The 117,688-nt window shown below is 44.1% G+C and overlaps 4 protein-coding genes across 5 annotated transcripts; 2 read left to right on the top strand and 2 right to left on the bottom strand.

Moving 5' to 3' along the window:
* Positions 1–11,237: 11,237 nt before the first annotated feature.
* RFC2 (replication factor C subunit 2) lies at positions 11,238–18,488 on the top strand. Its single transcript, XM_062592439.1, has 11 exons — positions 11,238–11,401; positions 11,994–12,063; positions 12,724–12,765; positions 13,159–13,265; positions 14,474–14,575; positions 15,185–15,285; positions 15,981–16,138; positions 16,502–16,567; positions 17,071–17,151; positions 17,319–17,432; positions 18,151–18,488. Exons 1-11 carry the CDS (start codon positions 11,292–11,294, stop codon positions 18,259–18,261), a joined length of 1,062 nt encoding a protein of 353 aa, XP_062448423.1. The 5' UTR covers positions 11,238–11,291; the 3' UTR covers positions 18,262–18,488.
* A 3,772-nt stretch (positions 18,489–22,260) lies between these two features.
* On the bottom strand, positions 22,261–34,135 carry LOC134149601 (linker for activation of T-cells family member 2-like). Its single transcript, XM_062592841.1, has 13 exons — positions 34,048–34,135; positions 33,906–33,945; positions 32,098–32,141; positions 31,071–31,131; positions 30,472–30,515; positions 29,628–29,834; positions 29,407–29,540; positions 29,035–29,234; positions 28,791–28,846; positions 26,633–26,698; positions 25,696–25,764; positions 24,727–24,799; positions 22,261–22,599 (listed from the first exon to the last, which is right to left on the bottom strand). The coding sequence occupies exons 1-13, from the start codon at positions 34,133–34,135 to the stop codon at positions 22,590–22,592; spliced, it is 1,092 nt and encodes a 363-aa protein (XP_062448825.1). The 3' UTR covers positions 22,261–22,589.
* A 6,701-nt stretch (positions 34,136–40,836) lies between these two features.
* EIF4H (eukaryotic translation initiation factor 4H) lies at positions 40,837–57,042 on the bottom strand. 2 transcript variants are annotated; one of them, XM_062592269.1, is made up of 7 exons: positions 56,954–57,042; positions 51,001–51,182; positions 50,003–50,067; positions 49,799–49,898; positions 49,089–49,154; positions 46,986–47,144; positions 40,837–46,848 (listed from the first exon to the last, which is right to left on the bottom strand). In XM_062592269.1, the coding sequence occupies exons 1-7, from the start codon at positions 57,010–57,012 to the stop codon at positions 46,712–46,714; spliced, it is 768 nt and encodes a 255-aa protein (XP_062448253.1). In that variant the 5' UTR covers positions 57,013–57,042; the 3' UTR covers positions 40,837–46,711. The 2 variants fall into 2 exon arrangements, with proteins under 2 accessions (XP_062448253.1, XP_062448254.1); XM_062592270.1 differs by lacking the exon at positions 49,089–49,154.
* Positions 57,043–59,074: 2,032 nt separating this feature from the next.
* On the top strand, positions 59,075–117,141 carry MYBBP1A (MYB binding protein 1a). Its single transcript, XM_062592840.1, has 27 exons — positions 59,075–59,278; positions 59,370–59,465; positions 59,638–59,721; positions 60,106–60,180; positions 60,887–60,994; positions 62,062–62,252; positions 62,579–62,746; positions 64,060–64,177; positions 66,581–66,870; positions 67,604–67,711; positions 68,333–68,458; positions 69,607–69,813; positions 70,474–70,582; positions 70,964–71,051; positions 71,871–72,022; positions 72,727–72,819; positions 73,483–73,620; positions 74,871–75,035; positions 76,059–76,216; positions 77,045–77,179; positions 78,442–78,553; positions 80,810–80,941; positions 82,811–82,879; positions 103,221–103,334; positions 113,821–113,922; positions 115,113–115,237; positions 116,526–117,141. The coding sequence occupies exons 1-27, from the start codon at positions 59,075–59,077 to the stop codon at positions 117,007–117,009; spliced, it is 3,951 nt and encodes a 1,316-aa protein (XP_062448824.1). The 3' UTR covers positions 117,010–117,141.
* The last annotated feature ends 547 nt before the right edge of the window (positions 117,142–117,688 follow it).

Below are 117,688 nucleotides of genomic sequence, written 5' to 3'. Positions count from 1 at the left end.
ATATCTAAGAATGCTTGTGGCAAAAGAACAGGAAAAAGGGTATCTATTGAAGGAAGGAAGGAAGATATTAATAAGATATTTCTTTTTTGTGGAAAAGACTTAAAAACATGAATTAAGCCATGTCACACATCAAGCATACAAATTGAATATATTGCTATTTCTAAAGAGGAAAAGAGAGAGAGAATGGGAGGGTGGAGAGAGAGTGAGATTTGCAAAACTAGGCTCAAAGTGTCATGGAAACAGCTTCCCTCTCAACAGACTGAAAATTTCACTTCTTGCTGCATATAGGTTAGCATGGCAGAGAAATCTACCCACCTACATACCATACCAAATATACAATTTAAGCAGATTATAAATACCGACCAAAGTCTAGAAAACCTAACAAATGATTAAATCTCATTGTTTTCTTTTTGCCACTGCGCTTATTTTAAGAGATTATAAATACTTTGCGACATCAAGGTCATAATAGAAAGCCATGACCGTATTGCCGTTCCAGAGAAAATTGCCTTTCGAATGACATACTGCAATGACCTTCAACTCTTAATAGTCAAGGAATTCAAGTCAGACAATCTCTGCACTTACAGTCCCCAGCTAATGCAGATCTCCCTTCGTAAGGCTGACTGGACTGATCCGGGGAAGAACAGCCAAGGGGATGTGCAGCGCAGGCTTCTGTCCTGCCATCACTTACATAGAAAATTAACAGAATACGAGATGTTGACCCCTGCACGCTGATAGCACTGCAAACTTGCAGGCCAGTTTCACTCTCCCTATTCCCACAGTGCAGTAAGTGTATCACTGTATTTAAAGTTCAGTTTGTGTATCTGGTAGATTCGGAAGAACGTAAGCCGGTCAATCTGGGAGTCGATGAAAATAAACTTCAGCCTTATCAGAAAGGATTCATTCCACCTTTACTGCCTTAACTGCATAATTTTAAGAGGTGTGGAACGCATAAAAGAAAGTGGTCAGCCTTTAACACAGAAGCAGACCTGTCCCACAACAGCTCTTGCATCTGTTATCCCAGGAACTACGGCCATAACTTGCCGAAGCCATAGACTTAGCCAGGACATGCTGTCACCGAGCTAGCTCTCTTGGAAGCCAGAGACTTTGATCTCTGCAGCAAAAGCTTACTTTCGATCCTTTACTATCTCTGCAACCCTCAGGCCTACAACAGATCATCTTAACAGACCAATATGAGAGAAGCTTTTATCCCTCACTGCAATGAAATGACGCCCAAGCACCCAGTCCTGGGAAGTACTTCACGCTCCCAGCTTGTTGATATCAAAGGGAATTGGGGCCCTAATTTAGCAAAAGTCTTAAGTGCAGGTTTAACTTCACATATAGGAGCAATCCCTGTGAAACCTATCAGATTAGATAGATCATGATATTCAAACCTGTACCTCTGTGCACTGTGGCTTGCAGGTACCTGGCCTTCCATGCATTACGTTGTTTTGAGGCAGCAGAACACAGCTGCAACAGGATGCCACTAGAGACATCACTAGGATTTCAGTCTGAAAATCCTTTATTTCCTCAGGAAAGCTCTGCTTTACTGCAGCATCTGGATTTACAATAGCATTCCTGCCTTTTAGCTGATTTTCCAGCTGTACTGATTGAGCCATAACAAAGCCAAAGGCCCTTTTCAAGGTTATATTGACCGATGCACTGGGCAAAGAAAGTCTGTTTCTGACTGCTGAGATTTTTTCAATTATTTCCATATAACTCCAGTTCTAATAAACCAAGTTATAATCTACAATCCTGCCAAATGAGGTGTCTGGCTGATGTGTACTGCTTTCACACAATATGCACGTATCTATACGCACTCTGCATTCTGTAGCACCTTTATCATATCCATTTTCAATGACAACATCATTCTAAGATAAGATTCACCAAGTAGAATTGTTTGTATATTATAATGCATTGAAACAAGGGACTTTCATGAAGGGCATTTTGCTGTATTCTAGTTGTACTGTGTCAAATCCTCACATTCACTAACACCTAACCCCAGTGAAGCAGCTGACTGATAAATTGTACAAACCAAACAGTTTTGAGAGCTGCTATATTAATTTTACAGCAAAGACAGTGTACAGCTCACAGTCCTTCTATAGTCCATTCCAATCTGGCTCCAAAGCTGAAGTAACTCAGTGAAGTTGGCATTTGCTTTACTGTATCGTCAACCTATGGGAAATGAACTTCTGAAAAAGCAGAGAAAGTCAACGGCTCAAGCCTAACACACATTCAGCCTAACAATAGCATATGAGATTTGCTGGGCTTTCAGCACCCTTTTGAGCTGGTGTCAGCATACACTTCAGGGGATTAACTAAGAATTCACTAATCAGATAGAAAGGGTTGCCACTGAAGAACAGTATAGTCACAGAGGACTTAGAGAGCATTCAAGTTTAGATAACCCTATCTGCTTGGGAAGCAGTTTACCTGATTAAGAATCCTCCTCTAGTACAGTGATTGTACAACTCTACATTCATCTGGGTAAGTACAAAAAAAAGGGGAATACAGGGAAAAAATCCTCTGGTCACCACAGTCTGAAAAGTGAACATAAGCCCACGATGTGCTCTGTTCAATAGATACATCATGGACAATTTCAGTTCAAACAAACATTTAAATTCATCAGAGTTACAAACTGTTTCAAACAAGGTATTACAAAGGAAGCTGTTCCTCCATATTAACTACAGGCAGCACTGCTTCAGTTGGAAACAGTCAATAGATTAAACCCTAAGGCCTGGAATTGTTTCCTCTCTTCTCCAGTCTCTGTGTATGCAAGGGAGGAGGCATCAGCAACCACAGCAATAAAAAGCAGTGGCCACACCAGCTGGCAGTGGTTTCCTCCCTTCATGGCTCCTGAAGAACAGCTCATGTTTTATTCATGAAAAATGAGGCCTCTGGAGGACTAAGCAAAAAAACAGGAAGCAAATATTTCTTGGGGACACCCAGTCACAGTCTGGCAGATGTCCAAGACATCAACAATCAGAGGACAGAGTGGAAGATGGAGGCATGAAACTTCCCTTCCAAACAGCCTTCTTGTGACAGTAAGAAGGAAGCTCACAAAGGGCAAACGGCATTCTGAACGTCACTTGCAGAGACCCAGTGGGTGCAGCAGGAACAAACTCTCCTCACATCCTGCAACAGAGGTCCATCCTATCGAGTCTCCAGGGAGTCACTGCACTGCAAGGGAAACGCATTCTCCGGGGTCAGTATGGAGGCAGGACAGGACAGGATCCCTCCAAGCCCACATCTGGGCTCAGAGCGAGCATCTTCCTGGGAAAATAAGAGATCTCATCTGCTTACGTAGCCGGACAGTCTTCTTCCATTTCTTTGTGTCCCCAATAAAGCAGTGAAAACTACCCTAAATGTCAGCGATGAATATCACAACCTCCTGTAGTCCTTCACTTTCCTGACAAGACTGATGTAAAGCTGCAGATGTCATTTACAGGCCACTAATGGGGATAACAGGAGTGTCCTGTAAATTCTAATTGTTTGCAGAGGAGCAACCATCAGTCCCCTCATCACAATTCAAACCTAACACTTACACAGAACTGGCTGTTGCTAGTTTCTTAAGCCTTACCACCAGCGTGAATGATTTCTAAACTTTATTTTTCACAGGACACTATAAAAAGGCCTTTCAGTACAGAGAAGCCTGGGCTGCTTCTTGCAGATTTCCAGAATCTGTAGAAGAGGGAAGAAGCTACCTTCTTCCTGAAGATGATGCATACTGGTGAAGCTTTGGCCACTGAAAACTACAAAAAATATGTAGCATTTTACATTAACATCCATCCCCCCCCCCCTTTTTTTAATTACCACCTAATGAACATTAGCCCTCAAAACATCTTCCCTACTGGGCTGAGTAAATAAGAAACAGGTCATAGAGGGATGGTCAGAATGAAACGAAGGGAAAAACAAGACAATAAAAAATTCACTTCAAGAGAGGCAGAGAACTGAGTCCTGGGATGCAGCAGCTACTATTCATTTAATAATGCCAACATTTAATATGCAAAGCTTTCCTGAGTGTCAGTAAAGTATATGGATTAATAATGGAATGTGGTAGAATAAGATGAAAAATAAATTAACATCTAACGTGCCCTTTATGTTGGCCAATGTGGGGGGGAGAGAAGGAAATCACCCTTTCAATGCAAGCATTACTAAAATTACCTTTGCAGAAAGAAACTAAAGGAAAAAAAATCAACAAATAAACCCCCCAAACCTAAAGAGATACCAATCTAAATTCTGGTTTTATTTAAGTCAGTGAGAATTTTCTCTTGTTCTACCATAGGACTAGGACTTTGTTCATTTCTCTCTTTAGTTAGCTTATTTATTTTGAAAAACCCATTCAAATACACCTAGCTGCTTCAAGTATGTGAATGCTCAAAGCCCATTGGAAATTGAAGCTTAAGCAGGCAAACTCTTAGCTGGCATCAGAAACCTAAGCCTTCAGGGTCGACATGTTTCTCTGTTCTTCAATTACAGTCAGTTTCTCCCCTACCAATATATTCATAAATATCTGCAACAGAGATTAGGAAAATTAGGAAGCTGATTATGCAGTTTCTACACAACCCAAGTACTCTCAGACACTTTCGGATGCATGAAACAAAGGAGACGGATACCAAGCTTCTCTCTTCCTATTACAGTTAAAGCCGCTTGGAGCAAGCACAGGTAAAAAATATATATATCAAGGAGATATATAAGTTAATGTTTAACTTTGATTAGATTAAGTCTGTTACTTTGATATACCATTAAAGCAAGATTTACTGGACATTAGACATGACAGGCAAGCAGTTCGGTTTATAAAGTCCTATATTCTTGCATAGCACTTAAATGCAATTTCAATGAAGTGACAAACTACTCCGCTGCTGAAGTGGAGCGCTCCCTACACCGCAACGTAATAACCCTTTCTGTCGGATTGTTTTTCAGAGGAGCAACACCTTACAACAGGTCAGTAGAAAAAGCGCAACTTGGCAGGTGTTCTCATGGAAGTCACTACACACCTAAAGATACTTAAACCTGACTGTATTCAAACTTACAGGCAAATCTCAGCTACCCAGTAAGGCGCTTTCTGATACAGTTCCTTCACTGAGAAGGGGCAAAATGGAAACCCAGATGTCTTTAATGCAGGAAAAAAAAAGTTTTCCTTCCCCTCTCATTTCTTAACAAGAGTTCTTCTGTGATAACTTTGATTATTGCTAGTGCAATAATGCACTAATAGTGAACTAATTGCAAATGGCTTGAATGGGAGATTGCATTAAACCTCATTAAGGCAAGGGAAATTTAAGGAAACAGTCCTAAATTTAGGGAGTTAGCTGAGGTGGAAGGGATATGGATTCCATGGTTAATACCCAAAGGTTTACCTCCACAGGAGTGCCCATCTCATGTCTTATCCAAAAGACACTGGGCCGCTCCTGGCACCACGACGGACTGCTGCCAACTCAAACCAACTACAGAAGAATGATCCCTATTTCATGCAGCACCTGGGTTTCACTAGACTTTAACCCCATTAAAAAAGAACTAATCCAGCTTCACCTAGTAATTCAGGACCATTTCCTTTCATGTTCTGTCAGACCAAGAAAAGATTCACAGGTGATTTTCTCTTGGGACAATGAAAGTTCTGAATATATATTTTGGTGTTATACTTAACATAATCTACCTATTCATCATTTAAATCCCAAATTGGTGTGCAGCTGCTAAAACCAATCTGGAGAGCATTAGTCCTATTTCCAAAGTATATCTGTGCAGAAACACACCAAACCTTTGGGAGAAACATTCACCCATATGCAGAGAGGTCTGAAGATAATAACCACAATCATCCTTTTGTTTGATTTTCCTCACTTTCTCTGTCACTGAAGCTCTACAATGCAGCTAAGAGTCCACCCTTACCTTAATCTTTTGCTAAAAGCCTTCTTTATGCTTTGAGCACCTCCCATTTTGATTACTGCAGCACTTCCTTATGACATTTCTAAATCCATGCTCTGCAGACTTTAAAGAATCCAGAGTGCTACAGCCTGCTAATTCTTGGGCTCCTGATAAACAATGACATTATTATATTTTCATCTTTTACATACAGAAAATCAGCACAAATGGATTTTATTTAAGATTTATTTTGTTTCATTCAGCCAAACATCGACTCCGATCAAATTTTTCCCAGCGTTTAAGGGACTCCATGCAATGAAATGGATTGCATAATGTCATGCAGCAGTCAGTGGAGAATATTACCAGACTGCTGACGTAAGGAACATGCACAAGAAAGTTTAAATTCTGGATGCACTGAACAAAAAGTATCCTCCTATGATGGCTGGCTTGTGTTTGACTAAAAGTAAAACAATACTGTAACTATAAAAAAAAAAAAAACTTGGTAGTAACTCCATTGCAAAATTCTTTCAAAATCTCTGACAATCTTTATTCAAATGTCAGTTCATATTCCCATTGTCACGGGAAAAGGAAACCACAGAGGCTAAGCGTTATGTCCAAAAACACAAATAAGGTGGTGCACTGGCAGAAGAGGCTACCTACCTCCATTTCAACTACTGGATGTTGTCATTCACTAAAGCTGGCTTAGCTGAGATAGTCCCCAGATCTCACACGGTTTTGCACAGTCCCAGGGCTGAGGCCTCAAGCAGAAGGCTCACAGACCACAGAGCCATCAAGATCCTTCCTCTTATGTCAGAGAGCCCCAGCAAGCCTCTCTCTGCTGCAAAATGCCTCTTGCAACACTTACATTTGGCAACAAATTCATGCACACAATTGCTTTCTCAATATCCTCAGGGAAACTGAAGGAGTCCGTGTCCTCCCCGGAGGCAGGCATTTATGCAAATAAAACTCCTTACATGGTTGAGGAAAGGGGTTGGTCCATGCCAGCGACAAACTGCAGGTGTGAACGGCCGAAGTGCTCACCCGGTCACTCCTGAAAGGATAAACACGTGACAAGCACAAATGAGCATTCTCTTCTCTAGCAGCTTTATCAACAGTGTTAATATCCAATATCTGCATTTGGGTTCCTAGAAAAACGTACGCTTAAAGAAGTGATCTTCTCTGGAGACAAAAGAAGTCTCGCAGAGAGTCTGTTCTTAGAACTGTCACGGGTAACCCCTGTGTGTCCTTTAACAGAGAGGTCCATACTCCCTCTACTGACTAAAGTTGTAACCACATCTCTGGTCTTGTCTTGAGTCTACGGGGTCTAGGATGTGCTTCTGAAAAAGAATGGACATTTCAACAACACTTCTAGCCTTAAGCAATCAAAAGCCAAGAGAGTAGGACTTGCAGGTCAGGGCTCTTGAATCTTGTTCTTGTATCATAAGCATTGGACAATTTACATTTATTCATGAACACAGGCATAAATATCTAAACATCTAAATCCATTCTTTTTAGAAGGTTATGGGAAAGAATTTTAAATATTTACAATATGATATCTTCCTGCAAGCAATAACCTGATATTGATCTTTGCATCTATCTTTTTTCCACAGCAGTCAATGGGCTTCAGTATGACTAGCCTGGCTTCCAGCAGTATAAGTTTACCAACTGCAGACTAAGACAGCAAGCTCTGCTACTGCTTGCAATTTCATGTGACAACATAAAAACTATGCAAGATACTTAAAAAGTAAAAAGAAATTAGAAGCTATAAATAAAAGTGCTCAGGTGATGGAGCTGACAGATTCATGTTATATTTACTCACGTTACCTCGGTGAGCTGCCATTGCTCTACAGCTACTAAAGATGCTCACATGAGAATAAGGATGAGGCAGTGGCTACAGAAATAATCTAGATGTTAGTGTTCTGACAGAGCCAATGTGTGATCTTCACCATATTATTTAAGAACAAACTTTAAACAATACACATAACATTAGCTCAGATCAGTACAAATTAACTAATAAATAATTCTAAAACAAAGTAAGTGTACCTCCCAGGGACATTCTACAGATGAACATATTAAAAGCTGGGGGGTGCTATGATGCTACAAGGACAAGTTAATAACCTGTGTATACTCAGAGAATCATCTCTGTTTTTTCTCTTAGAGCTCAAACACTGCAGCGCTACAGGAATCAAGGCCTCTGTCAGTCTGGGTCCAGACATGCCAAGCCCAGGAAACCCACTAACACAGTGATGCCATATATCTTAAAGCACCAGTCCAGCTTCCCTTCTAGCCTTCCCATCATTGCTTTCACTACTGGTATTTGTACCAGCTTTGCTTTATGCCTTTCAGTCCCAGTAAGCACACGATAAAATGGCTGATAGCATCAGAATTCATCCCACTCTCTCCGAGCTGACAGCATGAAAGAACGAAAGCAGGGAATAGTCTCATAGGGGACTGCAGATTCTGCATTTCACTGGCAGCAAGACCATCTGTGCTACGTGACCTACTTGTGGCAGCTGAACAACAGCGCACTGCAATAGGAGGTGACAGTTTTAAGCTAGACTGCAGGGCTGGTAGGGATGAGCAATGAGCAGCTTAAGGAACTTTGCACTTTCCCTAACATTGTCATTTAAGGTCTCAGCCCTTGGCCTTTTAAACCCACTGTATAGTAAGTATCAGTATTAGTCCTATCAATAACAGTAAACTGTATGCACAGCATTAATCCAAATATTGATCTCAAATATAAGACTATCATCATCTACCCCCAAAAAGATTGTGTACAAGATTTTTATTACTTTTCTGTAATGAATATGCAATACAAATACGTATTTTTCACTAATGACTTGCCTGAAGTTAGCTGCTTCTTTTAAGCTTTACTTCTATTGCCTTCTGATCCTTCACACACCATCATTTCATCACTTCACTCTTCATCTTCTTTCCCACTTTTAGTGTCTTTGCTAGCCTCATCTTCTTCAAAATCTAACAAATCACCTTCAGTTCCCACCATGGCATACGATATACAGGATTTCTTAAATCCTTTGTACGATAACTTCTGTCTGACCCCCTGACAAAACCTGCTATACAGGTCTTCTTCAGTTTCCCCGTAGGGGCTAGTGCATGAGCTCTTAACCAGAGCCAGTCTGAGAATAAAGACTCCAAATGGTCTTTGAAGGACACATTCCCTACTACATCAAGTACCTGCAGCTGAGTCATCATTGCTCACAGGACAATCACAAGATCTGTGGTCATTCTTTCTTTGAGTGCATCCAAGACAAGCATTCTTCTTGCTAACTAAATTGTTAGTGAAAATTGTGTGTCGGTACTGTAGAACAGATTAAATAAACCTTTTGTGTGTATGTTTTGGAGGGGCAGGCAGGAAGTAATTGTCTTAAATTCAGGATCATTCTCCTTTCAGGATAATACACTATATGTACTACATTCATGTGCATTCATGCATCTTTGATGATACATCAAAAGAGGTCTGCCTTTTCAGCACTGAATTTGGAATTCATTTTTATCCTGAATGTATCCTCTGATTTCAACAGAGGATAGATTAGCAATACATTACATTAGCAATACTTCAAATTCTGGGATAGATGTTTGTTTGAAATTTCAGCTCAGGATATTGTGACATCTCAGCAAACTAGGTATGCCTATCCACAGGGCATACATCACTTAATACCCTTGTGCCCTCAACAAACTCTTGTTCTGTGATTGACGAACTAGAGAATCATTGTGGAAACGTGAGCAGCTTCTGTATATATAGCAGTGCACAGGACCACAGTGCTTCAGAAGACTGTGCTCCAGAGAAACGCATATTGCAACTGATTAGCAGAAACATATCACAAGATCTGTCGTCAGGCTCTCTGCAACAATTCTTATGAATGGTCTTTCTCACAGTCCTTTGGGTGCTTATCAGTAGTAATACTGCATGTATAATGGTAGAATTAATGCTGGCCAGGAAAATTGTATCTTATCTAGAGACTGGCACTTCCTAAGAGTCTAACAACTGCTTAATTTGGCAAGAAACCAAAGCATGTCCAGTGTGTTATACTGACAGACTTTTATGACCAACAGTGTTGTATGCAGCTGCAGTATTTCACTGCCTCATGTTGGTTGCTGCCGAATATTGCAGTAAGCTAAATCCAAAGACAACAGTAACACAGCAAGTCTGAAATATTACTAGAACAATGCAGTTAGCCAGTATGCATGCTAGAAACAGTCTACACTGAAAAAAAACCAACTGCCTTGTCCTCATAAGACACATAATTATACCTTCATTTTACTCTCCTACTTTACCTCTATGGGTAAAATACAGCTAATTTAGACTGCCACTTAAAAGTCCGCAGATCACTTACAATTTCACCCTTATGTAACACCTACCACAAAACCACTATGAACTGTGTACAGCTATTAATAAAAAATAAAACAAAATTAAAACACCAACCATCCTGCCTACATAAAAGCTCAGATGCAAAACTATATAACAGAAAGTGCACCCTCCAGAGTTTTGGATCCTCATGAAGAACTCAACAAAAGCAATCGCTGTCAGGTCACAGGCAGAACCAGCTCCAAAGGCTGAAGGCAATGTTTTCATCTGCAAACACCCAGGTACAAACCTCAAAAGCCAAGCAACAAGCACCAGCCCTTAAGATAACTACACTCAAATGCAAATGTTAACAGGAAGTGATGCAAATTCACCCTCTTAAGAAGAGCATCATCACTCACACAGCAGTTCATATACGACCAAGACTAAATTCCTGTTTCACATCAGGTTTAAATTAGAAATACTAGTATACCCTAGACCGAAGGAAAAGTCCTCTAAACTCACTAAACCAACAGAAGTACCATTGATTCTGCTGAGCATAAGCAGAGCCTGAGGATGTAGTAAAGTCCCAGTAACTACCAAAATATCAAATCAAGAAATTCCAACGTTCAACAGCATTATCCCAACACCATTCTCTAGTAACACAACTTATGATGTTTGGCAATGCACTTTTTAACTGTTTTCATGTTACATGGGAAAACAGAGGTAGCTAGAAAATGAAACAAGTGTTTAGATCCCTGAGGCGCAAAAGCATTACTCTTTTTCTTAGAATGACTTAACCAGCCAGCAAAGGCACAGAACAGCCCGACTCCCAAAGAACTGCGCACCAGCCCACCCAGCAGTGCTGCGAGCGGCCCCGACCGCTAACTGCCCGCCCCGTCTCAGCAAAGCCTAGCCTAGCCTAGCCTAGCCTAGCCCAGCCCGGCCCGGCCCCTCCCGCAGCCGCCAGCACCGGCGGAGGGCGGCGGCACCGCGGCCCAGGAAGCCGCTCCGCGGCGGAGCCTCCCGGGCCCCCTCCGCCGCCCCGCCCCGCAGGGCGGGCCCGGGAGCGCCGCCCTCCCCTCACGGAGGCGGCGGGGACGGCGGGAAGGCCAGGGCCGGGCCAGCTGCCGCCGGGATGGAGGCGGAGGCCGCGGAGGGCGAGAAGGCCGGGCCTGCGGCAGGCGAGAAGCGGGGCTCCGCCGAGCCCCCGGCCGCCGCCGCCAGCGGCCATTACGAGCTGCCGTGGTGAGAGCCGGGAGCGACCGTGAGGGGAGAGCGCGGCCCGGCCGCCAGGCGCGCGGGGGCGGGGCTGGGGAGGGAGGAAGGGCCGGGGGCGCACGGCCATTGGAGCAGAGCGAGGCGGGAGGTGGGGCTTAGCGTGGCGTAGCCTATGGGGCGAGCGGAAGGGCGCGCGCGGCCTTCGCGCAAGCAGGGGGCGGGGCACGGCTGTTGGCGGGAAGGCGGGGGCGAGCGGCGCGTCCCCGCGTCCCCTCAGGAAGGGCCCGTAAGGGGCCGGGCTGGCGCCTGGCGCTGAAAACGGGCAAACGTTGGGGGGGAAGGGGGAAGGGGGGGGATGCTCGTGCTCGAGCTTCATCCTCCCTTCCCTGCTCCGTACTAACAAAAGTTACTGACTGGGACAAAACAAGATTTGAGGAATTAGTGTCATGGAACAAAGCACTTAGTGAGGGGAGTGAAATCCTCTGGGGTTTTTACGTAGAACGCATCAAGCCATCTTCGCTCCACGCTGTCTTAATGCAGTCCTCCTCTGGTGAACCGGGTAAAACGCTACAAAAACGTGATTATGTGTGCTTAAGCGTTTGGGGTTTTACTTTTACAGGGTAGAAAAATACAGACCGGTGAAGTTATGTGAAATAGTTGGAAATGAAGACACTGTGAGCAGGTTGGAGGTGTGTTGCAGTCCCTTCATGTTTTATAGGTTAGCTCAGGAAACAACTCTGTCTAGATTCGCAGACCAAAAAAAAAGCACTTTTGTGTTTATAGGTGCATGCTTGAGTAAGTGGAAAAAACCTTCTGACTTAATGTAGAAATCAGGTATTTTAGAACACATTTGAGTGGTGTTGTAAAGAAATAACTGCTTCTCAAATTGGGATGATGCTTAAATTGGCTTTGTTTTGATACGAGTTAGAAAACTTGTAGCCGTTATAATAATACTATTTCAATGAATAAAGGTAGCTTATACTGCAATGGAAAGAAACATGTTTAGCATTTTTTCTACTGAAAGAAAAATATTTTTGTGATAAATGAGTTTGTGAACACAGCATTTGTTAGCAGAAAGCTCATAGTAGCAAATAAGTAATTAAAATAGATAAAAGGGAAAGGCAATAGTACTAAAAACTGTGATATTAAGTGCTTTTAAGTTTCTCCGTATTATTCTAGGGGTTGACTTCTAACTGATCAACTGAAAAAACATAAAGACACTGAGGTTCAAAAAGAGGAAGCAGGAGGGAGAAAAATGATTAGCTCTTTTTCTCGTGGTTAAAATGGAGTAGAATTGGGAATTATTTGGTGTCAGTTTTCTTACATCATTTTTTATTATTTTATCTTAGGTCTTTGCAAAAGAGGGGAATGTACCAAATATTATAATTGCTGTAAGTATTGTTATGCTGTACTGTGTTGCACTATGTAGGTCCTAGCTTCTGAACTGAGCCACAGTAGCCTCCCAGTATAATTTACATGGTTCCTAAATGTCTGGGTAAAAGAGATCATGACTATACAGTCACAGAGCAATATTCCTGGCAGAATACACAAGAAATAGCCTTCTGTTGAGAATTAACTTAGTCTTTAGGTGCCCATTGAAGCATGTCTTGTACTTCTCCCTGCAGCATTTCTGTTGGGGGCTGGATTCTGAACTCTGGCAACTCCTAGTCCAATATTCTCTCTCCAGTTCCCGCCTTGCAGCTATTTTTCATGATTGGGGAGCACTGCAGAGAGTACAAACCAGAAAATGGCATAAAACTTAACAGCAATTGTTGCATTCCCAGGGTCCTCCAGGAACTGGCAAAACCACCAGTATCCTCTGCTTGGCTCGTGCTCTGCTTGGTCCTGCATTAAAGGATGCTGTTCTGGAGTTGAATGCCTCAAATGACAGGTGAGAATGAGGGCTGTATAAATCTAGTCATAGTTTTAATGAAGAAGCAAGTATCCATTTTTATTTTTAGTTGAACTCAGGCAGCTTTGACAGGCTTATTGGTACAGTAATATCTATAATACTTATTTTTTAATGCATTTTTTCCAATTAAAAGTTAGGTGATCTTTGGCTATCCATCTATGAATATGCCAGTTACCACCTGATGTTTTACAAACTTGATACACAAAAATGCAAGCAGATGGCACGCAGAATCTGTCATGGTACTGTCTTCTCAAATTTACTTTAAAGAGTAATGCTTCTTGCATTCATAAATATCCTCCTAAGAATGAAAAGAGAATGAGTTGTTTAGAATGGAACTCTTCAGTGCTTAGGACAAAAAGCGATAGAAATTAGAACTGTAAAGGTAGTTGATTAAACTGTAGGATGAGTGTGTTATGTATGTAGAGGGCACTGAATCTTTTCTGAGGATCAGGGGCTAAAGCTTAATTATAATATTTCCCAAGTCCTTTAGTAGACCCTGTGCTGAAGTATTCTGAAGATGATAATGGAAGGTTGTATACAGGTACAATACATTCTACTGCTTCATTAATATCAGTTACAGGAAAACTTTAGAATTATGACATTCATTGTTCTAAACAGAACAAAACGAAAATCATTTATTTTTAAAAGTAACTCTTTGATCAACTCCGTCTAGGAAAGTGTCCATGTTGTGCTAGTATAATGCAGATGTCCAGGTGGTTCTCTTAAATTATTCTGAGTTACGGGTAAGTCTGAGGATGTAAAGTATTGGCAAAGCAGTCTTAAAAACTTTGGCCCTTGTTCACTTACTAACCTTACCTTTTGCCAAAGGTAACTGCTTTTGTTGCAGTGCTGTACGTAAGGTCACTGAAATAACCTTTTAAATTATTTTTTCAAAACTTCCAGAAAGAAGGGTTGTTGAGGTTTAAATCTTAATCAGTAAGGCAATCTGGCTTACAACATGGTGATATGAACAGTTACAGTGGCACAGCTGATGGGACAGAGACAAAACAGGAGGAGAATATGCTTGAGCAGGTGGTTTGGACTAGATGGTCTCCAGAGGTCCCTTCCAACCTCAGTTCTGTGATTCTGATTCTGAGAATGGGAGCTCAGGAATGCTTAAGCTGCAGCTGTGGAATAAGGTCTATTATGTAACTTACGTAACTGAATTACTTGAATTATTGTTCCAGAGGCATTGATGTTGTGAGAAACAAAATCAAAATGTTTGCCCAGCAAAAGGTCACACTTCCAAAAGGTCGGCATAAAATAATCATCCTTGATGAAGCAGACAGGTACATTGTTTTTCTCTTGACCTCAGCTACACATGAAATCTGTTCTGCTTATCTTCTTTCTGCAAAATGGCTGTCAAAGATAGTCTTAGCTATTGCTATCAGGCTATCAAAAATAATTTAGTAAGAAATAGGTATGCATGGAACAGTGGTCTTACAAGATTCCTCTTATTGAGCAGAGATTGCTACCTTTAAAGAGATACTGAATACTGGGTTGGAACAGGGATTTAGCTGGGCATGAAATAGCATCACCCAGTTCAATGGCTGTTTTTGTTTGGAAAGAATCTGGCTTACTGTAGACAGTGTTAATTTCACTGGATGAAAACAGGCACATTCTCCTGCACCTGCCTATAAGTACTAATATTCTCAGTAGTATTCTCCAGAGTATTAATGACAATGTTAATTTTGTATGTTAGTCTTATGGAGGTCTCAGTGACAGGGTGATCTGCTTACATGCCTAGCAAAAGCTGCTTAGTTTACCAAGCCAGAATATCAAGTAATTTACAAAGCACTGTCAGAGTAAACTCTGATGCCTGTACAAAAATAGTTATTAGGCTGCAGTTAAAAGTCATCGAAAGACAAAATCTGTCCTAACTCCTTTTTTCCCCCCAGCATGACAGATGGAGCACAGCAAGCATTGAGAAGAACAATGGAAATTTATTCCAAAACAACACGCTTTGCGCTTGCATGTAATGCCTCTGATAAAATCATAGGTAAAGTGCTGCCAGTCCCTGCTTTTGTAATATATTCTCCATACTGTTGGCTAACTTTCAAAGTAATTTTCTGAAAGACCTTGAACCTGCTTATTGTAAGAAGCTGTGGTACTTCTGAAACTCAAACCACCTGAAAATCCAGCTAATAAAAAAAGAGCATATTTGAGTAGCCGGTGAACCCTCTGAACAGCTGTTTCTATGCTATGCATCTCTATGGAACCAGATTTCTAGTACTCTGGGGTTAATCTCTGTCCAGCTTCTGATACAGTTTAAAATGTGTTTGGTGTATTGTTTACTGAGTATTAACCCCTTTTGTTGACATGCCTCCTATGGCAAAATCTTCAAGTTTCCCTACCCACTAAAATATAGTAGACAGACTGTTTTTGTTTAAGGAGTTAAAATAGCATGATTAATGTCTACAATTAGAAAACCAACAGAACAGAAGCTGAGCTTGATATGTGTTTGCTCATACGAGGGCAAAATCAAATAGTGCATTTGGGCTCAAGTGAAGGACTATAACATAATTGTATATGCTGAAGCATACACTATATTCTGTCTGGAGCTGACAGATTCTTTTTCTTTAATAGAATATGACAAATGAAGAGCTGGAAACTGCGATATTTTCTTCCAAGCTGAGAAGAAACATTTTTTTTTAAGAAAAGAGGGAAACATTAATTATGCATCTCTATCCTCAGAACCTATTCAGTCTCGGTGTGCAGTGCTACGTTACACCAAGCTGACAGATTCACAAATCCTTGCAAGGCTACTGAAAATCGTTGAGAAGGAAGATGTGCCATATACAGATGATGGACTGGAAGCCATTATCTTCACAGCCCAAGGAGATATGAGACAGGTAAAAGAGGAAAGGCAGTGAAACCTTGCTTTAAAACCTCTGTTTAAAGCAAAAAACTTTAAGGATTTATCTTTGGAGAGGGAAAGCAACGGGAATGTGATCTATGGCACAATAGTAGCTAAAGTGTTTAGTTTGGCAAGGCTTAAAAAGTGGATCTGCTACTTAAAAATTAATTGATGAAAATCAGATACTGACTTGTTGGAGGAAAGAAAGTCCACATACATTTGCTGTTTATTTTGTTGTCTAACTTAAAGCTGCTTATTTGGTATAATTTACTAAGAAGTCTGTATTTCATCCTGAAGAGAGAAGCCAGAAGTAGAGCACTTCAGAAAATAACTGACATCTTAATTTTTCTTTTCATAGGCATTAAACAACTTACAGTCCACATATTCCGGATTTGGCTTTATAAACAGTGAAAATGTTTTTAAGGTTAGTAATAGTGTAAAACAGTGATGCTAGAAGTCTAGCCCCTGTAACTATGTGAAATCTTCTTTGAGATACATAAAACTTAAAAAGCACTTTGCCAGTTTGCAGGCAGTGTAAAGCATGTAGCAATTATGTCATTAAGCAAAACAATAAGTCCATGTGCCTTTTGAAAATACAGGGAGCATTTGCAGACCTTAACAGCACATCTGAGACTTTTTGGCTTTACACCTATCTCGGAGCACATGAATCACATGACTGGTGGGAAACTTCACAGTGGTAACTCTTGAATCTATTACTTGAGTGGTCTCTTTTAGCACTTTTGAGTCTGCCATTGCATGATAGCTATATTACTGTAAAGTCACATTATTTAAACTATAGTGAATTTAATCTGTATTATAGGATAAGTCTGATTCAATACTTCAACTGTCCAGAAGCTTAGTGAAACTACTGGGGTCTTAGTGCAGGATGTTCTAGTATCTTGAAATTTAATATTCTCTTTGACATAGGTATGTGACGAGCCTCATCCTCTGCTTGTGAAAGAAATGATACAACACTGCCTCAATGCAAATATTGATGAAGCATACAAGGTTGGTTTTCATGGATTATGTCCCTGTAATCAGACATGTTCTCTCTACAGAATGCTTGTTTTGAAGACTTCACAGCATGCTTTGTTATTCAAGATAAGGGAAAAACTATGCAGTTGACTCACCTGATAAGTTTTCAGATAAATGTTGAATTATCCTTACTTGCACAGATTCTTGCCCACCTGTGGCGACTTGGGTACTCTCCAGAAGATGTGATTGGCAACATTTTCCGTGTGTGTAAAACCTTTCAAATGCCAGAATATCTGAAATTGGAATTTGTCAAGGTTAGTAGTGGGGTTTTGGGGGCCTTTTTAAAAAGACAACGTGATCCATTATATAGCAGCAGCAGCAAATCTCCACTTGAGATTTGCTAGATATTAGTGCAAAAAATATTTTAAACTTTTTATTACTGTTTCCCTTCCCATCTTGCCTCACCTGTTTGTCAGTAAGAATGGTCACTTGAAGACTAAAGTCTAATTGTGGCTGTCACTATTTTAACTAGAATTAATAACAGATGTAAATAATAAATTCAGACAGCCATTAAATCAAAGATTCAGTTAACTTTTTGAGAACTTTCTTCAAGAACACAGTCGATTCTAGTCCAACCGATTGCAAAATATGAAATTGTATCGACAGCCAATTGACAAATGGTAAACTGATGTGATGGAATCACTTTTAGATTTAAAACCTGTCCTCAAATATATGCACCATGCTCCCTACAAAGGGAGTGGGGAAATACAGACTGTCATCAAAGAACAGCATTCCAGTTGGTCTACATTAGAATGTGATAGCACTATGAGTGCTATCAGTGTTTCTTATAAGATAGGTTTTTCTTAGCTGCAAATGACTCTGAAGCTAGTCTTTTAGCAGTAAGAGATATTTAGCAGATTGTCACTAGTCTTACTATATGTAGACTGTGAGAGATCAAAATAGACCAGGAAATATTTTGCTAATGAAACAGACTAAGAAAAACAGAAGATTTGACAATGTCTTTATCACCAGGAAATTGGGTACACTCATATGAAGATAGTGGAAGGTGTGAACTCACTCTTGCAGATGGCTGGACTGCTGGCCAGATTGTGTCAGAAGACTACACCTCCTACAGCAAGCTAGAGTATCTGACTGAGCTGAAAGCGACATTCTGGAAGGTGAAAGATTGATGTGTGAGATCAGTGACTCTGTGTGTGTCAGAGTTGTGTCTGTCCTGAATTCTGCATGCAAAGAGCTTGTTCCTCTGGTTTTACTAAATACCAGAAAAATAACCAGGTTCTGTTGTAAAAATGATTTGTACTTTCTTAATTTAGACCAATAAAGCTTTAGAATATACTTTAAACCAAAAACTCTTACCTGTGGTATAACTGAGGTGGAAAAGATGACTGTAATAGTCCAGTGTAAGGAGAAATACTAAGGTTTTCTCTCTACTACATCAGCAAAAGTGCTTATGGCAATAGTACCCAGACCTAACAGCAGGTAAAACAAGGGTTTAATTGCTTTGTTAGTGATTGTATATCACAACTGATCATTAGTGGTGGTCTTACTGAGACGAAGAAAGAAATACTCTTATGGACAGAAAATGACCCTCATTTAATGAAGTTACAAAGGATGCAAGGTGTTGCAATTGGGTGCTGTTTATAGGCTGTGGGTAAGTGAGAATTCTTCACCAAGCATACTTAGAAGGATTACATTTGCACACATCTCAGCTTCATCAGTGCCAAATTGATCTTCACTGGCAGCGTAACTCGGCTTCATTCTAAAAGACTGGCCCTTGCACTGAAGCAATAACTGAATATACCCTCCTTTCTTCTGTCTCAGCTGTAGGGGTAATGATATCTTAAACTGCCCCATAAAGACTTCTTGAAGCTCATCTAACAGAGCCTTAAGACAATCCTTTTTAATTCAGAGTGCAGGAAAGCAAATTAACTGACAGCTAAAGCACAGACACATTTGTGCTTCTGTTAAACTATATGATTAATAATTTAGTAGTAAGGGGCTTAAGCTGCTGAGTCCTCTACAGACAAAGCATCAAAGCTTTTCTCCCCAAAAGCTTAAATAATATAATTTTAAAGAGTAGGTTAATTTTCCTTTGGCTGTACATTCCAGCCAGCCTACTCTGCCTTTGCATTCTGGTTTAGTATTTTCACTGTTAAACAGAGAAGGAAGAGGTGTTATAGCAGCAGTTTCATAAAATATCAAACAACATATTAGTAGGACTCATAAGGCTGCACTACTCCTTACCTGCCCTGGATGTTCCTACCTCTGTGTTGTGTAAGTTGCTTTCTTGGTGCCACTGGAAGAGGAAGAAACATGGAGAATCACAGGTTCTACCTGGTTTAAATGGTTTCTTCTTGATTGTATTCAGTAGTTGCTTTTCAGCTCCAGATTGGAGCCGGTTCTCTTCTGCACTACTCCTCCATAGCATTGTATAGGACCCAGTCACCCTCACTATTCCTGAGAAAAGGAATAGCACTTGGTCTGAGAGGCCACCAGCACAGCCTGTTCTACCAAACGATTTCTCACAGTTGCTGTGTGCTCAGAGCTACTGCTTTCCTTCCAGTAGTTAGGTACGGCTCCCCTGCTCCATTTTTGATAGCTGTCTCAGCAGTGCCAAAACTACCTTTCTAAAGCATCTTTTAAACTGAAAACAAGAAGTGCAGTTTGGCTGCCTACCTAATATGAATAAGGAAAAAGAGATGTATGTACCCAAGAGACATGTAATTTCTCATTGAATTATTGCTAGACGACACAGGATCTGGCAGTTTTGGTCTAGCACCAAAAATCCCTGCACAGGACAATCTGTCAGGGAACATATTTATACTTACGTACTCACCAATTGTGAAATAAAAAACCTTAAGGGTTTCAAAACAAGATTATAACAAATTTGATGAAACTTCCTGTAACAGTCCCTGGTTATTTTCCAACACAATGAGATCACTGGCTGAAAAGTGCTTGCAGAGCTTTACAAAGCAGGAAAGGATTTACCCCTCTCCAAAGCTGATTGTTCTGGGGTGCTGAAAAATAGAGTTGCCCAGACTCTCAGCAAAAGAAGGGAATATCATCTATGTCAACAAATAGCTCAGCCTGCTTAGGTTCCACAACTCTCAGTTCAGATTTTGGCAATGGAAGGACCTTGCATCAGGAAGAATTCATTGGTTTAATCCACCTCCCTGCTCAGCGCAGACAGCAATAAATCTTGCATTTTAGTGTTTTGGCTGTACACTTACCTAAAGGCTAGAACTTGTTGGGAGTTTTTTTAGTAGTGATTAACTGTATACGTTACTGTGTGCCAAGGATCTCTTACAGCTGTTAATGTTATCCGAAGCATTTAATGGCTCCCTCCGGTTATGAGATTAAAATAACAAGCAGATATAACATCACTGCACATCACCGAAAATGGAAGTCACCATTTGCCTCCAGTGACTATAGATCTTGAAAAATATACAGTCTGCAGCATTTAACAAAAATTGCGTGCCTCTTCAGGTGTTAAATTAGTCACCAAGAATGAACATTTTGTGGCTCTGTGTGGGCCGTGTGCAGTGTTTCGGTAACAAAGATGTCCTTGTCATTTCCATGCATTTATGCACGCCTGCACGGAGCTAGCACGTGCTGTGGGTGTCACTGTGTCTGCTCCAGGCTCACGGGGAAGCAGACGTTTTCCTCCTCTCCATGGTCAGCATCCCTTGTTTGTGCAAACTTTTTGCACAGCATTGAAACATCACAAAACAAGAATTTGTGACTTTACAAGTGGAACCAGCCGGGGCTAGGGTGAGCAGAAAGCCAGGCTGTTAGCTTACTGCACACATACATCCCTGCAAGATTCCCTCTGTTGTAAGAACCCTGTAGGAGCTAGAAGTGAATCTCCCAAGTCACACATCAAACTTGCTATTTCAAACACAGACACACAGGCAACGGCCACCTGTGTTCTTACCAATTCTGCTAAAAATACAGCCAAAAGTCACTTGTAGCAGGAAGCACCTGACATCCCTTTCTCCCACTCCAGAGCTCACTTGCTCTTACTGCCACATCTCTGCTTGTTCTTGTCAGTAATGGGGATTTGCAGGGTAAGCCATGCCCTTTCTTGAAGCACAGGAGCTTTCTAAAGCAATTTTGAGAAACAAGGCTTTAAAGGAGCTATTTTTTTCCTCTTAGTAGGACCCTACACACTATTCTATATCATTGCTACACAGGCTCCCATTTCAGCCTGCCTCATCCAGTCAAAAAGACACCATGTGCATCATATTAAACTGTAATAAAAAACTGAATTTTCTTTGGAGGCTTTTCACTTTTAATAAATAAGTAGGACAGCAGTGACAAATCTGTGCATCAGGGCTTAAGAGACAAGAGTTAAGTTCCAGGTCTGATGTTCCTACAGCAATTCTGAAAGACTGGTGCAATTTTCGAAGCTGACAGTAACAAATCATACCTTCTCAGTTCTTACAGTGTCTTTGTATTGCTGTAAAACAGATACCAAAGCACAGGGAGAACTGCCGTAGATAAATACTGTGCGTTACTAGCTGTGGATAAAGCAAGGATTTAATCCTCTTTAGTCCTTAGCTTTTGCGAACATTTTGGTGTCTCATTTAGCTCCAAACAAAGCTGTCATAAAACCTCTCCTTGCAGGTTCCAGCTTCGGTAGGAGAGTGTAGGAACTAAATCAGAATCATAATCCTTATGTTTTAATAGCATCTTGCATGACTCGGCCTGACAAATTAAGCAGTTGACCACATTACCGCTCAGTAATTTGGAGATTCATTTCATGCTTGACAGGAGAAAACTTTGCACAGACTAGCCATGCTCTGTCGCGTAGATGTGCAGGGAAATGAGACAGGATAACGAGCTCTTGGTTTGCCCCTGGTAACTGCTGCGTTGATCAGCCAGAATTCGCTGCTGGGCAGAGTGCTTTCTCCGGTTACATGTTCGCAGTTGAAATGTTGCGGGACTTCAAGCAGAGTATTCCTTCCCTTCAGCTGCATCCCTTCTAAATGATCTTGGGCACAATCTGGAGAAAAGATTTCACGGCAGTATCAAAGCCTCCCTTTTATACACATGTTTGCTGGGGATGCTCTTACAGCTTGGCAAAAGACTTCAGATTTTATGCGATGTTCTTGAAATAAGAGGAGGGAGGGGAAAGTAAGTCTGCTGACTTTGAATGCCCACTTTCACCTTAACTCTGCTGCCTGTTACATTTTATTTTTAGTGGTTGGTAGTGAAGTATATTTCCGAAGTGCTATAAAATTTTTAAAATCTAAGCAGATGCCCCAGTCACACTGCCTGATGGTTATCCCTGAGGAGTGCAAAGAGTCTCAAGATGCCAGAAGCCCATTTAAGAATCCATCCTCCCTTGGTGGAGAGCTTCCATGTCAGCCAGTCCTTTGTACTGAAAACTTGTATTGGCATTTGCTTGTTGGATGGGGGTGGGGAGGCTGGTTTACAGCATTACTGTGCTAGCAAAAACTGTAAAGGAGGTATTATATCAGCAAAAAGTGAACTGGCAAATTTAATTTATTTGCAGAGCTTTCATAAGCTGTTTATAGATATTGCCACAATAACACACTGCTAGAATTTACAACTGGAGGTTTTCCCGGGAAATCTGTACCACCAGCACTTCATAGGACAGTTATTCCTCCCTCTTCTACCTGCCCAGCCCCATTTATCGCATTTGGGGGGTACTTTTGTGGTAATCCCATGCTGCTTCGATATTTGCTCTCCAGAAAGTCAGGAGGGCCACTGCAGTAGCATTGCTAAACATGCTGGGCATCTATCGGTTCTGACTGTTGCTCTGTTTTCCCCAAACCTCCAAATGAGGTAGGCACACTCTGTTACAAACAGCAAATAGAGCAGCCCAGAGTGTCCAGCACTGCACAGCCATTATCAGATCAGAAAGCTGAATGACCATGCTGTGACTAACACAGAAGGGTAATCCCCTCATCCTTGAAATTTCTCTGTGGATGAGAAATACATGCAGAACAGCTTAGAAAAGTTACCCTGCGGCATTTTTCTTATTTTCATGGAGTATCTAGCTTCCTCCTCTCCATATATTTAGCTAACAGAATACCTGGCAATTCCATAAACACCTTCCAAAAGGATTCTTCTCTACAACTCTATCTGAAACAATCCATTTTTACAATATTGTTTTCACTTGCTCCAACTAAAGCAGAGAGAGAAACTTAGCAGTGCAGTACTGCTGCGGCAGGGACAACGTTTCTGAGGCTGGTTCCCACTTTCAGCTTGCTCAGGGAGGAGGCATTAGCACCCTGAGCTGTATTTGTTGCCCAGGCAGATGTTCCCCTCCCTGGGCAGGGTATAATCAGCAAGACCATGTGCATGTGGTGTTGGGAAGTGACTTGCATGCCATGAGTGATAGCATATGCTGAAGTCCTTGACCAAAACATACAACCTGCCTCTGTTGCAGCTTCCCATCTAGCAAATTCTCTGCAAGTAAGAGTTAATGCTGCCAGGGACAAAATGCTAAAGTTCAAAGCAAATGCTGAAACATGTAGGCTAGTGTGACTATTCTTTGGATGGCTGTGAGAATTCTTAAATATTTTGCATGGCTTCAGAAAAATCTCATTGGGTGGTGTCTGCTCACCATGGGTGCTCACAGTTTGGCACTTGTAGCAAAAGCAAGAAACACTGGCTGATACTGCCCCAGTAGATTTCACAGCTGGAGTCCTCAGCCAGTCTGGAGCAGGGTGGCAAACACTACACACTAACGAGGATATGGAGACACCACAGATGTATACATCAGCACAGCGGTGAGGTATTTTCCTCTTTTCCTTTCTAACATACATATGTCAGTTTTTTTGATGACTGCTGAGAGCTCGGTAGATGTTTGCTGAGAACTATCCACAAAGACTCCAAGAGCTTCTTCTGAGCTGTAAAGCTGATGCAGAACCTAACGCTGTGCATGGTATATCTGGGGTTGTTTTTTCTTCTGTACTTTACCATATGTTTACAGACATTGCATTTTATCATTCGCTCATTTAGTACCATGAACTCTTTCTGCAGCAAGTTTTATTTTTAACTGCCTGGTATAATTCTGTATCATCAACACCAGGTTACTGCTGAAAACAGGGCAGGATATGCAGTATTATCAGAGCAGCTAGCACTCAGCTGAGCCCAGGGAGTCCCTTAAGGCGCTCTTCCTTTGAGCTGCACAAACCAGAGGAGTCTGGGGGTTCCTGTCTGCAACACGTTGCAGCACGAGGCTCCGTTGGCCACAGAGCTGCCCAAAGCTGCTCTAAAGCACCTTTGAATTCCTGTGTGTTGGAGAAAGGCAGCGCTGGGACGTCAGCTTGGACAAATTTGTCTCCACAGTCTGCACTATGCGGCTTGGCACCAGACAAAGAGGTAGCATGGCAGAGAGCAGGCTGGGGAGTACTTGGGGAACAGACCTGCTTCCTGTACAGCCCCGTGGGCTGCTGAAGACTGTCTGACATGGCTGGTGAGCAATACCCAACAGCAGGGCTGCAAAGCACCACAAGTGCTCTCCTTGCTGTGAGTACCAGTCATTCCTAGCAATACACACAATCTTCCTCCTCACCCCCCCAAGGAAATGCATTAAACGTTTGGTCTCGTTACCTTTGCTTTGACAGAGGTGCAAAGCCTGAATCGGGGTCCGTGTTAACATAATCTGGCTCATCATCCTGGCTTTCTGTATTCAGAGTTGTTAATACAGGAAAGTACTGATCAATAAGTAGGTTGATCTAAATGCACATGCACACCATATGCATACAGTGCATCCCACCAGTATTTTCAGCATTCATTGTCAACATGTTTCTGTGTCTGGGATAAAAAACGCCATATCACAGTGTCAAGATTTCCTTGAAAGCGCTCCAACACGGTCATAACAAACTTGCAAACATTCTGTGAGCAGGTATTTTGGACAGAGTTTTTCAGAGCCAAACACATGAACTTGCATTTAGTCTAGAGAGTACACAGAGAGTGCACAAACAGGATAACAAGAATCAGTTTGCTTAGGCACCTTCCACACCAGACACAGAAAGCTCTTAAATATACACATATGCATTCACCAGCATCTCCCAGGCCAGGCTACCCCTATGCTTCACAGGAAACCCCATGTTAGATTAAACTCTGTTGTTTAAAAGTTATCTTAAGAAATAATACAAATAATCATTTCAGGATATTCACAGTATTGACACTGGTGACACTAAATATTCATGTTGTACATTTCTTTGTCTTAGGGGATTACAGAACAAGGCAGAGTTTGTATCAGAAGTCGTTCAAAATTTAAGAGGATATAAAATACGATAGTGACATTCTTCTGTAGCAGCTTGTGGTCAGATCTTAGGCTTAGCTACTGGGAAGTACCAGAAACACCAGGTCACCATCAGAGCAGATGTCAAAGTTCAGCTGCAAGTGTGTGTAGTAATTTGCACATGACCTTAGATGTCTATCATGGATGACTGAGGAAAAAACACCTCAGGATGGGGGTGATGTCTGCATCATCATGATCTATACTGGTCTAATACAATGGCACTGTACCCATGAGCCCTATCCATAAATAGTAAATAGCTGTTGAGAACATACCTTCCACTTGCTGGAGTTTCCATATATGTATTGCTGCGCTGTTCTCATAGTCTCCTGTGTCATCTGTGACTAAGAAAAGTTTGGACAGAATGATGTGAAACAGCAAATGGACTAAAAATGGGTCTCTGTGAAACCCCCTCCTACCACCTCAGCCAGTGATGGACACATGGCTGAGTTTCCAGCCAGGCACATGGCTATGGCTGTCCAGGCTGCAGCCGTCCTGCTGCAGGTCTCCTGATGCTGCCTCATCTATTTTCCAGTCCTAACCATGTGTCTTGGTTTTTGCAGGCTTGGACAGGGGTCAGAGCGACTCCCGCTACTCTTGCTTCCTCTAATCACACCATACAAAGCAAGTGTACATACAAGAGCAGGTGTAGGGTTTATCAGTGCAGAAAATACTGTGTTAATTCACTGAAGGAAACCAAACTGACTTCCTGTTTTGACAGCAACATCCCAGGACAGAAGTTCAAAGCCCTTAAGCAGAGACTATGGTCCAACGCCATGCTCCAGTGGCTCAATGGCTGCAGCCTTCTCAGGCTGGAAGTGATGAGAAATCTCAGACTGGGGTCTGAAACTACAATAAATCTTCCTATAACACCACTGAAAGAACTAGAGATGCAATGAGGATGCCAAAGCTCCTGGATTGCTCCAGAGACTTCCAAGTCAAAGCTCAGAGATAAACTGACAGCTGACAAGGTGTCACTATGGTGTATTTTCCTATAGAAAGGGGAAATATTCCAGGCCTGTTTTGTTCCAATTGTGCCTCTTCCTGCTCCAGTCACCTGCATACAGGATTTCCCAGCATGGGATTCATGTAAAGAGCTGGGTCTGTCTCTGAAGGAGTCATTTTTCCCTTAACTGAGCAAGTCTTGGTCCATGTCTGGGCTTCTAGACACCTTTGTACAACACACATGAATCATGACAGCAAGACACTTACCTGAATCAGAGCTGTGAGATGTTCCAATGATGACATTTTGATAGGAATAGGAATCCTCCTCTTCTTCTGGCAAAAAGAAGAAAGAAGGAAAAGGATTTAAAGTACAGGTGACATGGAAAGCATCTGCAGGGCTTTGGTATCACCTGTCTATAGAAAAGGGCTATTTACAGTTAGGGTAGGGTTTTCTTTCCTGGTCACTAAGCTAGTGACTGTGGCATTTTCTTGGGCTTATCCTCAGCTTCTGAGAAGAAACTGAGATATGGAGGTGTAAAGACACTTGTCCAAGGTCACATGGGATGTATGGGGCAGAGCAGAGACTTGATCCTGCTGCAGTTGCATGCATGGCGCTTTGTCCACAGTACTCAACCACTCCAGCCAAACCCTGATTCATCACTCAGAGCAAAGCCTCCCACCGCAAGGCCAGGTTCTGGTCCAAGTTAAACCCATGACCACACGATACACACAAAAGAGCTGCTGGCTTTTGAATGGGGCACCTCTGATGACACGGCTCTCCGGCAAATGGCTTCATTGCCCTTCCAGCTCCACTCCGTCCCTGCACCACCCTGTGTTCGCTCAGCTCTGCTCTTCGAACAAACACTCCACCAAAGCAGTGGACACGGCACAGTGCCTGCAGCAACAAGGATGGGGCTCCCAGTGGGCTCTGGCACCACCAGTGCAAGGGCTGCTGGAGCTAGCACTGTCACGCAGAGAGACATCTGCCACACACCAGCAGTGTGCTGCTCCTAAAGACATGAACCTAATAGCATCTGGAGCCAATGTCTCTTTAAAAGAAAAAAAAAAAAAAACAAAAAACAACAACAACAACAAAAAAAACACACACAAAAAAAAAAAACCACACAAGTACCTTGGTATGGTGCTGGTTATTTCAGCTCTCTTGGACAGTTAAACCACATGACTGACTACTAACATGTTGCTACCTCAAAACTTATATCCACAGATGCTGAAAATGTAACCGAAGCTCCAACAGTTGAGGCAGTCACGGCGCTTAAACTAGAAAGGTTTTGCAGATGGGGTAAGCACAGCTGCTGCTGCCGCCCAGCATACTTCCACTTTTGTCCAAAACTGGCTGAGTGCTGGCGGGCAGATGCGCTGGGCTCATGGCCTCGGCTCATGCCAGCAATGGTGCAGAGGGACCGCCAGTGCAGTGTGATGAGGGCTGGCTTCCCAAAAACATGTTGCTCGGGGTGGGGGTGCAAGTCAGCCGAGCACACTGCCCACACCAGTGCCATACCGACCACACACTGACACAACCCTACAGTTACTTCCGCAGCTGCTTCAAAAGCGTTCAGATTGCTAAAGGACACAAAACCATCTTCATTTACTAGTTTCATAAACCGGGAACACGAAGTATTTGAAGGCCTCGTTCGGATGAATATCTCTTGGGAGAGGATGCACCATTTCCTGAGTGTCTGTGCAGGACCCTGCAGGTCTGTAAACCCTTTCCGAACCCCCCTGTGGTGCTAGCCATCATTCCAGCCTGCACCAAACACTTCCACCATGCAGCAACGTGCAGCCTGCTGCCCCAGACTTTCACTGTTAAATAAATAACTAAAATAAAAAAAACACAAGGATACTATCTCACACCACTTTGCTGTAGCTTTAGCAACTCTTTCTGTCACTGTCCTTTCAGCACACTAATGACAGAGCAGGATGTGACTATGTGACAGCGTGTGGGTCTGCACCACAAATCCCTGACTGCTTTTGCACCCATTGCTTTTGCATTGGTGGCCCTGGTGGCTGCGACCTTGAGAAAGGCGCAGATGTCCTGCGCCTGCAGTGGGATTCCCCCACGCAGACCCCAGTGGGTGCCTGTGGCTCTGCTCTTGCTGAGCCCTGAACGCAACCACCACTGGCAGATGGCGCATGCACATTGCCCTGAGATACGTCCTGGCTTTTCCAGGGAGCTTACGTTTCTCTCCCTAGTTTATGATGGCTCTTCACCCCTAATGCCCAGAGACACAGCTACACTCCTTAACTAAAGCACCTTTTGACTCAGGTGTGCTTCAGGTCATGAGGTGACAAAGCACAAATCTAGAAAAGGAAAATGTTACAGGCACCCCAGAGTCCGCAGGAGAGCCTGACCGGCCAGGGCTGGCTGCTGCAGGAGATGCCAGGCTTGCCTGCATCGTGACCTTACCATTCGGTGGCGTGAGGAACTTCACGCAGTTGTAGTAATCAAAGGATATTGGGTCACTGCAAAAAGAAATGTTTCCATTAGCTCCGTCTGCCCAAGGGCCGCCGCGGGCCAAACAGCACGCCCCGCTCACAGCTGCGATGCCCGTGTCTCAACTCTGCTTGCCCCATTCCAGGGGCATGTGGCAGCCACTCTCTGCCCCTCTAGTTGTCTTCAGTGTGCAGGGGCTGGAGGTTGAGAGACTTACACGTAGGCAGCATCCTCTTGTAGGCAGTCTTCTGCAAGGACAAACAGTCTGTCATTAGGACATGGTACCATGCCTAACTTCAAGCCCCAGGCACCAAACACCACAGCTGTGGTGGCAGCAGAGGTCCCCAGCAGCCCAAGATCTCCGACAGAGTCCCAAAGCCTGTCCACAGGCAGAGCTGAGTGGTTTTGCTGGTGAGGCTGGGCACAGGAGTTGCACGTGATGGGGGCAGGCAGCAGCTCCCAGCATTGTCACCGGCCTGGAGAAAACCCAGACTCACTGCTTCCCGCAGACAGCTCCTGACCACTGATACAGAGACGAGGAACATCCTTCCCTGGTTTGGGAAAGACAAGCACGGCCTGGCATCCCCACCTGGCCAGGCATGACCTCTCCAGTGATCCCAAACGGACTAAAACGAAACGCTCCACCTGCGCTCAGTGGCAGGAGCAAAGTGTTCAGCCGCACTGGATCCATGCGCCACAGCAAATCCCCAGGGTCTTCCTCCCCTGGGGCAGGAGCTGAGCGCCCACAAGGAATGCTCTCCTGCACGCACCTTCTTGGTAACACCAGCCATGCACAGATGTGGGATTTACGGGGTAGCACCAGACCCTCCATGATGTGCTCCCTGCCAGGTGTTCCCTTACAGCCAGCCCCACTCCCTGCCTGTGCAAGAGCAACTTCTCCTGGTTTCAGCAGCAGCAGTTCCTTCCAGCACTTCGGCCCCTGAACACTCATCCCCGTCGTGCGGTTGCAGCATTTACCTTTCAGGAAGTTCTGGTACCTGGATTCAGCCCTGTGCCCTGGAAGAAAACATAGGTTTATATTACAGAAGCCCTGGGACAAGCTAGATGATGGAGCCACCAAACGTTTTGACTTTAGTCGCTCTTCCTCTGTGCAGCTCTTCACCTCCATGGGACTGCCCAAGCTACCACGCACACAGAGCAGCGGGCTGCTGGTGCGGCCAAGCACTTGCTGTCTAACTCCCATGCGGCAGAGCTGCGGGCCATGCAGGCCGTGGCCACCCCAGCATGGACCACAAGTGAGCCACCCCCATGCACACACCTCAGGGCTGGGGGACAGCCACTGAGTTTTAAAGTCAAATCATGGCTAGTTCTTATCAGCTGCCCCTGGATAGACCAGCCACAAGTATAATGGGCAGGTACTAATAACAGGAATTAACTTTCTCATTGCCCAGCTTGTTTCCAAGATTACCTCTCACCATGCCCTGCCCAAGGCCTGGGTGCTGGCAGCAAACAAACATCCCTTGGAGGCTCCGTTTTTTGAAGCTGCTGGGAGCTTCCAGCCATCACTAAAATCATATAAATGAGCAGAGATTTGCAATGTTCCCATTTCTGAATTTTGCATCAACTACTTCCCCCACTCCAGTGTAGACTGACAGAGCTTTAAATAGACGACCATCTTGGTAGAAATACTTACCACTTCCAATACGACACGCGGTATTGAGTTCCTCATTGTTTTTCCTGAAAGAGAGAAAGCCACTGCTGTGCATCTGCTCATGGCTTGGACTCAGAGCAAAAGGAAGCTAAAAGCCTAGGTCTGATCAAACTGTCTCAGATATTACAAATTATAGCAATGACTAAGCAAGGAGGATGTTCAATGAAACTCCCTGAGAGTTTTTAACACACCAATCAGTGGAATCTGAAGAGTTTCGTATAAAACCCCAGTATGGGAATAACTTTGCCTGGATATTGCAGCAGGGGAAGAATGAGATTTCTCATGTTAAACTGGTTATAAGCAAAGACCACCAGTTCCTTTTTCATTATGTGCATGTTCTGTATAGTGACAGCTCATTTCTTTGCTTCTGATTTAAATAGTTACTAGTAGAATTCAGTTAGACTGAAGAAAAGTCAGAAAAAGACTAAAACCACTATGGACTGGCCATAAATTCAGTATAGCCCAAGCCAGATCTATAGGATACAGAACCCAATCCCAAATCCTGAACATACCCATATTTTGGGTAAACTTCATCCAGCCTTGGCTTGATAGCTAGGTTTTGTTTCACTTTTTTTACCTACCTTGTCACTGGTAAGTTTTCTGCTTCCTTAATTTGTTCTAGCCTTCTCGTTGTAGCTAGCACTAAGAACAAAACCAGATGTTAGGATTACGGCAGCAGCAGATGTTTTAAAATGAACACTGAGCATCAAACCTACATGATTTTCAAGTATTGGCAAGCATTTATCTAGGGTATACTGAAATAGCTTCCAAATAAATCCTCAAAAGCATACAATGGGCCAAGACCGGAAACAAACAAACAAAAAAGACTGGGTCTATAATGCCAGCAGAGCTAACAAATACACATCAGCGGAAGCTATAGTCTTAATCGCTATCTTGTTTCCTAATCTGCCCCAACCCTGCTTCATTTGGTGGCCTCTTCTACACTTCAACACCCTTCCCTTACAATTGCAGATGCACTACTAGCGCGTGAACTTTGGTTGCAGCCACCGTCCCTCCGTGGAACTGGAGCAAAGCCTTGCTGGTGCGCACAGGGCTCAGCCCCACCAGGCTCCACTGCGGTGGCAGCAGCCTCGCACGGCTGCTTTGCGGTAGCCAGACTGGAGATGGTGACATTTGCTACCTGCCCTGTTAGCAGCTTGCTTCAGGATGAAAAAAATTAGAGGTCAGCATGTAAGCAAATTTGTGGCAGGAAGCAGCAGGAGGGCAACAATAAATGAGTCACACTTATCAATTCAGGTTCATCCCACCCTGCCGTTTTTCACAGGGGGAGCAGAGGATTTTGAACAGCCGAAGTTAATAAGCTATTGTGTTCCAGTGACACTGGTTTGGTGATTTACTTTCAATGTGAAGATAACTTCTTTGGCATAAGGAATTCACATCCCTACAAGCATCTAAGGCTGCTTTGAAAACTTGTCTTGTGTTGTTGGGCAGTCTGGTTTTGAGGTCATCTTTTTATTTTTAGAGCAATGTTTGCCGTTCTGTGCACTGCAGGCTTCTGACGTAGAAAGAGAGGCACGTCGGCATGCCACAGCCTGCCAAGGGGCCCTTGGCCGCATGCCTCAAGGGGCACGCAACCAGCATACTCACTAGAACGGGACCGAATCACCTCAAAGCTCTGCTGGTTCTCGAGCCTGGAAAACAAACAAATCAATAAATGTGCAAACAAACCTAAAAAAAAAAAAAAAAAAAAAAAAAAAAGGAACAAGACCAGCTGGATTTAGGGGCATATGATAAGGAAAATAGATACAAGAGACTTCCCCCTTTGGCAAGCAGATGGAAGCACAGCACTGAGCTGAGCTTAGTGAAATACTGAGCTTATACTGCTTAGTGTATTGCACAAGGTCCTGAACAAACTGGCAGCAGCTTCCCTGCTGTTTTCCTTGCTAAATTGCTCGAGGTGATGCATACAGGTCTCCTTTGAAGTCTCACTTTGGCCTCCTCTTCTGCCCTTTAATGTAAGGATCGTTGGCAGTGCAGCCTACATCAGCTAAGGGAGGACTGGGGGTGAGGAAAACATCATTTGTGAGGATTAATTCCTACTCTGGTGCTTTATGTGCCAATTAAGCTGTATTCAAATTATTAAAGGGCCCACAAACTGGTGGCTCACTTCCAAAAGTACCAAAAGCAAATCCACAGGGCCCAGAAGTAAGTTCAAGTACCTCCCAAACTTGGAGTGTAACTTGGAACGCCAGCATCCCATCTTCACCCAAAACGAAAAACAGGCATTAACCCGTGAAATGGCTTCCAAACCTATAGCCTCACCTCAGCTGTTACCCATTCTGCTCCCAGGATCCCTTAATATTAACCAGAAATAACACAGCCAATACTCCCCTTGGCTCTTTAGGTATCACACAAGAGCTGCTCTCCAGAGCACAACAAGATTCAGCTCCTGTTTGACTGCGGATGGGTATAAGCATTTGTTACATCTAATTTGGGGGCCTTGGAAGCATCTCTGCTCTTTTTCCCCCTTTATTCTGATCACTGCTCTTTCTCAGGCTGATGCTGACGGCAAGGTGAGGTGTCAGTCAAAAGACATAGCTACAAAGCCTGCAAACGCAGAGTTAAACCACTTTTCTTGCAAAAAGCCAAAACTAAAACAAAAGTTATCTAGGGAAAGAGCAGTATCACGAGCCTGAAGCCAAATGACCTAATCTAGACATCAACTTTGACAAGTCGAGTCGTTCTGGTATTAGCCCACAGGGGGACGGAGCATGGGCTGGCTTTTCCACCAGCGTGCAGGAGACCACCGCTGCCGAGCGGGGCCGAAGCAAGCGCCACCGGGCCCTCTGCAGAGCCCTTCTGCACCACGTTTGCTCCACTGCCAAAGGGTAAAAGCTTTTTTTTTTTTTTTTTTTCTTCATATCGTATTAGCTGCGGTTTGTCTGTTACTGAAGGAAATCAGGGGGCTGCACGTTGTATGGTGGTGTTTCCTTCGCCGCCTGTGCGGCAGGCTTGGCGGTTGACTCCGGCGCATGTTCTAACTCGCACCACTCAAATGCAGGATCTCGTTCGCGAAGTTACGAGTCTCTCTGCCTTACCTTGGTATGCGATGGCACAAGATAAGAGTTTGCCCTTCCTCTTTTCCCGAGCTTTTTCAGCCTAGTTAGTGACTCACAGGCCTCAGTTTCAATCTCCTTTTAGATTACGCTTTTTAAAGGCATTACTGCTGCAGCAGAGTCACTGGTCTAGTCTACGTCTAGGGTGCGCTTTGCTTCACGCCCGCAGCATGAGACGTGGGGATTTTTAATATTTTATATTTTTAAAAGCCCTCCAGAGGGCTGCTGCCCGTGTCGCCTGGCAGACGGCAGGAGCGCGGGGACCCGAGAGCGGCCTTCGCCCGCCCGCGGCGGCCGCGGCCTCGGCTCGGAGGAGCACGGCTGCGAAACACCGCTTACCGCCTGCTCCGTTCGCTCTGCTTCTTCTCTCGCTTACTCGCTGAAAGAAAATTAGAAAAAAAAAGATAAAAGCTCTTAGAAGAGGGTGATTCAGGAGTTAAAGAGGGACAGAGCAGCACTGGGAAGCCGGACGCAGCCTTACCGGAGAGCTGGCACCTCACGCAGACGCCCACAGCGGCCCCCAGCAGCATGAGCCAGGCGGCCGCCCACAGCAGCTCCGCCTGCGCCATGGCCCGCCGGCGTCCAGCCTGGAACACGGCCGCCGAGAGGGAGACCCTGAGCCGAGCCGGCAGCCGGGCGGTCGCCGCCGTCCCCGCCGCCGCGGCCTGCGCCTCCCCCGCCGCCAGCCGCGGCCGCAACGTCGCTTCTGCCCGGCGCGGCGGCGGCCGCCCCGTGGCCTCTCCTCGCGGAGCCGAGGGCGGCGCGGACGCGGCCCCGCGAGGTTCAGCACCGGCCTGCTCCAGAGGAGCCCTCAACGCCGCCCCAAAGCGGCTCGAAGGCCAGGACGGCGCCGGTGGGGGCCCAAGCGCCCGCCCGCGCCGCCGCCGCCGCCCGGCTTTCTGCGGGAAGCTTGGCCGAAACCCTGCGTTTTCTCACCCGGTTTTAACTCGGCCGCTCCAGACGGTCTGGAGGCCACGAACTACGGATCCTCTCCGAAGGGTCTGCAAAACCTCCTCCCACGAGACGTGGAGTTTTTCGCCGCTGCAGTACCGAAACCCCCTCGGGAAGGGGCCGGCTCGCTGCCGCTCCGAGGAGTCCCCTTGGATGGCCGCTAGCGCCACGCGTACCTCCCTAAGGCAAAAGCAGCTTTCATCCCCCAAATACAGCCCGTGCTGTTCATAAACATCTTTTTTTTTTCTTTTCCCTTTTTTTATATTTTACTTTTTGTGTGTGTGTGTGTGTTTTTTTTTTACTTTTCTTTTTTCCTTCTCTTTGCAGCGGCCGCGGTTTCTCCTCGCGCGAGGAAGCCGCTGCCAGCGACGGCTCAGGCGTTTCCCGGCGGGCGAGCCCGGCCCCGTAAGCGGCCGTAGGCTGGATAAAGCAGATGTACCTCTGGCGTGAAAGCACCCGTGGTGGGGGGAAGCCTGCCTTCGCCAAGGGGGTATTTCTCCAAACACGGGGTGGGTTTATTTTTTTTTCATGCCTTCAGATATTTTTAAAAAGCCAAAGGAAAAATTATTATTATTATTTTTTTTAATGGGAAGAACTAGAGAATTTGCAGGGATCATCCAGGCTAGATGTGCTAGGTCCTTCCATCCAGGCTGCTGTCGTGGAAAGTCTCTAGTTCTAATTTAAGGGTTTATCTGACAGTTTATCCAGATAGTCCCCCAGTAAAAGGGGGCACTGTAAAAGTCAAGGGAATGGAGCGGCAGTTTTACGAGTGGAGACAGAAAGGTCTCAGGTTTTCCAGTCTCCTGAAGTGGAGAGTGAGTGTACTTTAATGTGCTTTATCCCTGTATCAGAGGGAAATACCAAAGCCACAAGAGCTATTTAAATTTAAAAGGACACACTAGCATAAAAAAAGAGTGGGTATGAACTGAATATTGATATGCATAGGCTAGAAATAAGATTTCTAATCACCACAAGGGTGGAAGTTCTGGAATAGCTTTCCGACAGCAGAAAAAGGGGCAAAAAGCTTTAAAAACAAACTTTAAGAAGTACTTAAAATTATGCTTAAGATTTACTTATTTTTTTTGCTGAAAATCTGAAAGGATGAGGAATGTGTTGGTGTGGCCATCTGTGATAGTGGCTATTTTTCCCCATAAGATCGTTTCTAGTGAAGTCATTCTAAGGAAGTCTTGCAGATGTCAAGCCTGCCCTGCAAGTTTACACTGTCAGAGAAAAACTGAAATTGCTATTTTAGGTCAGGTGTTAAACCTATTAATAAAAATGTCCAAGAGGCAAATATAAAACCATCTTCCCTGCTCCCCTTCAGAAAGCCATTTTCATGGTCTGCACTCATTTGCAATAAATTAAGAGTAATTCAGACTGATTGGATGAGTCACTGGAATTAAATATAATGGGGAGAGTTTATTAAAAACTTGCTGTATGAAGTTTAGTGCAGGGACTTACTGAACTGATGCAATATTCAGCTGGACTCAATGTCTCTAAAATTTCTAAGAAAAGAAACACTACTTTAGATCTGCACAATGTTGACAAGCAAAATCAATTTAGAAACTAAAGTATCAGAGCAAAGGAAGCTCCCGTGGTTGGAACCACTTCAATGACTAGTTTTGAACCTTCAGAAAGGCTCCTTTCCAGAGGTCTGCACGTCCCTTTTCCTACCACATCTTACGCTGGTGTAAATTTTCATAGGAAAACTGTAATAGTATAAATAAATCTGTTCTTACACAGATATTCAAGTAGAGTATGCTCTCTCTTCTCCCAGGAGAGCAGTAGATGCATTTCAGCAGCACACAGCACAAGAGAGAAAACTGGAATTTATAAATCAAAGCTTTTGCAAAGATACCAATTTGTAAAGTGCTTCAAAAACCTAGCTGGAGAATACAATGCAAAATCCTAATCATAATATGCATGTCAATATGAGGAAATAATCCATGGAAATATCTTGTAATTGTCCTTAACTTCCCTTGTTTCAGGCAGTATCAAAGCTGTGCAGCGTACTGTTGCAGAGTCCGGGGCAAGCTCCAGATTAGGAATTGTAGATATAGACAATGCATACATATATAAACGTCATATTCAGTCCACGGCAATGAAAATGAACCAAAATCACACAAGATTATTTTGTGATTATCGCCAGTTTTGCTAGAGTTTCTACCTCACAGCCCATGTTATACTGGATGTTGAGCAAAGGGAAAAGGGATGCAGAGGCAACACATCTTTTTCTATCTAGGATTAGTAATTTTAAGTACTCATGTGCAGTAGAGTAGATGCATTCATACACAGGATGCTGATCAGCCCTGAAACTCGGGGGAAACCAGGCAGGTGCAAGCAGAAATTTGCTCTCTCTTAGGACTGGGCCTTGGAGAGGGAAATGCAGTGGCTGCAGTGCTCCCAGAAGCTGTAGCTGTGCGGGAGCCAGAAGCAGGGAAGACCAGCTTCGAGGTGAGGGCAGCTGCTCACAGCTTGCCTGTTGTGCAGGGACCCCAGAACTTCCGGAATCTTTTAGGGGATATAAATGTAGGGAAAAAAAACAAAAACAGAAAAAAACCTAATACCATATGCCATGCTCTAATCAGCAGGTTGAGTAGGGAGATGTAAAACAAAGTCATTAGAAGTGCAATCTAGATTACAGTGGACAGACCTTCATCTCAGGTTCCAAATGGGTATAAAATGCTGCAGAGAAGGTATATCTGGTTCATTTTCATACCTTGGAGCTTGGCAGGTGAAGGTCTTCATCCCCAGCAGTAGCAAGGAGAAGTACCATCTATCTGCATTGTTTTGCGGAAGGATTTTGCAGGGATGACCAAGAGCCCTCTTCCAAAGGATTGCTGAGCTCCAGCCTAGTTTCTCAAAGCCCAGCGAAATCAGTGGGCTGACCTGCCTGCCACCCAAAGACGCGTGGTGACCTGGTCCCCCCAGGCACTTTCCTCTCCTCATCCTCTCTGGTACCCCTCTTACCTGCAACATCAGCCACTTTAGCCCAGCTGCCCCATCTCCTCGCTCAGCTCACGGCCACAGCCACCAACACTGGAGCCTGTTCCTCCTGGGGATCGTAAACCAGTTTCTGGTTTCCTGTCATCATCTGAATCACCGACCCCAGCATCCGCCGCTCGCCTGGTCAGCCCCTTGCTGGCTGACGAGGGGCTGGCCAGCAGCGCTGACACCAGCATGCCCCAGCAGCTTCCTGCAGCAGCGTTGCACTTTATCTGCCAGGGAGAGGAAGAGATGGCGACCACAGGGAAGGCTGCCCAGCGCCACAGCCTGTCCCCAGGCAGCCCCAGAGATTTGAGATCTGGCTCACATCTCTGCAAAGATCAATGCCAACAACAACTTTCCTTTTAACAAAAAGCCTCAGCAGGAATTAACTTTGCACTAAATGTTATTTGCTGGGAGCAGCAGATGCTGCCTGAAACACTTCAGAGCAGATAAAGCAGAAAGGAAGCACTTGCTTTGTTTCTACAGAGAGGAAGAGAAAGGCTCAAAAGCACAGCCACCAGCCTGAGGTCACCACTGCTAAGAGCAGAGCCTGGAGCTGAACCAAGATCCATTACTTTCTGAAGCAGAAAGCACGAAACCATTGCCTATGCTTCAGCATTGATTTTTTTGCAGATACCAGACAATTTCACCGTGCTCCTAAAAAGTGGATCGTGGATTTTCTTTTGCGTTTGAATAGAATAGCAAGGCTTTAGGAATAATGGCAGATTCATTTACTGGCTTAAAGCCCTGATGTGGCACATGGGGGCTGTATCCTGCTCTAGGAATAGAAAACGTCTGCACGTGCATACAACAGTCCCAGGTATTTATAGCTATCAGAGCGGAAGGGACAGCTACACATTTCAGAACTGCAGAGAAAGACATTTTATGCTATTGCTCATTAAGCAAGGAAGGGTCCACAACACCTCTCTTGCATACAGCCACGTAAATTATTCAGTAAAGGGAACAGTGCTTTGTTATTTTTAATAAAGTTGGTGCACTCTCGAGTTGTCACATCCAGTCAGCTGCATCCATCTCTCATCAGGTAGATGGCATTTTTCCTACCCTAAAAAGATTTATAAAAAAGAAAACTATTTCCAGCATTTGCAACTGGGAACGTTGCTATCAAACTTTCAGAGGAAACATCACTCTTTAGAGAATTAACCGATGTTTGCACATATGCAAATATATTTAAACATTACCTATTCCAACTCTAACCTGAGGATCAAAGATAATTGCTTTCATGCTCCTTCCAGGATGGTTCTCACACAACATCCAGGTGCAGAGGACTATCCTGAAATAAGCACATATTTTCTGCATCAAAGCCTGTAAGAGCAAGGCCCAGCTTCGAATTTGCTTATGTTGTTCACAGTCGGTCTTTGCAAGGGATGCTATGTAATCTGAAATGCATTTCTGACTGCTAATACAGCTGTTGGAGTACTGGCATACCTAGCAGAGGTCTTAGCTACAAAGCACTTTGTTAGGTGTTTACTAGTAGTTTTTTTTTTTTAATCTATTTTAACATAAGCTGGTGATAGAAGATTTGCCAAAGGTATTTTAGAGCAGAACTGTTGCTCTGAACACATTGGAGATAATTACAGTTTGTCTTTTTTGTTTCAGAAAAAAAAAATCTATTATTTTATTAGGGACAGTCAATGGTAAAAAACTACCATTTACACGCATAGAGCTTCTCTGATTTGTCTTACAGCTCCACAGATGACTCATTGCCTCGATATAGGAGTTACCACCATTGGCAACAGTTTTAGCAAATACACCTTGTGTTAGTCACCTAATCGCTCCCCGAGCGCAACGCGTGCGACAGTCCCACGTCTCAAGAATAAGTAAAAACTGTTACCGTGCCCAAACGGTGGCAAAGCAGAGTCACCCAGAGGATGACGCAGCAGCTGTCTGGTAGAGCAACGTCCTTCAAGGCATCATTCCCTTTGAAAGGTGACCACCTTGGTTTCTAACTTTGATCAGAACATAACTACTGTGGTAATACAGACAATTGTATAGACACCATCATATCATTATGTTGTAGCATTATTATATTTCTCATAAGAAAGGCTTGATTTATCTGTTCAGTGTCCCAAGGGTCAGAACATAGTCCCTACTCCAAGCAGGTACTAACACAACCAAAATTCTGCTTTTCGTGAGGCAAGAGCGGGCTTCCTCCCTAGTTGAAGCGCAGACACTAACAGTTCAGCATCACGTTCAGCTTGCACACCAGACTCTACGCTGTATCTATCCTCTCTCTCCTGTAATCCCTGTGCTTCATCTAGGCTTGCTGCCAGAAACCATTTCTGATCTGATAAAAAGTCAGATGCTGAAGTATCATGGGTTTTTTTTGTCCTTTCTACTGCAGTAAATTACATAAAAAGCCTCATCACAATTCTATCTTTCCTCATCCTTTTTGAAAGCTTACCATTTCAGCCTTTTTTACTGAGCAAACACAGAACACTTGCTCCTTTAGTTGTTTTAGCAGTTAACTGGACTTTTTCTTTCTCCTCTATTTCCTTGTGACACATAGCCAACCAAGGGCAGAAAGCCAGCTCCTCCCTCCCTGGTCTGCATCCTTTCAGATAAAGGCTGGGTCTGATCAAAGATCAGCTGCATTCACTTAAAGCAGATGTTATAACTAACACTGATCACAAATTCTCGGTGAAACCATGATTAGAAAACAAGGGACTATTGAAATCTGACCTATCTACAGCAAAACACCCTGTGTGGGAAGTTTTGAGAAAAGGTTTCTGAGCTCCAAAGGGCTCTTTCTCCTAGAGCCGATAAACTAGGCGAGTGAAGCATCACCTGCTTTGTGAGACACCAGCACTGCTGGCGTAAGCTTTGGGACTAGAATAAACACGTGCCTCATCCCAGCTACTTAAGTTTTGCCAAATATCTGTGAAAGCTTTAACAAAAGCATTGCTTTAGAAGAAATTTTTTGACAGACTTAAGTAGTCCACGTGTATATCTGTAAAGGACAAGCACCGGCTCTCCTCTTAGGCAGAGCGGCGTGAGCATTCGCCCAGCAGGAGAGGAAGTGCCACCTCCTTCCCTGCCCGAGCTGCACGGCCTGCTGCAAATCTCATCTCATCGTGCTGAAACTGAAAGCTACTACGTTACAGCTGAAGATACATTATGCTACCACCCAGTGGAAAGAAAGCTCACAGCTAATACTACTCCTAGGTGCTTTGCAAAAATTGGCCAAGTAAGATTTACAAAGACTAATCCTAGTACCTCCCTATAATACCTGTAATACCCTCTCCCCATTCTTATCCTTCTTAGTTCATCCTTGTTGGCAAAGTAATTCTTAAATTTATTTAACACAAAAAACTAGAAGGTTTGAATGCTTTTATTCAATTTTTATACAGCAGTACAAATTATACAGATTCATTACAGTACAGATTTTGCAGGGGTGTATAGAGGTACTTAGTGATTTTTGGTTTATTTCAAATAAAGAGGCAAATCTTGGGAGCGCGGAAGCATAAACAAAACAACCTCACAGCGGGAAGCAAATCCCTATGTGCTGTGCACTAACCTGGCTGAAACCTACTCGGCGGAAAGAAGTTGGCACGACTACAGGCAGCGTTCCCAGAGCTCACATACCCAAAACAGCAACCCTGGGACACTCTACAGCTTTACATGAGTTTACAGGTGGGTAGATTATTTCTGTAACTACTGCAGATCCTTAAAGCTCGTGGACACCCTTTGCTCCAAAGGGGACAGAAGGGAAGAAAGCCAATGTTAAAATTAAGTTGCTGTTGAGCAAGCAAGGTTATGTAACAGAATCGTTTCAGCTATGTAAAAGGAAACCATAAAATGCTGGGAGTTAGTCACCCAAACAGCTAGAGGAGGAGAAGGAACATGATCTCAGACCTGACAGCCGTGACTCCGTGTGCATACCGTGACATCATACGGGCAACCAGAACCTGCTCTCCCATTTCTTAGGCCTCTCTAGGCTTCCTGTTTAAGTGAGCAGATACAGGAGGGAAAAGGCAATGCTCCCTCATAAACCTCAGCGAGCAGAAAGGTCCAGGTCAGGCAGGTATAGCTTTGGTAGTACATTTCTCCAGCTAGCCCAGAGCATACGAAGGCATCAGGGTATTGCTATTACTAATGTGCAGCAGGCTTCAGAGTCAAATGTCTGGCATGAAAAGATTGAATCATTTCAGAAAGCTCAATCAAAGAATGATTATGTCATTTTAAATTCCTCTAGTAAGTTTGGCTTAATATCACTATAGTGAATGGTATCACAAATAGCAGAATAAATTGCAGAATATGTAGGTAAAATTTACGCACTTAGTAAAAGATGGTCTATGCTACAGAAAACTGCTGCAGCTTTATATATACTTGATTCCTTAAAATGCTGCAATGAGTAAAGTGGCATTTAAGAGTAAAGATTCAGCTAACAGATTAGAAAATTCCTATCTCAGCTGGAAATCAAGTTTCTCTTCAGCCACAGCAACTCCCCTTTCTGAAAATTTAAGACAAGCAACACCCAGAAATTGTATCTCAAGAATCAAGTCCAAAGAAATGCCCTTGAGAACTGCAAAAGTAACTGATTATGGATTATGCACTGGAGTATGTCAGGATAAATGCTAACACCTTCATTCCTTCAGAGCCTTTGTTCTGACGTGGTAGTAAAATACAATAAAATACCACCAGAATATAAAAACCAAACTTCAACGCAAAGGTAAAGCAGCCCGCAGGTAACTTGCTCATTGACAAAGTTCTTCCTGAAAGCCAGTCTGAATAATCACGAAGAGCTATTTCCCCACAGTGAGAAGGAATGAGGTCAGTTTAGAAAACCAGTGACCTGTGTCTGGTTGTAAACTGTACTGCTTGGAGCAAACTTGACACATGCAGCGTTTGTCCAAGGACATGCTCTAGATGAACGAGATCCCTGGGAAAAAAAGCTGCTCCAAAAAGCTTTGTTCAAAGCAGTCAGCAGGGCAAGGGCTGCTCTAGGAGTTACTACCCTTGACTGCTGTGATGAAGAGGTCACTCATGCATTGCAGAATGCCACCCGCTTTATTGTTACATTTTTTCTATAAAAAAAGGTAGAGTTGCAATATCATAGGATTTGTTCTAAGATATTCAAGATTTTATCATCCTTTCTGAAGACAAATCAGCAGCTAATGCTACAGCTAGCAAACATGCTCCTACTATGTGTTAAAGTCAGGAGTAAAACTATAATAACACAAAGATTGAAAAAATAACAGCATTGTCCAAAATTGCACTGGGACACTGAGTCTTGGACAAGACCTCTCTATTACAGCCAGCTCCGGTATGCCTAGCAGAACTTCCGAAATACGTGGTCAACACTGGAAACTCAGTAGTAGTCCCAGTCTATCAGTGTATCTTGGTAGTAAGCTAACAACTTGTTGCTACTTTAGAAAGGCAAATAAAAATAAGTCATCCTCAAGGCCTTAACTTGATTCAATCACCAGTCCATCATTTGAACATTTGAACTCTCCCACTTGTTTCTTCAGCCATCAGAACAGCATTCATGACTACAAGCATAAATAACCCACTTGGATGCTGGACCAGACCTCACAGCTCAATGAGCTAGCAAGCCACTTGCGGGGCCATACCCAAGTGCTGTGATTAGCTCTCCCAGGACCACTCCTGGGTTTGGTGGCTGATTTTTTATTTTTCTGTGGTTGAGTGCAGTACAGCAGCATGTTAGATGCTATTCCCACAGTATCTCCCTCAGCTCTTCCAGAGATGCCATACCAGCCACCTTCACTTTCTCCAGTTGCAACCCAACTGGAGAAACAGGATAAAGCATTTCCTGTGGTAGCAAAGCAATGCCATTCCTTAATTCAATTTCAGTTCCAAAACCTGTCTACCACATTGCTGACTTTTAAGTTCAGGTTTCAAGAAAGTTCTGCACAACCACCAAAATTAACTATGAGAATACAAATACATAAAAGTGAATTATCTACTTGTTGCCACTGCTCGTAATCTTCCTGGTCTAGGTTTTACCATGCTATGTTTAGCTTAAAGCTGCAGATAAATTATGTCACAGTCTAAGCATTACTGCATTTTGCTGATAGAAGGGGACAAATCCTGCTTCCTTCTGTGAAATGTAAATGCCACTCAGCTAGTAGTTTTCTCAGCTATTGACATGAGCTAGTTTGATATACTTCTGTGCTAGAATAATTAGTTTGAGAACGGTGATCAAATAAACAAGTTTTTGAAGAGGGAAGAGAAAAAATAATGGAGAAGTCTTCCCCTAAACCAGAGAAGCATAAGGCAGGATACTACACAGAAACCAAGCAACTCATTAATGCTTGCATCCAAGGAACACGGTTCAAAATAAGATATTAAACAGTATCAGTATTAAGCCCCTTTTCACTCCTGGGAAATCATTGACAAAACAATGATTAATAGATACAGAGAAATATCTACTAGAACAAGATGAGTCCTTTTCTACCTTTCTACCATCTCACAAGCCAGCAATGCTTCTCTCCATGCAGAAGAATGAAACACAGCAATGCTTCCACCATTACAAGGTTTGAAAGACCAGCCATTAACAAGTCTTGCAGGGGCAGCTCAAGGACCTTCTATCTCTAGCCAACCAGCCCTAGACTTACACCTCAAGTAACTAATCATATAAGACAGTCAGGTGCTAGCACGCAAGCTGCCTTAGTGTGATGCTCCAGAGCAGGCTCTGGATTCCTTGCTCAAGCTGTCCTAAGTCTAAAGATAAAGGCTGGACCAAATAGCTGGAAGGCAAGCACTTTCCATCCTTTCATGCCATGGAAAGCATTGAGTGCAGCAGGATGGCCAGAATTTGTTTCCTCAATAAAAACATTTCTCTCCCTCTTTTAACTTACCCTGCAGCATGCACTATTCCAAAGACAAAAGGCAGCAGTCTCATTAACAGTTATATCTAGCAGGAAAAGACTCTGCCAAAAGCTTAGGAGAAAGTGGGGAAAGAAGCAAAACCAATCTTTCCATTTTTTTGTCACAGCACATAAAGATGCTATGTTAAACTGCTCACTACTCAAACTGGGAGGTCACACAGTTTTGTCCTTTACCAGGCAGGAGACTTTCCTTGAGAGGTTAGCAGAACCCAGGTTCTAGGAAAGAAATGGTAGCAAGAGCTATATAAAACTGCAAACTATAAGACCTCCAAACTTGCCCTAGCAACTACCTTTGCACTATAACTGAGGTTATACAGAAGCCACAGGACAAAGAACTTGGGTTTGCTTCCAAATTTGCCCAAGCTTTGTCACCTGCACATTCCCAGCATTCGTTTAAATTAGATTCCTCCTGCTTTCTTCCCCTCCCCCCTTACGTGGATAAGAAGTGGGGCTGGTACAGATGGCCTGCAAGATTTAGGGAACCAAAATTCCAAATTAACTTCAGTGTTGGAGAACTGGAGGAAAACCAAGCTATAGCAGACTCAAATAAAGACCAATGTTAAATATTACTTAATGTTTTCTTTTATTTAAAAGATCATTCACAAAATACCATATCCATAAATTTATTTTGTTATGAAGCAGAATGTGTTAAGTGTTTGGAAATCTTTTTTTTCCTTTTTCTTTTTTCTCTTTTTTTTTTACATTTAAAAGTCAACTTCTTTGACTAGAGGTGAGTTTTTATATGGGAATTTTGTTCTTAAAATCTTTTCCACATTGAAGATGTAAATAGGTCAATCATTGGTTTGGAATACAACCACACAAATGCATGTCTGTCTTAAATTAAGTATTAGTGTTAGACAAATGGTTCTTATCTCAGAAGCAGATTAAGTGACAGGCAGAAGGAAGGAAAGTAGTTCTGTAAATTGCTGGGACTCTGATGTGACAAAGGTAACTTTAAGAAATTCACTACTAGCAGTGAGGCTCATAGCGAAGCAGCCATGTTTCCAAACCCCTCTTGCAAGTACTCTGGTGTGTTGGCTGCTTTATCTGAAAGCTGTGAGCACTAGCATCAGGGGCCCAAGAGCTCTTCTCATGCAGACGTATCTACAGAGTGTTATAGATCCAGGTTGTTTTTAAACATGAATACTCTCCCCATTGGCTCCAGCCTCCCCTCCCCCTCACCCCCCTCCTCCCACACACACACTCCCAGGAACACTGGCAAGAAACACTTCAAGTTCAGAGATGTGGCAACTAGAGATGCTTTTTACCCAAACTTCCAAATGAGTAGAACCTAAAGCATAATGATTTCTTATCTGTCCATTTTCAACGTATTCTGAAAGCAGAGGTCTCAAAACTGTACACTACTAGGTAAAGAAATAGAGGATAATGGCAATTACATACTGCATGGCAAAGTATACACTCCTTAAACAAAAATAAAAAAGTCAATTTTATTTGTAGAAACTTCATTTAAAAATTTACCAAACATGTAAAACCCAAAGAAATGTAAGCAGGAAGAGCCAGTGAGGACTTGTGCTCTAACAGGCACATTTTTGCAGCACTAACCTTGAGTTCAGAAGTGTAGTATTATACCATTTTGAAGCCAATAGTCAGCCAGCCAGCAAAGTCTACTGGCAGATGCTTTATCCATAGAGACTCCACCTATTCACCAGGCTTCTTCTCAACTCATTTTATTTGCATCTATTAAGTTGGTATTTCACAGTGACCTGCGTGAAAGGGCAGTTATCCCCTTCGTTTTCACAAAGAACTCTGCTGTAAACAGTAATTCTATCATCAATTGTCATAAACGGTATCTCACTACATGGTTAGAACTGTGAATTACTCTAACTGTTCAACTTGTCTGGACTCTCCAGCTTTCCTCTTCAGAGCCACAGCAATACAGAACAAGACATGCAGGTCAGAAGAGGAGCACTGAGGAAGAAAAAGGAAACAATACAGGGTAATAACTAAGTCTAACCTGTGCTTCTAAAGTAAAACAAACCCAGAAAGGAAGTGAAGCAGCACCTTTGTCCAGAGACCTCCACACACTGGTGAGCGCAGCTACACTGCCTTATCTACTGGCAATTGTGCTGCTTGGAAGGAAACAGAAGAGGGAAACTCAGCACAAAGCAGGCACTAGATACAGCAAAGCCAAGAACGTACTAAAAACCACTTGTTAACAGCTGACATGCATTCACAAGCTCTGTGTTTTCGGTTTCAAAGAGGACAAATGCCAGATGGCAGGAATGGTAAACTGCAGGGTTGACATTCCAGCAGAGCTAGTCACTCTGTACTGTCTTGCTTTTTTTCCCGCCTCCCCATTCCCTCTCAACCCCAAGCTCAGTCGTGCTCTTTTACTACTTCCTCTCGGGGCTTGGCTCCACCAAAGATAGCAGAGTTGGGGTTGGCTACTTGATTGAGGGGAGTAGCAACTGTTCGAGGTTTGAGCTGAAGTCGGGGCCGTTGTGCTCTTTCCTCTGGAGAAAAAAAAAAAAAAAAATTGAGGTTAAGATATGTCTATCACAGATGGCTGCTTTAACCTAAGGAAGAAAGCAGGTGCTTCCTTCCTAAAGGAAGGCAGGCAGGCTGAATTACAGACAACTTTCTGGTTTACCTTCTGTTGGCTCTCTGAAGTCCATGGAAGATCCACGAAGGGGAGGCCCATCTCTGAAGCGACCGGTGCCACCAGTTCCCATTGAGGCACCAGGTGGTCGCCGGTCTCCAGGACGAGTTCCTCTACCCCGACCTCCCAAAAAGTCATCATCTTTGAATCCTGAAGAAGGAAGATGGTGAATTTAAAGAATACATTTTGTAATGCTTCCAATCTAGATTTTTTTTTTAAATCTGGGTGACTGGAAAACCTTGCATGTCACTGCTGTCAGTCCAAGATGTTGCACTCAGACATTACCAAGAGCCTTTGTCTGTAGACAGATTGCTTCACAGATCCCTAATACATTCTGCAAAAGTCATACAGATGCCATTTGAAATCAAGTATGCCATCCCAGAGTTTAATACCCTTTCATCCATCTAGAGGTTTATTTCATACTCAGTCTTTGAGTGGGTCACCAAATGAGGTTAAATATGAGCTTCAACTTCAGACTTAACACCATCAGGTGAATTGACAGACTACAATAGACGCAGTTTGGTCATACTTGCTACAGCCTTAACACAAAACTTACAGGAGTAAAGCAAATGAAAAAGAGGGCTATGGAGAGGTAAAACAGATATAGTCCTTAAACATAAGAGCCTTTCAAAAAAATAAACAGATCACAACTCCAGGGCTTCCCAGTTATACTGTGACTAATGTCAATGACATTAGAAAAGTTGAATCTTCACAGATGTTTTACTACGCTAACAGACATTTACTATACTAGCAAAAGTTAGGAAAAAAAAACTCAGACTAAATACAAAGTTGACTGCACTTCTTGATTTTTTTTTTCCTTTTTGACACAAACACTGAAGAACTGTCACTGACAAGAGTTCCCTTCTCTGTACCAGTGACTATCTTAGCATATCTCCCTCTGCCATCTGCATTCAACATGAGGATATTTCAGACTAGAGGATACCATAAAGGGAATATATTCAGTTTTTTAGAAGTTTCCTGGAAGAGAAAGTTTTGTTGCCATCTGAAATTTTCCCCTGCACTTCAGTATACTTGGCCGAGTTGTAGAACTGTTCCTTCCTTCCTTCCATACCAGAATGGCAATCTTTAAAGACCAATCCAGAGCAAGGTAGTACAACCTGAGAAGAAAAACTTCTGTAGCAGCTAAGTAAGACTTAAATGCTAAACTTTTGATGCACAAGTGACTCATCCAGCATCTAACTAGCTGAAATGTTCATATTTAAAAAAGCTGACAAAAAAGGTGCAAGGCTAAGACACCATAATGTTAGCTATGAAGGCAGGTTAAGCATAGCACTATAGCAAGCTTGCTTTCTCCAGCACCATGTGTCAAGTTTCATGCTAGTGGAGATAGTATGCTTCGTTATCTGCTCCTTGTACTTTATCCATTCCATTCATGCAGAGACAGACATTGCAAATTTAACACTTGCCAACATCTCTCCATCAGAAAATGGACCAAACCCATCATTTCAGAGGACATAAGCAACTGTTAGTGTCACTCTGGAGTCTAGTAACTAGGAAATCGTTTGATAACCAGAAGCCAAAAAACAGACATGGCAGCTCCAACACTACCTTTTACTCAGCAAGCTCAGTTGTTTGCTGCTATAACAGACCTAGAGCTTTCAGGAGCATTTTATATTTAAAAATGCTTTGGAACCCTATCATGTCCTTGAAGTCATTATTTAATGGATGCACATATAGGGATATTACATCTCCTTCTAAAGACATTGAAAGCCTTTGCTTCAAGAGAATACAGCACTGGTATCAGTTTTGCTCCATGATTTTTCTGCTTCTGCTACTATTCAGAAATATACTTTGTCTTATACCTGAGAAGTGTAGTCCTCAAAATCTAGGCAACATAAGCTACATCTGAGAAACTATTCTACCATTTAAGACTGTTTCATAAAATTCACAATCAAGATCTTCTGCTATGAAGTGACAGAAGCTTCCCTGGAAGGATCCCACTGCAACTGCAGAATGTCTAAAGTCGGCATACAGTAGATCAAAACAGCAAATGGGGACAAATGTAGCTGACAAAAATGAGAACACATCTGTGCTTTTTAGGCTGCCTATCTGTATAAGTGTTAATACTGATACCAGAATTGAAGTCATCTCTGGAATCCCATCCACCTCCTCTGGATTCTCGGGAACCTCCTCCCATTCCTAGGAGAAAAGCCACAATTGTGTTCAGGTCTGATGCTGGAAAACACTGATCAAGGGGATACCAAACCATGGTTTCGGTCTTTTAATAGCCAGTCATGCGCTGAAAAATCCTTTAGTTTCACTGTTTACCTAGTTCCATCGGATAGGAACAAAAGGTAAGTTAAACCAAGAATCCGTGGTCAGAAAAGCTGCTTTAATGCACATTACAGACATCTAGAAATGCACTTGAGTCTAGTTCCAGTAAGCTTTATGACTATGGCAAAATCTATTTTTTTTTTTTTTACATGATACTCCAGGTTAACTATTGTATGCTTGTATTTACTTAGCTTACTCACTTTCTTACACAATAAAATAGTAGTAGATCAGACTGTTGGGCTTATGACTGTCCTCTGCAAGACATTATATATTACCAGGGGTATTGGTCTCACTTCCTGGGCTAGAATTGACAACAGCTTTTGGACACAAAGCACATCTATTCCAGACATCTCAGGAGCAGCAACAACTAGGTTAGAAAGGAATATATAAAATCTCTACTTTCATACACTCTTCATAGGAGATTTACTTGCATGCCTTGTCTTAGCATTAGTTAGCACCAGAAGTGATAACTTATATTTAAAGAAAATATTTAGAAAAAAGGAAGTCACCTCTGTCATCAGGCCCACCACCTTTTCTGAAGCCAAAACCACCTTTATCTTGTTTTCTGCCTTCTGCTATGTCCACTCGGAGTGATCGGTCACCCAAAAGCTGCCAAATGAAAGAAAAATCTCTTCAGAATTTGCCAGATAAGCATCCAAAGAGTGAGACTTGTGCTCATCTTTGTTTCACAAATTAATTGGAGGTATACTTACTGCACCATCATACGTAAGAGCTTCCTTGAGCGACTCCACCTCATCAAACTCTACGTAACAAAATCCTGCAAGGAGAGCCTCACAAGTTAATACCAGTAATTGAAAAGCCATTTATAATAAGTCTCTCTTCCTACATATCTGGTTAATTGTCTCCCTTCTTTCAGCCATGCGCTAGGATAAGTGCAAGACACATCCTGCAATATGCTCTTCACATGGACACTACACAAATGCCAAGACTCTGATTAGTTTCCTTTACCATAGGTTCTCATTATAGATTAGCTTTCATCTATGCCTTGAATCAGCTATTTAGTTGGACACTGATGTTTGGTTGCTAGCTTATTTTTACAAGAAGCTGAAGCAACTGCTCAAACAGTCTAATTTAGCAAATTCACTAAACAATGTGGTGATGCAATTTTTTTTCCTGAGACCCTATGTTACCCAAGTTAAGCCTCTTCATTAAAGAAATAACTTAGAAATAACATAGTCCTCTTCCCATGGCCACAACTCCAATGGAAAAGGTTCCACCTAAAACATTTGCTTCCTGTAATACTATTGTCTGAATAGCCTGATTGCTTTTCTTCTCTACCCACCAAAAGACAGAGGGTCTTTTGATTACTGGTAGTCTTGTGAGCTAGAGAAGACTGCTAGGGTACTGAAGACTTTAGTATCATGGAACTTAAAGCAGATCGGGCACTTTTTTTTTTTGTCTTGTATGGATTGTAACAAACCTTAAGAAAGCCCTTTCATGGCAAGGCAAATATGACTCTCCTCACCTATGTTAATTTGTATCTTAAGATAATGGAGGTAACAGCAAATCTCACTCAAATGAGATGTTTGTTAGTCAAAGACAAACCTGCATAAGTCAACATGAAAGAACAAATCCACACTGACAAGCTACCTAGGCTTTAAAGCAGATAATGAAATACACCATTAAAACAATTTTAGAAGTACATCAGTTTCCCTGTACTTAGCCATCCACAACAGTTCTGAATACTCACCTTTAAATTTGTCCGTTTCTTTGTCTCTGACTAGTCGTACACTCCTTACACTGAGATCCTTGAAGATAGCATCTATGTCTCCTTGAACAGTGTTGAAGGGTAGATTTCCCACATATGCTGTGAAAGGGGGTTCTGTTGGCAGCTCTTTCTGTTTGCGGGAACCCAGGCCACCACCACGAGACCTGTTGAAAAAGCACAGTTAGTCTCTGGCACTTGATTTCCAACACAGCTAGTAATATATTATATAGCACAGTTCAGATGCTGTTTGACTTTGGAAGTGGAGTTTTCCACAATTATAGTTAGTTTTTCCATCCTTTTGCCCACACCTGCACCCCCAGTATGGGCCAACTCCTTTTTAGTATTATCTGATCAGTACTTCACGGGATAAACAAATGAACAGTTATCTTTAAGTACATTACAGGTAAACAGTAGTGAAATGAGCAAACTTCTTATCATAATCAACTGAAAAGACTGCAACCTAAAGTTATCTGCACTATCCCCATCCGTTCCATCCCTCCCCCAATAAATTCCAGACTGAAACATAAGAATAATTCACAGTTGTAAAGAAATACTTGCATGCCACAGTCTCTTCATCTTATTCTGAAGTTAAACTGGACACAATGCTTTCAATCAAATACTATATTATCAACATACACTCCACAAACATTTAAATTATTTTAGCAGTGCTTAGCTTAACAGAAGCATCTTCTAGCTCTGAAAAGTTACTGCCAGAACCAAGTGTCAGATATTTAAAGGGTACCTGGGCTGGAATGCTGTAACTGAACACAGTAAAAAGCTTAGCTGAGCAAGAAGCTCAGAAGTACAGTAACCAAGAATTTAAACTTGAAAGTTTACTTTCCTCTTTGAGCTGCAGATTGAGAAAAATTAGGTTACCCTTTCCTACCTTTTCTCTAGTCTCAGTTAAGGCTATCAGCATTGACTGCTGAGAAACTAGGCTTTTCCAACTGAGTTCACTGTATTAACGCAACACATCTACAGGAACATTCTTCTCCTGTAAAGCCTAAGCTTTTAAAGACAGCTAATTCTGATCACCTTTAAAAAAACCTACACCCACACACAAGATTTTTAACATGGCACAAGGCAACCTTAAGTTTTAACAGCTTTGCGGGACTTCTAGACTAGAAGATGTAATCGCCACTGGTTCCAATAGCCTTTCCCCTGCCTGAGTAATGCTTGACTTTTTTCAGAGATGCTTTGTGTATTGCTATACTCATATTCTCTTCCTTAATACCTTATTTTTACTGGGTTTTGTTCATGCCTGAACCCTTCCCCAGAGCCTCACTGCACATTTAAGAGCACAGTGCAATACAAGGTGTACCAAACCAGGATTCGCTACTGTGACATGGACTAATTAAATTTCATTAAGTTTAGTCTGCCAAAGGCCTATCCAACAATTTTATTGTTTTATTTTATTCTGGCTGCCTGTGTGCCTATGGCAAGCAATGTAATTGTTGTCCATCTTTGCTCTGCATCCCAGAATAAGTATTCTATTATTGCTAACAAAATAAAAACTAAAAAATAGCAATTTAAAATTTGCTAACGCTTTCTAGATAAGCCTATCATTTAAACCTACTCATGGTAGCAGCTCCACCCAGGAGTCATTTGACACCAAAAGAGCATGCTGGTACACATACTAGAATCACAACCGACATAGTATTTTTATATTAGTATCCACCTAACTCCATATTTTAGCATTTTAACTACATTACTTGTGAATGAGACAAAGGTAGCTAAATAATCTAGAGTCAGAAACATACTCAAGAACAAAAGCTGCCCTCATTCAGGTGCTTGTGTATGTATAGTGGAATTAAAACTTAGAAGAGTCTTATGACTAAAGTTAAGAAAACTCCAAGAAAACAGAGCTATCCTCCTAAAGAGTTCTGTAGCACATAAAATTAATTCCATGACTTTACTCTTAATTCTCCTCTGCAGATTTATGAACTATTAAAATACTATACATCTAATTCACAGAATACAAAAGTTATTTTGGCTATCAGGAACATCAGAATCACTTAAGCAGAGCTTAAAAGGAATGTTCTCTCCTTCTGTATATTCTTGCCATGTTCTTTGGACCGCCAGTCTTCTCCATCAGTGAGCTGATTCATCTAAAGAGTCACCCTAAAGATGAATTCCCAGCCAGATCAATGAAATGATCTGGCCAGCTGCAAAGGCACTTGTGCCAACACACAGGAGAAGAGGAATGAAAGCCAGGGCAGCCAGGGCAGGATCTACAGCTTTCAACAGCAACCTCTACTTGTATAAGTTCAAACTGCCTCTGAAACCACACCCTCAAGTTCACAATCAACAATCCCTAAAGCAATTTAATTTTGTTCTGCTGATAAACTTTGTTTCTTACTGCATCATATAAGGATTTGGGGTGGGGAGGGAACGGCAGAAGGAAGAGGTTAAAAAAAAATCAGTGCCCTATTATGCAATTCCTATTGGTAGTAAGTCAGGAAAAAAGCACTAAGTTTTAATTTGATGCACTAAAATATCTATTAGGTATTTTGGTCTTCACCTGTACAGCAGCAATGGACCTTACCTAGGTTGCAAACTAAGTTTCCCATAGAATCTAGATATAGCTGCAGTACTTAAACTGTTTTCTATGTTCCCCTACATTTTCTTAAACACAAAAATGAGCCCAAACATAAGAATAACTTCCGATTTCAATAATCAAATAATGCGATGGAAAGACAACACTCACAACAACAGGACAAAAGTAAATTATAATTAAGAATACTTCTGAACTAAGTGAACTAAGTCAACACTAAAATGTTAAATGAGCATTTGATATCTCCACTCAGTATAACTTTAGCTGAAACAACTGGGTAATAATTATGTCTTCTTACCATGAGAGGCTTAAGAAACAAGGAAAATTGATTTCTTTTTTCAGAGAACTGAATAGGAGAGCAAAATAAGAAAGCTTACTTCTAGCAAAGGTGGAAGCAAGCATCTCTAGTGGGGAAGGAGTAACAATCAAATTATCATTTTGAAGCTACTGCTTTAGAAAGTTTAGGTTATTGTCTCCAGAAACCAAAAATCTGTTAGAGGTTCAAAACAAAGCCACTTTTGGAAAGCTAGTATTTGAATTTAAGAGCCTTTCAACTAAGGACCAAAACAATAGTTTAGTATTTATCTTTTTTATGTATTACAGAGACGACCACCTAATCAGATTCCAATGTTAGTATTTTACTACAAATGCCATGAGGCTCAGCAGGATGCAAGATTTGTCAAGAGTCTCCAGATCATAACTCCAAATATGCACCTGGTTTATTCAAGCAATCCAGTACATCTCTACAATAGCATCACAAGTCTTCAAGAAAAAATTATTTGAACCTACAAAGTTAGGAGATATTTATTAACATTAAATGGGTAAGACAAGATCTAACACGTCAAAACAATACAGATTGGCTCTCCGTTTTCACTTACTTGTACAACACTTCAGCAGATGACGTCCAACTTTTGGGTAAAGCAGCCAGCATTAAGCCCAGTGCTTAAAACCACACCTAGACAAACACCATGCTGGCAAATCAGGGTTGACAAATGCTCATAATTGCCTTCAACTCTGAGAAGCTCTACAGATGTTCAGGAAATCTCAGCAAGGCCACAATATTCTTACATACAGATTTTGGTGTCAAATTTTGGACTTCAAAACATCAGCATCTTTTATATCAAGCCTTCATTATTAATGTTAGCAGCACAGCTTTCATCTGGAGTAAAGTGGCTTTTGCATATCATGAAGAGCAGAGGCATGATGCTATTAACACACTACCTATCTCAGAGGTGGCAAAATTCCCATTATCATTGGGCCATAACTATATCTTGCTGTTTCTTCCACAATAAGTTTGAAAAGTCCAAGACATGTTTTACAGGTACTAGGTTGCTAGGAATTATTCAGTTTTCTATGCCTCTCACTTAAACCTTATGTTAATTCTCCATATAGGTCAATTGTTATTTCAAATGCAAATTCAAAGGAAATCATTAAGTCTCAATGGCATTTACACTATTCCAACAGTCTGATACGGCCTAAAAAGGGGTAAAGTCATTTTAAGTTGAGGAAGAGTCATTTAATCAGAACCTTCAAGACTACAAGTCATGTTTTCATTAAACTATGCATATTATGATTCTTTGTACAAAGTGGTAACCTGTTAAAGTCTGACACCATGAATTTGTTGCTAGTGACTAGCAAAAGCAATAAATCAGATTCAAGTAAAAGTGGCATCCTATTTTAATATCAGTAGCATCTGAAGCTTAAAACAGCTAATTCAGCGTGTACTCTTCCTCATCTGCAGAGGCATTTACTAATTGGGACACCTTTAGTTCACCAAAACAAGAATCCAAGTTTTGCCTGAAATTTCTTTATTAAAGTCTGAACATGAAAGTAATATTTTAATTTTATAACTCTGTAGAACATGCCTACATTGTCTAGTGTAGACTGTTCAGTAGCATCCAGATTTATTACACAAGTGCCACTTTAGACCGGTTTCAAGGTCATTACAGAATTTAAGAAATACTAGAATTATAAATGGCTACATTGTCTGTTTATTCTGAGATCTCTACAGACGGTGCTTGACCATTTAAAAAAAAATAAATTTACAAAACTCATCAGTTTCTAAATATGAAAGAATCTGTTCCTGTTACAATCACAAGAGCTCCTCTCTGTTGCCTAGACAAGTCTCAGAAACGAAACTAATTTATCCCTTGAACTACAGGAAAGGACAAGAATTCTGTTGACCCAAAAATGCACCTTGGAAGATTAGATTACAGAACAGCATACTTGATAAGATTTGTTTGGAAAGATAGTTTATTCAACAGTTGTACGGCTACTGTTGTATTTTAGTGCTGACAAACACTTCTACAGCACCAACTTTCAGAAAACTCAACTGCTGCTACTTGCATCTTCCTAACCTGATTTCAAGCAAATTTTATAACTGCTAGTTATTGTTTTTGCGGTTCTTTAAAGGGGGGGGAAGAGAAAAAAAAAATAAAGACAGTAACACAAGTTCAGAGGGAGCAGAACTCTTAGCAACTCAGTTCGACTTTCCCAAAGGGAAGTCTAGCAGGCATTCCCAAAGGGTTTTCCTGCAGCCTCAACCCCTTCATCCCCCTCTCTACCCCTAACGTAGGCACTCTCCAGCTAAGAGGCAGACATGAGCCAGACCCCAAGGGCCAGTGCTTTGGAGTCAGCACTCGGGCCCCCGGATAACGCAGGAGCGCGGCCCGGCCCTCCCTGACCGGAGGAGCCGCAGAGCCCTCCCATTTCCTCCCCGCTGCAGGCATCACAATGCGGCCTGCCCGGGGGCCGCAGCAGATCCCCCCCGCCACCAAGCACCTCGCCGTGCCGAGCGAGGCCCGCGAGCAGCGAGGCCTCTTGCCGCCCTTCGCGGGGAGCTCCCTCCCCCCCTCTCCCGGTCTGTCCCTGCAAGGGCTCCTCACGGCTCTGCCCACCTTGGCTCCGTCCCAGCACCTCCTTAAATCCCCCTTCCGTGCGCCTCTCGGCCGGCGGGAGCACAGCGACACCCTCATCCTCCCGCCCCTTCCCAGCGCTCCCGAGCCCCCTCCTCCCCTCCTCGAGTGAGGAGACGGCCCTACCCCTCCCCGGGCCGCCGCAGCCGCCTCCCCGCCTCACAAAGCGGAGCCTCTAGGGCCGCAGGGAAACGCGCCCCGCCGGTCTCACCCCACCTCCCAGGAAGGGGAAGCGAAGCGAAGACGGCGGGGGGAGCCGGGCGCGAGCGGTTCCGGGCGGCGGCGCCCCCACGCCGTGCCCACCCGCCATCTCCCTAGGGAAAGGGGCAGGCCAGGCTCGGCCCCGCCGCGCCCCCTACTCGCCAGGCCGGGGGGGAGCCGAGCGCCGCTCCCGCCTCCCCCCATCCCGCTCCTCGGGGAGCCCCCGGCGCTTCCCCGCCCGCCGGGGCGCCGGCGCTGCGCTCACCCCCGGCCGCCGCCGAAGCTGCTGTAGGCCCGATCGTCGTAAGGATCAAAATCCGCCATCGCCACCTCAGCCTCCTCCCCGTGCGAGCGTGACAGGACCGGGCCCGCAGGACCCCGCGGCGCTTATATACGGCGCAGCCCGAGCCGGGGCTGCCCCGCGCGGTGCCTGTCTCCAGCTCCCCGCCCTGCCGGGGCTGCCCGCGCCGCCGCCTGTCGGAAAGTCTCCGCGCGCGGGCGCGCAGGGAGCCGCGCTCCGCCGCCGGCCCCGCCGCGCTGCGGCGGCGTCACAGGGCCGAGGCGGCGGCGCGGGGCTGAGCCGCCGCGGGAGAGCCCGGGGCTGCGGCCGGGCCCGGGGCGGCCTCGGCGCATCCGCTCTGCCCGCCTCGGCGTTGCTGCCGGCCTAAGGGGGATTCTGAAAGGGAAGGCAGTGAAGGCCAGGCTTGTTGGCCAGCCTTGCACAGCCTCCACATGGCGTTTGGAGAGCAGTCCCGCTACTTCTTTGTAAGAAAACAGAAGTAGCCACATTTCTTAGTACCCTTGAACACGTCCTTTGCGTTAATTTTCTTTTCCTGGGCCGCTATTTTGTGCTTCACAATAACAGTACAAGATGCTGATTTTTCTGCAGTGACCAGTTGTGCAAACAGGGTTGGTGCCCAACCCCAGTACTAGACACTTCCACAGACCCAAAGCTAAAAGCTTGCTTAGTGTGCACACCTGCAGTTGCTTCGAAGCAGCGTGACACACACAGCCACAGAGGGACCAGAGGCGTCTGCAACACGTACAGCCTTGCACACCGGCAGGAAGGCGCTGCACCTGCCATGTGGCGCTTCAAAATGCCAATTGCTCTTGTAGTGTTTTTTTTTTTTTTTTTTTTTTTTAAACGAGATTAATACTAAAATCTGATGTGAGCCCACTCTGGGGGCAGCCCTGGGCTGGGAGCCACCGCTCACCCCATGCTGGTGGAGGTGGACAGCGACGGCAGAGGTGCAGCTCAGAGTACCTGTGGTTGCCACCACCGATGCCCCGTCCTGTGCAGCGGCCTGAGGGGAGGGAGGGAGGGAGGATTTTATGCCACCAGCAGAGTTGGAGTTTTAAGCCTCCTCCCCACACAACCCCGCTTTTCCCCCCAGGGGGAGGGCTGAAACAGCCCCCCAAAGCAGCAGAGGGCAGGGGAAGCCTGCGGTGCGGGTGCTGCGTGGAGGGGAGGACAAGGTGGTGCAGAGAGGAGCCCTGGAGGGGAGGCCACGGTGCTATGGGGTGGCTGCGGCCCTGAGGGCAGCGTGGTGTGAAGGGGAGGCTGTGGGGGTGTGTGGGGCCAAGGGGAGGATGACACAGAGGGGGGCACAGGGCTGAGGAGAGGCCATGGCGCTGAGGGCAGCGTGAGGCCGGGAGGTGCGTGGGGCTGAGGGCAGCGTGGGGCTGCCAGGAGGTGCGTGGGGCTGAGGGCAGCGTGGGGCTGGGAGATGCATGGGGGGTGAGGGGAGGCCATGGCACTGATGGCAGCGTGGGGCCAGGAGGTGCATGGGGCTGGGAAGTACGTGGGGCCAGGAGGTGCGTGGGGCCGGGAGATGCTGGGGGTGAGGGGAGGCCATGGCGCCGAGGGCAGCGTGGGGCTGGGAAGTGCGTGGGGCTGAGGGCAGCACGGGGCCGGGAGGTGTGTGGGGCTGACAGGAGGCCATGGTGCTGAGGGCAGCGTGGGGCCGGGAAGTGCGTGGGGCCGAGGGCAGCGTGGGGCCGGGAGGTGCGTGGAGCTGATGGGAGGCCATGGCGCTGAGGGTGGCCTGGGGCCGGGAGGTGCGTGGGGCTGACGGGAGGCCATGGCGCTGAGGGCGGCCTGGGGCCGGGAGGTGCGTGGGGCTGACGGGAGGCCATGGCGCTGAGGGCAGCGTGGGGCCGAGGGCAGCGTGCGGCCGGGAGCTGCGTGGGGCCGAGGGCGGCGTGGGGCCGGGAGGTGCGTGGGGCTGACGGGAGGCCATGGCGCCGAGGGCAGCGCGGCGCTGAGGGGAGGCCGCGGCGAGCGGGCCCGGCCGGGCGCGGCCGCGCTGTCCCGGAAGGGGCGGGCCGGGCCGGGCCAGGCCGGCGGCGGCGGCGGCCCCACGTGCGCGGCGGCGGCGGCGCGGACATGGCGGAGCGGGAGCCCCGCGGCGGCGGCAGCACGGACGTGGCGGAGCGGGAGCCGCGCGGCGCGGCGGGCGCCGACCCCCGCGGGGTGCTGCGGCAGGGCCGCGCCTTCCTCGACCTCTTCTGGGACATCGCCAAGCCCGAGCAGGAGGTGCGGCTGGCCGCCACCGAGAGCCTCCTGCGGCACCTGCGGGACGGCGGGAAGGTGAGGCCGGGGCCGGGGCCGGGGCGGCGGCGGGGCGGCGGCGCGGCGCGGCGGCGAGCGAGCACGGCGGCGGCCTGTCCCTCTCTTGCAGGACGGCGAGCTGCAGTACGCGCTGAGGCGCCTGGTGGAGGGACTGGCGGCCACCCGCGAGGCAGCGCGGCCCGGCTTCAGCCTGGCCCTGGCGCAGGTCGGTGTGCCCCGAGCGGCCCGGGTGCTGCCTCCGGCCGTTCCCTGTTCTGAGCCGCGTTTGCCCGGCGTTGCCGTGGGGCAGCGCGTCTCTGCTGTGGCTCAGCTCGGCTGTGGCTCAGCTCCCTAAAGCACCGCAGGGTGCGAGCGCTGCGTCTCCCCCGTCTCCCCAGGTTTTGCAGGCTTTCGAGGAGGTTCCGCTGTGCAGTGTCCTGGAGCAGATAAAAGAGAAACACAATCTGGAAAAAGTGAAGAAGGTGAGTGGGCTCATAGCGAAGCAGCTAGGCTGAATTAACTGCCTTCGGTTCTTTGAAGGCCTGACATCTGGATGCCATCGCTTCTGCAGTTATTTCTAAGATAAATGTCTGTAACGGGACTTGAAATATTTTTAAAAATTGATGGTATTGTCATCTAGCGTTGTCTTACTTGACTGAAAAGCAGCCTAGGATAGTGGTTCTTAAATATAGTGTGGAGAGTTGCTCTTGGCTGTATTATCTTCATATGAAAGGACATTCAAGACCAGATCTTCCAATTTGTTCTTCTAGTAGGAGCTGCAGCTGAATGTGAGATCTAACCCATCAGTGGGGTGGATTGCTACTCTGTTTTTATTTATTTATTTATTTTATTTTTTATCTTTTCAGAAACTTGTGAGAAATGCTGCTTTTGGAAACTTTTTTGGAGTTATGGCTCTATTTCAATCGGGCCGGCTTATTAAGGTAACTTTAGTATTGTTATGGTATTTGTCAGTAATGGTTCTGAAGTTGTCTTGAAATGGAGAGAGGATCTAGAGAGAAAGGCTGGCTCACTGGCTAGTGCATGAGATGAGACTTTGAAGCATCAAGTCCAGTTCACTTCTTTTGCCTTTTCCTTAGGCTTTCTGTGCCTTTTAAATGTCTATTCCTGATACATAACAAAGGTGTTAGCATTGTGTGTTTGGAAAAGTGTGGCGAGAATCAACTGTGAGATACTTTGATGCTCATGCGAAAGGGATCATATGAATCCAGAAGTTAACAGTTGGTCACCAACAACTTAAGCTTCATGGTGTCAAGTGATATTCTCAGCTGGAAGTTAAAGATGGGAAGAAAAGAAGAAAAGGGGTAGTTAAGAAAATGTACGTAGATGAAATAACAGTAAATCAGGCTTGAGGAGACTAGATGGAGCTGGGGAGGAGGATGGATTAAGTGATTACCAGAAATATGAGAGCTGTGTCAGATAGTATGTGAAGTCCCTAATTCACCTTGAATGCAGGGATCTTTTATCATATACAGCCGGGAAACACCATATTGGGAAGAACTGAGTTGTGTATCAGGAAGCAATTGTGTATGCTTCCTATTGTAAGCAGACATGTGGGTCTCAGAGTAGATTATTAACTGAGCTTTCAGCTTAACCTTAGATATATAGTCTTTATTTTTGACTTTGCAGGACCAGAAAGCTCTGCTGGAAAGCATCCAGCTTCTCCAGCAATTGTCACATCACCAGGCACACCTCAAAGATCTCCCTGGAAAAACTCTTGTTGACATCCTTTCTGAGGTATAGACACAGTATGTGTTGGATGGGAGGGAGGACTTTGCTTGGAGGACTGTTTTTTCATTGGTTTGTTTGTAGTTGAAAGTAAGAGGAGGGGTTGTGGAAGAGTAAATTTAAAATGCAACAGATATTTTTCTGCATTTGTTTGTGGCAGATGCCTTTATTCTGCAGAGGATGCTCTAGTTTAGCCTAGTCTGCTTTCATCATGGACAAACCCTTATTCTGACTTCTCCCAGTTGACATATTTGGGAGGCACATTAGACCCTCTGCTCTTTTGAAGACAGATATGCTGAAAACTCTGGACAACAAAGCTCGTCATATATGCACCAGATTTCTAATATGTTTTTTGGGCCCAAGGCTGAATTTTGGGCTATTGGGAGTGAAAGGAATGTAGGAACAGGGAATAAAGGAAGTCTGAGTAGGCAGTAAAAGGAAAAACCAAGTTTCCTTGGTTTGCATGGATATTGTTGGTAGTGATGAAGACTAACAGCATTAAATCAAAATTAAGCAATACTTTGTATGGAAATATTCCTTGTCACCTAATTTTGATATTAGGTTTTAATGTATTTTGAATCCTATCTTTTAATAAATACAAGTGAAAGCAGTTTTAATGCTTTTTTTTTATTTTACTGAGGAAAACATTAGATCCAGTTTTCTCTAAAACATTGAATGCAGTAGTTTGCCAGTAAATCCTATTGAAGTAAGTAGCTCTTTTTTAGATAATGTTATTGAAAGCTAGTAGAAGGATGTTTTGTCCTCAGACAGGACAGACAGTACAGACAGGAGCAGTCAGACAGCAACAGAGCAATTGCAGCTGACAGAATTGCTATTTAATGACAACAGGTTGTCCTCCATGTAGTTAAACGCTTGGGGCCTGTATGGCAATACTGGACACAGATTCGCTATTTATTTTTGGTTGCATCATCATTAAGAGAATTTCTAAAGCTTCCAGAACAGCACAGGTTTTTAAAATATCTGCACTGTAGAGCATTTTACGAATGTACTACAGTGACCTAGTAAAACACCATCAGATGTTTCTTGCATGCTCTCTCATCTGCATTGCTGTCTAGGTTCCTGAAGCTGTGTTTGAGGAGGTCCTATTTGGCACCTTGCAAGCTGACCTCACTTCAGCCTTCAAATCTCCAGAGAACTTGCATCTTTTGCTTGTGGGCATACAGAAGTTCCCTGGGGTTCTGAAACCTAAAAAACTGAAGAAGCTGTTCGGCTCACCTACTATTGTAAATGAGGAGAATATTCCCAGGTAAGTTTTTCAATAAGGAACATAAAATTCAATGTTCTCAGCCTCTTGGCTAGCAGTGACAGAAATGTGGCTTTCATTCTAATACCTGCTTGTATTCACCAGGTTCTGTAAGGGTTAGGCTCTCACTTTTGTGCAGATTCCTAAATTATAGATAGCTCTGGTTTCCCTCCCAAGAGGCACTGGCTGTCTGCAGCCTTTGGTGCTCTGGAAATGTTCTGCTACCTTCAGCAGGATGAATTTCGCCTTCAGCAATCCTTTTCCGGGTCAGATTTCTCATATTATATATATATATATATATATATAATATATATTTTTTTTTTTTCTAGACTTGTAGAACTTCTGCAAAGTGCTGCCAAGTCTGAGAAAAAGGACAAGAAATTGCCTGGTGTGGGGTATGATTTGCTACAAGTTTCACTGAAGGAAGGTGCTTTTGAACTCTTCTGGAAAGAAGCTGTGGAGAATGGGCTAGTCAAGGAGAAATCAGGACCTGCGAGGTTTGTTTTAAAGCAAACTGGCTTTTTGTTTTCAGTATTATGTGATTATTATGTTTCTTGCCCTTCTGCTGGGGTAGAATGGAACAGATGGTTTCTCATGAACAGTGTGAGAACATTTGCTTTTGATTATTCAAGTGTTTGTGAGAAACTTAATAGGAAGCCTAAATCCAGAAGTTATCAGTAAGACTTCTATTAGAATTGCGACATTTAACTACTTTTGGCCTAAATTTAGTTAGAACAACAAATAAAGTTGATGAACTTCATCAGGTGTAAAGGTGTTAGCTTGCTCCTACAAGCCTAAACTGAACTGTTTCCTCCAAGTGGCTGGGAGGGAGAGTCGTTCTGCTTTGCTATTTTAGCACTGCAGTTCCCATGTAGACAAAAATTTGTATTTAATACTGCTGAGTTTGTGCTTTGTCTGATGGACTCTTTTGAAATGCCTCACTGTTATCGGGCTCCGTTGGTTTGAGTCTGTGGTCCATGTTTTTAAAAAGGATGTGGCTGTAGTTGGAAATCATAACAAATAACTATTTCAGCCTATTATACAAGACTAATACTAGATATTTGTAAGATTCTCTGAGATGTCTGTTAGGTCTGGTGCTGTATAAAAATACTGCAAAATCTTTAATACAAATTTATGAGCGTTTCAGAAGAGCATCATTCATTTGGCCCATAGCAAGGTAGTCTGTGGCCTGGTTGAAATCTTTCTAAAATCAAGAGTTTAAGAATTGCAGAGCTGCACTTTTAAAGAGTTTTGTTATTACATGAATGTCGCTGGGAAAATGTTTTCCAGGCCTGAGCAGTTTAAGTCTCATGTAACTTGGCTCAAATCTGTATCTAGACAAGTCTAAAATTCCCTTTGTGTGCTCAAAAGTGCTGCTTTTTTAGCCCTGGTCCTAGAGGAGTGAGGCTGATGCTATCCATTTAATCACACTTGAGCCTGTTGGGCAATTTTTGTCAAATTTGGCGGCAAGTTGCAAATATAGGTAAGTTCTTACAAGGTCTGTGGAGATAGAAACCTGAGCAGAAGAGATCCAGAAATTGTCTTAATTGATGAAGGAAGTGCTGATGAAGACTCATCTATTTCTGGAGACCAAAGGACACATTATGAGGCAAGATCTTACAACTGTCTCAGTCATAGGAATTGCTTATGGCAGTAGGACTTTTGAACACTGGCAATTGGGGTATTTTGGCCTTTTTTTTTGCATGCTCCATGCAGCCTGTCCCACCACCGTTTTTTTCTCTGTCTTACCCTTCTGTGTGGTTTCACTGCTGTGCCTCTACCTGAGGGAATCTGCTTTGTTTCCACTCAGTTACATGTGCTACCGGTTGCTGGGCAGTGCTCTCCCGTTGTTGTCCCTGGATCAGCTACGGATGGTTCTTAAAGGGCAGGTGATGCAGCACTATGGAGAACATGTGGTAATAACTCAGGTAGGTGTTCTGAGAATACTGCATGCTTATGATTAAAGGCACAGTGTTGAATAACAAATCTCCCCCTCCCAAATCCTGGTTGCTGATGTTTTTGTGTAAGTAAAGTTTATGTAGTTCTAGACCTTTTATTTTTATGAAAAACAAGGTTATTGTATGATTGTTCGTTGTAACTGGCTGAGTATAGCCTGTATTTGATCTTCATTATCTAATGTGTGCTGTTATTCAGACTAACTTCAGGGGGTTTTGAAATTGTTCAGCACTGACCCACCTGCTTTCATTGATGTTGCTGAGAAAGCTGTAATGGTTGTGAAAGCAGGGTAAGGGCCACCCTCAGCAGATTGACAATGTCATATGTCAGCCTTTAACAGTGCTTTTGATTTTGCATGTCCAGAAGCTTCTTTTTTAGCTGTAATTGTGCTGGGTGCTGCATGAGCATTTGAAGGCAAAGCAAAGAGGGATAACTCATGGTTTTGTGTACTTCACTGCTGTGTTTGAGAAACACCTCTGGGGCTTAAATTCAAACTTGATTTGGATATTGGATTTTGGAAATCCTCCTCTCTCCTTCCTTTCTGGGAAGAAAACAAACAGCACAGCCTTGCAATAAGAGGAGGAAGAATAAAAGGGAACACTGGAGACTAAAACTTAGCCTTTATGGCTAACTTAACGTTAATCCCTGTGATGTGGGCCTCAAACCTGTTGCCTTCTCTTGGAAGAGGAGGGACTCTGCAGCCTTTCTGTCCTGGTACCAAAACAACAGCAGAAACGCAGTTTTTCTCTGGAAAAATGCTTACTGTGATGCCTCTCTTAATGGAATAACTTTCTCCAGGGCTTATCTGCACACTCAGTTGTTTTATTGTACCTTGTTTTGTATGGCTCTTGCAGAGTGAACTAGGCTGTGTTCTACCATGTGCATCAAAAGATTTATTAATTTAATTTCTGTCAGAAACATATAAACCCACTGAAGACTAAAAGACTCTCTGACTAGGCTGAAAGTGAGGACCTTAGTACTGGTGATGATGGGGAGGTGTTAGAAAAAGTGTTAGGTTGACTTTTATGTTCCTTTTGTTCCTTTTTGTTCCCTAGGACTTTTATTCCTTTTGTTCCTTAATTGGAAAACAAATGCTGTTATCTTACACTTTCTTTTGGGATTCTGGTTGCTGTTGGAGTTGGAACTAGATGAAGCTTTAATCTGATACTGACTGACAATTGTCATCTTCTCGAATTCAGGCTTTTAACAGGGGAGCACTTGGTTTGCTTTTATTGAGAGATGATTGATGAAAGCCCTGTTGTGAGTTATTAGCCTGTTTACGGTAAAGATTCTCCTGGAGATTTTTTATGGCTTTCATACTGATGCACAAGTATGGACTTACCAACAGAGTGAAAGCAAGAGCTTGCTAGGTTGTGCTTTGTATGAAATCTCTTGCAGTGGTATGTGTGTTATGCTTGGCTGGATTTATAATTACTTAGGTATTTGTAGACCCTTTATTTAAAGACCAGTATTCTCTTTCATTACTGTTTCTGCTGCCACCAGGTCACTGTATCGAACATGACACTATGCAAAACAAATTGGTTTATTAATTTACTAAAGTTGCATTACATTTTTGGAATGAAGCCGCAGCTTGCACTCTTTAAGGTTTCTCCAGTTACACATTTGGTTTTTTCCAGAATAAGTGGAAGGAGAATGAACACTGTGGGCTGTGAAAGAACACCAGGAAATGGCACTGTTGGGTAAAATGGGGCATGTTCTGGTAGTCCATGTGCTAGTGGATGACATTCCAAGGCCAGCAGCCAGCCATCTGTATGCCATGCACATCAGTGGCAGGACCGAGGATAGGCCTTAGCACAAAACAGTGACCCTTCAGAACATGTTGAAGGTTGAAGTTGAACCTATCAATTCCCCTCTCCTTTCAGAATACCTCAACACTTCTGAAACAGAAGAGAGAAAAGATGGAATTTCTTCTACCCACTGTAGATTTTCAGGCCCCAGAGCTGCTAGATGAGAGCAGAATTGATGTAGGGGCATTTTTTGAATAAATGGGCAAACAAGACAGATGGTGTGAGTAATTTCTGGGCCTCTCCCCCAGCCTATGAGCGTACCTGCACTGGCCATGGCCAGCATGTAGTCCAGCCTGCTGAAGTTTGACTGTTTGGGAAAGTCCAAACTGAAGAGCTGACGTTGGTACATACCAGGATTCTGTAGTTTCCTCCTGCTAAGTATGTGAGGAAGCAGCGTGGCTGACCATAGGATGAAACTGATGGGTTGCAGTATCTTTTATGGTAAATGTTCAGACAGATGACTTTAATTTTCACATTGCAACCAGATCTGTACAGTGATTTGAGTTCCAATAGATGCTCAAGACTCATTGCGAGTTTTCTAACCTGCTTGTTTGGACTCTGTTTCAGCTTCCAAACCGATTTAAATTTGCTCCAGAGATGGAAGCATATGTAGATGCATTTCTGAATAGCTGTGATGATCCGGAGAAGCAGCTGGCAGTGATGATCGGCTTCTCTACTCTCACCAATCAAGGTTATCCAGTGGTACCCAGCATTTGGAGGGTAGTGAGACACTTGCAGCCAGTGGCATTGCAGAAATACGTTGACTGGCTCAAAGACATGTTCCTTAGACCAGACTTGGACTGTTGTTTAGACTTTTCAACTAACCGGCAAAAACAGAACCAAGAAACTGTAAACATGTGAGTGTATTAATGGTGCACCTTGCTCTTCTTTTTCTGACCTGTGATTAGAACAGCCACCTGTGCAAAGTTTGATTTGGACCGTCAATGTTTGCAGTCGCTGCTTCCGTTGCTGTGAGCAGGCCATTATCTCCTGTTCTGTTTCCTCTGTCTCAGAAGATTTATCCCTGGCACGTGACTCTTGCCAGGGCAAGACAAATGTAGTAGATTACTTAATTCCATGTCCCAAGAGTAGCCTGTAAATACTTGGTATGCGTTTGTAGCAATTTCCAGCTAGGAAAACTTCTCAGAAAAATGTTTTATCAACCTTTTTGGCGCTGCTCAGTGAATATCCCAGCTTGGTGCTGTGGATACTGGGTTACTTGCAGGGAGACCTCTTTCAAACAACATAAATTGTTAAAGCAGCATGTCTCTGTGTTATACGTTGTCAGTATAATAAACTTACAGGTGCAGTACTGCAGTTTTTTGAGGTGCTTTTTGGTAGAATGCAGTACCTCTGCGGAGTAAGATGGACCATCTTTTCTATAGTGAGAAGGTTATTTCTCTTCTTTTGTACCTGTTGCTTTCTTTTTGCATAACCCACTTTGCCATCTTTAACCTCAATCCTCTGAATGGCAGGAGGTCCCCACAGAACTACACTCAGTATCGCCTCTTGTTGCAGTTGACTGTTGTTTGTGTAATTAATTCAGTGTAGTGTTCAAACTACTGATTGTGTCCGCTTGTTTATTGAAAGAACTCAACATAAGATGGCTCGATTAAGAAAATGGATCATCCACCGACTTGTTAGTATCATTGAAAGCCCAGTGAAGAAAGAAGAGAACCTTGTAATGGACATTTCCAGGTGGGAATGACTTAAAGATTGTTTAATGTCATGTGTAGTTGGAATAATTCTGTTTAGCTGGAGTAGTGCTATTGAGCTAAATTGTCTCCATGGGACTAGACAAATTGATTGGTAGAAATATTCTAGAACATCTAGTCAGTTAGAAGACCAGGTTCTGTTTTCAAAAATAACTTCTCTAAACTTTTGGCATAAGTAATTTAGGCACCTAAAATCAACTCAGCCTCATTTGTTTTCAGTAAGCTTTAGGTTCCTGGTTACCTAGACTGTTTTGAAGATATTATTTCTAAACCTTGTATCAAATCTTGGTAGTATTTATCGGTCAGTTTAAATTTCTTGGAGAATATGATGCAAATCTGACAGCCTGAGAAGAGTGCTGTACTGTGTTGCCTGAAGTGTTGCACTTCTACTTGTGTGAAGTCCTGAGCATTCTTCTCTCTTTACCTTGTGTACCTTGAGGAAAGGGGCTTATTGTAAATAGTGACGTTTTTCAGCACATTCTTGAATAAAAATGCTAGGTAAATGTGTGGTGTGGTATTCTATTTGATTTGCACACACAGGCTATTTTTGCTCTATTATTTCCAAGCTAACTCCCTTTTTTTTTTTCTCTTCTATCTGTGCTAGGTTTTGCTTCTTCCATGCTTTCTTTGAGACCAAGAAAAAAGCTTCCCAAATACCTGAGACAAATGCCCTTCCATCAGAGCCTCTGGATGAACAGGCTCATTCACTGGCAGCAAACTACTTCTTTGGGTAAGGATTTTGCTTGTGTGATTTAAACAGGGAAATTTCTCTCCTTCCCTGAGGATAAGATCACTCTGTAAATGGCATGGCAAGAGGTTTGAGCTGCTATTGAAGCGTTTATTTTTGACTCCAGGAGCAGGAAGTTAACTTTTTTTTAAAGGAAATCTTAGAAATATTTCCCAAATATTCTTAATTTGTGTCCAACAAAATCACATTTTTGCATGGCAAACTTGCTGAATATGTGTCTAATGATCAGGTAGATGCAGAGTTGAGTTTAAACTGCTTTTTCTCATCTGATTTCTCTTGCCCCTGTTAGAAGCTAGAGATGAGAGGATGTAGGAGAGGGGTGGTGGGGACATGGGTTGCTGTTGGCTTTTTGTCCACTCTGCATGTGAGCTGCTGATTGATCCACAGCCCTCCCTGTGCTGAGGGAGAAAGAGTTGAACAATGGAAACAGAACTGTAATAACACTTTGAACAGGCAATTCCTGGGAAGGTGCTCCAAACACTGCTGAAGGACAGCACAGGACATAGTGGGACACAGAATGGGGGACACTTTCAGAAATGGAAATATATATTTTTGAGAAGTAAATTAAAATAAATTAGTAATTAATCTTTTTTGTTAATAAATTAAAATTAAAGTATATTTAATTTCACTCAATTTCACCTGTGTTCCAGTTCCCAGCTGTAAGATTGGATTGTAGAGGATAGCTGTTATTACATTTTGGGTTGTGAAATAGAGTAGCTTGTGAATAATGTCATTCAGTAGCTTGACAAAGCTGTTTAACTCAAGAACTGAGACCTAGATTTGGAGTGCTGGTTCCACTTGGCTCCCTGCTTTGTGTTTCCCTTAACACAGTGGTGAATAGAGTCAAACTGGCACTGGTGCCCAGTTTGGCTTTGACAAATTTGGGTCAGCACTAATGACAATGAGTTATGAAGTTTTTTACCATAATTTTTCACCAAAATGATACATTGGGAGTGTGTCCTTACTGTGTTTGGATACATGCACAGGTTGAAACTTAAGCCCTGTGAATCTGGCTTGAAGTGTGTGACCAGAGCTCTGAGGTGAGAGTGCTCTGCCTGTGTTGGATATTCTGAAGAGGAAAAGGCCGTCTGGTTCTTCTCATGTGAACATGTTGGTTGCTTCCTTTGCAGGTTACTTCAGACTTTAAACACCCTGACAGTCTTGGGAGATACACCAGAGGCTGCAGCCTTGAGGGAGAAGCACACCCATGGCGTGACTGCAGATGGGAAGCTCTGGATCCTCCTTCTTGTTGAGTATGCTAATGAGCTGCTTTCCAGCGAGAAGCATGTCAAAGCTGTGAAGCCTTTTACTAAGGAACAGAGGGATGCTTGGGAGAGGTGAGAGTTTTGGGAAGCTGAATGCTGAGTTCGTGGGATGAGGAAGGTGGAAAAGCCCTGGTTATATTTCTCTTTGGGCCAATAAAAGCATATAGCCTGTATTTTTCAGTCCTCCTCTAATTGTCTCGGTTACTGTAGTGGAACTGTTTCATAGGCAGTAACAGTTCTCTCTCTTCTGTTTATTGAGGATGCAGCACCTAGGCCTGGGTTCTGGGTTGTCTTGTTATCTCTCACCCCACTCTTTTCTTGTTCTTTCTGTGTGTCTGTAGGTGGCCATGTCCTTTTCTGTTTTCATTCATAATCATTCTCCCAAACTCAATTCCAAGCCTGCTAATATTTTTCTGCTAGTAATGTCTGTTCTAACTTCCTAGTGACTCTAACTTGCCCTTTTCTTAACTTGGTCTCCCATGAAGGTCTACACCTTGACTGTAGTATTAAGAATTTAGCCTGTGCTGAAATGCAAAGGTTTTCATAAGCTACACAGAGGGTGAGACACTATTGTTGAGTTAAGATTTTATCCTACATGTGTAAGCCTAGTATCTATAAATTAAATGTTGAGTACAGAAAATGGTAGAGTGGCTGTGGTTATGTTTTCAATTTGATCGTAAGACAGGATTTACTGTTGTAATTGCGAAAGACTCATAGCTTTTCTTTCCTTAGAACACTTCAGTCTGTGACGAATCTGCAGAAGGAGGAAAATAAATCAGACAGTGCCAAAATCTTTGCTTTCCAGCAACTTCTACTTTTAATGGCCATTCATCTTTTCAAGGTAACACCTCTGGAACTTGTTTGAATGGTGTACAATGGGCTAATAACTGCTGCAGTTTCTGAATAACCAGCTTTGTGTTCAGAGATCCATTCTTTCGAAGCCTCTAGCTTCTTAAATGGAAAATTGGCAGCTAATAAGCTGTGATTCTTACGCTGATGTAGACATCGATTTACGGGGGCAAAGCTTTGCCTGAGCATGTTTTGCCTTTGACTTGCTGGAACAGTTCCTACTTTTTTCATATTTTTTTTCTGCAAAGGGGTCATAGTAGCTGATTTTAATCTGTACCTGTTTGAAGAGATCCTTGGATACAGAATATGTTCCTTTTGTTGCTGTTGGTAGTAGGGAATTCACAGGATGGGGGGTTTGTTTGCTATCAAACAGAATCCAGCTGAAACAATGGAACTTCTGAGTGATCTTCTGGACTGCACAGAGAGGGCATTTAGCAAGGAACCCAAGAAAAAAAAGACTGGTGAGTCCTTCCTGCAGAAAGAGATGGGGTGGGATTATTAATGCTTTGTCAAAAACCAGTGGCAGTTCTGCATTAGTGAAGCACTCTGGCAGCATCAGTCCTGGCTTGATGCACTCTTCTCCAGGAGAATCACCTCCCTCCTTCCCTCTCCTTGCTTGTCTTTCCAAATCTCTCATTTCTTCCTCCTGCCCTCCACCCATATGCCAGGGTGTGGAGGGGATGTGCAGGGTTGCACTCCTGCTCGTCCCTTACAGGCCAGGTGGGCTTCAAAGCTGACTATCAGTCAGATGAACAGCAGCCAAGAGAGTGCTCTCCCTTTGAGTCATTCATCTGTGCTTGCTGAGAACCTCACCAAAGCAGCAGTGCCTGCCAGTCAGAGCAAAGCTAACTCCCTGTGAGCTTTTGTAACAGCCAACAGGCCTGCAACTTGCTGCTCTCAAAGCTCAGGCTCTGGGCAATCTGATTGTGCCCTGTGTGTAGGTCCAACCTAATAGCTGCTTTAAGCTAGTCCTGGTTTAGGGTCTGGGGAGCTAGACTTAGACTCGATCAGCAAAGAACCTGGCTTGTTCTTATGACTTCCTCTCTAACTCTGGTCTTACTGTTCTCTTTAAATCCCTATGTAAATTTGTAGATACTGTAAAAATAAGACCTATAGTTCTATGAGGGCTTGGTTGTATGTAGGTCAGGGTTCCCAAACTGCTGGACTAGTGGATCACTCTCAAACCCCAGCACTTTTCATGGGCTGCTGTGATTCCAGATTTCATTGGAAACACTATGAAGTAATATACTTTTGCTGACTAGCTGTTTGTTCCCATACAGAGAACTCAGAACCAGGATGGGTTGAGGTGATTGTGGAAATCCTTCTCTCCCTCCTTGCCCAGCCTAGCCTGCTCATACGTCGGATCTCCAAGAGTGTATTTGGAAGGATATGCCCCAATCTGACCAAGAGAGGTCTGCAGCTGATCTTGGATGTAAGTGAGACACTAGAGGAGATTTTACTGATTGCCTGGCTTGCCCTTCACAGATATAGAAACATGTCTCTTGGCTATTCTCTATTTTGGGATTAAATAAAAGACTCCTTGATTTAGAAAATGAGTCTGGCATATGCACTACTGAATTTTAAGAGTGGTGTGCAAGAAATTTTCTTTATGGGAACCAGTGATCTGCTTATTTTTGGCTATATTCTTTGGTAGTTTTAGGCTGAGGACATTCCTGGGTCAGTTTTAATAGCTGGTAGGTTTTATACATGTGTATAAATAGTAACCTTTCTTTTTTTCTAGACAGGCTAAGCACAGAGGTGCTAAAAATAGCTGACACTGAAAATCTGAACTGGTCACATCACTGAGTAAGGCGATGTCTTCTGAGACAGTAATACATGGATTGCAAAGATCAGTCATCAGACAGTTTATGTGATGAATCTAGTACATAATTTTGTAACAAATCAAAATGCTTTCTTCACTTTTTTTTTTTTTAACTTATAGAAAGAACTTAACACATTATGGATTTCCATAAGTAGCTGGCACAAACATGTCATTATAAGCCAGAAAGCTGAATGCTGTTACTTACTATGTCATCATTCAGCTAACTCATTGTGCTGAAATTAATGTCCATTGTGCACAAAAAATGCATCAAAATAAATCACTTAAAAAAACCAAACAACTCCCCTTTTCTGCAGGTTCTCGATCCGTACCAAGATCAGGATGAAGAAAGTGCTGTTGTTGTGATGGAAGAATCAGTCAAAAAGATCAAATCTGCGTCAGAGGACACGGTAACTGATGCGCCAATACTTTTCAGACTCACCATTTAAAAATAATGATCCTTCTGATCTGTGGTAATAGACATAATTGCATTTCTTTATCTTAAATAAAATGGCTGCTGCTCTGTTAAGATTTATTTTCAACGTGCAAAGTGCGATTGTCATGTGGAAAGTGCATGTTCATTAGCCTTTTGGCTGTGAAAGAAAATGCTATTGAAAGTATGGCTATTTGAGTAGATGACTTTGTGACAACAAATGGCCACATTCTGAAACTAGTACAGGCCTTTTCTTTTTGCAGCCGCAGATTGAATCGTTGCTGTGATGTACAGCCATCTGGATTCAAGATCTTGAGTTTTAATAGCTGAAAAGATTTGACTCATGAACTATCATGAGCATTAGCAAAAAGGAGAGTAGGATAAAGGCTGTTACTTCAGTTACTCCTTAGAGGCTTCTTTTTGAGATTCATTTAATGTATCAGAGAAGTCTGTGTTACATTCTGCTTTTAGGTCTTGTGAAGACCTGGTATCTCTCCTGTTGTCTGAAGTGTCCTTACTTGTATGTGAGGGCTGTAGGCAAGAGTAGGGCTTGCGTTTTTGTTTCTGAACAGTGACATACCTGAGAATTGAGAAGGACTGGAAGAACAGTGGGCTCAGGACATGAACTTTTCTTTCTCAGGATGATGAAAGTGGGGACTCCTCAGATGAAGGTGGCTCTGAGGAAGACAATGACAGTGGAGATGAAGATAAGAATGAAGAAGTTGATGAAGATTTTCGCAGTCAGCTGATGAATGTTCTCCAAGCAGGGAATGCATTGGTATGTTTTGACTTTCTGGCTTGATACAGATACCAGGGGAGTGTGAGGTGGTGAAAGATTATCTAATGCCCACATTCTACTTAAGCCCGTGCAGCAAGAACCTTGACAGTCATCTTTGCTTGGCATTTGAAGCAGGAGATCAGGATCTGTAAAGAAAGCTGTGGGAATTAGTCAGTTGTTCTCTTACTTAATGTTAGTGGGTCTTGAGTGCTCTTGCTTGTCAATTTTAGCCTGATAGCTTGGATTTTTGCCTATCATAAATGAGACTGATGTGGACTAAAGCACTGAGATGCTGCTCTACGGTGTCTATTGCCTGACCTGTGCAAAGGAGTGTGATCCCTGTAGGCCGTTCTGGAGACGTCTTGCAGGAGGGCTGGATTAATGATTATGGTTAATGATTTCTATAACTGACATGGCAATACGTTAACCTCTTTTGCTGAAGGAGCAATAGCAGCCAGTAACAAAACCCCAGACCTCTTCCTTCTCCTAGTCCTCTGTCTCTTAAGTGTTGGTACATCACTGCCAGGATTACCTGTTAGGAAGAACGAGTTGGATTTCCCATTGACTTAAGCATTTTGTCTCCCCCTGTTGCTCTTCAGAGTCTGGAGATAGCTACTGGGCTCCCCCATACAGAAGAGACATGGAGCTACTGGAGCGAGTCCAGTGTAGGGCTACGAAGATGATCAGAGGGCTGGAGCATCTGCCCTATGAGGAATGGCTGCGAGAGCTGGGCCTCTTCAGCCTGGGGGAGAGAAGACTGAGGGGGGATCTAATCAGTGTGTACAAGTACCTGAAGGGAGGGTGTCAAGGGGACAGGGACAAACTCTTTTCAGTTGTCCCATGTGACAGGGCAAGAGGCAATGGGCACAAACTGAACCACAGGAAGTTCCGCCTGAACGTGAGGAGGAATCTCTTCCCTGTGAGAGTGACGGAGCACTGGAACAAGTTGCCCAGAGAGGTTGTGGAGTCTCCTTCTCTGGAGATCTTCAAGGCCCGCCTGGATGCAACCCTGTCTAACATGCTCTAGGTGACCCTGCTGAGCAGGGAGGTTGGACTAGATGATCTCCTGAGGTCCCTTCCAACCTTACTGATTCTATGATTCTTCATTCCTCCTGTAAGTCTGTTTCTGAAGTAGCTGTGGTCCTCCTCAGCCAGCAGGATTAGGGTAGTCATGGGCAAGTGAGTGTTAGGAACTTTATTTTTGAAATACATAAAATAACATGTAGTTTTTACATTCTAAAAAACAAAAGGGAGGAGATGAGAGTGATGAAGAGCTGGATGATGAGGCTATGATGGCTCTTGATGAGAATATCTCGGCCCTCTTTGCGGAGCAGCAGAAACGGATCCAGGCAAAGAAGGATGAGAGAGACAGGATGCGGAAAGAGAAGATCCTGCGGAGGGATTTCAAGATTAAGGTGGGAGATCAGTGTTTGCTGCAAAGGCCTCTGGCTTGCTGTTAGGTATAGTCTATTGCACACAGTGAACTAAGACTAAATGCTATGGACATTTACTTCTGTTGTAAGCTTCTGGAGGTTGAGACTGGATTGTGCAGCACCAGGCACAGCAAGATAATGGTCAGCGAATGGAGCTTCAGATGCTTACTTCTAAACAAAGAACAGTAGGTTGTCCCATCAAAAAAGTTAACGGTTTATGTTTGCTAAACAGAAATGTTTCAGAGTATTAGCTCCCTGTTCCACCTACCCAAAGGTAGCTAGATGCCTATCAGTTTTTGTAAACTGGGCAAACTTGATGTACCATAGCTTGACATGTGTAAAATCCCTCTGGTAACTTTGCAATGTAAGCTTTCCCTTAGTTTGTTATGCTAATAAAATCGGGAGGATTATGGTGAGACCTCCCCCCACCTCGTTATATGTGTCTGTAATACCAACCTTGGCCACCTGGTGTCAGCATGGTCCGTCCAGGATATTCAGCATTCAGGGACAGCTCCAGCCACTCTCTTACAGAAACATCTGGTGCCAGATTAGGCAGGAGATTGAACGGTGTAGCAAGCCAGTGGTTTTTCTGCATTTTTATTCTGATGCTGTGCAATAGGAAGTTGATTTTACACTAATGCACTGTCTGGAAATCAAGGCGTGTTGAGGGAGGTGAAAGCCATCAGTCAGTGGAGCTAGCAGAAATCTATACCTATTTATAGTGACTGCAGGTCTGGCCAGGTGGCAGTGATTCTCGTAACTGCTGTTGCTAAATGATGTTTCTGCATAAGTTTCAAACTCCACTTTCAAACTTCTAATCTTCAATTTCTCATGCATTACAAGTGACAATGGAATGTGTGTGTGGATCTCAGCTGCAAATACAGTCTTCTTCAACCCCCTCCACCTGCTGTGTGCCCTGCTTCAGCCTGACGGAGCTGCTCTGGGTAGATCCATCATGTTTCCTTGTTTGCATGAGTTCCCAGCTTGGTAATTCTGTGTTTGCAGGTGCTGGATCTGATTGAAGTGTTCCTGAGTAAGCAGCCAGAGAACCCCTTGGTGTTCGACGTCATTGAGCCCCTGCTTCAGGTGATTGAACAATGCATGAGCTCAGACTCAGACAAGCAGGAGATTGACTTCCTCCAGAAAACAGCCCATATCTTCACGTAAGTCTCCTTAGTCCTTCTGCTAGTAAGCGGGGACTTTTGATAGACACCAGTGGTCTTGGTTGAACCCCTCCTCTGGAACTGGGTCTTTCTAAATGGGAGAGAGTTGCTGTGCTTATAGATTATGTAGAACTGTTCCCCATAGGAGCTCATAGGAAAACAGTCAGTGTCTGGGTTCTGCAGTCTAAGGGACTTCAGGTGCCAAACCTGTTCACGGGTGGAATCCTGTATATCAGATGGTTGATATTACAAATGTAGTACTGTGTTGCTGAATGTCTCCACAGGCTCTGAGCTCTGAGTCAGACCCTGCAACAACTCCCCACAGTTACAGAGTTGCTGCTGTGGCTGGAATGAAACTGCTAACAGCTTATTATTGTGACAGGCAGAGTGCAAGTTCTCTCTGTTCATAGCCAGAAGTGAGGCGTGATACAAGCTAGACACAAGCGTAGTGCATGTTGTGTGATACGATATGTCCTCTGCACATCCCCAGCACTAGTCTCCACCCACTGTTTGAGAAGCAGTTCTGTGGTGACAGTGTTTGAGGCAGCCACTTCTCTACTTTGTGTGAGTTTTGGATGAGAGTTGACTTTGTTGCCTAAATAGCTGCTTGAAGATGAAGAGCAGTGAGTATCCGTACCCCGCTTGCCACACCGATAACTATCCCTTTTGTTGCCCACAGCTCGCATTGTTTTTGTTTTCAGCACTGGGAGACTCCGGGTTGCTCTAAGTCCAGTGACAAAGGTTCAAAGCCGCTGGTTCCACAGAGCTCTTTCTGTAGGTAATGCCTTTGGGCGCTCATGGCATAGTTTGTTCTTAATGCTCTTTTAGGAACTCTTTGTGCCGAGCTAAGCAGTATTGCAGAAGAGTGGATGCCCTGCAAGAAGATTTGCATGCCTTTGTGGAGAGGCTTGTGAAGAAAGCAAGCAAGCACACTGACTCTTCAGTGGCTCTCTATTATTTCAGGTGAGTGCTAAGAAAGAACTCTGCCCTGTGCTGCAGACAGGGCTGTGACTGTGGCTGGTGTATATGCAGGCAGTGTTGTGCATTAAAACACTTCAGAGAAATGAGAGACTTCATGAAAGCTGGATGCTGGCATCTGTGTCTTACATGAGGAATAGTCATTCTGGTTTGAAGCATTTCAAGAGATGTTCTTTTTGAGGTGATGTCCTATGGTCCTGTGACATAGAAATGCTCTGGTCCAGATTTGCTGGTAGTAATGGGAAGGACTCCCTTGGGGCTTCATTAGGGAGTGACGAATTGCATGTTAGTCAGGAAGGGACAAGTGTAAGTTAGGGTCGGTCCACAATGATCGTTCTGTAAATACTGTGTTTACCTGTCTCCACGATAGCATCACAAGGACAATAAAGATGATAGCTTCTGTCGATACGTACCAGTATTTGTTCCTTTGCTACTGAATGCAGGTGAATTAGTCTCCAGGATAAGGCTGTGTATCTGCTAGGAAGTGAGCAATTTTGCTGTTCCCCGGTGTAAGGGGAAACACCATTTACCAGCAGGCTTTCATATGGCTTGCAGGCAGTTTCAGGAGGGCTTTGATTCTCCTGTCTGGGATTTCTCAAAAAAATTCTATGAGGTAGGTACCATATGCATGTCAGCCTTGTGCCACTGGGTGGTACTGGCTGTGCAGTTCACCTAGCTCGTGGCTGTGTGGGAACTGTGGTAGTTTCTGGCAGCACAGGACTGGCTGTGTGTGTGCTGCACAGTCCCTGACAGCTTCCAGGTGATGCCAGTGCTGAGTGGAGCTGCCTTCTGCATGCCTGGTTAATGTGATATTTCTCAAAAGTAGCAGGGTGTCAGCAGGCGCTCTCAGTTGTTCTCCAGGCCTGCAGCAGCCCAGGCTGGGAGAGCAGGACTACTGATGGGGCTTGGAAATCCTCAAATTGTGGACAAATGGAGAAATCTTTGAGCTGTGCTAATCGAAACTGACAGCGAGCAGCATGAGTCTGGGGAGACCAGGATGTGAGGCTGATCATGGGGTTGTCTCTGACTGCAGTGACAGACAGTGAAATGATGCTGCCTCTTTGTATTTGCCTTTAGACCTGGCAAGAGTGAGTGGGTTAGCCTGAGGGTCCTCTCAGACTCTTTAACCTCCCTCAGTATAGAGCAAGCTGCCTGCCTCACTTGGTCTCCCTCCTTGGTTGCCTGGGTAGTGGCACCGTGATACTGTGGTAACTGTTACTTTCCTCCCTTTTCTATTTCTGTTTCAGTGCATCCTTGTACCTACTCAAAGTATTGAAGGGAAGTGTGTCCGATAAGACACCGACTCCTCCTACGCCTCTGCCAAGGAAAAGGAGCAGCAACACCCTGCAGGCTTGTCAGGTAAGACAGCAGACTGCTCTTGCAGTAGTGTTTTTGCCAGGAAGCTTGTGTTGCCCCTTTGGGCATCGTTTATTCAAGCTCACTCTTCAAATACCCATCCGCAGGCTTTCTTCTCCGTACCCTAAGTTGTCACATTCCCCATCCCCTTTCCACCTTGTTCCTCCTGTCTTTGCAGTGCCTGCTTGCACACAGCCACCAGGGGCTGCTGGTGTACAGTGGATCTCCGGTTAATTGCCTAAAAAGCATGATGAGTATTTATGCTGCTCACCTGGCTAGTTTGCTCTTTTTCTATTAACCTCTTCACAGTCACTCAGTTTTTCTGGGAGAGTGTTCAGGAGCAAGGAGCCATGAGATGGTGATGAGTAAGAGTGAACACTGGATCTCTCTGAGGTCTGCGCTGAGTTAGCTCAGGGTGAGGAGAGTGTGGAACAGTCTTGATTTCAGTGTAGTTGTGCACCCAGTTGTACTATGTGTGTTATCACTCAGGGGGCCTTACCGTCTGGTTCCCTTTCATCTACCGTCTCTGCTGAATTTCACAGGCCTCTGAAGTTTGTGATCCTGTAAACTGGGTGGCCCAGGCCCGTCATCTCCCCTAGAAGCTTAGGGAACAAGATTTCTCTGACTGTCCAAGTACTTGCCTCTGAACTCCTCACGTTGTATGCAGGAATTGGTACCTTAATCCTATTGACATTTTCTAGGGGAAGAAAATAAAGTTACCTCATGACAAGAGAAGATCTGGAAATTCTAAACACTGAGATCTTATTTGGGGCTGAAAAGATAGCTAATGTTTCTAAGGCTTAGTGAGAGACCAGGAATGTTAATCTGAGCAACTCTTGCTCTGTGCTGGGCCTTCCTGGAAGAAAAACAAAGTGGGAGTTTTTGGTAATATAAACAATGCACTTGATGTTGAGACTACGTCAAGAGGATGCTTCAGAGCATTGTGCGACTTCTCAGGGCAAGAGAAAGGGCTGTGGTCTTGTCCAGCCGAAAATGCAGCCAGCAGCTGAACTAAGTTGCTGGTTTGAGGGAAGTGACACAGATTGACTGGTATGATGCTTCTGGTGTTGATGTTGGCTTGAGGCTAGCAAGGCTTTGCAAGAGGGGACCACAGACAGAAGTGTCATGTGTTTCCAGTGAGCAGCACTTCGCAAGCATACTCTAGAGCTCTTCAGTAAGCAGCAAAGCAGGGCTAGTAGAGATCCTATGATGCGGTGGCCAAATTTAGGGAAGAGCCTGTGACTACAGAAGAAATTTAAAATAGTAAGCAACATCTTCATGGGAGGGATCCTTTTTCTTTTTTTCTTTTTTTTTTCCTGTAGATACACATCTCAAAGAAGTCCCAAGTATAAACACTTAACTAGGAAACGTCATGTATTTCAAGATCCACCTTCTCTGCTCCAGTCTAGCTTGCGTCCAGTTGAGGTAGCAGTGGGAGTTTGGGCTGTGAATGGACACAGCGTTAATGTGGCTTTAACTTGCTGCATGGACTTGGACAAATTACTTGGGCAGATGTACACAAAAGACCTATCTGCTGTTGTGAAAATCCCAGCCTCAATCTCCTGATTCTTAATTTTTCTTTCTTCCCTATAAAGCTGTGCTTCCCTGGCAATATGATAACTGTAGGGAATGTCAGGATGTGATGCTGTCTTCCTTGTTCCTCCCTGTGATGTCTGTTTAGATGTGTATGGACTGTGCAGGTCTCAGTTAGCTACTGCATGTCTTGGTTTCTTATTGCCCACCAGAGGGGGATATTAGAGCATTTTACACATTTCTGGGATTTTTGGATCTCTGATCAGAGCTGGGGCTTGTCTGCTGGGTACCGAGAAATCATGGATATAGCTGCTAAGCATATGTAGCTCTAAATCTACACATTCAGACATCACCACAGCTGAGAGCACCACGTGCACAGTGCAGCTGCTGCAGGGATGGTGAGCACGATGTCAACCTAATGTTTGCTAGATGTGCTCGTCACAAACCTAGAAATACAGCTCCCACACTACATGCTGTGTATGTAGTGTTAGAAAGCTGTGCTGCGCTTCGCCAACGTGGTCGTACTGCTGTCGGCACTGCCATGGGACGACATTGGGGCCCACTTTGGCAGTTCTTCATGGCACTGTGGCCTGTAGCATACAAGCTACCCAAGGATATTTAGTTACTGGAAAAATTTCGGTGTGCTCTGATAGAGATGAATAGCTTCATTACTAGTAATTCATCTTTGTGTTTTATGTTTTTTTTTTTCATGTTTTTTCCCTTCAGATTTTGAGCACGGGCAGTCTGGATGTGGACAGAGTGACTGTAATATATCAGGAAGCACTAACACAATTCCTGTCTAAACGAAACAGTGCCCTTACAGCCTCAATGTTCCTTGATCTTTTCAGCCGTTTCCCGGTGAGTTTTGCTAACTGTGTGGTACACTGTCTTCCAGTGGCTCTGAAGTGGAGTTGTAAGCCTGGGGAAAGTAAGAGGAGAGACTTAAAATTTATTGCAAGGCTTTTAAAAACTGCTTTAAGATTTTCAAGAATCTTTACCTGCTTAGGCTCCTGGTGCTGGATGTTTGGATGTCACTGCTGCAGAAGAGCAAGATCACTGTTATGGCTTGGGTTGGGGATAATGCATGGAGAGTGCAGGTGAATAAAAGATTGCTCTTTATAGAATGCCTTAAGAAGCCTGAATTTTCTACCCATATTCAAGAAATGTGGATGAATAAAGCTTGCATACAGGCAGCAGGGGCCAGCTTCTTTGAACAGCTAATGTAGCTCCTGTCCAGCTTTGCTCTGACTATGTGCACACTTACTTTTCTTCTCAGGAGACTGTAGGACATAGAGTCTAACTGGAGTCTAATCTGCAAACTGGGTGTTCAAACAGCATCAGTGTTCAAAATCTTTGGGGAATTTCCTGCAAACTTGACCCATTCCTAAAGCTGGCCTCCCCTATGAAGACAGCCAGCTTTTAAGCAACAGGCCTTGGGTCTGAATGTGGTGCAATACTTAAGAAGTTTTTAGGTCAGTGAGTGTGATGGAGCCAGTTGCCAGAAGTCCTTTCTCAAGCATCGTTGACCTTTTAGAACTGATATCTGAAGGGAGGGTGGGAGGAGATGTAGGCTTGTGTAACTGGAGGGAGATGATCCATACTTTCAGACTGCGAGGGAATCCATCCAAGAAAGAGTTCTTTTGCATACCAAGTTTCTTAGGACACCAGGCTGGGATAACACTACCCCTGGCTAGTGAAACAGGGCGGAGAGGTGTTCTGTGTTGCTGACTGATGCAGCATGCCTAAAATCTGTTGGTTTGCAGAGCCTCTGGCTTTGTTCCTTGCAAAAATGTCTTTTAAATCTTTGAGCACATCCCTTTCATAAAATAAAGCTAATGCTTTACATATTGGCCTGTTTTAAAGCTAGGTTTTAACCACTTGCTAGACCTGTCAATTTTAGTACTTTCTTATCCAAAAAGGAAGCCATTTTGGGTGGTGTGGTTAGTGTAGCCATCCACATATGATATGAGGAGTGAACAGTGCAGCAAACTGCTGTCCATGCCTTGTCAGAGCCTCACCTTCCACTGTCTGATAGATGCCTTTGGAGGCCTGCAAGCAAGGTGTTTGTAATCCACTTGCCTTCTCATTTTTTGTGTCATATTCTGGATTCCTTTAGCACCTAAAGCTTGAAGAATTTATGTAGGAACATCAAAATTACTCATTTAGGGCAGATAAGAGGTTCATCAGACTTTGCTGACAATGACACCTTCTCTAGAATTGTTTTGATCAAGATATGCTACAGGCAGCAAGTTCAGGATAGCCTGTGAAGCCTTCCTCCTGACACAGTTATTTCTGGTACCCTTTCTCCCCCCATAGTGTGTGGGATCAGATCTTTCCCCAAGCTCTGACATTCTGCAGTCTAAGTCAGCATGTTCTTCTTTGCCACTGGGGTTGTGCCTCTGCGTGAAGTGAACTGCCTACGTAAAATATCAGGGAGATGCACACTTAAATCAAGAACCAGGCAGAACGCAGGAGGTGAAATCTTGGCTTGATTTTTCCAAGTCAAGAATCTTGTTGATTTTGATTTCACTGTGATCAAGATTTCACCCAGGGCTGATGTGAACAAAGCTGTTACTTTTCAAAGAAGTTGTTGCTGGTCTCTGGGCATTTGTCTCTCTTGTGGCATTTTCTTCTTGATCAAGAAGCTGTGTAAAATATAGATCGTTTTTCTTGAGAAAACAAATTTGTCTGTCAGCACACCACTAACAGACTCTTTCTTTGTTACAGATCATGTGTAAGCCATTAGTAGACACTCTTGTCAAGTCTATCACTGCGGGAGCCAGGCAACATCAGCAGGTAAGAATGAACGCAAACAAACAAAACTGTATTGAACAGTCAGTTGTAGAAAGCACTTAACCACAGCAGCTCAGATGATGCTTAACGTGTTTATTGCTGCCGTTAGGGTTGCCCAGTTTTGAGAAGTAAGCCTCCTAGGAGGAGGGCTTTTGCAAACATTGCCTTGCTGCTTCTGGTGTGTGACTGAAGTTTTGGAAGTGGCTTATGCATTCAGTCACACACATTCCTTGGTAGCACCTCTTTTAAAAACTGCCTCATTTAAAAATCTGTTGCTTGCAGGACTGAGGCTTGCTTGTTAGATGTTGCCTTCAGTCATCTTTGCCTTAATTATTTTCTTATCGATATGATATTCTTCTGCATTAGTGCACTGTGCTGTAATTCTAGTCCCCTAATACTAAGTCAAGGTTAGCTTCACGAGTCTGTTCTGTGCCTTGCCAGCTGTCCAACATTTTCTAGGCCATTTGGGTCTCTGTCTAGTTAGAAACCACCTGTACTATAGATCCAATTTTTAATGGTTGATTGCATGTGCCTGGCTAACACAAAGTGCATGGAGCTCTATCAATAAAGTATTGCAGGGTGACTGCACAGCTCTCTGTTGCCTGACCAGGGAAGAAGGCTTGTCTGGATTTTCACTGCAACATCCGCTGCAGCAGAAGTGCCTTCCATGTAGTTAATAACCAAAACCCCTTTAGGCCAGTAGCATTGTGCCATGTACTTTCCCACCCCCTAGCTGTAACACGCATCTGTCCCCACCGAAGTGCATCAAGATTGACCTTTCTGCTTTATAAATAGCTGTTTTATTGTTCTGATGATCAGAGGGAATGAGAAAGGCTAGGTATGTGTTCACTCTAAAGCTGCTTTGTATCGTTAGTGTATACTGCAGTTATTTCTGCTTTCAGGCTTTTTTACCCAATAGGAATGGCTCCGATTAAACAAAAAAAGGAAAAAAAAAAAAAAAAAAAGAAGAAGAAGAAGAATTAAGCTATTAGTAATCTCAGTGGATAGAAACCAGGATGTATTACACAAATAACAAACAAATTAATTAGAAAGCACATACTTGATCCTATCCTCAAGAGACCAGAACAGCATCCTCAGCAAACAGCTTCATTCATGTGGATATCTTTGCTTCCCGCAGGGAATAGCACTGTCCTTCTTTCAGGGCTCCCATAGTTATCTGCTCAAGCTTCGTTTCCAGTCTGTTTATCTGTGGGTGAGAGGAGTGAGGAAAGACATACATATATCTGTGTGTGGGAGAGTGGGTAGAGAACATGGATATACTACTATTTAAACAAAGGCAGCATGGAGAGTAAGCCGTGTAAAGCCTTTGGAGTTTGGAGTTACAGCTTTACATTTTTGCAGTCTGCTTTCTTTTCTGGAATTCTAGCTTCTCCCCACTAAATGCCTAATTTGTCAGGTTTAGGATTAAACTTCTGATTCTCAGTGCAAATATGCCTTGGTGGTGTCCTAAGGGATAGGCAAGCATAGGGACAAGCTAGATGGGTGTAGGTGGTAAAGTGATGTTTGGGTAAAGCAATGGGATAACTTCCCTGGAGATTCTGCAGCTCCTGGCAGCCTCTGGGATAATGTGGGGAACAGGGAGAGGCTTAGCTATTGCCAAGGACTATCCAGATTCCTAAAGACACTGAAAGTCTCCTGGCTATGGCCAGCCCTGATGCTTCAGAGGCAAGTGAGTAGTCTCCCATTTTCAGCTCCGAAATATTGGCCTCTAATCATTAAACTACCTTAATCCCTGAGACATGAGGCCTAATCCTCCTTCTAACACTCTTCTGTTATTAATTATGATCGTTTTGGCTGTGCCTGTTTTATCTGTATGAACAGCTAATCCCACTGTGAGTTTAACTCCTTGGCTCTGCAGCTCCCTTTGGCAAGGAGCCCCCAGGCTTGCGCTGCCAAGGCAGGGCTGTGCTCTGCACGGAAAGGTGGAGCCCCACGGCTCTGGCCGGGTGTCTCACATTGACCGCCTGCTAATGGACCCCGGGGCCCTGGCCTGGTAAGGCTGCGGGCTGCCCTCCCAGCTGGCCCACGGGAAGCCCTTCCCAAGGAGGTAGGGGGTCAGGTTTTTTTAGATAGTTTTGAATAAGGGAAAAAGCAGTTTATGGGGAGGATGGAAAGAGGGGTTCCTTCCACCCTCTCCCCAAATAACTGGGAGTTTGTGAGAGCTGCACTCACATAAGGCGGTCTCTTCTCTTTCTCTTCTCAGCCAAGCAGGTCCCAGACTTTTAAGGCAAGGTCTTGTGGCCACTGGTGTTCATGTCCCGCTCTTACCTCAAGGAGCTCTGCTCTTGCAGGCACCTCTGGTGAAGCAAAACTTGGATGCTAAGTGACAGCCGTGCACCAGCCTGGCTGAGGTTGCCTGCAGCCCGTTTTCCTGTGTGCTCAGCAAGCTACCACCAATACAGCCAGGACCTGCCGAGGCTCTTGTCTAGAAACAGCAAACCTTAACCGTAGGTGCAGTGCTGTTCCTGTGCCTTTTGTTGTGAGCTGCTGCAGGTCTGTGAAATTCAGTTTGCCAGGCAGTTGAAACTGAGAGCTGTTCCCATAGGAAACGCAGGTGCTCTGCAGACGCTGTTCAGCTGACGTTGCCTTGGAGAGGAGCGGTCCAGCGTCTCCAGCTCCAGCCGCTTGTCCTGGCCCTGGGGACCCACTGTCTGTCGAATACTCAAGTGTTTGTGCAGTTGTTTGGCCAAACAGGCATGAGAGTGATTTGGCTGAGAACTTACCTTCCCCCTGTACGTGTACCCTTTTTTATTTCAGCTCTCTAATAAATTCTCTGGTCTTGTCCATGGTATAGGGATGGTCAGTGCAGGGGTGGCAGCTGGGCTTTGCTTCATCCAGTGGTAGCATTCATCAGCATGGAGCTGTGGCTCCTGTGAAGTGAGTATGAGGATCATCAAAGCATGCCTTACGTGGACTGTTGGTTCTAGCTGATGACTTGGGCAACTGGATCTTGCATTGCAACAGCCTTTCTGTGCAACCTGTCAATGCTTAAGTCCCCATCCTTTAAAACACAGAGCATATCAAACCCTCTGCAGCAGCACTGTGCCTCTTAAAGATGAGGAGGTGCTTGTAGGTGGATTGGAGGTGTGTTAGGTGCTGTTATGGGAGCTGTGTTGCTTTGGCCTGTGTGATTGCTGTAGAGAAGGGTCTCCTAGAGAGATTGAAAAGCAGGGGTATCAGAGCGGGCATCTCTATGCAAAGCTTAACAGGAAAAAAAAAGAAAGCTGTAAAAATATGATTTTGAATAGTGTGATTAACATGAAGTTGGCCCCTTTGCCACTGTTCCCACGTGCCTAAAGCAGCAATAAGGGTGTTCACCTTCATAGTGAAGTATTTAGTGAGGTGAAACAAATAGTATTTTGGGGGATGAGAGCTCTTAAGGCAGTTTTAAACCCAGCTGATAGTGATGTTTGGGTTGGTATGTTTTTCCAGCAGCAAGCTCAGCCTATATATATATTTGTGTGTGTGTGTGTGTGTAACCTGTTTTAAACTGGTATGTTGAATTTGCAATGGTCTAACTGAGATTGAATTTGAAACTGAAACTTGTACATGTAGCCAAGGTCTGTTCCAGTGGTGTTAACTCCTGGTGCAGGGATGCCTGCAGGAGACTTCGTACAACAGTTTCCCTTTTCAGGCGTTGGACAGACTGGCGTTCACGAGCGTGGGGAAGGAAGGGCAGGGGATTCTTGGTCTGGGAAGGGGAGATGTCAGCCTGGCCTGAATTCACTTTGGTGCCTGTCGGAGCCTGTATGTCAGAAAGACGCAGGATGGAGACCTGTGTGACAGCAGACCTGCAAAATCGCCTTTTATCAGGCAGTTCATGCTTCTGAGCTTGGCCTCCCTCCTTTTGTGAGACCACCCTGACTGCAGGAAACCATGAACTGTATTCTGCTGGGTGTTCAGGTGCACTGTAACTCCCTGGCATCTGGGGCGTTGAATGCTCAGTGTTGCCATTTCAGCCATTTGAATGTTTTTCATTTACTTTACTAGGAAATCTTGTGATATTTGCTGTGTCTTAGAATCTTTTTCCTAAACTCTTGTTGGCCCTTGCTTTCCCATATGTGGTGTTTAAACCAACATAAAACTTAAAGCTGTCATGCGTGGTCTTCTCAAAATATGGCCTGCTGCATGTCTGTGATCTGTATGAGTTTCACTGTTGTCTACAGTAGGAAAAGTCAAAGAGTAACTATGAAATCACTAGACTGCAAGTACTTAACTGCAAAACTTTTCAAGTGAGCCTTTAATATGTGGGAAAAGTGCTACAAGTTAAAATAATAAAAAGACAAGGTGATAAAGAAGTAAAACAATTTTGGAGGGTCTAATCCAGCTTTTTGGATGCAGCCTTGAGGAGAGAGGCCCTGAAAATCAATCTCACTGTTTATGATCTTGTACTTGCTGTAGCAATGAGGAGAAATGTCTTCAGTGATAGGACCGTGGAACCAGTGCACACTTGTGCTGAATCTTGTCATGTGTATTGGCAGATTTGATAGCTTTCTCTTACCGAAACTGAGCTTACACCTAAGTAAAGTGTAGCTGTTGTTTTGAGAATCCCTTGCATGCATGCATACCTGCATACACACGTGTGCTCCAAACAGATTAAGTACAGATGAGAGCTGGGGATGTATTTCAGTGGTAAGACTGGTATGGACAAATGACATGTCATCAAAAACAGAGCTTGTGTTAAACCTCTGCACGGACCTAGCGCTAATAAATTGTGGTAAGCTTCTGGCACGGTTGAACCTGTTGGCAGTGCAAAGCCTTGCAGTTAGCCAGGCAAAATGTGTGTGGTGCTAACAGGTCGGGGAGGCGTGTGTGCCGTTTTGTTGACTAAGGATATTGGTGTCAGTCTGATGTCTTCTACAAGCACTAAACACATTCTCTGCAATTCTGTTTGGAAATAAATGTGTGTGAGCTTGTTCTCACTTCCTCCTTCCTTAATGCAATTTGATCGTACTGCTGCAATTGTTTTCCAGGAGAAAAATTGTTTTCCAGGCTTTGAGATTGCTTCCTTGTGCCTTGTTTCAGTGGGTGCAGTGTTGCTTTTTCACTACACACAAATGGGTTGTTGTTTTGCCTTGTGCTGATGGAGTGTAAACCGAGGAACAAGATGTGTTTAATTTAATGATTGTTGCATGACTCAGCTACATACCAGAACCCTCCTGAGCCTTAGGTGAGGAATGTCTTCCTGGTTTATTTTTAGCAGTATCAGGATGTTCAGCATAGCTGCAGTAACATCTACTTCAGGAACTGTGTGCGGTCTTGGGCTGTCCCTCTGAAGCCGTAATAGCACACATTCTTTGGTGATGTATCATCAGTTATGGTGAGGCTTTTATTGCAGTTCCCCCCCTGCCCCACCGTACACATTCTCTCTCATACATGCTTGTGCTGCCAGAGGGCTGGATGAGTTAGTGAACTAATGCTTTTTCCCTAAAGATTAATTTTGTTAGTTTGAGGATGAGGTGAAGAAGGAGAACGTGTGGCTGGTTGCACTGCAGTACCCAGGTTTATTGCTGATGCAGGGTTCTGTGGCAAGCGCATGCACCAAGGGCCAGCTGTGAACTGTGTATGGGCTGAAGCAAAAACCTCTCTGGAAGCCTGGACTGGAACAAGCATGCTTTTCCTGTAAAAATACTGCTTGTTGACCAGCAGGACACTGCTGTGGAAAGCAGTGCACGTGCACCTGGTAAGACAGTGTTCCAAAAGAGCATTTACTGTGGTAGGAAGGCCTGTTCCTTCTGTCCTTTGGGGATGATAAGTGGTTGAGCTCAGAAATGAATTCTAATCTTCTGAGTCTTAAGCCAGTGCTCTGACTACTGAGCAGTCCTCCTGTTCCAGCAGCAAAACTTCATTATTGTGATTCTTTGTGGAGCTGTTCTAGGCCACTGGACAACATCTCTATGGAGCCTTCTTGATTTTCTCTGCTAGAAATCATCTTGTTAGCTGATGCACTAGCAAGGTATTCTGTGCGTTGTGGTCCATTAAATACAGTGCCAAGCACATTTTGAGGACATAGTCCCTGCTGCTCCTGAAGCAAGCTGAAATAAAAGAGCATTTTGTTTTCAACACAAACGGTTGAGCATAGCTGACCAGTGTTTAAGTGGTAACCTATAGAGAAAAACCCTTTGTGGGTTGGCTTCTCCGTTGTTAAGTTTAATTAAGTGGTAATGGCTCTGCATATCAGCTGTTGTGCAAGAGCCTCTTAGGATAAGTGGCTCAACACAGGCTCCACCTCTTTTGTGTTTGGTGGCTGATGAAAATTTTATTTATAGTCACAGCCAATTTGAAAATGAAACATCTATTACTACCAGAGTAAGATGTTGTCCCCGTCTCAGTTGTACGTGCAGACATCTAGACTACTTCCAATCTGTAACTTTTTCATAGAGTTTAGGCAAATCAATTGATACCTATGCCTTGCTCTGTTCCTTTGGGAAAGGCACTGGGGTACGTGTACTTCAATGCTATTACCGAGAGCCTCTGTAATTACTTTTGCACTGTGGTCACAAATCAGTCTGAATGCATCTCTGTGTTATTTACTTTTAAAGCTGTATTGATTGAGGATGTTGCAGTAGCTGGGAGCATAACGATGCTGTATTTGTCCATCACCAGAGTTTCTTTTTTTTGTGATTTGGCTAGAATTCTGCAAGGCTGATGTAAGCACAGAGCTGTCATGAAGCTAATAAAAATCATTTTGCTTAGTGTAGAGATGAGAATGACCACTGAAACAGAGTTTGAAGTGTCAACTTTTGTCATAGAGATTCATTTATGTTCCAAAACATGTTTTTATAAAGCAGTCTGTGACATGTAACCCTATAAGATCTATCTGATAGAGAGAGTATTTTAGATAACTTACTAATTGACCTTGGTATTTTGGCAGTCTCCCCAAAGGGATTGAGCTTATATAGAAATAATTTTACAGAATTGAAGTAATTTTGTGCCAGGGCTGCCATCATCAGAAGAGTAAAATACGATCCTGAAGTCCTGCTGAAGTGTTTTTGGCTGGCTGACAGTTATCTGTCTGAACAGTTTATGTTCTATGTAAATATCTAAGTTAAAAAGTAATTAAACTTTAATACAGTAAGAGCTGTAAAAGCACTGCACAGCGTCAGAAGCCAGCACCATGGCACTGTGCGTGCGTGTGGGAGCGTTCCTCCTCGTGCTGTGATAAATGAATAGATCACTACATTAATGCGCCATGCCTTGCCTGCGTTCTCACAGATAGTTTCCAGCAGATGGTATAGGAAAGTGTTGGTGTGGAATATTTTGCATAAGCTGTAACTAATACTGAAACAAAATAAACCTCCCCATGTGAGTACCAGCACTGGTTTGACTCCATCTCTTTTCTGTCTGAAATGAGAACCAGGCTGCTGATGTTAGCCAAGAAAATGCTTGGTGACTGAAAGGTATCCTTCCTTCAAAACGTCCTCCAGCCCTTCTCTGCAGAGGCAGGACATGCTGCTGAGTGCTTTGCAGAGGTGGCCTTAGACGGAGGGCTCGTCCCAAGGTCCCACTGAGGTGAGCAGACTTTCAAAGAGTGAACTACCCAGAGGCAGTGGTGACTTCTTCATGCAATACAGTGCAACTGTGGCTGTTGTGGCTTCTGTGGCTTCTTCCTTTTTTGTCTCTCTCTGCCCCACATACATCCTTTCTCTGGAGACCCCTCTTCTTTAAGAGAAGTCATTTGCAGCTGGTAGGTGTGTATTGAACTGACGTGCTTTTACCCCAGTTAGTGTTCTGCTTTCATATTCCTGTTTCTGTTCTGTTTAATGAGATGGGCAAGGAGATTCTGCATTTTGTAAGGTAAAGCTGAACTAAGGGGCTGACTCCTGCATACTTCTGAGCTATGTGATCAGGAACCAGCAAAGCCAGCAAAGACATGGACTAGCTCTAGGCATGTAAATGGTCCCTCTGAAGTCAAAGGGGAAACAGTTGAATGCTTAAGTGCTTTGCTGGGTTAGGGCCAGAGTGCTCTACATTTTAGGACCAAGTTCTTAATTCCTAGACTTTTAGGGTGGTTGTAGATGTGGATTATTGCAGTCCAACTTTTCACTTCTGAGAGCCTCTGTTGCACTGGGAGAGCTCAAGAAACTGTTTTTCTTTGGAAGATGTTGACAACATCTATAAATAGTCTCTGATGTTCTTTAGAAAGGTGTCTGATGCCATAGTGAAATGTAGCTGTCTGGAATGAACTGCTATGTAAGTTGTGTTTCTTTCTGCTTTTCCTCTCGCTTATGTGAGATGGTTGAAAATTTAAAAAGAGCTGCTTACATTTTTCAGCTCCCTCTGACTGCAGTTAAGCAGAGTGCTTGAAATCTCCTGACAGTTTTTACTTATATTTGCATTGCAAACTTTTATGTGCTCGTGTGTTGTATTTCAGATGGACAAGGGACTCCTGTCATTGTGTCTGCGCTGGTCTCTTTGGAGCATCACGAGTACTGTCAGCTGTACTGTTTTTCCTTCAGATGGGAGTATTTATTGTATGGCTTGGTGCCTTTAAATGGTCCCTGTGGAAGCATTTTGCAAGAAATGTCTAGCAAATAGATACCTGTGTTGCCCACATAGAAATCCATAACCAGGCATTAACTGACTGGCAAAGAGAAAATGCCCTGTTAGTAGTCTCTGTCTTTATCCCCTATTGCACTGTGCTTGGTGCAGCACTAAGAGAGCAAGAAGAAGTTCTTATTTGCTTCTTTATTCTGCTTCCTTGGATATCAGAAATATTTATTCAGTTGTTTGTGTTGCTGGCCATGCAGCAAATTCTAAGTGATGGATGAAACATACTTCTAATCTTAGCTGGGGAGGCATTAAGAAAACTAAGAAGTCACCTACATTTTATTTGATATTGTAGTAGACACAGCTGCTGACAAAAGCAATCCAAGGTTAGGATTGAACAGTAACATTAACAGCCTTGCATCCTGGATGGGCTTGTGGAGTTAGATATAGTCCATATTGCAGTGATTTCCAAAGACTGAGTAATTTCCTAGCCTACTGAATGCCATCTGACACGTGGGGAGTTCATAGTTTTTAAAAAGAAGTGCATTTCACAGTGAGCCACCTAGGTGCTTTCTGCCCAGGCTGTCAAACAGAACCCTCTGATCAACATGATGAGTAGATATTGGTGTGGAACAAATGGGCAAAATTTGCTTGGAGGGAAGGTCATGGCCATGTATTTAATGATAGCTTAATGAAAAACAGGAGGAGGGGGAAAAAGCCTGTGGTTGTGATGAAATGGTGGCTATTACAAGCATGTGGGCTCAAGTTGCATGCTACAAAATATTTTAAAAGCACCAGGACTGAATTCTGTTTTGTTGAAGTTTTGGGTAATGTTTGCTGCTATGTTTACATGGGCTTTTGCAACTTCATTTGGAAATACTAGTAGGTGTGTTGGAAGGTTGTTTTGTTGTCAGGTGAGGAAGATTAGGGCTTCTGCAATGTAAAATGAAATGGTAGTGGTCGGTGACAGAGCTGGTCTGATGAGCTCCAGCTGAAGGTGGTAGGTCCTTTTCTGTTGTTTGTTGGGGGTGGAGGTTGGCTGCTTCTCTCTCTGGTTTCTCCTGGCCACTATTGAGATTCCGCATGCAAGAGCTGAAGCACAAGAAAGGAGTTGGGATTTCTGTGCTGGATTTTTGAGCCATCTCTAGTAGTACAGATACTGAAAACCATGGCCCTTGTGCCCTAGGGAAACGTGCAGCTTGTCATGTCACGCTGCTTCTCTCAGCGCATTCTGCAAAATGAAGAGATGTGCAGGTGAGTATGTGGCTGGATGAGTCTACAAACTCATCTGAACTACAAAGTTCAACCCAGTACAATTCCAACTTTTTCATTTTGCTTAGCAGTGCTGTTTATTTCAATGTTTCAAGCTAACAAATTTATTGATGTGCGAGGAGTACTTTTTTTTTATATATATATGTTTTGAAAGGTAAACTTCAATAGTTGACATTTGAGTGAATGGAATTCTAATTTCTTATTATCTATTGATAAATGTTCTTAGAAGATGAAAACCTTCGTCCTTGCAACAGCAAGACTCTGGTCTAGTAAATTGGAGACTGCAGCTAAAAGGTAGGCAGTGCATAGGCAACATGGGCTTTTTTTGAATACATACTGCTCTTAAATCTCTTAAATTATTAAATTTGACCTTAGCAAAGTCTCTTCAAATAGACTGCATTATGCAGTAGCTGCCTTCTGAATGTCCTAAGAAAATCCTGTTGCATGACTCCCCTTATTTGGGGAAAATTGGCTTTGTGGTGCAGAGGAGACATCTGGCTTAGGACGTGTTTGGGAGAAGCACCCATAGCAGGGGAACTGGCGGGGGCACCTATTGGTTTTGGTTTTACAGATACCTGCAATTAACTTGAGGTGCTGCAGGAGTTCCTTGGTTTTTGATCACGTGCACATCAATAAAATCAAAGCTGACATGAAATCAATGTTGACAAAGTAAAAGTCTTTGTGGTGCTTTTTTCTTTATTTTATTTTTTTTTGCCTGGAGGGAAGCCAGGATCGAGAGAAAGGATAGTGCCCAGATAATGATTTCATAAGAGGTTTTGTGATATTTGGCATGATTACTCTGAACCTCAGCTCCTGGATGTTCTGTGAGAATCTTTGCTTTCTTTTCATAACAAAAGGATGTTTTTAGCTCCGTTGTTCAGACAGAAGAGCTTGTTAAAGCAAAGCAGAAATGCTTCAAAATCAACAGGCCCATATTAAGAAACCAGATTGTTTTAGCCGTTTCTTTTTTATTATGACTTTGTTTTTAGCTTTGGAGTGTAGTGCATTTGGGAGTGTGGAGGGAAATAAACACATGTTCTGTCTTCTTTTTAAAATTAATATTATTTTTTTAATGTGAGAAGGGAGAAGCTTGGATGCATTACATAGGATCCATTGCTTTGCTCAGTACACCCTGTTAATACCAATATTCCTCACTAATATTTCAATCCTGTTGCTCAGGGCATTACAAAGAGAGCAAGAAAACATCACTGCTCGTGGGCACTAATCTGCTCTGCTACTGATTTATCTTGTTTTTTCATGCAAGTTGCTTAACAGTTGTGGCATCTTTTTATTTTGCAAGAATTTGGGATAATAAGCTATTGACTTTTTTAAGGGAAACGTTAAGACCAGTTGGCCCTTTTGATATGGTGTTTACCCCAGGGAGAAATGAACCTTTGTGTTCACCAAAGCAGCAGACCAATATCCAGATTTTTCTGTAGGGATTGCCATGTCCTGAGGGGCTGCTCTTGGCCCCTGGTGGAAGAAGAACATAAGTAAATAATGTCTTCCCCCAATCCTGCATGCTCACTAGCTGTATCTTTATGTTGTGTGTGTGATGAAAAGTTCAAAGCTAGTTTCTAATACCATGAGCCAAGCCTGGCCCAGGAGTCCAGTGTGTCATATTGTATATTCTTTGTTTTGACTGCCTGAATGTCCTGCAGACCCTTCATCTTGGGCAGAAAACCTGCCAGTGAAGGCCAGTATTTAACGTGCAGTTATCTTCTGAAAAATTGCAGTGTCAAATCTTCTCCCTGTGTGTACTGACTCATCCTTGCTGCCTTAAAGTCTAATAACATCTTATTTCTGTCACTAGCTTCTGCTAGATTGTGGTGACTGTAGGAGGGAGCTTCGATTCTTTGCTATCCCAGCCCCGACAGAGCGGTGCTGAAGGCAGTAACTGTACTGGAGCGCAGAGCGCAGGTGTCCTGTTGTGACCCTCGTCCTGAGCAGGCTCTCGCCTTTGGGCTCCTCTGGTTAGACAGGCAGAAGATGAGGCTTTTCTTCTGACAAGAGCATCCCCCAGAGCACTGTTTGCAGAGGAACCGAGCATGGAAAAATCCACTTCTCGGCAGCAATGGAGAGGATACTTTCCAGTGATTGCAGAGTCCCTGGATAACCAATAATGAATGATGTTTTAGGGCATAAAGAAACTTTTACATAAGCAAAAGGAGTGTGTATGCCCACATCTGCAGGCAAGTTGCTCCAGTGTCTCAGTGTCTTGACTGCTTCAAGTATATTAAAAACAAAAAAAAAAAAAAAAAAGAAAAAGAAAAAAAAGAAAAAGAAAATCAAACAAAAAATCTTCACAGTGAAAGCAATGATGGATTTACCAGCAGGGCTAAGGTTGATATAACTGTAGCGTAGACGCAGTTGCATTATATAAAGGTGGTTCATACTGACCATAGCTCAATCCTTTTTTTATTTTTCACTCAGATTTGGCAATGGTGGTTTAAGTACTTCTGTCTTGGAATAACTATTTTCATGTTGTGGAGGAGGAGGAGGTGCCAGTATAGCTAATGTGACAAAACTTTCTGTATCGTAGACAAGTGCTCCGTAGCAGCAGAATGAGATTAGCAGCCCATCTGAGCGATGTGACACCTGCGACTCAGAGCCATGGGAACACAAGTGCGAGTGTACAGACTTCTGAACTTCTCTTTGCTGCGGTGTAAGGCAGGGCGTTGAGCCATGGGTGAAGAAGTGCATGAAAGATAGTAAAGATTAAAAAGGGAGGGTGGGAGGGAGAGTCAGCAGGAAGGGTAGAAAGATGAAGATCTCTCCGCATTTCTATCCGGTCACTTTTGCTTCAGTTGCTGTCTTCCCAGGAGCTTTTGCTCTTTTTCGGCAAGTAGGTTAGTGAAATTTCAAATCCAGAAGCAGAGCTACAAAGTAGGGATCAGGATCTGAGAGTTGGAAGCACTGCTGTTGTGTGTGTGGTTTTCTCCTATTTGCAGGCATCTTAGAGAGATTTCCAGCATCTCTGAAACACTGGTATTGAGCCCATCTTATGCAGGTGAGACATCCAGCTCTCCTGCTACCTCTAGGGACTTACCACTCCACTGAGCAGGTGACTGGCAGGTGATTGCTTTTCCATTTTCTGTTTCTTCTTGAGTTCAGTATTGCTGTGACTGGAAAGTTAGCCTGCACTGGGAATTGCTGGGGCTGTATGTTCAACTGCTTATAAGGACATGCAAACCCTTGTGTTTGCAACCTGCTGTTTAGCTTTTTTAGAGAATAGGTAGAGAGAGGGATGGTGCCTATTTGAGAGGTTTTGGCATAAAATAAAATTGACTTAAAATAATGAAATGAAAAACAAATTCTCTAATAACTTTTTGAGCTCAAGGAAGGCATAAACCAATAGCCTGCATCTAGTATAAGAGCAAAATGTGTCTTGTGTGTCAGAACTATTTTAAAAATGGAAATATGCAAGCTCTTGTGAGTTATTTAAAGGATCCCAGATGGAAAGCATCCTCCCACAGCTGTGGAAATCTGCATTATTACTAGGAAGAAGGAACAGGTACAGTCTACTTTGAATGAGACTGGGTTGCAGTACAGAATGGCTTATTCAAAAACCCTGAAAACTGCAGGAGCTTGATGAGCTAGGATGTTTGGTGGCAATACACTGAGCAAGACTGCCTTACTCATCAAAGCTTGTAAAATGTGATTTAGGTTTCACATAAATGCTTTACATATCGTAATTAACCAGCCTTGCAAAATTTTTCTTATCCATTTGTCGCAGAAACTTAATTTAAGCTGTAAAATACAATTGGTTCTGAAGGCTTTCTGGCGAAGGGAATTCAGCTCTGGGGCGTGCGAATCGCCAGTTCGGCGGGTTTTTGGCAAGGCCATGCTGAGTGCTCCCGGGCAGCCGGTGCGGAGCCCTGACCCTTCCGGTTGTGCTTCGATACGACCAGGTTTGATGGGTCCTGTGGGACTATCAGCTGCAGGAATGGTATGCTCTAGGGAAGAGACTTGCTCCTTCCCAACCTGCGAAGTCGAGAGCCAGGACACCCTGCTCCGTTGCCTGGATGTGTTTTGCTTCAGCAATGATGAGGAAGTTTTTTTTTGTTTTGTTTTTGTTTTTTTTTTTTTTTTTTTTAACAAAAAAAAAAAAAAAAGGAAAAAAGAAAGACCTCCCCCCCCCCCCCCAAATAATCGTGTTGAGCCACAGACAGGACTTTTCTTTTAACCCACGCACCCCTTGAATGGCAGCACGAATGAAGCACATCTGCCTGCGCCGTGCATGGCTCCTGCGCCGCAGCCTGTGCAGTGAGGGGAACTGGTCTGGCAAATGCTTCCTAGTTGTCTGTGGGCTTCACCTTTTACTCCTCAAGCCTTCAAATAAGATTTTTGTGTGTTTTAAGTAAATAGTTGCCACTTGATGCTAGTTCAGTGGCAATACTGTCTAAGGATTTTGAAGGATCGTTTCTGACATGTACTACTTACTTTAGGAAAGGGTCCTTTTTTTTTTTTTTTTTTTTTTTTTTTTTCTCCCTCCTCTCCTCCCCTCCCTTTAGCTCCCCAGGAGAATTTGCAGTTTGCTCCCGTCGAGGTCAGCAGGCTGTGTGAAACTCCAGACTTCAAAGTTCATCATGAGTTTAAGTGCTCCGTTAAATACTGCCCCAGCAGTTCCAGCAAAGTCGTCTGTCTTGCCTGCAAAGTCAGAGAGCTCTGTGGGTTACTTCGATATTTTGTAATTCTGATTATAATGTGTCAAGGTACATTAGGAAAGTGTTGCATATTTGTAGGGCATATACTGAATTGCTGTTGCTTCTGTGTTGCATGCTGTGAATTTGCTCTCTGGGGTAGAGAGCACCACTGTTTTCCTTTCACTCTCGTAATTTGTCTTTTTGAGTAAGCTCTGGAGCCGAGTCCTGACCTGGACTCTGCCTGCCAAACGGTCAGCAAACAGACCTGTAGTTTAAGGGCACAGAACTGGTAAAATGCACAGAAGAAATGGGATAGAGAAATGAAGAGCAAGCTGTGAAACTCCAGACTGCTCTGTTGGAGCCTTTCTCTCCATCCCACACCCTGTGCAAACGTAAAAATAGAGTAGTGGAACAACGAAAGGAGCAGAAATGGGGCCAGTTTGGCACTTGGTTCGTGGCTTTGTGTGCCCTTTGCTTTCTTTTTACCCAAGCTTTGACAGTAATTGGAAGGGACTTTTGCCTTGGGGCTCCAGTTGTCCTGCACTATGGTAATAAATGGCAGATTATTCTCCTATAATCAAGACACTTGTTAGTGGGAGCTTGTTCTTTGTTTTGCTTTAACATATAACAAATTGCAGCTAACTGGGAAACTTGACTATTCCTTAAAATCAAAAGGAAACGTGTTTAGCATTTCCCACGTGCTTGGCATGTGCTCTTTTACCCCAGCTTTCCGAGCGATATTAGTCATGCGTGCAGCACGGGATCTGTGTGATTGCAGCCTCCACGGTGGCTGCGAGCCCTGGACGGGTTGGCAGCACAAGGTCGTGTTTAGATGTTACAAGAATGATAGGTTTTTTGTTTGCTTGCCTGTTTTTAAGGAAGGGTGGAAGGAGAAAAGGTCTCCAAACTTTGGAAAGTGAAAACTTTAGTATCCTGACTATTAATGCCCTTCTCTTCCCCTCTGCTGCTGTTCTATGTGTGAGGTCTGACATAGCTCAAATACTGTCCTAGTGCAGCCTTAAGAAGATTAGTCCCGTACTGCCATGTGCTTCAGGCAAGCCAGTTAAACGTATTGCCCTTCTTGTGTAAAATGGAAACACCTAAGGGGGTTGGGATGGTAAATTAGGTGTAGCCTGCACGCTGCTTTGAGATTATCAGGCAAAACGACTGTGTGAAAATTCAGACTTTGTGTTTGCAGTGCTGCAATGTGGCCGCGTCTTCAGTTTCTTGCTCCTCTGATGGTGACATTGGGTGACTGCTGATTTTGGTGTCTCTGATGAGAGTGTGTTTGTGTGGTATATTTTTTTTTTTTTCCCCACTTGCTTGCAAAGCCTCTTCCAGCTAGCCTTGGAAAACACTGGGGACTGAAAACAAAAGCATTTCTCTTTGCATCAGAAAGAAGTATCTTCCTATTAGCAATGTGCTTTCCTTGAAAAACAGCCCTGAATTTAGGTCATGCCTGCATCTCTTGAACATTGCAAGCATAATCTCTGCACCATTGCAAAGGGTTGTTTGTTTTTGGCTTTTCTCCTTCACGACTGCAGTGATGGAAAGACGCCTTGGTCTGCTTGCCGGCAGCGACTCTCCTGCACGGGGACTTGGAGAGCCGCTGTTCTGACCTCCACAGCTACACCTGCAGTCGACGTTTACTTTCAATAAAAAAACAGTGGCTGAAGTGGTAGGGGTTAATCCATTCCTTGCCTTTTTAAATAGTCAGGCTGAATGTCTTGTCGTTTACTGCGAAGGGTAAAGGCGTGTGGTATAGCCACCCGGATTGCTCCCCTTCTGAGCCGCTAAATGCGCCAGGTGAGCACATCTGGGAATTACCGGCACATCTCGGTTACTCGGTAAGCAGGGATGCTGCTTACTACTTCACAGAGAAATCTGGAGCATTTATACTGAGCAGCATTTTGTGCAATCATTGTAGATAAGAAAGAAAGAAACAAAGCTGGCAGGAGCCCACCGGGTCGGCACTGCGGCTGGTTCGTGTTTGTTCTCTTCTCCCACGTAGACTGATAATGAGCGTTTCTGCCCTGTTTAGTCATACGGTTGATAGATATATGTGGGAGTATGTATGTATGTAACTGATATCTTTGTTTGCTTTTATTTATCATTGTACTATTTCATAGGTTTTTCTTTTTCTTTTTTCTTTTTACCTTTTTTTTTTCTTTTTAGCTAGAATTAAGGAGAAAAAGCTTTGGTGAAGGAGCTAGGTGCCTCCTAGGGTACAAGATGGGCTGCAGCATTCCCTCCTGACCTTAAAGAGAACTATAGTATGATTCTCGCAGCTTGTAGCTGTTTTCACACATTTGCATTCCAGATTTTGTACATATGGGGGTCTTTTCTGAACTGGACCAGGGCTTGGTAGTTGGGAACTCTTGGGTCTTCTGCTGTTTCTGACCGTGTTTATAGCACGGAGCTTGCCCTGTCGTGGGAATTTGGCAAGCTCAGTTTGGTGCTGAGCAAATGCAGAGAATCCTCTATGGTATCACTGGGATCAGTGTTATTCTGGCAGCTTCCAGAAGTGCCAGCTGCTTGTAGGATGTTCCAAAAAACAAGTAGTGCTGAGGCGGGGAAGGAGGCAGCAGGGCAGAGCTGGGAGGGGGGTATTGGGCTCCAGGTCTGTGCTGGATCTTCCAGGAGAACTTCTCCAAACTTCAGATCACTGCTGGTCTGTGAGGTGATGGCAAAGCATTTGCAGCTGCTCCATGTGTCATGTATAAAAGGCACATCAGGAACATGCTGAGGGTAGATAGATGATGGTTTGTGAGACGTTTTGGGAGTTAAGGGTGTTCTGATGCAAAAGCTCTGTACTAGCTGAGATAGCCTTTCTCCTCCAAAGGTGCTGTGTGTGTGGTCTCGCTTTCCAAAAATCTTGGTCAGGAGGTAGGAGTTTCCAGTTTGTGCAAGGGAAAAAGTTTGTGCCAGTTTGTTAAGCAAGCTCCTGATGACATCCAGGATCCTCCTTCACGTGCCGGTAGGTGCTGTGAGCAAGGTGTGGTGCTTGTGCCTCTCTCTAAAGAGGACTGCTGCTGCTTCTCCTATTTCAGTTTGAACTTGTTGGGCTGGGGTGACGTCTCTGGGAGAAGTGGGAAGTCTTGTTTCTTAGTGGTTATATCATTGGACTGGGACGGAAGAACAGTGTTTTAGTTTTGATTTAGTTTTTGCCCCTGATTTCTCTGACCGATTCATTTCAGTTCTTCTTTTGATGGTTTAATTTCCTCCATTTGCAAAAGGAGTTAACTATACAGTTTGCTTTGGAAAAATAGACTATAGGAGAGCTACATGTTAGTTATTAGCACCAGGAACAGAGGAGGCTGTGAGATAAATTTGGTAACCTTGCCCTGCAACACAGCGTGAGTACTGGGCACTGAGGAGACTGTAATTATTAGTGTCACGTTTACTCTCTGGCTGAGCTCTTAAGGTAAATCTGATTCCAACGAACAAGCAAATCTTCTCATTTGAAAGAGTAAAAATAAAAAAGAGGTTCACACTTGGTACTAAATTATCTTTGAGTGAAAAAACAATCAAGAAACTCAGGAGTGCTTTGATTACAGCAATAGCAATGTTCTAATTACATGAAACAAAACTTATTTTCTCTTTGCTTGAATCTAATATGAACTGGAAGCATGAAAGTTATATGAGTGTGAAAAAATTACTAAAAAGTCATAGCAATAGCCAGGATTCTCAAAGACTGGGGATTTTGACTTCATGATTTATTACAAACAGAAGGGGTTTTTTTGTGTGTTTTTTTTTTTTTCTTTTAAATCATTTTCATGCTTGATGCTTACTAAGGCCTAAGTCCTTTTTAGGGTCTCTTCTGCCAGTCCAGCATTTGAGTCTCAGGTGTCCAGAGCCCCTTGCTCCTTTGAACAGCTTTGATTTCTTTTCATCTCCTCTTTTCTCGCGGACTTGCAGTGTTCCCACCCCCTGCTGACTGGTGCGATTCCTGAACAGACCCTTGTCGCTGTTGCCTGCGGCCCTCGCTGAGCATCTTGAGTAAATCTGGTGTCCTGAGATACCTTCAGGGCTGCTTAAAAGGACCCTTCTCTTCGCTTTGCACCCATGTGCAGTATGAATGTCTTTTGTAATTGCCAAAGAAGAGATGGTGCCTTGAGGCTTGTGACCCTGCCTGAGTCTTTCCGGATGAATTACAGCTTTTTGTGTACTCCGAGGGTCGTGCTTGCTTTGTAATTGCACTGAAGTGGCTTTCCACTGTATTTGGTACATACACAACCATGCTGTAATTTCTTCTGCAAGACGCAATCTCCCCATAATAGCAAGAAGTACGTAAGCTTGCCCGCCTGGAACAGGGCGTAGGTGCCTGCTCTCTCGTTAAATCAACATGCATCTTTTGATGTATTACTGTCGGGTTTTTTACCGTTTTCTACCCCCCAAGTAACAAACAGAATTCCTGTTTGTGAAGGAAGGCTTGTTCTGTATGCATAATTCTCTTCCTGGGCTATACTGGTGTAAACTGGAAGTAAGCTTACACAGATCCATGATATTATGTGTCGTAACACAAATACGAGCTCTGAAACTACCCAGTGGAGGTCTCGCATGCAGTGTCCCGTCCCTCTAGCCACGGCCAGCAGCGGATGTGTCGTTACGAAAAGGCTGCATTTGGTGCCTGTGGGCTTTGACAAATGCCGGTCGCTCAGTTGCGGAAGCCTAGAGTATGTGTTGGACGGGGAACGTGGCCCTTCCTGAGCTTTTGGTGTGTTGTACCTAATTGCCTGTCTTGGTTGGTCTTACTGCTCTTGGGAAATGCAGATTTCCCCACTTGCCTCCTCTTTCAATTTTTCAATAAGTAGTTGTAAGCCTCCTAATACAGGTTTTCTAGGATGCCTCCTTTGGACCCCAGGGGTGTGTGGAGTCCAGGCTGGGTATTGTTATGTTGATTTTTTTTTTTTTTCCTTGAGGCCTCTTAGATTTTGGATCTCAGTGATATCTTCATTAAAGAGTTTGACAAACTACTCCGTTGTCTCTAGGGTAGGTTCAGTTATGGTGTGCGGTTAGAAAGGGGCAGTGCTGGCTTTCTTCAGGTGAGATGAATTCTTGATATAATTCCCAATGGTTTTTGGTATTTATACCTGTATTCAATTTAGGCCTATGTGGTGGCATCTGGAGGGAGCAATTTGTCATTATATGTGGGTAGAATTTGCTTGCTGACTCCATGCTGTTAAGAAGAAGTCCCCTTTAAATCCTCTACACTGTTTGCACTAATCCTTATTAGTCTATTCTCATGCTTTTTTTATCACTTCCTTTGTGTATTGTTGCATTTTCCCTTGTACCTTAGAAAGCCTTAAAATAGGAAATCTGGGATAGAAAAAGATATGTGAGAAGATTGCAGATTCCAACTGGTTTTCCAGTGGTTACTCTTTTCATTGCTGTGCTAACATATAGATTTAATGAAGGAGTTTGACTCCAGGGTAATGCTGAGTGCTGCTCTGAACAGCAGTTTCCATCTAGGTTTCCTTTGAAATGGAGCACTTGCTACCCTGTCAGCTTTTTTAGTTTATTTGTACCTACTGCATTCATCAGGGTGCAGTAAAGGGTAGAGTTGCACAAAGGGCTGCCTGAAAACTTTTGGAGACTGAAGGTGATGCACTAAAAGCAGCTACTAAAACACATTTCAGATACTAACACCTAAATCTGGAGGCAAGGCAATCCCTTTCCTTCCCTTTGGCCCTTTTAAATGTGTACCTTCAACCAAAACCCTTCAGTAAGGTCAGACTTACCAGGGTCTCCAGCGTGTTCCCTAGGGGAGTTGCGTACATGTTGGAGGTGACATCTGCGCCATGGCATTCTCCAGATACTGTGCTCAGCTGTTTGTCTCGGTGGTGTATGTGCATTGGAGGCACCTTCCCAAGAAAGTGCAGAGTTTCACGTCTCTTCTCTCATTTCTCTTCCAGGCCCAGGCATGTTTGCTTCTCCAGAAGGTTTTGCCACTTCGTGAGCTGAAGCTCTCCATGACGGAGGAGGAGTGGGAGGAATTGATCAGAGAAAGTATCAGCCAAGTGACAGAGGTAACAGGCTTCAACATGTTAAATGTATGGATAGCACCTAATGGATGCAAACATGCTCTACTTAACTGATGTCAGTGGAGTTGTGCCTGCCTGCACCTGGTCTGAGCAGGGACTCCAGGGTCTCCAACCAGGATTAAAGCACTCTTGTAACACTGCTGTTCACATATATGTGTGTGTATTTATATATATACACACATACATATACACACACACATACAGTGCCAGAGGTGTGCTTGGTATAGCTAAGCAATACAAGAGATGGAGCCTGAGTTTTAGAGAACATACAGAGTGCCAGAAATATGCCTGCTTCAGCTCCGCAATGCCTGCATATGGATCCAAGAGACAGAGGATGAGTTTTAGGGAATATATTTGTACAGGCCAATTTTAGGTGACTTTCAAAAACAAGTTTTGAATTGGAAGGTGTCGTGAATATTGACTTAATTTCACAAAGTGTTATGGAAGTCCTGTATTTGGATAAACTTCTGGACTAAAGAGAGCTGAGGTCTGGATCCTTAGACTTCAGCTTCCTGGTGCATTGCAGGCATTCTGAACCAGGCTCCCTTGCTAATATTGTTTAGCAAGGAAACCTTAAAATATATTGGCAAATAATTTGTACAGAAGAAATAGTGGTGCAAAGATCGCAGGGCTTCTGATGTGGTTGCACATGCAAATTGTACCTGAAGATAGCTTGTGGGTGCAGCTGTTTTGTAGGAACTGATCTGTGGGACAGGAGTCTGAAGGAGCAAATGCCATCCAATTATACTTGTGCAGATTGACATGGGGGGAACCAAACAGCCAAATTAATGTTACGATGTGGTGACACATCATAGATTCAAACTTGATGACATGGGAGTTTCCAGTCTTGGTTTTCCTACGTAACTATAGTATTGCCCTTTCTAAATGCAGCTTTCCTTCTTTACTTATTTTTTTAAGTGCTGGTTACATGGTAATTTAGGCCATTCTGCAATTTACTCTGTTGGAACAGAACGATTAGCTCTATTTTCCTTTGTTTAGGAGGAACAAAATCTAAGCAAACTTAATTCAAAGAATTCAGAGGTAGTGTTTATAATTCTTGAGGCAGCAGGTAATCCTGGGTTTCATTAAATAGGTTTTATTTAATGATTGCATCAGAAGCCCAATAGGTGGAGTCAGGTATGATTTTATTTTCCAGCTACATAAAACATGCCACTCCTCCCAACCCTGTCATCTCCATGTTTCTCTCCAGCAGCTGAATACCTGTAGGAGTTGGAGTGATTCACTGGGAAACCACAGACATTTACAGTGCCTTTATGCTGTCCTTGCCAGAGAAGGTTTATCGTCTTGCAACCCATCCAACATTTTAATGAGCTTTGCTACTAGAGCTTCTGCTGTGCTTCTCATTTCTGTAGTCATCTGTGCATCAAGAGAAATTCCTGGGAAATACTGTCAGTTTATTTGGACTGTCCAAGGTACCCTGCCAGCAACAGGCCCTTGAATACTGATAACTGGCAGTGGCATTTGGGTGCTAATTCTCTTTTTTGGTCGCTCTGAAAAAGCCCTGACAAAGTGTTTTTGACAGGGTGCTCTGTAGGTAGATACACACACACAGAATCACAGAATGATTGAGGTTGAAGGGACCTCTGGAGATCATCTAGTCCCACCCCCCCCCCGGTGGGATGCTGTCTCTTCATACCTGTTTTCTCATCCTCTCTTTCCTCAGCGATTGACCTTTATATCTGCACATCTCTTGGTCGTGAGCAGGGAGCCTGGGATGGTCTTGGGCTCTGATATGTGCTGGAGTTGGGAAAGAAATAATCTGAGAAAACTGCAGTCTTGGATATCACTGAATTATTACCGTAAAACTAAGAGGCAGACGAGAGAATCAGTCAGTAGGAGCTTTAAAGGAAGAGACAGTTTCCTCAAATAGCAGCTTGGGCTGCTGCGGGGCAATGGCTCTTGTGCTTTCATAAGCTTACTTGACCTTATTTGTTCTCAAGATGTTTAAGCATACTTATAAAACATGTATTGCAGTCATGATGGATTCATGCTTGCCATCTCCTTGCTTTCAGCAGGGTAAGTCTTGGTATCCTAGCAGGAGTGAATTTGTTCTTGTAAGAGCTCTGCTGTTCTTGGTGCTTTTGGATTGTTCTTCTGGGCCACCGGGGCAGAAAGCCATGTCCCTGGGCCCTGGGGCTGCTCTGTGATCTGTTTTTACTGAGCAGCAGGCAGAGGTGAGGAAGTAGAGAGATAGCTCTGGCACAGTTTTGACCTCACAGGTCCTGAATAGGTAACTTCACAAAAAACAGAGCCTTGCAGCAGCTGTTTAAGTTTATCCTAATCTTGGGAGTCTGGACAACTTGGTTGTATTTATGGCATAAACAAATAGCATTGCTTCATGTTGTAAGTAACAGAGCTTGCCTGAGACGCTAGCGCATCTGGCAGAAACTCCTTCCTCTTGCACGAAGTGCTTTGTTCTTTTATCAGTAGGTGCTTTACAAAGGAAATTCCAACCAGTGACCTGTTAATGTAATGAAGAAAGCATTTTGCAGAAACTAAAGAGCTAATGTGTTTAGTTTACTACAGTTCTTGTTTTTTTAGATGACACGCTTAGCTGAGAGCTGAAGCAAAAAATCAAAATCGGGTCTCCTGATTCATCCCAGAGACCCTCTTTCTGCTAGGATAATCTGACTGTTTCCTAACTTGACTTCAAAATAGCCCATCATGTTGGATAATGATATCCATCCGCATGTTATCTCTGGAAGATACTGGTTACTGTGGGTTCAAATGAACAGCCCAGAGTCACGTAATGATGCTAGTGGCAGAACTTTTGTCTTTCAGCTCAACAGAGCTAAATGGTCTTTCTTCTTTCCCAGTTTTCCTTGTGGGCATGTTTTGGTTTTTGTCCCCCTTGGTAGGTATGCATGTTTTCTTTCTGATATATTATTGCTGTGTTGACTTTTGAATGATCCTGAAGGCATGCCAGATTTTTAGTAACTCACTGACAGATTTGGGGCAGGAAGCTACAGGATCTGAATACATAGTTTCGCTACCTTTTTGTGGCATCCCTTTCCCAGGGACTGGCTTGCCCTCCTGGACCAATGTACTCATGTAACTCCTCTGACTAATGCTGAAACTCGCAGTTACAGCGTGAAAGTAAAGAAGTGAAAAAGGATTTTGAGGACTATTGCAGAAAAAGTGTATTTTCATGACTGAGCAACTTCAAAGCAAAACAGACCTCAGAAAAAATGCTGGTAAAGCTGCTTTCCATGGTGTGTAAAGAGCAGTTTCCTGAGGGTTTCCTTTGTCTGTCTTCTGCAGTAAGTACACAATAGGAAAGGCCCAACTTTTATTATTTTTTTTCCTTCCCCTTTTTGTCTGTGTTGTATCCTGAATGAGGGAGGGGGAGAGCAGGCAGTGCTTGAGTTGGCTGATTTAAAACCAAAATGGTATCAATTCATCCTGGAATGTAAAAATGCTCACAAAATCTGATCTCTGACTGAGCCTCCAGCACGAGACCGAAGCGCTTCCAGTTGCCAGTATTGGAGACATTCAGATAAACATGCACATAACCCTAACGAGAGGTATGTGATGCCTCCTTCCCCTTAGGTGGTTATTTAGACTTGGACTTGGTGGGAAGTCATTTTTGTGTAGAAAGGTGTAAACATAGATGGACCTGGGGTTACATAGTGTCTTGTGATCTGTATGAAGGCTGGTGTTGGTAACCTAAGACCTCTTTTTCAGGACTCGCATAGTCCGAAAGTTACAGTAGGCGCTCTGAAGACTTACTGTGTGGCTTTAGAGGGTTTTGTTGAGGTTATGATGGTCTGCAAGAGGTTTAGACTAACTAGATGGAGCCACTCAGCATATGAGGAGGTTAATACTGTGTAACCTTGTAGTGTAGACATGCCCTTCTTTTCTGAAGGACATCGCATTTGATTATCGGTGTATTAATTTGTATGGTGACTTCATCAAATCTCTAAAAAAGTCATTTGTCTCTTTTTTTTCTTGAGGATTGAAGATTGCCTGAACTGTTATCTGTCCATCCTTATAAAATCTTAATTCATTGCCCTTTCTCAACCTCTTAGCTTGTAAAATGAGGCCAGTAGTGATTTAGCTGATATCTTTGACATGCTTTCAAAGTACTGGATGTCTCTGTGGAGAATTCATTCCCCCCTGTTCCCTCAGCAGTCCTGTATGGTTTTTCCCAGCTGCATTTTCTTATGAGCTATGGAAAAAACTTATCAGATTTTTATACTTGGGAAAACATTGACATTTTCTGTGAGAACAGTTTCTCAATTTTGGACTCCTCCCTCTAAAAACAGCCAAAATAAACATTGCAGAAAATGCCCTTTAGTTATACCCGTCGGCATATGGGTCTGCTTAGTCCCTTACTCTCTTTTTCTGCCTCATGGCTGGGAACAAAGCAGGAGCTTAGTGGTTTCCTTCCCAGTTGAGGATTTTGATGACCTGTTTCTGCTGCTTCTGGGTTTTTCCAGACTAAGAAACCCTGTGGCTGGGTTTCACTCTGATGCCCAGTCCAGCGTCTCTCGCTTCCTCCCCATTGCAAGGTGCGTGCACGATGCAGAACCTTTGCTCACCCCCTGCTTCAGGGTGAACATGCGCTGCTGTCTGGTGAATCTGGTGAAGAGTCCTATCTCTGCAGTTTCTGCAGAGATGCAGGGAAATAAAATTTGAGCACTTGCACTTTCAGTCTGTAGAAAATTTAGTGAGGGAGAACAGCTTAGGGAGGGATTTTCAGTGGCTTTATTCCTCCTTTGAGCTCTCAGTAGCAGCTGCTGTTTGGGTGGATGCTGTGAGAACTTCTCCCTGCAGATATGTGCTTGTGCACGTTGCACGCGTGGAGTTGGTAGGTGCCTCTGTAGCTAGACGGAGACTAGTAGGAAATGTGGTACTCTTCCCTCCTCTGCTCTTTGTTTTCCATTATTTGACCCTAACTCAAGCCAGGCTTCTTCTGTTGTATAGCGAATATTGTCTTGGAAGGAGACTAGCTGGAGGTGGCGTGTTTGGGTTTAAGAAGCACAGAGTTGGTTCTTGGCTCTGTCACAGCCTGCGTGACTCAGGCGTGTTATTTAGCCTCTCTGAGCCACTGTAAAGCGAAGGGAATAATGCTGGCTTCCCTCTCGGGAGCAGCGTGAGAATAATTACAGATGAAACGAAGGTGCTTATATAGGATAATAACGGGGGCCATAAGCATACAGAATGCTAAAACACCTCGTTTGGTTGTCTGTTCGTTATTAGTCTCTAACAAGGAGAGGAAGGCTGTGCCCCTCCCAAACCTCTCAGCCCGCCTGGAAGGTGGCATGGGAAATCCTGTGCTTTGGCACGTGGAAGGGGCAGTTGCTCCTGGGGCTCCTAAACCGCTCACTGGGGTCCCTGTGCATGTGAGTCCCCCAGAGGGAGCTGAGCTGCAACTGCACCAAAATGCCGGGTTGTGTCCTGGCTCTGGCACGCTGCATGGAGCTAGGGCAAAGCTCTGGCATCCACCATCATGCGTGAAACCGGTCGACATCTCAAGTTCAGACCTCTTTAGCCATATTTCAGTGTGACCGCAGACATTCAGTGGGGTGGAAATCTCGCTGAGCTGCTCGCTGCTGGAGATGAATTTACCTTAGGATCCTCGAGCTGTGCTGGGGCTGTAAGGCTGTGCGGGGTGGGTGGAGGTATATATTTTGCAGAAGCACTTGGAACGGTGTTCAGCCATGAATCTGCACATTTATCCATCAGCATCAGATCTGCTACGTGGGAGGAGGGGGAAGGATGGAGATAGCGCAGCATGCGGAAAGAATGCAGGTTGGCCGAGGCTCTCCACTCATGGAGCAGTGACAGATCTGTCCGGTGATCCCCCGGTGGGGAGGGGCTGTTTGGTTTCAACGATGCAGTAGGCTGAAGGATGTGTTGGGAATGTGTAATTATTAACTGGTGTTCAAACGCTTGGCTAGGAAATGTGCTTCTATCTCTTGGTAGCAGAGTGCTCCTCTGGAGTCTGAGATGCTGCTGCACATCTCTGGAATCTGAGCTAAGCAGGTGCCCCACTCTGGTACCTGGGAAAGGGGAAGAGGTGCAGGCAGGTGAAGGTTGCAGGGAACGTGGAGACTTCCAGAAACATTACTTGGCTTCCTGTAACATCTTGTCACCATCACGCCTGCAGGGAAGGCTGGCCAGTGGCTGGGATGCTGGCTTTGTTTCTAGGTGTACATGCCCCAACTTTTGCCCTACTGGAGATTTCTGTAGGGTCTTGGGCTTGGACCTTCTCCTACCAGGGAGTCTGAGTTTGGAGCTATGCGGTTAACACTCCATTTTAGCTATAAGCTCTCTGTCCTGCTCGTAGGGTGTTACTGTGGGTATCGCAGCATCTCATGGTCTCTAACAAATATTTTATATGGACATTGTAACGATTAAGGAATGCTGTGAAATGCAGCAAGTGGTGGAGGAGTGAAGGTTAGATGCTGTAGTAGCTGGATGATATTTGACGCAGGAATTAGTAATACGAGAAGTATTGATTGACATCATGCTGGTGGGGGAGATTCTCCATGTAGAAATCCTAGAAGCAGAGGACAACTGATTCAGGAGCACCATCCTCCCGAAAGAGGCAGAGGCCTTTGGAGGCAGCATGCATCTGACCTAACAAGCGAAAACCATCTCTGCCAGCAGAATCCATGTGGGGCGAGGCAGGAACTGTGCTGCTGGTTGTTGGCTTGAGATGAGATGGGGAGTTACAGCTATGAAATCTGCCTTTATATTTTTTCCCTTTGGAAAATGACCAGCCCAGATGCGCTGGCAGCTCAGATGTACAGGAATGTGTTTGCAGGTATCACCGAGCTGCAATTTGGTGTCAAGTGGGACTGGTGGTTCCCAAAGGGGCAGAGTAGCAACTGCAGAAAATGGCAGAAAAATAATATAATCAGCAAGCGGTGCAAGTGTGGCTGTTGAATATGTGCTACGTGCTCTCTGCTTTTAGTGGGAAGTGGCTGGGTTATTTGACTTACTTGACTTCTAATTCAGTCATGTTTTCAAAGGGTCGGAGAAAGAAGGGTTTGATACCTTTGCAAATAGCACATGGCAGAGCATCACAGAACAGGTGGTTAGACAAGTTTTTCTGGGTTTTCACTTAACTTTCCACCACTGACTGGTAACATAGCTGAAAGGAAAACTACTGCTTGGTGCCTCAGTCTTGCTATGTAAAATGGAGGTACTTGCCAACCTTGTGCAAGTCTTCTGCAATCTAATCAGTGTTTGAAGCTTAGTTAAGGGTGCTGCAGATCACTGAAATACTATTTTTTTTTCTAAGGCATATTTGCCATGTGTTGTAGTTCACCATCTGTTACATAATAGCTTTTGCTTTATTTTTATGGTCATCATCTTCACATTCTCCAAATGAAAATGCAGTAGGCCTATAAAATGATTGACCTGCACAATTAGGGTGGCGATGCTAATTGCATCTTTCAGATAGCTGAGTTACAGTGCACACCAAAGCATCAGCTTTGCAAACCCACAGTGTACAGAGAATAGTCAATACTGTATACAGCAAGAATTTATGACAAATACTTGGGAAAGCTGCTTCTGAGGTTTGGACCTAGACCCCATTGAAAAAATTTGGGATTTCGTCCTTAGGAAATGGTTACCCGAGGCAGTTGGAATCAGCTTTTTTAATGTAACCATTACATTAAATGTATGTTTGAGTTGATGTTGCATCCTAACATGTACCCCGCCAAAGCAAATGCTGCATTGAGTACACTGCCTGCTGCAGGATGGTGAGAGTGATGCAATGCATGGCAGAAGATACCATCGTGTATAACACGCAATGGGGAGGTGCTCTGAGATAGCAGTGATGAGACCAGGCTCGTAAGTGACACTGTCCTGAGCAGGAATTGGACTCGAGTTGTTAAGGAGGTTGGACTGTCCCAGCTATATCAGATGTAGAGTTGCAAGAGTCTGTGCTCTTTGGAGTAAATTTCTGTTACGCCCTTTGTAGCGAAGGGGAAAAGCATATACTGAGAGACAGAAGGTAAAACTTTATTTGGATCCAGCTCCCTTAAAGCCAATCCATCCAGCTTCTGGACCAGAGAAACTATTGCATAATGTAGGGTTTACTTATCTACTGCTGCTTTACTGCTTTAGCTTCTCCAGCCACCCCCACCCGCTTCCTTGTTCCTTCCTGGTCTTTGAGAGCCATTTAAAAATGGTCCATTTTAGTATGGAGTTACTTGTTTGTACAGCACCTAGATCTGCTGGATTGCCTCTGGCTATTTATGCTTAGGCTGATGTTTCCAGGCTCACGCAAAACACTTCCTTTAATTTAGACGTTTCATTTTCCTGCCGTGATGTTGCTGGACCAGTGGTGTCTTCTGTACAGCTATCAAGCTGCCATTTTTGTTCTGCAGTTTTGCATGCGTTTGCTTGGGACACCAAACTAGATGCACATTCCAGAGAACTGCTTGTGGACTTTGGGGGAGAAATGTGAGTGTTAATTGCTTCTGAAAGCAACCCCTCAAGTGGTGTTCAGAGCAATAGGATTTTTCTGTTGACTTCAGTTGGATTTGCTTCAAATGCTAGCAAACATCAGGATAATTTGAGACATGAGGATGGCAGCAAGAAAAGACCTAGTTAGACCTGCATGTTTTAAAGGGATGCCTCATCTACAGAGAAAAGAAAATGCAATTTATTCTTAATTCTAAAATGTTTGTGTATATTAAAAAGATCAAACGATAACTGACTTCCCTGTAGTTGCTCCTCACACAATTGCTCTGCTTCCTCCGGTTTCTGTCCTCAAGAGCTGCCAGTCTGTACTGACTTTCTCTTGCTGTGAACTTGCTCACAACGTAGCATACTAGGGATTGGGACATAAATAGCATCTCTGAAAGCTATTTCAACTACAAATGATATCTGTTAGCCTCTTGTTTCTTAACACTGCAAAGAAAAATTATGTGCAAATCAATCTGGTTTTCATAATTGATTTGCTGATTATTATTTACTGCAGTAAGTGTAGTAAATGGAGTGTGCGTGGCCCATGGGATGTTGTATCCTGCATGTGCTTATTTTTAATCGCACACCCTAGTGTTTGTTTCTCCTTTTACCTGAGAGACTTCAGAGCTATTGAATTATATGACCTTGCAGGTTAATGACAGCTCTGGAAGAGAGTCGTAGCACTTCTGTCTATCAGGAGGGAGTAATTAGCAAGTTACTGACAGTCAGATGAAGTTGCAACATGAATTGCAGCCAGCGGATCATGGTGGCCCCCTAATACAGAGCTTGTGTGACCCATTCTGACCAAGAAATAACTGTTTTTGTTACTGTGTAGAGAAAAAACAAACAAAAAAAAAAACCCCAATATCCTTCCAGGGTGTGGAATCCTGTTCATTCTGTGCGGAAGTAGCAATTCCTGCAGACATATAATCTGGTTTTCCCACTTTGTCTGCTGAAGATGTTTGTTAGACTCCTGCTGGCCGTCGTGTTCTCCTGTTGTGTGAGTCTGGGGTGCCCCTCGGGGGGCTGGTGAGCTCGAACTCCGGGCAGGGGTGGGCTTTGCCACCCATGCAGCCTCCTCTGGAGAAGCAGGCCTCGAGGGAAGGAACGCGTGCAGGCATCATAGCTCAGGGCGCGCAGTGCCCCGCACCGGGGTCGGCCAGGCTTGGGGCACGCCGCTGTCCGGCACGAGCGTGTCCCCGTGAGTCCCGTCTCGTACCGTGCACACTGACATGTGCATTCACACAGAAAAGCAAAGGGGAAGGAAACTGCGGCATAAGCAGGGCTGCGTGGACCGGCTGTGGGCAAAGCATCAGCACCCCTGAGCCCCGGGCCGCCTCTTTGATCCGGCTGCCTTGCAGCGGCTATTTGTGCCCTTCTCGGCTAGTAACTCACTCTGGCTTTTATTTGACCTATCTCTGGAGTGATTTGCCCCTAAGCCAGATCTTTTGATATCTCAGAAACCTTGTAGCTTAAAGAGGAAGGACGAGCTTTTCCCTCAGTCCTTTTCGGAGAACTTAAGCTTGATTGACAAGCCCTGTTCCAGCGCTGGCCCCTGGGATTCCCTTGGCGGAAGTGTTAATGGATTTTTGCGTTAGTGCCTTGTGTGTGATGCCAGTTCTGCAGCCGACTTGCTGGTTGTCCCTCAGGTGAGGCCGTTGATTCGTAGTCTCCTGGCCTTTCCGTGCAGGGGATATTGCTTTTCCTCTTTTTCTCCAGGAGGCAGCAACATGTCCCCAGTTGTGCTTTGGCTTAGAAAATAGGGAGAGCAGCAGGGTTATGCCTTGCTCTTGTTTTGTCTGGTTGGTTTGTAATTAACTTAGGCAGCAGCATCAGCTTGTCCCACTTACCCTCCCGAGCATTTCCAGAGCTTGGAATCCAGTTTGCTGGATTTTGCTGTTCCAGAGTTGTTTTGGTGACATGTTAATCCTGCTAATTGCTCATTTTCTGCTTTCTCTGAGGAGAGTGATTTGTTTCTCCATTTAATGTATGCTCCTCCTCCACCTCCCTCTTTACCTTGCAGAGTTTGAGAGTGGCTGACCAGTTTCGGGTGAAGGCTGAGAAAGAGAAAGTTGCCAGGAACTTGGAGCTGTTGAACTTCCTTCTCAAAACCGTGACCCAGCAGGTGAGTGCGGGACCTGAGCCCGGGCAGGCTTGGCTCCCTACCACAGCGGCCGTGTGACGAGTGACCCTTCTTCTGAACACCACTGAGGCCTCTTTCAAATGTCACACCTGAATTATACCATGTGACTGCTCCGTCGCTACATCCCTCCTTATTTCTTAAGGTCCCTGTGGAGGAAATGCCTAGCTGGATTTGAGGACAGAAAGAGCCCTCATGTCTGAAGGAGTAGTACATAGTTCTTGTGAGCTGTCTCCAAGCGCTTGCTTAAGAGCTTGTTTGGAGTTCTGTAAATGCATGTGGCATCTCCTTGCTTACAAAATTAGGGTCTGGGGGGATGGTGAGAGCGAACTGGTTTTTGTCCCAGATGAGTGCGCTCTCCTCACTGAGCCCCAAGGGTTGTGTTGCTATTTTCACTCAGAGGCTCTGTGAGTGGAGTGTGGCTTTGTGCTGGAGCTTTGTTTTCCCTATTGAAAAGTGACTTTTTGGAATATGTGAAGATTTTTCTAATAGGTGACAAAATAAGTTTCCAGTGTGGTCTTATTTACTGGAGCAAAAGAACACAATCAGAATTGCTGAAGCCCAGTTTCCTACTGATAAGCACTGGGCTCACACTGCAGTCTGTTTCTTTGTGAAGACCTAACAGGAAAGTGGGTGATGGGGAGAGAATATTTCCAAGGCTGCTGTACAAACTGAATAGCCTTTGAGACACCCCCTTCTGCCTACATTACTGAGATTGTCCAGTGGGGGTCACAAAAGCTGAAGAGGCAGCCAGAGGCAGCATGACTGCATCCTTTAGAAACCAGACAGAAAGTGCTGCTGCTTTTCTTTTAGATGGGTACATAGTCCTGTGTCTTCTCCCGCTCACCCCCAGCCATGGGCTGGAAAGGAGAGAGGTCCAAAGGACCATTCAATCCCTTTGATACCAGTACAGTTCTAGCTGTTTGACCCATGTCTCTCATGCGAAGGGTCCAGTTTTTAAGCAACTGTAGCTGGTGGCATGCTGAGACTCACTAGTTTTTGCCCCCAGATTAAATGTTGCTGTGAATGGGCTCAGGACAGCAGCTTGGAGGAGCCGGGCAGGTTTGTGTGTTCCTGCCATCAGTTTGTCCTGAGCACGGCCTGTCCTTGGTGCTGTGAGTGCCCACCCTGAGTTGACTCTGAAGATTGATAGTTTGCACTTTTGCCTCTTGCAGAAGTTGCATGTGGAGTTGGTGGAGGTGGACAAAGTGCTGGTAGCTCTGAACCAGCAAGAAGGCATTGCGAAGTCAGCACGTCTCGACTCTCTGTACTGGAACGTCATGCGGTGGCTGAATCATACGTATGTATGCGTGGCATTCTGGCCCCTCGGCTTGCCTAGGGGGCCGAGTGCTTGTCCTACTCATCTTTGCTGATGTGGGAAAGGAGGAAGGCTAGTGACAGGAAGCTGTGGCTCTGGTTTCAGTGTAGGGGTGGCCTGAGCAGCAACCAGAGGCTCTGGGGAAAATGCTTGCACATGGCTCGTTGTGAAAGGACTTGCAGGCAGGGAGGAATCATATATGGCAGCTGAAACTGTTGTCGTGTCCCCCTTCTAATGCCTTGAGCAGACTGGCAGAGCATGCTGGCCTCACCCAGCCCTGTGACACTTCCCCCATGGCAGCTGGTTTGTCCTTTCTCCCTTTTCCTGGCTTACGCAGGTCCCTTGGTGCTGTACTGCCATGTTTGGCCCAAGGACAGGGCCTGTTTTAGCAGCGAGCAGAGACTGCTGCTGGGAAGGAGGGGGGTTGCTAAAGTTTGAGTAGGAAATACTGAGTTTATGTATGCTGGGTGGGGAAAGGATTGGAGTTCAGAGGCATAGCCTGCTATCGCTGTTGGTGCCAGCCTGCTTTGATGCCCAGAGATCTCTGTGCAGGTGAGTTGGAACAATCCTACAGCAAGGGTGGGTTGTGGCCTGAACCCTGGCAGAGGTGCTGAGAGGCAGATGTTGGCACCAAGTTGCTGAGACAGCTCGTGAAGAGATGCAACTTGAAAAATTCTCCAAAAAACCTTCACGTAAAAAAAATCAGGTCATGGCGTTAGAGCTGGATTCCTTTTCAGGATTCCTGGCTGAGCTGGTACAGATGGATGTAGACTGGATGGTGGTAAAGCCATTGCCTGGTTCTGCCAGAGAAGAGAGCAGAGGTGGCCACTCTTGCACGCATGTAGAAGTTGCCTAGGTGAACCTGGTGTGGTCGGAGGCAGGGGTGTTGCTGGAAATATCTTTTGGGATTGTTAGTGCAGTGAAGACCTTGCTGGGACTGTCATCCTGGACAGACAGACAGCACTTTGAAAGCCTTGCATAGGCCCAAAGGCGAATGTGCTGGAAAAGGTGTTAAGTACAGCATTATCCGGTCTGTGGAATGGGTATCTTGGTGACTGCTTGCATCCTGGTCCATCTTCTTGCAGTTCAGTGAATCAGCCCCATGTGCGAAGTGAGGACGATCTCCGGGGTAGTGCTTTTCCTTGCAGCATGCCTATGCCTTCTCCAATGTTTTCGTGCTTCTGCCTGTTTTTCGCCTGCCTATAGCATGGATCCTGCTGCTCCTGGCTATAAACTGAGTTGCTCTTGATATCTGGCGTTCTTTCTGCAGGAAACCTAAGAAAGAGAAGACAGCAGTTGCCCATAAGCCTGCCCAGGGAGCAGAGCTACTCAAGCGGAAGAAGAAAGGCTTCCTGCCAGAGAGCAAGAAACGCAAGAATCGCAAGAAACGCATCCAGGAGAACGGTGTAGCACCAGTAGCTAGTGAAGATGGAGCCATAGCAGCTCCAGAGGAACAGGTCGAGGGAACGGACATCCCTGAGCAGAAGAAAGGCCTCATGCCAGGTAGCAAGAAACACAAGAAACCCAAATTGGCAGGTGGTGAAGAAGCTGTTAATGGAGAAGATGCTGTGGCTGACAAGAAAAGGAGAAAGAAGAAGAGGAACAGAAAAAGGAAAGGTGATGCAAATAATGAAGCTGAGCAGGTTCCAGCTGCAAAGAAAGCCAAGGGCAACATCAACCAGGAGACCCAAAAGAAACAGGGCAAAGCGAAGAAGAAAAGAAAAGTGAAAAAGGCTCCAGTACTGCAGGAGTAAACTCCATGGACTCATCCAGGCCTGGTAGGGCCAGTGTGGCTCGGAGGACTCTTTTAATACCTTTATAACTATATTTTTTACACCCTCCTTGAATTTTAATAAACCTTCCGTGACACTGAGCTCTAAAGCTGAGGGGCTGTCTTTTGTCTGTGGTTCAGCTAAGTGCAGAGAGCTTCAGGAGGTCAGAGCCCCTCCAGGCTCTGGCAGATGCCCACTCTCTCCTCTGCGCTCGGGAGTGCGGGCTCCTTTTTTCGCATTTCCTGGAAGCAGAACACGAGGTTCTGCTGGCCTCACTGGTTCTGCTGCATGAGAGCTTTGCTTGGATTCCTTTGGGAATAGTGCTAGGTGTTTTAGCAGTGCTGAGTCAGGGAGTCAAGCCCTGTGGCAGGCTCAGAAGTGACCCCTAAAAGGACACTTCTCTCCTGCCCAGTCCCAGAAATGCTCATAGCTTTTCCTGTCTGGGAGCTGCTGACTCCCTCAAACACATGGGGATTAAGTGGGCTTCACTGTGCTTATTGTGGGATTAAACGTATCTCATTTGGGCTACTGAGGCATCATCAGTAAGTCCCATGAAACCACTGAAATGGTTAATTGATTTGTTTGTCTGCCAGACCAGCAGGCTCTGTGCAGCCGTGCAAGGCACCTATTAACAGCCTATAACTGTCCATGAAGGTGACTG

This window comes from Rhea pennata, chromosome 20, assembly GCF_028389875.1.
Source record: "Rhea pennata isolate bPtePen1 chromosome 20, bPtePen1.pri, whole genome shotgun sequence".
Taxonomy (NCBI): domain Eukaryota; kingdom Metazoa; phylum Chordata; class Aves; order Rheiformes; family Rheidae; genus Rhea; species Rhea pennata.
This window is presented reverse-complemented; position numbering and strand designations above follow the sequence as displayed.

Coding starts and splice junctions, on each gene's coding strand:
- RFC2 (XM_062592439.1), top strand. CDS start 11,292: ATGGAGGCGGAGGCCGCGGAGGGCGAGAAGGCCGGGCCTGCGGCAGGC. Junction 16,139..16,501: donor CCCAAGGAGATATGAGACAG/GTAAAAGAGGAA, acceptor TTCTTTTCATAG/GCATTAAACAACTTACAGTC. Junction 17,433..18,150: donor TGAAATTGGAATTTGTCAAG/GTTAGTAGTGGG, acceptor CTTTATCACCAG/GAAATTGGGTACACTCATAT.
- LOC134149601 (XM_062592841.1), bottom strand. CDS start 34,135: ATGGCGCAGGCGGAGCTGCTGTGGGCGGCCGCCTGGCTCATGCTGCTG. Junction 32,142..33,905: donor CAGAGCGAACGGAGCAGGCG/GTAAGCGGTGTT, acceptor TTTGTTTTCCAG/GCTCGAGAACCAGCAGAGCT. Junction 29,235..29,406: donor GAGAGGTCATGCCTGGCCAG/GTGGGGATGCCA, acceptor TCCTGTGCCCAG/CCTCACCAGCAAAACCACTC.
- EIF4H (XM_062592269.1), bottom strand. CDS start 57,012: ATGGCGGATTTTGATCCTTACGACGATCGGGCCTACAGCAGCTTCGGC. Junction 51,183..56,953: donor AGCTTCGGCGGCGGCCGGGG/GTGAGCGCAGCG, acceptor CTTTTTCAACAG/GTCTCGTGGTGGTGGCCTGG. Junction 49,155..49,798: donor TGGTGGGCCTGATGACAGAG/GTGACTTCCTTT, acceptor CTTTTCTCCTAG/GAATGGGAGGAGGTTCCCGA.
- MYBBP1A (XM_062592840.1), top strand. CDS start 59,075: ATGGCGGAGCGGGAGCCCCGCGGCGGCGGCAGCACGGACGTGGCGGAG. Junction 62,253..62,578: donor AATGAGGAGAATATTCCCAG/GTAAGTTTTTCA, acceptor TTTTTTTTCTAG/ACTTGTAGAACTTCTGCAAA. Junction 69,814..70,473: donor CAGAGGGATGCTTGGGAGAG/GTGAGAGTTTTG, acceptor TTCTTTCCTTAG/AACACTTCAGTCTGTGACGA.